Source organism: Mirounga leonina, unplaced genomic scaffold (assembly GCF_011800145.1).
Source record: "Mirounga leonina isolate KUSES-001 unplaced genomic scaffold, KU_Mleo_1.0 Mir_53, whole genome shotgun sequence".
Classification (NCBI taxonomy): Eukaryota; Metazoa; Chordata; class Mammalia; order Carnivora; family Phocidae; genus Mirounga; species Mirounga leonina.
Window position 1 is genome coordinate 84,393,247 of NW_023270807.1, and position 144,179 is coordinate 84,537,425.

At 39.0% G+C, this 144,179-nt stretch overlaps 2 protein-coding genes and 2 long non-coding RNA genes across 6 annotated transcripts in view; 3 read left to right on the forward strand and 1 right to left on the reverse strand.

Annotated features, from left to right (window-relative positions):
- Positions 1–1,265: 1,265 nt before the first annotated feature.
- On the forward strand, positions 1,266–8,115 carry LOC118000775. Of its 2 annotated transcripts, none has more exons than XR_004676554.1 (3): positions 1,266–1,344; positions 6,638–6,794; positions 7,814–8,115. It is a non-coding gene; the product is annotated as an uncharacterized LOC118000775 (long non-coding RNA). The 2 variants fall into 2 exon arrangements; XR_004676553.1 differs by lacking the exon at positions 1,266–1,344 and adding an exon at positions 4,461–4,574.
- Positions 8,116–19,675: 11,560 nt separating this feature from the next.
- Positions 19,676–92,001, forward strand: ENPP1 (ectonucleotide pyrophosphatase/phosphodiesterase 1). 2 transcript variants are annotated; one of them, XM_034990657.1, is made up of 25 exons: positions 19,676–19,925; positions 53,847–53,919; positions 55,363–55,479; positions 56,681–56,806; positions 57,892–57,952; positions 60,393–60,490; positions 62,267–62,346; positions 63,432–63,551; positions 64,620–64,729; positions 65,606–65,671; positions 65,967–66,039; positions 68,416–68,524; positions 69,341–69,472; positions 71,464–71,495; positions 72,438–72,565; positions 73,728–73,797; positions 74,518–74,605; positions 75,942–76,111; positions 77,172–77,223; positions 78,809–78,963; positions 80,524–80,653; positions 81,912–81,992; positions 82,898–83,030; positions 84,828–84,990; positions 87,902–92,001. In XM_034990657.1, the coding sequence occupies exons 1-25, from the start codon at positions 19,689–19,691 to the stop codon at positions 88,070–88,072; spliced, it is 2,775 nt and encodes a 924-aa protein (XP_034846548.1). In that variant the 5' UTR covers positions 19,676–19,688; the 3' UTR covers positions 88,073–92,001. The 2 variants fall into 2 exon arrangements, with proteins under 2 accessions (XP_034846548.1, XP_034846549.1); XM_034990658.1 differs by lacking the exon at positions 19,676–19,925 and adding an exon at positions 51,979–53,273.
- A 43,804-nt stretch (positions 92,002–135,805) lies between these two features.
- CCN2 (cellular communication network factor 2) lies at positions 135,806–138,907 on the reverse strand. Its single transcript, XM_034990659.1, has 5 exons — positions 138,626–138,907; positions 138,294–138,516; positions 137,885–138,136; positions 137,533–137,744; positions 135,806–137,146 (listed from the first exon to the last, which is right to left on the reverse strand). The coding sequence occupies exons 1-5, from the start codon at positions 138,695–138,697 to the stop codon at positions 136,850–136,852; spliced, it is 1,056 nt and encodes a 351-aa protein (XP_034846550.1). The 5' UTR covers positions 138,698–138,907; the 3' UTR covers positions 135,806–136,849.
- Positions 137,699–144,179, forward strand: part of LOC118000781 — a 141,242-nt gene continuing 134,761 nt past the window's right edge. The window contains exon 1 of the long non-coding RNA XR_004676556.1: positions 137,699–137,772. This is a non-coding gene — a long non-coding RNA (uncharacterized LOC118000781). The remainder of the gene's footprint in view (positions 137,773–144,179) is intronic.

The following is a 144,179-nucleotide window of genomic DNA, read 5'->3' on the forward strand; positions in this document are numbered from 1 at the left end:
TTAGGAACACTATTTGAGTAGACATATAATAACGCAATCATTGTTAAAAAATTCACTTTTTAAAACTCTTCTTTCACTTGCATTTATTTAACTCATGTGTTCTTAACAATCATAATTAGATTACTCATGAGAATTTCTTGAGACATTAAAGCAGTTAGCCAATGTCTGAAATTTGCTTTTTTTCTTGGTGACAAATTTTGTAACAGAGATAACATGAGCTTATTTGACTTTTAGTAAACCTAGTTATAATAAAAGCATTATGTTGAATGATGAGAACTCTAAAGACATGTCTGTAATAATTAAACCAACAGACTTAAGCTTGCTTTAATATCAAATATTTTCCCAGGGCATGTGATTTTGAAAGGCAATAGGGTTAGTTTCTTTTTTTTTTTTTTTTGAGAATTAGAAATACTTAATTTATAAGCACTTAATTTTAAGCCAGTTAAACAGAGCTCTTTTATGAGTTAACTTTGGCAATACCATCCAGACGTAGAAAAATACAATATTTGTAATGTGCGTATTATAGACAAACATAGAGATCCTATAGCTTTAATTTTAAAATTTTAGTAATGAATCAGGTATAACAATATAAACTCACTAGTTTATCAATAACAGTTGGAATAAGTGTATCCATTCAGACAGCTAAAGCTTTTTACTAATTGTGGAGAAGACTTAAAGATTGTCACTGGAAGCAATCTTAAGGAAGCTGTGGTCTAGAGTTTGGGCAAGGGAGCCTTTTTAGCATTTGTATTTTTTAAAAATCCTCTTTCTCTCCCCCACAAACCCCCTCTACCCACTCCCCCCAGCTCCCCTCCCCCTTAGTCTCAGGTGTTAGTGGGCTGTATTTACATGTTTTTTTAAATGTTATTTTATTATGTTATGTTAATCACCATACATTACATCATTAGTTTTTGATGTAGTAATCCATGATTCATTGTTTGGGTATAACACCCAGTGCTCCATTCAATACGTGCCCTCTTTAATACCCATCACCAGGCTAACCCATCCCCCACTCCCCTCCCCTCTAGAACCCTCAGTTTGTTTCTCAGAGTCCATAGTCTCTCATGGTTCATCTCCCCCTCCAATTTCCCCCTCTTCATTTTTCCCTTCCTACTATCTTTTTTTTTTTTTTTAAACGTATAATGTATTATTTATTTCAGAGGTACAGGTCTGTGATTCATCAGTCTTACACAATTCACAGCACTCACCATAGCACATACCCTCCCCAGTGTCCATCACCCAACTACCCCATCCCTCCCACCACCCCCACCACTCCAGCAACCCTCAGTTTGTTTCCTGTTAAAGCATGATGAGATTTATAACTTCGAGGAACAGAGAAACAATGTAAGTTTTTCCCTCGAGTTTTGGGATATATTTGTCTATTACCAGAAACCTGAAATAATTGCTATTTAAATTTTCCTTCTTTTTCTTAAGTACAGAACAGTTTTGTTTTCAATATCTTTGTTTCTTTATAATATCTGCAAATGTCTGAAGGCAAATAGGAAAGAGTCGGAGTGGATTTTGAGTTGCTTACAGAGTCATGCTTTTGTCCTTCTGAAGAGTCCATTTATAAATTAAGAATCATTGATTTTAACTTTTTAAAAAATCTGTATTTCCATAAACTATTTTCAAAGAATTGGGTAGGCTTTGCCATTGTAGTGTTTAGAAGTTGATTTACCCACTCTACCACTTTATTTTGAATTTGCCTTTTTCAATCAATTGGAAAATTTCTAACTAAAATGGAAATCAAAAGATTTCTATGTTCTGTTGTCCAGGGAATGTGAATTCTTTGGGAGGGCATTTTGGATATATCCACAAAAGACATTGCATAGGAAGACCTGAAGCTGGCAGAGTCTGATTATAAAACCCAGCAAAATGAACTTTATTGCTCATCCTGGGTATTTCTGAATTTATTTCCTGGCTTTTAGCATTTACATGAATAACTTGGGCCTAGAGATTAGGCTGGAGTACTCTCTAAAAATCTTTTCTGGAAAGGGAAGTTAAAACAAGCAGCTGAGTGTTTAAGGGATTTTCTTGGGAAGGTGGAGGAGTTGGAGGAGTTAAGAGAATTTGAGGAGATGGGGCCAGATTTTAAGAAGGGGAATTTATGTTGATTGTGGGTGTTAATTTTAATTTTAATTTCTGTTCTTTTATCTTGTTAATGGAGTCCCTAAGGTTAGCCGTCATATTTTTTGTATCCACTTTTTAATTTGGTCTTTCCATAGGTACCAATAAGACAATTGCTTAAACTCTCTAAAATATAGAAGGTTTTCCAATTCAAAGGATCCACTGTTTGATCATTGATGAATAGAATCTTATACTAATCCAAATAGTGACTCAAACCAACAAGCTTTTTTAATGGCTTCACCAAAGATGCAAGAGGCATCCTATAAGAGAATATAAGAGATACAGCCCTCACAGGTGCAGACAGCCTAAGAAAGCAAAAGCCTTCATTGCACAGGAAGTAAAGATGGTGCAGTGAAAATGTTGTTTCTGGTCTCTTGTTGGAACATGGGATGCCTCTCCAATCATAGACCCGCTAATCTGTGACATTGGGCAGGTGCTATAGGAATGAGACTTTTTAGCATTTTAGCAGACAACAAAGGTTGAGATGACAAAGGCTCCTTATGGACTGGAACCTGTTATAACAATTCCCCTGAAAGCTGGCATGGCTAGACAAAGGGGATGCTGCTTGTAACTTTGCGTCTTGGAATCCCAGTCCATTCAACTGACCACCAAAGTGTACCCTCCTAAGTGCATCTTCCGGATGCTGGAGACCGGATAGAATATTCTCATTGGTCATAAAGGCACACTCTCAAGACATAAAACAAGACAAAAGGAAAAGTCTCCTCCAGTTTTTACGCAGGCGACCCACAGCAAAGTTTGTCATAAATAGACATCGGTCCGGTGAGAACTGTGAACTCATCAGTCTGTGAGGCCAGCTCAAACAGCAGGCATATAGGGTCTATGCCCGTGTTTTGCCCTTTGATTTTTCCTCCTTATGATGAGTGATATAATAGACAAGAACGAAGAGAAATCATAGCCATCTCTGGGAGGAAAAGGATCAATACAAACTGACAGCACTCATACAAAATCTTTACCAGAGTCATTATAACCAAGGAACTAGTTCCACAAATATTTTCTCCTGATAATCTAAATTTAGAAAAAGGGCAAAAGGGTTTTCACCACTTTTGCTTCCATTGAACCCTGCAGACAGAGACTTGGGAGGCGGGTGTGTTAAGAATTCTTACTTTCTGCTGGTGCTAGTCAGAGGCCCTAGGATCTTTCAGGGGTGGCCCTGGAGCACGCCATGTCCAGCCAGTGAAGTATCCTGCCCACTGCGCCAGAACTGTCGGGGAGGGGACAGTTTCCCCCAACCCCTCTTCATTCTTTTGGCTGGTCTAATACTTAAATTAACATGGCACAGATTAATGGGCGAAAAACACATTGAATTTTGTATATTCTGAGCCCCATAAAAATATAAGACCCAAAGATGTGACAAACAAAGGCAGCTTTTATACCTTCTAGACAAAGAAACAATACATTTGTGAAGAACTGACAAGACAAGGAAACTTAGATTTGAGTACTAATTAGTGAGGAAACTAAGCGGAGTTTGTTTACAAAAAGCCTACTTGCCTTTGAATTCCCGATCTCTGGCAATAAGGATGTCTCTACACCTGGTGCAGGGAGGGTGTCTTTCTCCTGAGAGATTTATTTCCTGCTTTCAGAGAGACAGAAAAGAGAGTCAGAGCGTTCTTCTTGTACTGGCTGTTTCTCAAGTAACTTTAATTCAAAATTATATGCCCAAATAGCACATTCTGGGGCAGCCTGCCCTAAACCCCATCAGCCCCACAAGTGGTAACTAGTGTTGTTTTATTATTTATCATCATTTATTTTCTCCCTGTAATAGAGTCACATAGCAACAAGCTCTAAAAGGCGCCCATGGTTGTTTGTATCAGTGCCTGTGAGAGAGATCATTGGCTTTTAGCCTTTGCTCAGAAAAAGCAACTTCATGTCTCAGCTGCTTGCCAGATGGGTCTGTCACCAACAGCTGTTTTCCAGCCAATCTCAATCATGGCTTACTTCCAGGGAGCAGAAGAGCATGACTGAGTGAATCCTTAAAGTCCTTTTTGCCTCTCCTTGGGATTACTTCACTTGTGTTTACAATATAGCAACTGCTAGAGAGGAGGGTCTGCCCATCCTGCTCCCGCACCAGCCTCCTCTCTGAGCTGGGAAGCCAGTTGCTTCTTTATGCACAAAGGCCTAACGTTGTGACCCACAGAGTCTGCATCCTCCTATTTTGAAAGATACATAATCATTTACTAAAATAAAATTTTGATACATTTTACAATTTGTGGCTTCCAAAGTTCAAATATCTCTATTCTGAACAAAGTGTAAAAAAAGCCAAACTAAATCTTTTTTTTTTTTTTTTCAGTTTGCCAAGCATTCATTCCTATGAAATAGCTCTGAAAGTTTAACTTTATATGATTGAGGCAAAAAAAGCACAAGACATTGAATTTCCTGTTGCAACCTCCTATAGGTCCCTTGTTATTTGTAGTTCTTCACAACCCAAGGTAAATCAAAACAAAAAATATCTTTACAGATTTCCTTTCTCTACATCATTCTGGGACTTGCTTTCTTTTTGAATCTCCTTTTGGATGTACAACTTTTCTCACTTATGTGACTCCCTTATTTTCAAAATATATATTTGAATCTATTTTCCAAATGCATATTTCATCTAATTTACTATTTCTCTTCCTGTTTGCAAAATACATATACCCGAATCACATTTCAAATGTGTATTATTGTTATCATCCCTTTGAAGTCTTTTTTTTCACTTGTAAATTGAAGTGCCCTCCCCCAATCTGGATCCCAAAACTATTTCTGACAATGTTGGGAGGATCTTGAAATCTTGAATTGTTCTCATGTATAAAAGGGAGCCCATAAAATTGGCAGATAAAGAGCTGATACCTCATTTCTTCCTCTATACAGATGTTACACAACTAGTGTAAGCATTTTTCAAAATCATCTGGGTCTGTGGTCTCATTTTCACTTCCTCTAGTTAAGCCCTACTTATCTTTCAAATTTTGGTCCAAGCATCACTTCCTCAGGGAATCCTTTGACCACATCCTACCACTACCACAGATTGGTTCAGATACTCTACTATCTACATTCTAGCCTCTTGTGTTTTATCATCATAGTGTTTGTTACAACTTTTAAATATAATTCTCAGCACTTATTTGATTAATATCTATCTCCCTTCCCTAGACTCTTAAACTCCTTGATAAGATTGGTGTTCTTTTGCTCTGTAGCCCAAGCCTATAATAACACTTGCTTCATGGTAGGAATTCAATAAATATTAAATGAATAAAGGAATAAATGAGCGAAGGAATAAATGAATAAAAAATGGGTGAAAAAAATGCGTGAATGACTTAAGTCTCCAAAACCATGACCAACATGGTGACAATCAATAAAATAAGTTAATATTATTATTTTTAGTCTCCATGACAGATCAAATAAATTTGCTGAGTATTTCAGTTCATCAAAGACCTGATTATGGCTTCAGAAACTGAAAGTTATGTGCGCCTTCAAATATGTTGTTTCCTCCCTTTGAATTGTTTCCTATAATTGTGCAATGGATGGATGTATAGACATAAAAAGATATACATATGTGTACGTGTATATATGAATGCATAATAAAGAATAAATCAGTGAATTTTTAGATGCAAAAATATGTAAAATATTTTTTCTATTTAATAGTTATGTGTATTAAAATGTATATTCGCCTTGATTTTATTTAATTTTACTAAAACAGTTAAGTTTTGGGCGCCTGGGTGGCTCAGTTGGTTAAGCGACTGCCTTCGGCTCAGGTCATGATCCTGGAGTCCCAGGATCGAGTCCCGCATCGGGCTCCCTGCTCGGCAGGGAGTCTGCTTCTCCCTCTGACCCTCCTCCCTCTCATGCTCTCTGTATCTCATTCTCTCTGTCTCAAATAAATAAATAAAATCTTTAAAAAATAAATAAATAAATAAATAAATAAATAAATAAATAAATAAATAAAACAGTTAAGTTTTTAGTACAAGTTTTATTAGTCCTATGAGGATTTCTATGATCAAGAAATATATGGCCAGGTGTAAACAGAATTAATTATTCATACATTTTTTTTCTGAAAATTCAATTTTCTTCACTCTAATTTGCATGCTTTAATAAAATTTGCAAGTTTAAGGCCTTCATTTTTCTTTGTAAAGAAGTGTGATAATCTCAATAATATGGAGATTTCTGGATAATTAGTTTTTCTGTTATAATAATGTTAATCTTAATTTCAATTCTCAATTAATTGATGGCAAAGACTGAATTATTTTGTTTTAGATTCACAGGGAAAGTTTGAGACCTGTGAATAATTACCATTCCATTCATCTCACATTTAATTTCTTAAAATGAATTCCCTTAGAGCTCAAAGGGAAAACAAAGATATTTTGAAAGTTTTTTCCCCCTGGATTAATTTTCTAGTTAGGATATTTACACACAACAACACTTCTGTAAATTTTTCTCCCAGAACCAGAATACCACAACTCATTGTCTTTTAATTGCCTTGTCAAACTTTCTGATCGTCTTATTTATCTTCTCTGAGTTGCAGAAATGAAGACATGAATGGGCCAAGAGTTGTCACCTTATCCATTCAGCGCCTAGATGCCAACTGCACGTTTTTGGTCTCTTTCTCTCCAGCTGTCATGTGCTTCCATGGTACCCAACTGCTTGTGGTGCAGTTCCTGGAAGGAGCCACACTTTTTCAGGTCTGTGAGTCTTTGTGTGGCCTTCTGCTTCATCCTGGAATCCTATTCTCCTTATTCTTAGCCTGGCTAACCCATACTGTTTCTTTGAGATTTGCTGGGGCATCATTTTCTTCAGGAGGTCTCCCATGACCCCTGTTCTAGTCCTTCTGTACCTAAGGAAAGAAACCAACTAAAGGCAAAAAACAAAAACAAAAACAAAAACAACTAAAGGCAAAGAAGGAGGGGCATTCCTTTAAGAACTCAACAACAGGTAAAATCCAAAGATGGTAGGTAAAGTAGAGCTGAGCCATCCAGGTCCTAGGCTGGGGTGCTGAAAATCAAGAGGTCACGTCATGTCCCCTCCCGACTCTGCTGCTTCCGAATGCCTGCTCCGTGTTTTCCTTTCTCTATGTGCCAGATTCCCCTGCTGACTCACCTTACACACAGGTCAGCTGCTCTTTCTACATCATGACTTTTCAGCAATGTCTGATGCAAAATTCTCAACCCACAGAAAACCTTACAGCTCAAATCAGAGAAAACCTCAGTCATGGCAGAATCAGTGGAGGAACCAGATTTCTCTGAGGCATGTTTCTGATCAAATCAGTCATGACTAAAGGGGCAGCACTATGTCCTTTCTGGTGGCTCTCCATGGAATAGGTTTTCTAGAGTGGACTAGAGGGGGCATAAGCGATGATGATCATCAGGACGCTGGCCCTTTGATTTGGGATTGGTACCTTTCAATGGACCCCTAACATAATGTGCTATCCGTTCATAGCTTTCAAACTGCTGTATCACAATGAACTGTCAAGATTCTGTCTTTCCACTAGGCTAGGAGCTTCTTGTGAGGATAGACAATTGTTGGGGGGTTTTTTTGTTTGTTTTTATTGCCAGTGTTTCTAGTACAGGCCTTGGTCTTCAGTAGATAATCAATAAATGTGTTCCCGATAACGGTGACTAGTTAAATATATGAATATGGTAATTTCTTGCCTCTCAGTTCTGAAGTCCTCGAGTTCAAAGGCTGTGTTTTATTTTCTACACAGAATAAACATCCAGTTTTCTGCTGACACGGGAGAAGAGACAGACCAACCGCATGGAGTTGGGGTGAGACTCTGGCTCTCTCAATGCTTCTTAAATAGACTTTAACCAATTCTCCTGTTTTTAAGTCCAACCTTTATATCCTCTAACTGAGGTACCCGGTTGCAGTCCATTTTACATATAATTACATACAATAAAATCTAGTTGCATCTTGGCTTTCTTTACTTTTGGTTTAGGGTTATACTTTCTTTGGTCTCCTAAAGCAGTTACCAAGGGTCCACCTGTTTTTCCACCTGATGTGCTATTCTGGTCATCTCTTCTCCAGTTATCTTTGCCCTTGTGGATGTATGCCTGTAAAAAGTCATTCTGTTGTTTGAGTGTGGTTTGGGAGAAAGTAAAAGAAAATATATATGTTTGATCCATCGCCTTTGCCCAGAAGTCCCCATTCACATTACTTCATTTTTTAATTTTTAAAAATCAGCCTTATTGAGGCATATTTTGTATATAGGAACATTCTTTGATTTTAGGTGTGTTATTTAATGGGTTTTGACATATGTGTAGAATCAGGTAATCCCCACAATCATGATATAAAGCATTTCTATCACTCCAGAAAGCCTCCTTGTGCCCACTTACAGTCAATACTGACGTGCCTTCTGCCACTACAGATTTACCTTTCTAGACTTTCACATACAATTGTTCATAATATTCCCTCATCCTTTAATGTTTGGAGGATTCCTAGTGTTTGTGTCACCTCTTTCATTCACAATATTGGGAATCTGTGACTTTTTTCTTTTTTTCCTGGTAAGTCTAACTAGGGGGTTATCAATTTTTTTTAAGCTTTTAAAAGAAACATTTTTGGTGTCATTGATAGTCTTCACTTTTTTCTGTTTACAATTTCATTAATTTCTATTCTTCTCCTTACTATTTTCTTCCCTCAGCTTTTCTAAATTTAGTTTGTTCACTTCATTCTAAATCATTCATTTGGGACTTCTTGGTTTTTTTTCCTAGAGAAGGAGAGGCAGGGAGGGGCAGAGGGAGAGGAAGAGAATCTTAAGCAGGCTCCATGCTTAGCACCAAGCGCAATGTGGGGCTTGATCTCACAACCCTGAGATCATGACCTGGGCCAAAATCAAGAGTTGGACGCTATACCGACTGAGCTACCCAAGCCCCTGGGACTTTTTTTCTAACATAAGTTTAAATGTCATAACCTTTCTTGTAAGTATTGATTTAACTGCTTATTAAAAATTTTGATTCATTGTGTTTTCACTTCCATTAAGTTAAAAATATTTTCTATTTTCTCTTGTGATTTCTTCTTTGACCTAAGAGTTATTTGGAGTGTATGCTATTTAAATGCCAAATATTTGGGAATGTTTTTATTTTTAGGTTAAATCTGTCGTGTTCAGAGAACATACTTTGTAGATTTCTATCCTCTTAAATGTATTGAAGCTTATCTTATAATCTCTATTGGTTTATGTACCATAAGTACATGAAAAACTGTGTATTGGCTGTTGGGTGGAGTTTTGTATATACACGCCAGCTATGTCAGTCTGGTTGATATTGCTATTTAATTCTTCTGTATCTTTATTGATGTTCTATTTGTTCTATCAGTTACTGAGTGTTGAAATCTTGAAGTATTACTGCAGATTTCTTTTTTTCAAATTTATACAGTTTTGCTTCATATACTCTGATTAAGTGCATGCACATTTAGGGTTGTTATATTTTCTTGATAAACTGGCCCCTTTTCATAAGAAAATGTCCTTTATCCTTGGTAATTTTTTTTCTCAAGTTTCTGATTAATGGTATAGAGTTTTAGTTTTACAAGATGCAATGAGATGTGAAGATGGGTTACAGGCAGGTTGTACAAAGATATTAATGCATTTAATACAATTAGAATGTACTCCAGGAACTTAATGTCCTTCATGATGTAAAAATAAATTGTATTTAAGAACTGCAAATACGGAGGGGCGCCTGGGTGGCTCAGTCGTTAAGCGTCTGCCTTTGGCTCGGGTCATGGTCCCGGGGTCCTGGCATCGAGCCCCGCGTCGGGCTCCCTGCTTGGCGGGAGGCCTGCTTCTCCCTCTCCCACTCCCCCTGCTTGTGTTCCCTCTCTCTCTGTGTCTCTGTCAAATGAATAAAATCTTTAAAAAAAAAAAAAAAAAGAACTGCAAATATGGAGAAATGAACATGGGGCAATTTCATCTTGCCACTTACACTCTTCCATTTAGGTCCTATCTCAGGCATCTTATTTCAGCCATTTTCCTTGAGACAACTTTGATCAAACAACATGTTCTCATTCTGTGCGAACGTAAAAGCTTAAAATCCGAAATTGGCAAAACAGGAAAAGCTTTTTGAAAAGGTAATTTTCAGAGTTAATTGATTGAGACATTTTATTCCTTGATCAATTTTTTAAATATAACACAAATTTAAAATTCTATTTCATCTACTTTAATTTGAATTCACTGATTTTTAAACTCAGAATACCACTTTTTAAGCAAATGGCTTGGATCTTTTTTTATCTGTACCATAATCTACTGACTTTAGGTTCTGCTGTTTTCAGGTTTGTTTACGTCATTCTTTTTACCATGTCAACTTTCCTGATGCTCATTTTGAATATGAAAATATCTGTTGCCCCAGTTTTATTGATATAATTGACATAGAGCACTGTGTGTGTGTAAGGTACACAGCATAATGATGTTAGTTTCATATATCTTGAAATGATTACCAGAGTAAGTTTAGTTCACCGCCATCATCTCTTAGAGATACAAAGATAAAGTAAATCAAAAAGAAAGAAAAGGTTTTTCTTTGTGATGAGAACTCTCAGATTGGCTCTCTTAACACCTCTCAAATACACCATAGAGCAGTAGTAACTGTAGTCATCAGGTTGTACTGTAAATCCCTATGACTTACGTATCTTTTTTTTTATTATGCTATGTTAATCACCATACATTACATCATTAGTTTTAGATGTAGTGCTCCATGATTCATTGTTTGCATATAACACCCAGTGCTCTATGCAGTATGTGCCCTCTTTAATACCCATCACCAGGCTACCCCATCCTCCCACCCCCCTCCCCTCTAGAACCCTCCGTTTGTTTCTCAGAGTCCATAGTCTCTCATGGACTCCCCCTCTGGTGTCCCCCCCTTCATTTTTCCGTTCCTGCTATCTTCTTCTTCTTCTTTTTCTTTTTTTAACATATAATGTATTATTCGTTTCAGAGGCACAGATCTGTGATTCATCAGTCTTACACAATTCACAGCACTCACCATAGCACATACCCTCCCCAATATCCTTGATAATTTTTTAAAAACTACTTTGTGTAATAGTATTATAACATGCAAGCATTCTTTTGATCAGTGTTGCATGGTATATTTTTTCTATCTTTTTCTTTCATCCTACCTGTATTTCCTGTCAAAGTGGGTATCTTGAGCGTAAAGTTGGGTCTTGCATTTTTATTCAATATGGAAATTGAATTTAATTAAAGTAGATTTTAACCCATTTGTTTTTAAGGTTATTGTCAATGTAAGTAGATTTAAATCTACCATATTGTTTATTTTCTATTTTCTCATCTTCTGTTTGTTTCTTTTTTCCTCTTTTCCTCTTTTTTGGGGTTAATTTGAATAAATTATGATTTCATTTTATCTCCAATATTGGCATATTAGCTCTTTGTTTTATTTTATAAGTAGTTGACCTAAAGTTTACACTATACAGCTTTGAACTGTCATAACTTACCTCCATTAATTCCATATCACTTCACCATATAGGGTATGAAATTTACAACAGTAAATTTCCATTTCAGCCTCCCATCTTGCATGCTATTATCATGTCTTTTACTTCTATACTTGCTGCCAACCCCATGATAAGTTGCCATTAAGTTTGCTCAAATGAATTCTATTTTAAAAAGATTAAATGAGAGGAGCACCTGGGTCGTGCCATAGGTTAAAAAGCCAGCTCTTGATTTCAGCTCAGGTCATAATCTCAGAGTCGTGAGATCAAGCCGGGAGTCGGGCTCCTGCTCATCAGGGAGTCTACTTGAGGATTCTTTTTTCCCCCTCCCCCACCAACCTTGCACACATGCACACTCGTGTGTGCACTCTCTCTCAAATAAATAAATCTTCTTAGAAAAAGATTAAATGAGAAAAAAATCCTTATATTTATCCAAATATTTACAATTTCCTATATTTCTTATGCCTTTGTATAGCTCTAAATTTTGGTCTGGTGTCATTTTCCTTCTGCTGAAGAACTACCTTTGATGTTTTTTGTAGTGCAATTCTTCTGGGGATATATTTTGTCTGCTTAGTTTGTCTGAATATGTTTTTATTTTGCCTTTATTTTTCAAAGGTATTTTTCACTGGGTAAAGAACTCTAGTTTGTCAAGTGTTTTTTTTCTCTCTGTACTTTGAAGATGTCTCTCCATATCTTCTGGCCTACAATAGGTTCTAACAGCAATCTGCTGTAATTCTTATCTTTTCTCTAACCCCCTCAGAATATAATGCATCTTTTTTCCATGACTGCTTTTAAAATTTTTCTTTAATACTAGTTTTCAGCAATTTGATCACAATATGCCTTGATATAGTTTTTTTTGGTGTGTGTCTATTCTGCTTGGCATTAGTTTACATTCTGAAATTTGTGAGTTGAGAGATTCCCTTAGAAGTGGAAAATTTTGGGATGCCTGGGTGGCTTAGTTGGTTAAGCATCTCCCTTGGGCTCAGGTCATGATCCCAGAGTCCTGCCTTTCCCCCTGCCATTCCCCTTGCTTGTGCTTGCTCTCTCTCTCATTCTGACAAATAAATAAATTTTTAAAATCTTTAAAAAAATGGAAAATTTTGATCCATTTATTCAATTATTTATTTATTTATTTATTTATTTATTTATTTATTTAAAAGATTTTATTTATTTGTCAGAGAGAGAGAGAGAGCACAAGCAGGGGGAGCAGCAGGCAGAGAGAGAATCAGGCTCCCCACTAAGCAGGGAGCCCAATGTGGGGCTTGATCTAAGGACCCTGGGATCATGACCTGAGCTGAAGGCAGATGCTTAACCATCTGAGCCACCCAGGCATCCCCCATCTTTTTCTGAAATTCAAATTATGTTTATGCTAATTACATGTCCTTCAGGCTTTACCTTTTGTGAGCTGAAATCTTGAATGGGGGTAAGCATTAGGTAGGCCATATAGAAAGCCTGAAGTACAGATGCATTTATTCTACTTCCTGATGGAACCTCCGGGAAGAACTGTTGACAGATTGTTCCCCTCACTAATATAGTTAGGCGGAATCTGAGGAGTACTCTGAAGCTTTCATTGGCTTTCTGTACAAAGGGAACAATTCACAAGTTCCTGCATACTTTATGGGGATGTGGAAAGTACTGAGCTGAGAGCCAATGGAGTTATGTAATAAACCTTACAGCTAAAGATAAGGTGACACTAAGTCAGAGAGTCAAATATAAAGAACTCAGACCATGGTTGGATGGAGGATGTGGCTGAACTGGGAAGTATCTGTAACCCTACCATGGGTTGAGGTTGAGTTTGATCAAATATAAAGAAGTTCTGAGCTTTGTTGGAGCCAAGAAAACAAGTCAGACATTTACCAATAGCATTTCAGAAGAGATAAGTGTACGTGCCCAGAGACCAGATCAGACCTGACATTGCCCACATAGATCAGCAAAAGTCCAAAGAAAAACGCCTAAAGAAGCAAGCCATTGCAAGTCTCTCCCACATGCTTAATGAGAGCTCTGTTTAACCCCTGCCAACAAACATCCTGGGGAGTAAAGATATGGGAGCAAACAGAAAGAATGGGCACAATTACACCCAAACCCTGAGTTACCCCCAAAGATACTGAAAAGGACTGAGATAATATGATCTAGTTTGCCCCATGATCACCTCAATCCCTAGCTACCCAATGAGGAGACAAGATCATTTATTTACATATGTATTGTGCATCTGAATGCTAATGTATACATTTGTGTCTTTTCTACACATATTTACTAAAATAAAGAGACTTCCAAAGAGCAGGCATGATGCCCACAATCATTAAGTAGCAATTTGTTATCTTGGATGAAACTGCCCAGGGAGACCTCACAATGCTTAGAGAATTCCAATAGTAATTAAGGCACGAAAGAGGTTGTAGTGGACATTTGTCATTTTTGCTGTCTAGCATCCAATTTCCTTTCTTCTGGAACAATACACTGATATATATTGGGGAACCTATCCTTTCTTCACACCTTAACTCTGCTCAATACACTGTTGACTCTACATGTCACCCCAGTCACTGAGTTATCTCAAAGAAATACAAAGGGATTGAGATACTGTGATTTAGCCTCTATGGAGTGGACATGGGCACAGGCAGGGAATTTCTAGCCTGGTGCTAAAATGAAAACTGAGGGAGAATTTCAGTGCTTTGCAGGCACACTTGGCATACACTTAGGATAGAGTCTGCAAATTGAGAGCCCATGGTTCACTGAATCTTTCAGGTATATTTTGTTGGCCCCCATGTGTCTTTAAAAATATTGACTTAGTTGCCAATATTTATTCATGTTTTAAGATTTATTTATTTGAGAGAGAGAGAGAGAGAGAAGGGGCAGAGGAAGAGGGAGAGAGAGAATCCCAAGCAGACTCGGCACAGGGCATTGAGCCTGACATGGGGCTCAATCTCCCAACCCTGAGATCATGACCCGAGCCGAAATCAAGAGTCAGATGCGGATGCCTAATTGACTGAGCCACCCAGTGCCTCACAGTTGCCAATATTGAAAAATTTAAATAAATATCCAAATTTCCAGCATTAACTTAAAAATCTGAAATGGATTTCCAGCTATGTCAGCTAAAAAGATTTGCAAATTCTCTCCACCAAATGCAAGTATAAAAATAGAACTCTCAATAACAATAATTTCAGGGTTCTGTAAATTGACTAATGGCAGACAAGTTGAGAAGCATTTATTCTTGAAAAGCTACTAGGGCTTTGGATAAGAATAGTGAGAGTTTCTAGGCTTTAGCCACCAGAGGGGTAGACTTGATTTGGTGGGGTTGGTAGTGAGGTGTGAAAATGGCAAAGGTAGAAAACAGCAGGACAAATCTGTAGCTCTAGGTCCAGGGGAGTATTAAAAAATGTCAGAAAAATAATCAGAATCCAGAGTTGCTATAACACAGTACCTGGAAGTCCAGCATTCAACCCAACCTTATAATACATGCAAAGAGAGAAGGAAAAGTGACTCATATTCAAGGGGAAAAAAAATCTGTGTGTGTATGTATGTGTGTACATGTACTCTGTTCTCTTAATTTCTCTAAAAAACATGGTTGCTTAAAACAATGATGATAACACTGCATCATTGGCTTAATAATGCATATAGATTAATATATATAAGACTAATAGCAAAAAAAGGATGAGGAAATGGGGACGCCTGGGTGGCTCAGTCGATTAAACGTCTGCCTTTGGCTCAGGTCATGATCTCAAGGTCCTGGGATCAAGTCCAGCATCAGCACTGGGCTCCCTGCTCAGCAGGGAGTCTGCTTCTCCCTCTCCCTCTGCCCCCCCCTTCTGTGCTTGCTCTCTCTTTCTCTCTCTCTAATAAATAAATGAAATCTTAAAAATATAATGGAAAGGTATTGCAGAAAAAAAACACTGTATTTTACCAGAATTAAGTCAGTATCAATCCTAAGTAGATGGTAAGTTTAAGATGCCTGTTAGAACTTTTACAGCAACGACTAAGAAAAACACTTTTAAAAAAGCTAAAATTCAACAGAGGAATTAGCCTGGTATAATAAAAAAAATTATCACAAATTTAAAGAGGTAAAGGAGGAACAGAGGGAAAGAAAAGACATGAGGCACATAGAAAGCAAATAGCAAAGCGGCAGACATACACATTCAGATTCTTGGCAACCCGAGGTTTTGTTGGACAACAGGAGTGGCAGAGACTGCAGACAACCAGAAAGTGAAGGCCTGGACAGCAGCTCCCTCTAGATGGGATATGTGCTTTCCATGTTTCCCCAGTTTCTATTACTCTCAATTGCACTTTACACTTCAGGGTTCACTTCACTCATTCTGCTATCTGCCTGATAACAAGCCATCTCTCCTCCATCCCAGAGGGGCAAGCATCCCTTCCTGACTCCACGGGCTCTCCCTTTGTAGATGCATTTTCACTGGCAGTTCTCAAACCTTTCCAGAAATTAAGTATAAATCATGCATTGTGTATGCGAAAATGACATTGTTTTATTCTGTTAGGGGTGTGAGTTGAGTGATTTAAATATGGAAAGGAGACATTTAAATTTTTGTGTAAGTTGGGGAAATGTTACACGTTTTGTTGGCATTTGAAGAAAGCCGTGTAGTTTTATGCTATTATTTGTAACACCATTTTATAAATGAGGAAGCCAAGACTCAGAGAGTTCTCATAATCGGTACAAGGTCACATAGTTATCCAAGCTTCTCCCAAAGAGCGTATGTTTGTGCTTACAAAAAGGAAAGAGAAAAGATGCTTTATAAAATCTTAAAAATAAATTAACGCATGGAAAATAATTTTTTCTATGTCTCACAAAGATTAAAAAGCCATGCGGTTATTTTTCTTCTTTGACTGGGCTAAATGTCTTTTGTGTATTACTGGGAATTGGAGAAAGCTGGACTAGCTCTGGAACAGCTGGTAAAATAATTACTAAAATAATCTCCGTTTTTCAAAGCCAAGAAGAACTGTTCCTCACATTGAGAAGTCATCCTTCAAACACAGATAAGTTGGTTTTATTTGGTGTTTTGGCCTTATCTGTGTCTCAAGTTTCAGGCACTGAGGGAGAAGAGTTTAAATATTTCTGTAGAATAAAACTTAAGGAATCTTACAAACTCTTAGCCTCTCATTTTTACTGCTGTACTAGATTACAGTCTTCCATCATTTAAGCAGAGTCGTTTAGGACTGAGGATGAAACAGTCATTATTAACCTTGCGCTAACCAGGAAAGTTCTGTTGTCCTTTGGAGAGTGAAGCTATTCCTCAGACTATTTGGAATAGAAACAAGACCCAGGGGCGCCTGGGTGGCTCAGTTGGTTAAGTGACTGCCTTCGGCTCAGGTCATGATCCTGGAGTCCTGGGATCGAGTCCCACATTGGGCTCCCCGTTCAGCAGGGGGTCTGCTTCTCCCTCTGACCCTCTTCCCTCTCATGCTCTCTCTCAATCTCTCTCTCAAATAAATAAATAAATAAAATCTTAAAAAAAAAAAAAAAAAAGAAAGAAACAAGACCCTGGCAAGACATCACTACAGGCATTGCGATGTCTGTAGCTAAGCAAGATGACTGGCACACTCAATCGATCCATTCTTATTCCTCTGATTTTTAAAAATTCAACGAGACTTTTATAGTTACCCACAGAAATCACGACTGGCTCCGGCGAGGCCTGAGCATAAGGCAGAGGCCACATCCTGGTGCCTCTTTGCCAGGCCCACCCTGCAGATGTGTTACATTTTGTTTGGCTTTTCAAGTGTTTAAAGAAATAGTTTTTCTGAATTTTGTAGACAAAATTTTGCAATCTTGGAGAAGTCATACAAACATCTAAATTTCTGGTTTCTCTTGAGAAATCTATCTGGCCACAATGGGCACAGGATGCTGCTGAGTAAATCCTCACCCCTGTAACAAGAGCCCACAGGTAACCTGCAGGGGACTGCCTCACTCACTGATGGAGGTTGAGTTTGTGCCTCTGTAGACTCACTCTGTGTGCTCACTTTTCCCATGGGTGAAGCCTGGAGAGTGATTCTTTGCCTTGGGATGGTTATGATCAATATACTGATTCCATTTGTTTTGTTAGGTTCAAAGCCACACTGTTGAGTTTCCTTTAGGAGTTTTGACACTCATTTGACCAGTCTTTGTGGCACAAATCTTTGTCCTTGAATCTGATTTTTGGAAACAGTTAAAGGAAAATTTGGAGCCAAGTTTGGGGTAAAAAATATGTGTGACTATGAAATAGTGAAAACCTGTTTCTCTTCCGTGGTTTGTAAGCTGACTCAAAGGTAATTAAACAAAAGAAAAGAAAAGAAAAGAAAAAGCTCAGTCATGTGTGAGGGATGGCTTTTAGTTCTTCCAGATGTCAGTTACCTTTCCACTAAACTTTCAAAATATCTTATTTGTGACTCTATTATGCATATAGGACTTGGGTTTTACTTTTTTTGTTTGTTTATTTATTGTCTTTACCCCCTTCAACTACTTGAGAAATATATACTTTTATTTATCTTTGGTATGGTATACATAGTTGGAGGCCAAAAGATTGAATTGAAAGATTCATTATTGAATGAATGAATGAATGAATGAATAAGTCAGTATAAATGGAAAGCATCTTAAATTGACTATTTTAAAGGGAATAACACACACTTTATATCTGTTAAATATCCATCCTCAGTTTTTTTAAAAAAATATTTGTATACATCCGCATAGTCAAAATGGATGGACAATCGTCTTTGGAATGTGTAACTTTCTTTGGTCCCCAGAGTCAGTCCCTGGTATTGCAAAGCAATTCAAAGTCACTTGCTTCCCCTTCACAGACAAGAATCACTTCAGTACACACTTGTGGTTTTTCTGATGAGGAAGGAAAAGTAAAAGTTGTAGAGTCGAAGGTGAATAAAAACCCATCAATAATTACAGCTTACCGTTCATGTCCTAGTTCAAAAATAAAGTATCAAAGTATTTCGGACTGTGTTAAAATGTTCAATACTGCTAACCAAGTATCAGCGTCAACCTCAGGATGAGGCAACATCGGCACTTTGAAGCCTTCAACACAGAAAGTCTAAAGGAACGAATAAGTAAATATATTAAGACAAGATCAGCGAGAAAAACCCAGAAACCACATAAAACCGTGGAAAACGAAGTATCCCTTATATATGAGTGCTTTAGTTACACCAGGTATTTTAAGGTTGGTTATTCTTTCCCAGAGTAGAGTGGCAGTGGGTAGCAGGGCTTTGAGGGAATTCTCACTTGCTTCTACCCAGGAGAAAAAGAAGGTCTCCTTGTCCCACCCTCGACCCCCTCCAGCCTATTTGCAAGTCGCCGTAGACACTGGAGAGGGTATGTGCTCTGGTAAGCGCTGTGAATTGTGCAAGACTGTTGAATCTCAGGTCTGTACCTCTGAAACAAATAATGCAATATATGTGAAGAAAAAAAAAAAAAAAGAAGAAGATAGCAGGAGGGGAAGAATGAAGGGGGGGAAATCAGAGGGGTAGATGAACCATGAGAGTCGTTGGACTCTGAAAAACAAACTGAGGGTTCTAGAGGGGAGGGGGGTGGGAGGATGGGTTAGCCTGGTGATGGGTATTGAGGAGGGCACATTCTGCATGGAGCACTGGGTGTTATGCACAAACAATGAATCATGGAACACTACATCTAAAACTAATGATGTAATGTATGGGGATTAACATAACAATGAAAAAATTAAAAAAAAAAAAGAAAGAAACACAGGTAGGCCCGACTCCCGCCGTGAAGAAGCTGCACTGGCCTCGGCTGCATCCTTCTCCTCCTCCCGCTCTATTTTGGGGCCCCATGATCTCATGCCCTCTGCAGACCGCACTCTGCAATTTCAGTCCAGCCCGCGCCGCGAGGCCAAGCAGGGCGATTCCTGCAAGTGTTCGGAAGGTGCCCGGGGCGCGGGGAGGGGAAGGCTTTGGGGGAAGTTGAAGACGCGCCCACGTACAGGACCCAAAATAACCGACACGCAGAGTGCCCGAAATCAGACAGGAAGCCAAATAATCCGGGGCGTTGAGTTGCTTTCCCCTCACTTCTAGCGCTGGGCGGGGGGCGCGGAGCCAAGGGCCTGGCGGCGAGGGGCGGGCGCGGCGGCGGGCGGGGCGGGGCGGGGCGGGGCGGGGCGGGGCGGGCGCGGAGCCTATTAAAGGCGCGGCAGGGCGGCGGGGCCGAAGCGCCGGGGGCCACGATGGAGCGCGACGGCTGCGCAGGGGGTGGGAGCAGCGGCGGCGAGGGCGGCCGCGTTCCCCGGGAGGGCCCGGCGGGGAACGGCGACCCGAGCGTCGGTCGCGCCGCCGCGGCGCCCGGGGACGGACAGGCGGCTGAGTCCTTGCTGGCCCCCATGGAGGTGGGGGAGGAGCCGCCGGAGAAGGCGGTGCGCGCCCGCACGGCCAAAGACCCCAACACCTATAAGGTGCTCTCGCTGGTAGGTCCGCGGCCCGGCCCGGCGCCCGGGAGGGCGGGGAGGGTGGCGCCCGGCTCCTGCGCGCCGAGCGCGGTCAGCACCGGGGGCCCGGAGAGAGGCAGCGTTGCGGCCGCTTCTCCTCGCCTGCACGCGCTCGCCTGCGGGCGCGCAGACCTGCTCCGCGCTCTGTTCCTGCTCTTTACCCCGGGGGAGTAGTGCGCGCTCCCCTGCGCCACGGATGCTTCTAAGGGCCGCGTTTAGGAAACCAGGCTGTTAAAATTGCCACCTTTTAGAAATACCACTCGTCCCCAGCAGAGTAGGAAGATTTTAGAAGGGAAAAATGACCCGCCCGAAAGTTGTTGGTCTTAGAAAAGGCCAACTTTTCTTTTCTTTTTTTTTTCTTTTTAATCTTTTTTGGGTGACTCTGGGGGTAGTATTGATGACTTTCTTTGCATTAACTGATTTCACTTGAAAAGATTGAACAGAGTTCTTTAAGTTTTATCAGGAACTTTAGGAAATGCCTTTTCTTTTGGCTCTGCTTAGGAATTTCCTTGCAGCTGTTACAGAAATTCCATCAATATTCATGTTATGCGAATGTGAAGAAACGTTGACGATTATTTGTCCACTCTTTTAACCGTAGGTTACATGGTTTTTGTTGCTAACAAAAGTAGCCATTATTCCTCTGCTATTTTGACAGTTGCAAGATCCACAATCAATTTGATGAAATGTGGGGGTTTTCATTCCTATGGTAGGAAGTGCTGGGCTGAGAGTCAGAGCCTGGGTTCTTGGTTTAGTTAGTAATTGCTGAGGCCTTGTATAAGTCTCCCAAACCTCAATTTCTTAATTTGTTAAAATGAGGTCAAAAACTAATGATGTATGGTGACTGACATAATAAAATTAAAAAAAAAAAATGAGGACATCACCTCCATTGCCCATTACATAGGATTATTATGAGAATCCCATGGGAACAATGTGGGGAAGTAAATTGAAAATTACAAGTAGACAGTCATTTTTATGCATTATATAGAAGTAACATCACTTACTATGATTGAACAATGCTGTGTAGAGAATATCTTTTCTGATATTTGAAACCTACTTTCATAAGCATTTCCATTTTCACTATTTTTTAGGTATCATGGTGATGTTACAATACTTTGAGGAACCAACATTCCTAGACTAAAGAGATGATGTCATATGCTTAGTAATTAAAACTTAAGCCTAAGGTTCCAAGAGTCACAAACCACATAATGTTTATATCTCAATATATATTTTTGCATCAGGATGAGAACTTACTTTTGGACTTTTGAGTCACCTTTTTTTGTTCCTGTTAATGGGAGACTTTTGCTTCTATAACATGATCACTAAAATTATTTAGTATCCTTTTTTCAGGTGTTTAGCACACTACCAGGTAGTCAATAATTGTACATTGAATCTGTGTGCAACTCTAATGTGAAATCATTTCTAAATGCCTATAGCCTTGGAGGATTGCTAAATTGCCAATTGCTATATTCAGTTTTTAAATCTTTCCTATTCATTTACTTATAGATCCGCAATAGGTATCAGCAAAGACCTACCTTTGCAACATGCATTTCAGTCTTTGACACGTGCAATCAGCTGGTCAAACAGCATTCCATTGTGTTCTGATGGTGTAACTCTGGGTACTGGACATGGAAGTGTCTTAGGTCTTCCTTTCACAAGTAGTATAATCATGAATATTTCTTATTCTATTAGGTGGGGTCTTTTGCTGTAACACGAATCAGCAAAGAATTCTTACCTCCTATCTTCGATGAAATACTGTGGGACATTAAATATACACCTAAACTCATTGCTATGTTTTAATTAGTAATCTTAATTAGTAACACAAGTGAATGTGAAAGCTTTTACCCATTCTTCTTTTTCTTCCCTACGTCAATACCCTACTTCCCCCCTCCCCACCAAATGATGCACTTCTAAAGGGAAAAGTCTCCAGAAGGAATTTGACAACTGACATCAAAGAGTTCTGGGACAAATCTTCTAGAAAGGAGCTGCAATTATGGGATTCCTTTTTTCAGGTTAAACATCAACACACTTTTCATAAAGCTGAAGAAGTGAGTTGACTGACTGAATCCAGGGTTGGGATTATTAGAGGCCAACTACTGATCTGGTTCTCAGCCACACAGTTTTTATCTAGCAGGATAATTATTATAAGACTTGCCTTCCAGAGAGATAATCAGTGGCAACTCTTGCATTTTTCTGAAGATATTTCAGATAAGCTTAAATGATGTAGTAATGAGAGAGTGGATGAAGAAGGGAAGAGGTGTTGAGTCCAGGGAAAGAATTGTAGGCTCTGGTGGCTTTTGGCCCTAGGCCCTGGAAATGCTCATGCCCAGGCACTAAGCCAGACTGCAGAAAACTCAGAGGGCAAGTAGAAGTACTTCTCTGTATATGCTCCAGTAGATGTGTTAAATACTGGATGCCTTTCCTTAGTTCCGAATTAAATTTTGAACTGAAATTTTGACTTTCACTGAGGTTAGACTTGAAGATTTATTTGAAATAATCCTTCTTATTCCCTGGTATCATTTTAAAGGGCAGAGAATTTTCAACCACAGTGCAGTACATTTTTCCACTGACCAGTGAGTCCTTCTACAGCATTATTTTGTGTTTGTGACCTTCTGCAGTGCTTATGAATACGTATACCTGTGTATGTGAAAAGGGCTTTATGTGTGGGTGGTGGTGGTTAAAGAGTACTTTCACCTTTCAGTGAAAGAGTTTTTTGCAAGTGGCAGAGGTTGCCCTTGTTTATCGGAGGTTTGGGTATGAAAGTTACTAATTCGGTAAGCTCTTCTCCCCTTTTTACAGCACATTGTCTTATCTCTAAAATACAGTTTGGAGAACATTCAAGGTAATTCTCTACTCTTTTTTTTAGAAATTTATTTATTTATTTGTTTGTTTATTTATTTATTTATTTATTTAGAGAGCCTGAGCGGGGGGAGGGGCAGAGAGAGAGGGAGAGAAAGACTCTCAAGCAGACTCCATGCTGAGCACAGAGTCCGATGTGGGGCTCCATCTAACAACTCTGAGATCAGGACCTGAACTGAAATGGAGTTGGATGCTTAACTGACAGCCACTAGGTGCCCCTAATTCTCTGCTCTTAATCAGACCTGGAATTGACATTTCTCTTTGGCTCGTAAAATTTAATATCCTCCAGCCATAGTTTAGCATCTTTCAGAATGACCAGAGCATCTTAGAGGCCAGAGAAGTTTCCTGTTTGCCCCTTTTGGTATTTGTCTCACATGTTGTGATAAAATGAATCAAACATTCCTAGGAGGCAAGCAAGATGGTTGTGTTTACCACTGGGCCTCAGACAGTGCCTGACACTCAATGTCGGCTTTTGGTTGAATGAATGACTGCACTGCATTTTTACTTAGACCAAGCGACACTTTGCCTTGGAAAAGAGCAAGATGGGAAAACTTTCTGACCACAGACCCATATGACCAGTTGAAAGTCAGGAATCTAAATATAGATGCGCTAATAGATATGATGCTTGGGTAGAAATTCAGGGATAAGATCAAAACTGCGATATCATTTCATTAGGGCCTTGGGAGACGGAAGAGGCCGTGAAGGAGCTATAAACCAAAGTTTCCAGCCAAGGCCAGCATGCTTTAGGACAGGCCAAGCAAGGCCTCTGTGGTCGCTTGGATTCAGAAGTAGGATCTAACTGCCTGCCATCCTCTTAGGTACAAACAAGCCAGGTGTGGCCGTCAGGCATGCACAGGTTAGGTCATCCTGCAGGTACAGATGGGAGTCGGCTTCACGTGTATTGTGGCCTCTTCTGTGTTAGTGAATTTGCTCTCATACCCCACATTCAGTCTTCATGTCTTTTGTGGGGTACTGTTTTCTTCAGCATTGCTTTCAGTTCCTTTCTGCTCTGAGTCCCATTCTGGTCTCTCTCTCTCTCTCACCATTGATACCTCAGCAGGTTTCTGCTCCATGGATACACAGCCATCCTTTCAACGTTTTCTTTATTCCCTTGCGTTCCGCTTGTTCAGTTCACTCTGGACACTCGGTTTTGCTGTCCCCTGCCTCCTTTATTCATCACTCTGAAGAGAATCCCTAATGGCCCTGTTGAGAGACCTTATGCATTCTGTATAATAAAGAACTGAGGACCATTGACCCATTTAGAATAGTTACAGAAATTTTTATCTTTCGCCTTCTCATTGTCCCCCAGCTTACTTTTTTCTCAGATATCAGCATTAAAGGTAAATGAAAACCGTTTTATATTCAGATTGAGTTTGATAAATTTCACTGCAAAATATCCTTGTAACTTCTAACTCATTTGGCAAATGTATTTCATATGTATTATGGGCGTTTTGGACAAGTTAGAGAACTTAATTGTGATCTATAATTTTTTTTTTTGGTAGAAGAGGCATTTCATATTTCAAATGATTTAGGGACATATAAGCTTTTGGAATACAACTTGTAATTAGAAATCTACCTTTGGTTAAAATAAACATGCCTTTATCAACTATGAAATATCCCCAAACAACAGAAAGTAAACAAGAAACCTTTTAGCAAATGAGTTCAAGGCAGAACGTAGATTACTCTTTTAAGCTTGAGTCCTATGCAGCAAGAACTGATATTCAGAAAGCTGACTCAAATGAAAGCCCTTTGGCATCAAATAAAATCTAAGTTACATATTTACTACTAAAGTATAATAACATATTTAAAAGGGCTTTTCAAAAGAGTGACCAGAATGTTCAGCTACATATTAACTAGAACACTCTGTTTCCTGAGAATTTTAGTTATTTGAGGATTAATTACAAGAATTAAGATAACATCTGTAATAATCTTTATTTTATCCTCCTTAATTTTTAGTTTTTCTTAAGATTATTTATTTATTTTAGAGGGAGGGGAGGGACAGAGGGAGAGGGAGAGAATCTCAAGTGAGGTGTCCCTCACTTTTAGTTTTTAGTTTTTAAAATTTTTATTCTTTTTTTTTTTTTTTTTTTTTTTTTTAGAGAGAGAGAGGGAGGGAGGGAGAGAATCTTAAGCAAGCTCCACACTCAGTGTGGAGCCCAACACGGGGCCCGATCTCACAACCCTGAGATCATGACCTGAGCCGAAATCAAGAGTGGGACATTTAACTGACTGAACCACCCAGGCGCTCCTACTTTCAGTTTTTAGGAAAAGATTTGGTGGAAATGTAGGTGGTAACAGTTTAGATGATGATTATTCACAAAGCACTTTGCAATTTTAGAAAGCATTTTCCCATATATTCTTAATTGATCCTCAACACATCAGCAACTCTGAAACACGAAGGTATAGTGATAATCAGCCCTAGTTTACAGATTAGGAAACAGGCTCACAGGGGTGCAATCAGGTTTCTCAAACTGCAGTGTGCTTAGGAAAACAGCCGGAAACTGTTAGGGACAACAGATTGCTGGGCTCCATTCCCAGAGGTTGTGGTGTGGAAGGCTTGAAATTGTTATGGACTAAATGTTTGTGTCCTTCTCACATTCATATGGTGAAGTCATAATTCCCCCAATGTGATGATATTTGGACCCAGGGCCTATGGGAGGTAATTAGACTTAGCTGAGGTCATGAGGGAGGGCTGTTATGAAGGGCTTAGTGGGCTTAGTAGCCTTAGAAGAAAGGGGAGGAGAGGAGATGTGAGCTGTCTCCTTCCCTTCCCTCATGCCCCTTTCCAACACACCCTAAGAAAGGGTCCTGTGGAGACATCATGAAAGACAGAAGAGTCTTCACCAGGATGCAGTTTGGCCAGCACCTTCATCTTCAACTTGCCAGCCTCTAGGAAGTGAGAATTTCTGTGGTTTAAGCCACCCAGTCTGTGACATTTTGCCACAGCAGTTTGAGCAGACTAAGATAGGAATGGACCCAAAGAATCTGCAGAATATATTAAGTACCTCAAGTTATTCAGATGTAGTTGGTTCATTTACTCTACTTCTAGAAACAGTGGGTTAAATTTACAGGTGAAATTTGGAAGTAGAAAACTTTGATAACCAAAAGGGCTTTTAACTACAGATTTTTATTCTGGATTAATGGCTAATGGCATCCCATTCGTTTGCCTTTTAATCAGTGTGATGTCAATAATCACATGTTACTCTGAGCTTCCAATGTATACAAATTTGGGGGAAAGTGGTTTTCATCTTCTTGATTTGAGTTTCCTTCTTAATACATTTTTAAATGTAGATTAGGAAAATAGAGAGGCCTGATAGAAAGTCATTTTGGAGGGAGTGAATTTTCAGAAGCATATCTCATTTGTGGATGGATCATCTTAGGATGGTATCTTATGTATCTTAGGATTTTACATAGATTTAGGTGGCAAACATTCTATCACAGGTGTGGTTTGAGATCCTTCAAGAGCATGGTTTTCAGGAAATATTTCAGAGACAGAAGCTTGTTCCTAAAGCTGATTTCTCCCTTGAGAAGCTCTGTGGCATTAGCAAGCATCTGGGGCCTACGGTCTGTCGTGGAGAGAGAGACGTGGCAAGGAACTCAGGTAGTTTTTATGGTGCTGTTGTGCAGCAAAAGAAATAGGACTGTCATTATGACATTTTTCCACATAGAGTCTCCCATTGCTCCAGATTACCTTTATTTTGAATACATATGTTTATAAGCAAAAGACAGCACAGGTAGAACAAAGTTGCAAAAGCCAAAATAGCTCAGGCAGCACTCTCAAAGTGTGGTGGGTGGGTCCCTGGGGTGTCCCGAAGTTAAGTCTTTCAGGGGGGCCATGAATTCCAAACGATTTTAACAACAACAGCATGATGTCATTTGCTCTTTTCACGGTGCTGACATTTATACTGATGGTATTAAAGCAAGGGCAGGGGCCACTGCTGTCACCTTAGCAGGCGTCCGGGCGATGGGCGGCCCCACTTACACGCGTGGTCACGCACTTGCGATTATGCCAAAAAGAAATCAGTTTCACTTAAAAGAGTGTAGAGCCAAGATGTTCATCGACAGATGAATGGATAAAGCAGATGTGGTGTATATATACAATGGAATATTATGCAGCCATAAAAAGGAATGAAATCTTGCCATTTGCAAGGACGTGGATGGAACTGGAGGGTATTATGTTGAACGAAATAAGTCAATCAGAGAAAGACATGTATCATATGACCTCACTGATAGGAGGAATTCTTAATCTCAGGAAACAATCTGAGGGTTGCTGGAGTGGGGGGTGGGGTGGGAGGGATGGGGTGACTGGGTGATAGACACTGGGGAGGGTATGTGCTCTGGTAAGCGCTGTGAATTGTGCAAGACTGTTGAATCTCAGATCTGTACCTCTGAAACAAGTGGTACAATATATGTTAAGAAAAAAAAAAGAAGAAGAAGAGGGTAGCGGGAGGGGAAGAATGAAGGGGGGGAAATCGGAGGGGGAGACGAACCATGAGAGATGATGGACTCTGAAAAACAAACTGAGGGTTCTAGAGGGGAGGGGAGTGAGAGGATGGGTTAGCCTGGTGATGGGTATTGAGGAGGGCACGTTCTGCATGGAGCACTGGGTGTTATGCACAAACAATGGATCATGGAACACTACATCAAAAACTAATGATGTAATGTATGGGGATTAACATAACATAATAAAAAAAAAGTGTACTAGATGAAGCAGTAACAATGTCTCCTGGATGAGGCAGATTTTCTTAAATCTCAACCCTGAATGACCTATCTCTGTAGTGTGTGAAGTGGGAAATACACATCCACACGTCTGCCGCACACTGCAGAGCTGTTGTTTTCTGGAGGGAAACTCTGATTGAGTTGTGAGCTGAACTAGCTGCTCCCCCCCCTGCCCCCACCACAGGCCACCATTTTTATTTGAAAGAACAACTGACACACTGTTATTCAGACTTTCGTATTTGGTACACATTTTCTCAAAATGCATAATGTTAGCTTGTCACTTCAAGCAAAACAAATTAAGGTACCTGTTGCCCCTGATAAAATCCAATCTTTTCAGCAAAAATTAGAATTTTGGAGAATCTTGTATCTGCTACTGTATGATCGATAGCTTCCCAATTTTTAAAGACTTCTGAAGAGGGGCACCTGGGAGGCTCAGTCAGTTAAGCGTCTGCCTTCAGCTCAGGTCATGATCCTGGAGTCCTGGGATGGAGTCCCGCATCAGACTCTTTGCTTAGCAGGGAGTCTGCTTCTCCCTCTCCCTCTGCTGCTCCCCCTGCTTGTGCTCTCTCACTCTCTCTCTTGAATAAATAAATACAATCTTTAAAAAAAGGCTTTCTGAAGAAATTGATGGAAATAGTAAGGAATGTGGTTTTTTTCCCCATAAGGTATAAGACATTGTGTCAACATTTGGAAGAACTACATAACTCAGTAAACTCATGTTTTCCAAGAGACCAATGGAGGATTTACAAAACTATGAATGGGTGTAAGTTTCATTCAAAGTGCAAGATAGACTAAGAGATTTTAATGTAACAGCATGAAAAATGTATTAATATTGTCTCAAGTTTCATGTTGGATTTTGCCTTTACAGAATTACCACTTGTAGAATTTTGGTGTGGTTTTAAAGAATGTCCATGATTGTCTGAAAAGGCTTCTTAGGGTCCTCTGTAAGAGTATAAAGGAATTCTGAGACCAAAAGTTTTAAGAATACCGACTTTAAGGAAAGGTTTACGTTCAATGCTATTTTAAGAAATGAGGGGCGCCTGGGTGGCTCAGTCAGTTAAGCATTTGCCTTTAGCTCAGGTCATGATCCCGGGGGTCTGGGATTGAGCCCTGCATCAGGCTCCCTGCTCCGGGGGGAGTTTGCTTCTCCCTCTGCCTGCCACTCCCCCTGCTTGTGCTCTCTCTCTCTGTCAAATAAATAAATAAAATCTTAAAAAAAAGAAATGAGATTTAGGCATATAAAAAGAATCAGCTAGTTACGACTTACTGTATCTTTATATAAGGTCCTTTCTACATTTCAAAATACTTACACATCTAATACCTCTTTTTGGTCTAAACCACAGCTCTGCCATTATCTCCATGTTAGAGATGAAAAACATGGCTCAGAGAAACTTGGGGGACTTTCTAAGAATTTCTAATAATTCTCTTAATCTTATCCCTGTAGCTTATTGATAGTTTTGAAGTCAGACAGATTTGGGTTTAAATCCTGGAACTGTTATTAGCTGTTTGAATGTAGGCAGATAACTTAAGTTTCCTGAATATCAGCTTCTACAACAATAAAATAGAGACGATCAAATCTTACTGGATGTTGTAAGGAGAATTAAATTAAACAACATATACAAAGTGGGACACAAAATCTGCCCTAAGTGGTTGTTTTTCTTGTGATTACTGATAAGCTTCGGTGTGACTGAATTTTTTATTTTTCTTACTCAGACAGCATGCACACCCTGGCTACCCAAAGTATAGTCCGCAGACTGGAATATCAACGTCACCTCCTTGGCATTTGTACGAAGTGCGGAATCTTGGGTCCCTCTCCAGACCAACCAAACCAGAATCCGCATTTGTGCAGATCCCCAGGGATTTGTCAACACATTAAAGTTTGAGGAGCGCGCTCCTAAGGATGACAAAGTGGTACAGAAGGCACACCAACCCGAATTTCTCTAGCTGGGGGTGCTCGTTCACCTTTGTGCTTCCACAGACTTCATACATGACGCTATGCTTAAGAAAAAATTACTAAATGTTCCTTAACTGTTCAACTGTGTTGGCTTTGGGTTGAAATGGTGCTAGTGCTGGGTTGCCTTTGGCCCCTTTCTTTCCTCGGACCTCAGGGTGCCTTGATTAAAGTAGCCCATAGCCCTTGTTGTGTGTACAGGACATGACGTACACGGTCTCTCACCCCCTTTCACGTGTACAGTTTCCATGTCTCAGGAGCTGACTTGTGCTCTCCTTTGTTTCTTGCACTTTTAATCCCTCTTCCTTACTCTGCCCTGGCTTATCCTTTAATTGCCCTTTATTGCTCTCAGAGGTGCCAATCTTCCGGCTTTGCTGCGATCTGATAACATGGGGATGTTCCTTCCAATTCAAGCATCCATCTATCAGAAATCAAGCAGATTGCACTCCAACATTGCACCATCAAGTAGAATTCTTCAAGTCAGAGTTTCCACGGCCAGTACCTTCTCAACAATCAACAGTACACCTGACACAAAACCAAAACAAAGAAATCTTGGGCCAGGGCTTTTTCAGGTGGCACTGAATCACATTAAATGTCCTTGGCACAGAGTTTATTCCATAATACTTCATTGTCCAAACACATTGGTTTCCTATAGAGTGGACCCTGCCTCGCTGAGATTAGAATCTTCTGGAGACTAGGAAACAGGTGAATGAAGTGTATTCAGGTGGGAAGGGTGTGGTTAACATTATGAATACTATGCAGGTCTTGTCTCTTTGAATTAATAAGGGAACTACAGAACAATTCTACTTGTACACTAAAATGCCTTTCCGATCAGTTCAAAAGAAGTAAACGTGAGGAATGTTGATATATAAAAGTATTTACACATTTGTCATCTCTTGGAAACTTTCAAAGGAAAAGAGAACATTGATTTTCCTGGGATGATTCAAGCAAGTCTTAGGAGACAGGGGCACTTAAAGAGTCTGAAACTTGGACTCACAAGAATTAGTTGCTGTGTGACTTTTGAACATTTGCTTTGCTTCTCTGACTTTTCAGTTTCTTTAACCACAATACAGGGGTTTTGGACTAGGTGGCTTTCTTCTAGGTCTAAAATCTTTGTATAGTATCGAGAGCTTATAGTATTTCCCCCTTGTTATAAAAATACTACATATTACAGAAAGTTCAGAAAATGTGGGAAAGTATAAGGAAGAAAATAAAGATTGCATTCTTCTTATTATCTGCTATTAATAGTTTCTTTGATTGTGTTTGTTTTCTACCTCAGGACTTTTCTGTGTGTGTATCACGTTTTAGCAAAAATGGGATCATGCTACAGATGCTGCTCCATTTCCTTTTTTTCATTTATATTCCATTATTAGATTTTGTTATTGCTAGACAGCTTTTTAACCTTTCAGGAATAGGATTTTGAGACTTTTATGAGTTCATGGAGTAATCTTTGAAAGCATCTCTGCTCATACCTCAGACTTACTTAGTCCCCAAGAATTAAAAAAATGTTTAGAACACTTTTTTTTTTGTTTTTGTTTGTTTGTTTTACCCATTCCTCAGCCTCCCCTCCACTGCTCAGGTCTCTTTCTTATGGTTGAATGATTAGTTTTCCTAAACATAACGTACAAGGGGAGATGCACACCCCTAAGCTCAGTCTTCTTTCTGCCTCTTTCTCACTGATTCAGTAACAGTGTTACCAGATGGGAGCTGGGCATGAATAGCTTCATCCATTCCCAGCAGTCCTGGAGGTCTGTGACATATATGTGTGGGCACGGATCAGTCAGTATTTGTCAAGCACTTGGAGTAGACCCTTGTGCATGGTAAGAGCTTTGGAAGTATTTGGTGATTTTATACATGACTTTATGGAGTTGACTCTTTGTCAGACTTGATGGGAAGCACTTTTCCTCCTTGGATTGGCACAATTGTGTGATGTAAGAGGGAGCACAGGTGATGGCTGATAAGTCCGGGCTGGGACCCACACATCAGTAGGACTCTGTGTCCCTCTGTAGTATATGGGACATGCATATGTTGTGTGCCTAACTTGGACTTAGATATTCGAAGGACTCCAATAATTTCCACCTTCGGCTCTTACGGTACTGTGCCAATTGAGAGTCAGCCAAGATCTCAAGGTGCCTGTGTTCCACAATGTCCCGGCTCTGCTGAAACGTACCTCCCATTATGGTCAGCTCAGACTTGTTCTGTTTTCCAGATACACTTTGTATTGATTATTTCTGTTTTCTACCCCAAGAGTGATTTTTTTTTTTAACCTCCCTTTTTCTTACCTGATACCAGGCACTCCCTGGGATCCGACTCCGTTTCTCCTCTCACAGGGAAACATTCCTTAGCTGCTCTTTGGCTCCATCTCCCCTGTCCGCGACGTGCTCAGTTGCTACTTAATCATATAGAAGCCATAGAGTTTAGCGGTTAAGGGCCAGACTGCTGGAGTTGAAACTCACCTTTGTCAGTAACTGCTGTGTGCCGTTGGACAAGTCCCTTAGCTTCTCTGTGCCTTGGTTTCCTCACCGGTAAAATGGGGATAAAAACAGTAGCTAGCTACCTCATTGGTTTAAGGATTAAGTGAATTAATATATGTAAACTAATTAGAAAAGTGCCTGAGAGAGTGTAGATGCTAGATTAGGGTTGCTTGTTATTGTTAGGGTGGGTAATTTATTTAACAGCTATTTGGGGTTCCTACTGTGTGAGCAGTCTCCTGCAAGAAGCTGGGGGCTAAATAGCGGCTAGGGCAAGGGAAAGACGTCCTCCTTGCTCTAGTTATCCATCCCCACAGGACCAGACAGTTATCAAAGAACCTCTAAGATTGTCTCAGGTTGCAGCAGTGATAAGAGCTGCCTCCAGAGCCTTACCCAGGGCCATGAGGGAGAGTCCTGGGGCGGGGGTGGGGGGGTGGGTGGCTTAGTTATAGAGGTTGAAGGTGTCCTGGGGGAAGTGACTGGTGAGCAGAAGAGGCTTCTGAAGGGGGGCGGCTCCACGCATGAAGGCCCTGGACTAGCAGGGAGCATGGTCCATTCCAGAATTGGGAGGAGACTCGGGCGGCTGGTAAGCAGAGGTGTGTGATGGGTGACGAGGCTGGAAAGGGGGTCTGGGGCCAGGTCCAGGCAGGGCCTTGCAGATTGCCATATGGATTTTGCTTTTTGTTGCAAGAGCAATTGGAAATCAGTGAAATATTTTTCTGTTTGTTTTTATTTCTATTTTCATTCTTAGTGACAAAATCTGATTTACAGTTTGTAAAGATCATTTTAGCTTTAGTGGTAGTGATGAGGAAGCAGAAGGCCAGCTGAGGACAAAGCACAAGCTGACCCCCTCCCCCGCCCAAGGTGGGATCTCTGTGACATTCCTCAGACAGCCCTGGCTGCCCTAAGACTAAGCAAAGGAAAAAAACAAATGGTTAACTAATAGAGATCACAGTCCAAAAATACAGGAGCCTCTCTCAGTTTACAAAATGTCTTAGTGATTTACAAGAAAAATGCAATCTTATATATAACCTAACTTCCAGAAGGAAACTCCCAACTGTCTTCATGTTAATGCTTTACTAGAGGGAAAAACAACCTGAACATGATGATGGCAAGGCCTCCAGTATCTTGTAGGTCCTCTTCAGCATACAAAAGAAAATCTCCCTTTTCTTTACCTCTCCTAACTCCCAAGTATATAATCCATCACCCCTCATAACCCAGGAGCTCTTTCTGCCCACGGGGCCTGTGATTTAATAAAGCTACCACGTTGCACCAAAGACATCTCAAGAATTCAGTCATGGGCTCTGGACCTCACCCCACCAACACCAACTCACCTACATTCCAAAACTACATCAGTAGGAACAAATTAAAGAGCATGGTGGATGAAGAAAGAATACGCTTTTACTTTCACTTGGCTGTTTCATAACTACTTCCTCTTTTCTGCTAGGATGTAAATTCCACAAGTATCTATTTAAATTAAAATTTACATTAAGTTTAAATAAAAAGGAATTCAGTTCCTCAGTCACACTAGCCATTTTTCAAGTTTTCCACACAGAAGAGTTAGTCATGACTAGACTGGGCAATAGAGGCAAAGAGAACATTAGCATCTTACAAACTTCTGTTGCTAGAAGGTTGTGATACATAGGGGTTTTTTTTTTTTTTTTTACTTTTATAGTTCTTCCAGCAAGTGATAACATTTACATAGAACAAATGTTCTTTGTTCGAGAAACATTTGTTGGAACAAAAGAAATTGCTCAAAAGGTTTCCTTCGTGAATGTTCTTACAAATGTAATTTCAGGATTTTTTTTTTATCCGAATAATTAAGTGTCATTAAGTTGACTAAGCCTAAATATACGCATTAAAAGGTGACACATTAAATTATGTTCCGTCCTAAATTATAAACCCGTGTATCCCTTACCAGTTTTTAAGTTCCACTGTAATTGTGATTGAGTAACCATGGTGTTATCTCCTTGTTTTTCCCATTTTCTGTCCTTGGGAAGAATTGCCAGGAATCCTCTGGATAGTTGTCTTTTTTTGTTGTCTATTACCGCCCCCCCCGCCTCCGATGCCCATCTTTCAAGAATAAATACAAGTTGCTGTGGTCATTATGGTGCAAAAATTATTTGGGGTGGGAGGGGAAACAGAAACAAATCACATAAACTTACCTGAGCACAATGTCCTTTCTCCACCTTTTGTATTTTATCTCTGACCCACCATCTGTGAAGGCAAGATACCTGCCTAGGCAAGAAAAACTGTCTTTTGGATAAAATCCATGGCTCCTTACCTTTTAGCCCATCTGTTTTGTCCTCGGCCTCAGGGTAGAAAGGGCTGTCCTGTCCCATAAATGAACCACTTTTCCTCTTTTCTGTCTCATGAGCTTAACTTAAAACATTTTGTTTTCTAAAATCATTTCATAGTACTTTTAATTTAATGACTCATATCTTTCTTGGTCGTAACTTCAAAAGAAATAAACCTTTTTCAGGATTATTTTGGCAATGATATTTTTTTTCTTCTTGAAATCCAACTGAAGCAAGACTTAATTAAAATATGTATTTTTTTTTTTTGTATCTAGTAGATAGAGAATTAAAAACAAATGAATCCTCAAAATGGAAAGTTCTTTCCTTATATTCACTTTAGTTTAGATTATGCCTTGGGATGTGTGTGTGTGTGTGAGAGAGAGAGAGAGAGAGAGCGGGGGAGATCCCTTCCTGTATGGGCCAGCATCCAATCAGAAAAACAAAGGCCATACTTGGTAATTTCATCAAGAGAATTTAATATAAGAAACAGGTTGCAAAGCTGTTGGAAAGACTGAAAGCCAAATGGGATGGTGTGGCAATGAGGCAGCCCCATAAAGGGTAACAGAAAGAACCTGCTACCACCTTGAGAGCAGGAGGGGCAAAGGGAAAAGTTTGGTGAAACCAGAGTTGGGATGATTAGCATCTCACATTACTGTGGTGCATTTGTCACAACCAATGAAACCATATTGATACAGCCTCATTAACTAAAGTCCATGCTCTATTCATATTTCCTTAGTTTTCCCCTGATGACCTTTTCTGTTTGGTGTTCCCATATCCCATCCAGGAATACCACATTATGTTTGGTTGTTACATCTCTGTAGGTTCCTCTTGGCTGTGTTTTTCAGACTTTTCTTGTTTTGATGATCTTGACAATTTTGAGGAATACTAACCATGTATTTTGGGGAATGTCCTGCAATTGGGATTTGTCTGACATTTTTCTCATGATTATAGTGGGAATGTTCACTTTTGGGAGGCAGACCACTGAGGTAGTGTTTTTCAATGTTCTTCACTGCTAGAGATACTCTTTTTTGTACTTTTCCATCCTGTACCCTGGAATCCCAGCCAACACTTTTATTAGAGTAGAGTATGTTCTACCTTGAGGGTGGAGTATCTACCTAAATTATTTGGAATTTTTCTGTATGGGAGATTTGTCTGTTCTTCCCCACTTATTACTTATTTATTCAGTCATTTATTTATTTTAGTTTGTACTTACTGATATTTATTTTATACTTTGGGCTATAATCCAAAAATATGTTATTTGTATTTTTGCTCAAATTGTTCTGGCTTTGGCCATTGGGAGTTGGCCCCTGTGTCCCTTTGACCTACCCCATCACTTTGTGTGTGTGTGTGTGTGTGTGTGTGTGTGTGTGTGTAACACTTTCTTACTTTCTGGTCCTACAAAATGTTTCAGACTTTCAGGCTCATCTTGACCTATTTTTTTCTCTTAAATGTTTACTAATATTGTTTTCTTTATAGATGCACAGGTTTTTAAAATTATAGCTGGCTTTTTTTAAAATTGAAGTACAGTTGACAACAAAAATTGCTTTAATTTCAAAATATTGAGAGTTACAATGTCATGAAATGGAGATGTTCACACACTGGATAATTGAATTGTAATTTTTTTATTGAGTTATAATTGGCATATAACTTTATATTAGTTTCGGTTGTATAACATAATGGTTCAATATATGTGTATATTGCAGAGTGATTACCACAGTAAGTCTAGTTAAAATCCATCATCACACATAGTTAAAATTTTTTTGTCTTGTGGTGAGAACTTTTAAGATGTACTCTTAACAACTTTCAAACATATAACAGTATTTTTAGTTATAGTTACCATGCTGTACATTAATGACATTTCCAGGACTTATTTATTTTATAACTGAAAGTTTCTACCTTTTGACATCCCTCTCATCATTGTGTGTATGTGTGTGTGTGTGTGTGTTTAGCACTTCATTTACTTTCTGGCACTACAAGATGTTTCAGACTTTTGGCCTCATCTTGTTATATTTTTTCCCTAAATGTTTACTAATATTCTTGATACTCATAACCAAAAGTCTACTTTCCACTTGAAAATTGGGAGTGAACTAACAGAAATGTTTGTGCCTAAATTCTCTGTGCCTGTACCAAAGGAAGCAAAGTACACATCCCATCACTCACATCCCCAAGTCGCTATGTGGAGTGTATTTCAGGCATTTCCCTTTCTTCAGTGAAGTGATGAAGAACCAGCTCATTACCTCTGAATGAAGCTGGCCATTTGTGTGCTGTAAGCAGAGTCAACTCTTACATTCCTCCATTGATCATTTGACCTTGGGAATGATGTAGGCATAAAATCTTGGGAGAAAGAAAACTAAGCATGTTCTCTCCCGTGTTCAGGGAGTCATACTAGTTGGTCCTACCAGCTCAATAAATTCCTCCCTGCTCCGTATCTGGTCGTCAGTTTTATAGATTCAAAACCCTCTCGTGGTATTTGATGGGTCAGGAATTTGGGGAAAGCTTGGCAGGGCAGATGTGGCTCAGGGTCTGTCATGGGGTTGTAGTCAGATGGAGAGTTGCAGCAGCAGGGGATGGAGCATCTAGAGCATCTAGAAGCTGGCTGGGCATCTCGCTCCCACTTCATGTAGTTTCAGGACCTTCCCATGTGATCTAGATCTATGTATAGGATAATTTGGGCTTACAGCATGATAGCCTCAGAATAGACTGCTTACATGGGGTCTGAAGGCTTTAAGAGTAAGCATTTCAGTGATGGATTTACATAATTTCAAAATAATTGATCAGTATTTTATATCATTTGGGTTTACCATAATGCGTTACATTTATTCAATTGTTTATTATCAGAAATTTAGGTTCTTTGCACATTTTTGCTACTACAAATAATGCTATGTAAATAAATATATCTGTATGCATAGCCTTATGCACTTATGTGAAAATTTCTATCAGATAAATGATTAAATTTCGAATTGCAGGAGTGGAGATTATGCACATTTTGATTTTAGGTAGATTAATCTAAATGGCCTTTTAGAAAGGAGCATATACTTCTATGAAGGCAGTGTGAAAGTGCGTGTTTCTCCTTACATCCTTGCCAACACTTGTAACTATTAATCTCTTTAATAATTGTTCATTTCATTGGCTAAAAAAGGACTCTGATTTATAGTTATTTGATTTGTAATGAAGGTGAATATCATGTTTTTATTAGCCATTTTACTTTGCATAGACTAGTTTATTACTTTTGGTATTTTAAAACTGCAGATTATCTTTCTCTACTTGTTTATGTGCTCATTATGTATCATGGATGTTAACCTTCCGTCATATGTTGAAAAAAAATTTTTTTTAATTTTATTTATTTATTTGAGAGGGGGCAAGGAAGGGGCAGAGGGAGAAGGAGAGGGAGAGAATCTTCAGCAGACTCCGTGCTGAGCATAAAGCCTGACATGGGGCTTGATCCCACAACCCTGAAATTACGACCTGAGCTGAAACCAAGAGTCAGACACTTAACTGCCTGAGCCACCCAGGCACCCCTGTTGAAAATGTTTTATCCTAGTTTCCCCCACCCCACTTCTCTTATGTCTGATGTTCTTTTTCTTTGGCATTATAGACATTCCTTATTTTTATGGATTAAATATATTAACTTCTCCTTTCTAATTTCTGAATTTTGTACCATCCTTAAAATAATGTTCACCACCCTAAAATTATAAAAATATTTGCTCATATTTTTCTTCTAGTGATATCATGTTAAATCTTTAAATATTTACTCCATCTATCATTTATTTTGAAACTTTATTTTTATTTCTTTTTTAGAGAGAGAGAGAGCATGAGCGGGGGTGGGGGAGGAACAGAGGGAGAGAGGGAATTTTAAGCAGGCTCTACGCCCAGCGTGGAGCTGACCTCACGACCCCGAGATCATGACCTGAGCTGAAATCAAGAGTTTGAGAACGCTTAACCAACTGAGCCACCATTTTATTTTGTTATAAGTCAAGAGATAGAAATCCAGTTTACTAAACACTTTCCTCAAGATCTTATCTCAATAGACTCCATTTCTTAAGAAACTGAAGTAAGTGAGAAGATACATAGAAGTCACAAAAATGTCTTTGGTGAACTGAAAACAAACGATGGTTAAATAAACCATCAAACCAAGAACAAAATATTGATATTTAATAATTCTGTGATCCCTCGTGGGCACTTTCCATTTGTGGATATAAATGCAAGCTTTAGTGGTAGGAGGCTGTATCTGAGGACTTACCCTCTAGCCTTTTTAAGAATGATCCTGCTTTGTGTTGAGGTATTTTCTGTTACTGATCTTGTTGATGAGGTGCTTACATCCCAAGATTCAGCGAGGGTGTACAGGTCATGGAGTGAAGTTGCCATCACAGCTAAATCCCTTTCCTGAAACCGTAACTTTATACCACCAAATGGCTGTTGCTTTACCCTTTGACCTTTAACTTCAGAGAGAAATGGTCTGTGAAAGCAATTGGTGAGATCTGAGAGAAGTGATTTGCTCACTCAGCCAGAAGTTACAAGTACTGGATATTCTTCTCTTTGAAGGGCTTGGTACTTTTTGAAACAAAAATAAATGAACAAATTTTTCTTTTTATTATATCTATATGAGATGATAGATGTTAGCCGAACCTACTGTGGTAATCATTTCACAGTATACATCAATCAGACCATCGTGTTCTATGCCTTAAACTTATGGTGATGTATGTCAATTATTTCTCATTAAAACTGGAAAGAAATTAAATGAAGTAATAGGAAAAAGAGTTGCTGCCCTGGATAACTCAGTTCTCTGGAGGCTCTGCAGCATTCCAGGAAAAATTTTGACAATGAAGGGTATGGCTCAAGTGAGTTCCTGATTCCCACTTCTGATTCGCCTGAGGAAGTACGTCTCCGGGGCTGGTGTTTCCAGTTCTTTTCATGACAGACCTAATAGTTATTCCACTGGCCTGTGTTCAGTCAAGAATCTTTTTTTTTTTTTTTCTTTTTTGGGTTTTTATTTAAGTTCCAATTAGTTGACCTACAGTGTATAATATTAGTTTCAGGAGTAGAATTTAGTGATTTATCACTTACGACATCTAGTGTTCATCCCAAGTGCCCTTCTTAATACCCATTACCCATTTAGCCCACACTTCCCTCCCACCTCCCCTCCAGCAACCCTTAGTTTGTTCTCTGTAGTTAAGAGTCTTTCTTGGTTTGCCTCTCTTTTTTCCCCCATCTTCATCTATTTTGTTTCTTAAATTCCACACATGAGTGAAATCATATGGTGTTTGTCTTTCACTGACTTATTTCACTTAACATAATACTCTAACTCCATCCACTTCATAGCAAATGGCAAGATTTCATTCTTTTTTATGGCTGAGTAATAGTCCAGTAGTGTGTGTGAGTGTGTGTGTGTGTACCACAACTTCTTTGTCCATTCATTAGTCGATGGACATTTGGACTCTTTCCATAATTTGGCTATTGTTTATAATGCTGCTATAAACATCGGGGTGCATGTACCCCTTCAAATCACTATTTTTGTATCCTTTGGGTAAATGCCTAGTAGTGCAATTGCTGGATCTTAGGGTAGTTCTATTTTGAACTTTTTGAGGAAACGCCATACTGTTTTCCAGAGTCAGCCAAGAATCTTAATACATATACATATTTGGGGTAAAATTCCTTAAGAAGAGGCGAGTATAGGAGATGGGGTCGGGAGTGATCCAAATAAAGGTAGGATCAATTGTCAGAGAGAAGTAGATTCATAGATATTTTAGATTTATCAGGGACCATAGAAAATATTCAGTCCAGCCCAATGTGGGGACTATAGATGATGTGGCTTCCTTGGTATTACAAGGCTCCAAATGTAATACATATCCTTATTTGTAATATAAAGGCATGAGACTTATTGGTCTTTTTGTGATTAGGGCCACAGTTTTGCTATACTTATATTTTTATTTGAAAATGGTTAGGATTTTAATAATTTCCTTGCAGCTTATGGTAAAGTAGTAACATTATTTCTGTTTTCTTAAGCCAGCTTTTAATCTAATATTTTATTTTAACCTGTCCTAAAAAGATTATTTTTTAATTATCATTACCAGCCCCTATTGGCTGTTGATATGAGCTTTCTTTGATACTTTTCTTCAAATGTTTGCTTAGCTAGAATAAGTCTTTGAAAATCAGGGCATTGATGAAATGACTTTTTGCTTAAATATCAAAGGTGCCAAAAAAAAAAAAAAAAACCTTTTCTGGACCATTAATTCTAGTTTAGGGAAGAATCTCCTAGTTTTATCAGCCCAAGAGACTAGTTCAACCAAATATGAAATGTGTTCGTTCAAAATAATGGTTTTAAACTGTGTGTTCTTTTATCAGCATCTCCTAACAGATTTATGTTATATTGGGGGCATTGTCTTCTCTGTCTTTCATGAACATAGTATCATACCTGAAAGTTACAAAATATCTATTTGCTGTTTTCTTTCTTTCTCACTTAGGAAAGGGTTAAATGCCTAGACCTCCACAGTGACACATGGTAGCATTTAAGAGAGCCAGTATTTAAAATAATAATAATTAAAGGTTTCTATTTTGTGTCTTACTAAATAAACTGCTGTACCTCTTAACTTTATTTCTCTTCTGTTTATTTTTTTAAAGATATGAAAAAAAGAACATAAATATTCCAAAGAAGCGTGTATTGGTTTTCATTGGGGACATAGTTCTCCTTACTCACAACTAGAATCTAGGTTTATAAAGTCTGTTAAACTAAGCCTGCTGCAGATTTCCCCCTTTACTAAATATGAGAAGTATTTGCCATTTAAAAAAAAATGCAACAGATTTAGCACTATTTCTGACAAATTAGAAGCAAGTACTATTTGAAATGATGGCATACATTCAGCAATTCTGTTAACTGGTGTTATTAAAAAATGTGTTGATAATGGAGTTTTTGAAGGTCCAAAATTTCTGTGATGTCTTTGGAGATTGTTTTTGTGGACTCCTATCTTAGTATCTCTCATTTTAAAGCCAATATTTTCCCTTTTATGTTTTGGAAAGTGCTATACTAGTATCTATGGAGATTTTTTTCTCTGCAGTTCTAGGAATCTCTCTGAGGGACAGTGCTATAGCTTGTGATGTGAGCTTACTTGTAATCGAGAGGTCCTAGAAGTACTTTAGCTGCTGGGTTTGAGCAGGTAGTAACAAGTTGCACCTCATATGCATGGATCTTTGCAGATCCAAAGGAACTGCCGTAGTATTTCCCCTCTGTTATGTTGTCTTTAGTCTTCTGATTGGTCCTTCTAGTTGCTCTTAGAAGCAGCGGTTTGGTAACAGATGGTAACAGATGGCCTTGTCCACAGTGACCCCTCGTATTTTTGGGGTTTTGTTGTCATTGTGTGTGTGTGCTTTAATAAATTGCTAGTTATTGCTTAAAACATCACAAAATGACTGTTATATTTCTCTTTTGTTTTAGCATCTGTTCCTCCTCCTGTCTACAAATTCTTGTCTTTAACCTATACTAGTCGTAAGATGATAAATAGTACTAAAATGACTTTTCTGTGATTCTTAATTGGGACCTGTTAATGAGATAATAAAAAATATCACTATTTCCATAATTGCCAAAACTAACATAATTGTGAGGATAAAGGGCATTATACTTAAGACAGTTATCATACTGGATATGGTACAGGCAGGCATTAATATTTCTTAAACTGAATTTGATGAGCTTGACCATAGATAAGAGAGACAGAAATATAAAACATACATTTCTGGAAGCTATCATAATTCAGAAATAAAGTTTTGAAGTCATAATTTCATCCTGTAAAGAAATTGTGCATGCTTATATATCTTATATGCTATGAAATGTTATAAATGTATTATATATGTATTATGTTGTATGAAGTTAGAGCAGCCTGTGAAGGATCTAGCTGTTGTGTAATTTATGGTGTATGTCCCATAAATAAAGATATATGCAAGTTGATCACACTTTATCTACCATAAGTTATAAAGGTGGTCTCAAACTTGAAGTTTCTCTGTCTAATGTTTTTGGCAGAAGCAAATATAAATCCGTTTTGGATGAAAACATTTTCATCCCAGGCTTCTAAAGAATCCTGAAAATTTTTAACATCAATGAACAGAACACAGTTAAAAAACAACCTGGCACACAGAGGAAAATGGCACCATGAGCAAAAACCAGCAGAAATATCACACAGCAGAAGCAGACAAGTAATGACATGAGATGGTATTGTTACCAGACACAGATTATAAAACTCTTGACTATTTTTGAAGAAAATATAGAAGAAATAGCGCCTGGGTGGCTCAGTCAGTTAAGCGTTCAACTCTTGATTTCAGCTCAGGTCATGATCTCAGGGTCGTGAGATGGAGCCCTGTGGCAGGTTCCGTGCTGGGTATGGAGCCTGCTTAAGATTTTCTCTCTCCATCTGCCTCCCCCCCAACAAAAAAAGAAATTTAAAAAATAAAAAAATAAAAAATCTTAGTAGTTGGGGAGGGTGTGTGTTGTAATGAGCACTGGGTATTATATAAGACTGATGAATCACAGACCTGTACTCCTGAAACAAATAATGCATTATATGTTAATTAATTGAATTTAAATTAAAAAAATAAAAATTCACTTATTTAAAAAAAAAGAAAAAAGAAAATATAGAAGAAATAATAGTGAATTGGAAGAAGGGTAATTTCTTATGATCTTTCTTTTTGTGGTACATGATAGATGATGTTTTCTGAACTATCTTTCACCTTACTAATTCTGTTTTTCACTGTGTCTCTTCTGATGTGAAGCCTTGTCATTGAATTTTGTTCATTTTTTATTCCTAGAAATTTTATTTGGTTCTTTAAAGACTTTCTAGGTCACTTTTTGTAGTTTAATGTTTTCCTGTTAAAATCCATTTCTACTTTTATTTTGGATACTATCTGAAGAGATGACAATTTTCTAGAACTGATGAAAGATACCAACCCTCAGATTTAAGTAGCTCATTGAATCTTAAGCAGAATAAATAAAAGAAATATATATCAACAAATGACACAATAACATTGCAGAATACAAAAGTAAAAATAAAAAGTCATTAAGTGTCTGCCTTCGGCTCAGGTCATGATCCCAGGGTCCTGGGATCGAGCCCCGCATTGGGCTCCCGGCGGGAGACCTGCTTCTCCCTCTCCCACTCCCCCTGCTTGTGTTCCCTCTCTCGCTGTGTCTCTGCCTGTCAAATAAATAAATAAAATCTTAAAAAAAAAGATTTTAAAGGTATTGAAAAAGACACATTTCCTTCAAAAGTGCAACAGACAGCTGAATTCTCAATAGTAATGATTAAAAGCATAACATAGTGCAACGATACCTTCACTGTGCTGAAAGAAGATCATTGCCAAACTGTAATTATGTACCAGAAGAAATATCTTTCAAGAATGAGAACAAAATAAAGACATGTATAAACTAACAAATACTGAGAGAATCTGCCATCAGGAAAATTCTAAAAGAAATACTTTAGGCAGAAGGAAATACATTCCAGATGATTCCAGATAAAAGGTGCAAAAGAAAATGTGTAAAGTCATAAATATTTGGGTAAATCTAAACGAACTTATAAAACAACAATGACTTAAGGAGTTTAAAAATTAGAATAAAAGTAATATTAAAGGAGAAGAAAGTCTTAAAGCTATAACCTAAGTAGCCATATCAGTAACTTGGGAAAAAACCCAAAACAAAATGGAAAATTAAACATAGGCTACTGAAGGAAAGAAAAAATAAAGATAAGACCAGAAATCGGTAAAATAAAAAATAAACATGTAAAAGAGAAGACTGGCAAAGAAAAAGTGATTCTTTAAAAAGGAGTATTACTTCTGGTGAGCCTAATTAAGACAAAAAGGAAAGAGGGAATGAAAGAAGGACCACAAACACAGATCTACAGACACTGAAGAAATAAGAAAGGGCTATCACTTTCTACCAATGTATTTGAAAATGTAGATGAAGTGAAAAAGTCCAAGAAGAAAAACAACTTATCAAAACTGACTCAAGAAAAATTAGAAAATGTAAATAATTCTATAACCCATGAAGAGATTGAACCAGAATTAATAAACTTATACAGATCTTTCTAGGCCCAGAGAGCTTCACCAATGAGTTCTACTAAACCTCCAAGGAAAAAATTAACTCTGATCTTATACATCTTTACTGCTCTTTTTAAATTTTATTTTTATGAAGTTGGCATGGCTTAAAGATCTTTTTGTCAGTCGTGTTCTGGAATTTTATAATGATGTGAATAAGTATGAGCCTTCTTTGATTTATTATTCTGGATACTTGATATTAGGACCTCTGATTTGAAGATTTGCATATGTCTTCTTGACTCCCACTGAGAATACTAATTAGGTGTTTTTATTTATTTATTTATTTATTTATTTATTTATTTATTTTTTAAAGATTTTATTTATTTATTTGACAGAGAGAGAGAGACAGAGAGGGAACACAAGCAGGGAGAGTGCGAGAGGGAGAAGCAGACTCCCCCCTGAGCAGGGAGCCCGATGTGGGGCTCGATCCCAGGACCCTGGGATTGTGACCTGAGCCAAAGGCAGACGCTTAATGACTGAGCCACCCAGGTGCCCCAGGTGTTTGTTTTTAATATATTTTTCTCTTCCTTTCCCTTTTTTTCCTTCGTGTTCATCTTACACTTTTTGTTTATCTCATATTATAGGCTGACTTCAAATGAGTGGTGAACCATGACTGTTCGCTGATATTTAAGAATGAGGGATTGGGGGTGGCGCTTGGGTGGTTCAGTTGGTTAAGCGTCCAACTTGATTTCAGCTCACATCGTCAGCTCACAATGGAGTCTGCTTGAGATTCTTTCCCTTTGACCCTTCCCCTGCTCATGCACATGCACTCTCTTTCTCTCTCAAATAAATAAATAAACCTTAAAGAAAATAAAAAAGAATGGGAGGAGCTTCTGGTTGGGCTGAAGTTCCCTAAAATGCCAGAATGGGAAAACTTTTGCTCTGGGTCACTAATACCCACATCCTAGCATCCTTAGTTCTCTGGCATTTGGGTTTATCATGGAAACTTTGGAAAATAAAGGTAAGTACCAAGAAGATAAGGAAAATCACTTGTGAGCCCATCAGGCAGAGAGAAGACTATTTATAAAAGATATATCATATATAACAGGAAATTAGAATCATACTGCCCATTTTGTTTTATTATTTGCAATTTGTAATGTGTAGGTGTCTTTCCTCATGCTGTAAAATTTCTACATCATCATTGTTAATGACTATATAATATTCAACTACATAAATATATTTTCTTTAGCCATTTTCTATTGGAGATTGTGTATGTGTCTATTTTTTTTCTTATAAGTGTAAGTGGTGCTACATGTAAACATTTGTAATAAATATTTGTACATAATTTTTTATCTTAGGATAAGCTGCAAGAAGTGTAATTTTGTGAGCAAAAGAATATGAATGGTTTAAGGTGTGTGTTCTTACATTCACAGTGCTTGGATCAGTCTAAGGCTATACTTTGTTAAGTGTGCAGACACGGATCTGTAGTACTCTCCAATATGCAAATTGTTGTTTACATAGATCCCTTTGTCATCAGCATGGGTTGGAGAGCTGCTGTATAGATATAACTAAAATTACCAGTACCACCATCCCATGAAAAACAACATTTTGCCTTCTTTCTCTCTCTAGTGCATCTTTTGGGTAGATTTTTTTAAACCACTACATGGTCTTCAACAGCTGTTGAAAACAAATTTCTGCAGAAAAAAAGGAGGGGGAGGCGAAATGTTAATATACTAGTTCATGGCATTTCTTTTACCAACATATTAAAAAGAATACCCTGTAGTTTGCTTCAACATTGGTTATATTGTCCCTGTGGAAGACTCTTTAGTGGGCTCAAGTCCTCTTGGTGAGTTGGATAGTCCTAGTAGGAACTGTCTTTTATTGACCCCTCGTTGCCATTTATTGAGCACAGTCACCAATCTGGGCACTTTCTGTACATTATGCCCAAAGTTTGTGCCAACTTTGTGAGGTAGGTATTATCACCCCTTTAGGGGTTTTTTAAAAAAAGAAGGTTTAATGAATATATTAAATGTTCCCAAGTCCCACAGTTTCTGGTTGTCTAGAAGTCACTGGAACACAAGCTCCATGAGAACACTGAAATCATTTTGTTCACTGGTATAGTCCCAGCATTAGATCAATCTTGACATGCAGCAGTCTCTCAAGAAATATTTGTGGAATGTTGACAAAATGAATTAAGAGAGGTGGAATTTGAACCCTAGCCATTTTGAACCTGAAACTTTCTACCAGGCAGAAGTCAACTTCTTCAGAGTTTTAATGTTTCACTGAGAGATTAAATGTGAGGTTTGCCCCAGGGTGATGTGCTATTTCAGTGCTTGGTGTCTCCTTCCTCATTTTCATTTGCTCATTTGTATAAATTGCTTTATATAAAATGTCACTGCCACTTAGGAGAATCTACAGTTATGTCAAATATAACTAAAATGATACTGAGTATGTAAGAGGCCAAGCAAAAATTAGAACTATTTCTTTAAAAATTCCTAAATCCACTCAAGCAGTTGTTCTAACATATACTTTGAACTTTGTAATACTTAAAAGTTCTTCAAGAATATGACATTTTCTCTGGTGTCCCTTCAAATGCCCTGTGGAAGTTTCTGAGGATCTAATCCTCATCTTCTAGGGGAAAAAAAAAAAATTTTTTTGCCTGAAGACTCAGCCCTGTGTGGAACTGAGTTCTCACAAAGTTCTCTTGAGAGAGCATGCAGCTGTGCTCAGAGATCAGAGGACTGATTCATCTTCACCTCAGATGAGCATTTACATTCCATCTGTCACATGTGAATACCAAATACAGCAATCTACCATTTCCTGAAAAAGATGTTTTTCATGTACATTTATTGTAGGCATCATTTATATAAAGCAGATACCAAGGCACTTAGACTGACTCTGTCAAGTCAGATGAAGAAAAAAGATTATGGTTTCCCCTCAAATTACGTTTAACGAAGTCACAGTTTGCCAATTTTCAGTTCAACAATTATTTGTCGAATGTCTGCTGTGTGCTGGGCACCATACTAGACATGGAGAATACAGAGATGAGTAAATTACCCCTCCCTGGAACTCACAGTCTGGTCAGAGACCGATGGATCTCATGGAGCATGGTGAGGGCGGTGGTGCTTGGGAGTGAGGGAGACAGAAGAGGACAGAGCATCTCCTGAGAAAGGAGAGGTGGGTGAGTCCAAGCTCTCATTTCACACTTGGACTCATACCAGAACCTTCCACAATGTTGCCAAAGGCTTTTTCTAGAATTTGTCAATCCAGTCATGTCCCTTCCATATTTAAATACCCCAACAGCTCCCCACTGAATGCCCCTAAGACCATGGCCCCCTTTCAGCCACTCCTGTGTCCCCCGACTGCCCCACTGCTTTACAGCCTGAGTGCCCAAGTTCAAATCTTGCCCCCCGCGGTTTGTCAGCTCTCTGAGCTCAGTTTCCTTAAACTGGATTAATGTCAGTAATCTGTCTCATAATGTTATTGTGAAGATTGAATGATTTGATCTAAAACTCTGAGAAAAGTGCCCTGTGCATAGGACTGGAGAAGTGATGCTTATCACACCATTCCTCTCTGTGTCCCAGACTGGTGGTAGTTTCTGTACCTCCCTGGCTTTGCAGGAGGTGCCAATTGCACGCTTTGTTGCTACCATGTGATTTAATTCTTCGGCTGCTTCTCACCATTTCCTGTCTTTAACATCGACAAATTCTGGAGTTGTCAGCCTGATTAGATGGTAAACTCTGAAGATTCGGCATTTCGCCACAGGTGGTTTTTTGTTTTATTTTTGTACTTCCCCACAGAACCTAAACACAGGGCTTATTGCAGACACTCAAACATCTCTTTGTTGATGGAGGGGGAAATCCCTTTTTCTCCAAGTCTCTGTGAAAAAAAAAATTTTTTTTTTATCACCATTCTCTCCTTTTCTTCTCTCCACTGTGCTATTAGCATGTTAATGTTTTTTGCATATTTCTGCTGTAGCTCTCCTCCCATTCCATTGTAATTATTCATTTCCATCCCCCCCCCCCCCCCCGCCCCAGCTTCATTTCTGTTGCTTTCATTTGTCTCTCTGGCCTTTAGCAAAGGCACTGCGTACAAATAGACACTCCTATATGAGTCAATGCTCAATAAAGAATAATACATGTTATATTAATGCCACTGTATTTGAGGGAATCTGTGAGAAAAAAAATTGAGTGCTTTCTTTGTATCTATTTCTTTTGGTTCACTAAATGTCCAAGAAAGACCTAATGATTTAAGTACTCCAACTAAACAAGCAGAAAACTCTCAAATATTCTTCTAATGTAGAGGCAAAACATTCCAACAATTTACTTGTATGTCTGGTAGATGCATGTGTTCTAAGATAAAATGTTTTGTCTCTAGTTTCTAAGAGAATATCAAAATATGAAACCTACCTAAATTGTTAGAGAGGTAAAAATGAATAGTGAATTTTGACATTGCTTTTTTTTTTTAAATTTTATTTATTTGAGAGAGAGAGAGCACACACATGCAAGCGCGGGGAGGTGTAGAGGGAGAAGAAGACTCCCCGCTGAGCAGGGATTCCCACGCTGGGGCTCAATCCCAGGACCTTGAGATCATGACCTGAGCTGAAGGCAGATGCTTAAACGACTGAAGTTGCAGTTGGGTGATTTTCAGCGCAACAATTATTTGTCCACCTGAGCCACCCAGGTGCCCCTGACATTGCTTTTTTAAACTACTTTGAGAAGAAATTAAACTTGAATTAGATTTCACAGTTCTGACATTTTCTACTAAAAATTATTCTGATTAGGTATTGTATAACACAGTAGTAGATGATACAAGTTTCATCTTTTATGGATGTGATTATAGATGAGAATTGATTGTTCCTTATTTTTTGTTTCATTTCCATGCTTTGCATTATCTTATAAAAGATAAATCTAGGGGCGCCTGGGTGGCTCAGTCAGTTAAGCATCTGCCTTTGGCTCAGGTCATGATCCCAGGGTCCTGGGATCAAGCCCCAAGTTGGGCTCCCTGCTCAGTGGGGAGCCTGCTTCTCCCTCTCCTCCCCGCTTGTGCCCTCTCTCACTGTCTCTGTCGCTATTTCTGTCTCTCAAGTAAATAAATACAATCTTAAAAAAAAATAAATCTAAGCAATATCTTTTAGCAGTGGAGAGGTAATGAAAAAAAAATCATGTCCGTTCTGCAGCTTCATAAGAGGGTGGAGACTGCATATATCATGTGTGTTTTAAACTCATGCTTACAATTTACTTACTTAGTTTTACTTATGTTTTTAAAGTAGGCTCCATGCCCAGCATGGAGCCAAATGCAGGTCTTGAACTCCCGACCCTGAGATCAAGAGTCAGATACTTAACTGACTGAGCCACCCAGGCACCCCAATCAAGAATACTGTGTATTTCAAATTTCTCTTTTTATTAACTTTTTATTGCTTTTCAGTAAAGTTTTGTAGTTTTCATTATCTAGGATTTTTAAATTATTGGATTTATTTTTAGACATTTTTGGCTGCTAGGAGCAGTATTTTTCACAAGGTATTTCCATTGGTTGTTAACTGTGTGCAGGACAGGTAGTGACTGTTGAACATTGATTTTTCCGTCACAGACTAACTCACAATCAGACTAGATCACCCACCTACTTCTTCTTCTTCTTTCTTTTTTTTTTTAAGTGGGCTCCTTGCCCATCATGGGGCTTGAACTAACTGCCCCAAGATCAGGAGGTGCACACTCTATGGACTGAGCCAGCTAGGCGCCCCTAATGCTTGTGATTTAAATGCTTGCCTACCACCAAATCTTCCCATAGTTTTTCTCAAGATGAGACTTAATTGTAACAGAACCATTCGCAAGTTCTGTTTTATGTTTAGTAAGAACACTGCAGTTGTTGGTAATACATCTCCATGACTAAATTTCTTACAGCAGTGAGGGAATGTGTATTTTAAGCCAGTACATTTCAGAATATAAATAAAGTTCTCCTACTGTGATTTTTTATTTGTTGGTATAAACTTAACTCTGATTATTAGTGTAAGTACTAGAACTTTTGGGTCTTCTTACTTCCAACAAGTATTTTATGCCAATTTCAGGTTTCTCCTTTTAGTTTCATCTCCGTTCCAAACTGTCCCACTTCTGAGAACTCAATCATAACCTCCATTCTTCCTCCTTCCTTGCTCCCTCCTTTATTCCCACTCCCACAGTTGCCTGATCCCCAGTCTTCTCCCAGTTCTCAAACCTTTGTATCCACATGGTCCCAACCCTGTTCAGCCACTACAGCCACATTTTGACTCTGATTATCAGCTTTTCTGCTCAGTTTCCCCTGCCCTCCCATCTCCCCACGCCATGTTATCTTTTTGTCCCAAACCTCCACTCCCAGCTTTGGGATTCCAGGCCACTTTGTGTCCATTACAGTCCATAATTTCACGTTCAGCCGGGCTCCCAAAGCTTGAAGGTCTTTTCACTCTTCTCTTGTTGACTCAGTCTCCTTTGTCTCCATGGATTTGCAACCATTCTTCACTTGGGATGTCCTACGCCCCCTCATTACAGAGCCCCGCTAGGGATGTCCTACGCCCCCTCATTACAGAGCCCCGGCTAGTCTTCTTCACTCCCAGGAGATATTCTTACTTGCCCAAGAAGATTGAGGGCATCCACCATCAGCTGCTTCCAACTTCCTCTGGCTGTATCTCAGTTTTGTATCTTCCTCTCAGCCTTCTTCTGACGTGTCTATCTTTGAGGCTAACCTCCTGAGATTGTATAGATTAAACTGACTTTTTAAGCCAGTTTCTTAAAGTGAACTTATTTCTTGGTTTGTGTGTGTGTGTGTGTGTGTGTGTTTGTTGTGAAGACAAACAGTTTTGAAATAAGCAGTCTTGGACAACTCTATTGCCCACTTGTGAGAGTATGGACGGCCCTGGTTTTGCATGAGTCTGTGGCATGCTCAATTTCAGTTACCACAGTTTAATTAAATAACACCAGTCCCCCAACAACATGGTTTAAGTTTCAGTTACCAAGATTTATTAACTGTGAGGAGTTGCATAGAATACAGTCTTTGCTGCTAGCGTTTTCTGTCCACAAATCACTGTGTAAATAACAGATGCATATGGTGGCCAGTGACCAACATGGTTTCTTTTCACGTCTGTCAGTGATTGGTTATGATGCATCTATTGGTCGTTCACAGACAGCAAAGAAAGTGGTTGCGTTGCTTCTTTGTCTGCTGGTGGTAAATGTACATGGCATTTTATACAGATAGATGATCGAAAGAGAGAATTGGCTGATAAAGATGAAAATTCAGTAAAGGAAAGAAAAGTGATAATGCCAGAAGTGAGATTCAGTTCACATGTAAATGGGGTTCTGGAAGAAAAAGGCAACCGTGGGAATGTTAACACTGCCTCTGTTCAGCAGCCTCTAGCTATGCAGCCAGAAGAACTGAGTGATGGTGAGTTTATGGACATAGTGAGGAGCGTGGCTGTGATGGAAAGGATGAAGATGTCCCAGAGGAAGGGACCCCGGCACAAGAATTCATATTAAAGGAACTTGTGGAGATATTTCATATTATTAAAAGTGCAAAGGTTAAAACATGAAAAACTGATCTAAGCTTGGAAAGGAATGTGGCCAGTTGCCAAGGCATGGAAAATATACTCATTCTGTATTATAAGCTCTATGATGAGAAGGAGAAGAAGATAAAGCACTGTTCAAATTGTTCTTGATAAGTTTATTACAATGAAAACTTTAATTATCCATGTTTTAAATGACAGAAAACTAAATACAGATTAGCTTTACAATTTTTTCATTTCCCTATATGTTTATGTTCAACAGTAAGAGTTTTTAGTGTTTTTGATAGAGACTTAAAAATTACCTTTCATATGTTTGTGTCCACTTACGCCACCATCAAAGATTTAGGGGAATCTGTTAGTGCTCTCTGCTGGTACCTTGTTCTGTTTGCCATTGTTTACTTGTTTGTTCAAGCTCTTCCTCTGGTGGCTCCCTACTTCAATGCACATACATGTACTTAGGTTTTTGATTTCCTAAGAAAAAGGCTTCACCTTGACCCTGTTGTGTTTGAGACCCACTATACTCTTGCTCTCCCTTCCTTTACCCTCATTTTTTTCTGAAATAAGTTAGACCTGCTGATTCAGTTTACTTAACCATTTTCTTTCTCTTTAGTTCTTGTAGTCACTTGATATTAGGCACCTCGAGGACAAAGGTCATGTCTGTTTTATTACTGAGTATACAGTACCTAACCTGGCGACTGGCATATATGGTCAAGACTTGATATGTCTCATTTGAGGAGTGAGTTCATAAAAGCCTGCACCCACCATCCACCCTGTCCCATTCACCCATTCCTCATCTCTATTATCTCTTTAGCTTGGCTTTTGGGAAACACCACTCCACCTGTCCCCACTACATCCATTCCCCTTTGCATATTCTTTGTTCTAGCCAAAGTAAGCTGCTCGTTGTTTATTTGCTGCCTTCCATTTCTTCCTTCAGACCTGTCCTTATGCTGGCCTTCCTCCTAGAAGTGTGCTCTATTATATCATTGATCATATCATATCATCATCTCCCCCTTTCAGAGCCCTGCCCAAAGTCTTTCTCTATGAAGCCTTCTCTGATTTCCTTCTCTTCAACCACTGCAACCTTTCTCCTTCTTTAAACAACTATGGGACTGGAGCTGCCTCCTAGGACTTGCCAAATATGAGCCATTTATGCTGTTATATTTACCTTTTCCCACACAAATAGAAGCTCCCTGAGGCATCTGTTATTCTTCCCTATGTATAACACAGTCTTTACCCATAGTTGGTACTGAATGCATGGTTTGTCGGATTTTCCTGCAAAGTGAGATTCCAGAGAGCTCTCAGGGAAACTCCATGCCACTAAAAATATTGAGGGTTCTCTGGATTTTTTTTTCTAATTCTCAAAGAAAAATTCTGTGTGGTGTGTCTACTTATCTTAAAATGTCAAAGGCCACAAGAGTGGAGACTGAGAAAGTGGCAAAATGTTAGAGCTGGAAAGAATTTTAGCGATCCATGAAGTCCAGCCCTTTAATTGTAAAGGTGAGTAATCTGATGTCTAGAGCATGTAAGTGATCTCCCCCAAGTCACACAACCAGTTTGTGGTAACATTTGGGCCCACAGCGCAGTTCCCAGCCCTGTCTAGTGCCTGTCCCCACAAACTGCCGTGGGGCATGGGGCATGTGAGGATATTGTTTAGGGTTTATGTAGTTAAACTATGGAAAAGAGGCATCTAATAGTCTCATATTACCTTTTATGGATTAACAAATAAGAAATTGAATCTCTAATTAGATTTTTTTTTCCCCTCTCTCCTTCCCTTAATTATTTCCAAATTCTCTGACTGGATTTATTTGCATTAACTGGGAAATTTCTGGAAGCATTAATCTTTGATGGCATAGATTCATTTGCTAACACTTAAGTAAACTTTTTCTTGAAATAAAACATACATACAGAAAAATGCACAAAGCATAGGTATGCAGTTTGAATTTTCACAAAGCACACACATCCATGTGACCTGCACCCACATCAGGAAAGAAAGCAGCACCAGCAACTTTAGAAACATTTGATGAAATAAAAGCGTTTAAAGCTATATAACTTTCTTTTTTCTCCCCACAGGTATTGTCAGTCTGTGTGTTAACAACAATCCTTGGTTGTATATTTGGGTTGAAACCCAGCTGTGCCAAAGAAGGTAATTACTACAGTAATTCGTGTGCACACGTGTGTGTGTGTGTGTGTGTTGCTATTTAGACTTCTTCAGAATATGATTGAGAAAGTGTTATGTCCTAATCTGTGGGTCCTCAGTAGTTACTGCAGATTTGATGCTGGTTTGAGCCTTCTTGAAGCTCTTTTGTTGAATTAGCCATATAATACTCTATTTGCAAAACTTCATCCTAAAACAACAAAGAGGGGCTAGGACCAAAAAATCAACCAAGCAAAGCGAAAACCCCCAAAGCAACAAAAAATAAATTAAGAACAGTGAAACAAACAAGCAAATATGGCCTAAAGATTCTGGTGCTGGGCCCCTGGAACCCTCTCCCTGACTTTGTCCAGGGACTCCGAAGACACTCTTTTTCCCCAGGGAGTTAGTTGCTGAAGCAGCTCTGGACGGGTTACTAGGTAACCAGGTAGCATCTCTGGGCAATCAGAAACTTATTGTTACATGCCCTCGGCTTTTAAAATTGCGGGCCTTGGTGGTCAGGAGCTAGGATTATTCCTTTTTTCTGTTGGATTTGCATTATTTTACAAGTGGATTTTAGTAATCTAATGAAAACCTAGCTTTTTCCAGGTATCTAGTAAACAGTTACAACATAAAATTATTGTTTTTGATAAGAAGTCTTCCTTCCATATTCACCATGTATCCATTTAACAAAAACTTGCTAGTACCAACTAGCATCTTGTGGGGTGCCAGGATGCAGTATGCTGGGCAAAATCCACGTGTGGTCTTTGTCCTTAAGCTGGGAGTCTAGTGTGAGACTGGGATAGTAACCAAATACTCTAGTTCGGATGGAAATAAGTGACGGAGGGGAAGGACAAGGTTTTATAAAAGCTTAAAAAAAGTAAATCAGACCTTGACTGGGAAATTTGGGCACCACCTGGATCTGAAGGCCAAATCTGTATTTTAGGTGATGGGGGGAGGGGTACTCCTGCAGAATGTTCATACATGGACATCACTTCTTTCATACACCAAGCCTGGGGGTGAGGTAAGTCAGGCATTCTTTCTCTTTCTCTGAAATATTCAGAAAATTAATTTTAAAACTTTATCTCACATTTCGAAATTTTAGAGAACTTTATGGCTGTGTAAGCCAACCTTTTCTGAGCATAAAACATTCAGCACAAGTCCTTCTTCTGACTTTCTTTACCATGCCATAAGGATTTAAGTCTTAGCAGCCCCAGTTGGGTTTGTCATAAATTTTAAAAGTTCTTTTTTTCTATGGCAAGAGAGAAAATCAAAACTCTGTGCCTTCTTTTTGTGCCACTTTCTACGTGTATTTGTGAAAAGATTTTTGGGTACCTTTATTACGCCATCTGTGTTTTCTAAGGTAGGATTTGAATCTATCTTAGGTATATTAGTTGATGTTTGCTTTGTGCTTCTATGATCTGAAAGCTCTAACTCATTATTCTATATTTTCAGTGAAAAGTTGCAAAGGTCGCTGTTTTGAGAGAACATTTGGCAACTGCCGCTGTGATGTTGCTTGCGTTGACCTTGGAAACTGCTGTCTGGATTACCAGGAGACATGTATAGAACCAGGTAAATAAAACTATGCAGGGAGGGCACCTGGGTGGCTCAGTTGGTTAAGCAACTGCCTTCAGCTCAGGTCATGATCCTGGAGTCCTGGGATCGAGTTCCGAGTCAGGCTCCCGCTCAGAGGGGAGCCTGCTTCTCCCTCTGACCCTCTCCCCTCTCATGCTCTCTCTCTCTCTCAAATAAATAAATAAAATCTTAAGAAAAATATGCAGGGAAAAAGATGGGGATCAGGGACAAGTTCTTTATCTTTTAGGTATGTGATTTATCTAACTCATTTGAGATTTTTAAAAATTTGGCCTTTGTATTTCCTTAGAGAAAAAAATGTCACGAGTTTTGCCTTTGTTCAACACTTTATGGAGAGCCAAACCATGCCTGTTTTTAATGTATGCAGAAAGCCAATATAATCTAATTTGCACTTTAACTTCAAAAAGGCTGCTTGAAATATATGAATATTTTCAGTGTGGGCTCATTAAAACAAGAGTTCTTAGACATCCACTTCTTTTTATTGAAGTATAGAGTTGACACAGAATGTTACATTAGTTTCACATGTACTTACATGTCTACTTACACTTCAAAATAAAACCATCAGAATATGTATGTTTTCTCAGTTTGATTTGGATTTCTCTACGTAGGTCATGGATATTTAATATTTAAATGAGAATAAACCAGATTCAGGTGAAATTTTGAGAACCCTGAAAACGGCTGGTGGGAAAAAGCCAAGAAAGATCTATATAAGAATTGTACGAGGGGCGCCTGGGTGGCTCAGTTGGTTAAGCGACTGCCTTCGGCTCAGGTCATGATCCTGGAGTCCCTGGATCCAGTCCCGCATCGGGCTTCCTGCTCGGCAGGGAGTCTGCTTCTCCCTCTGACCCTCCCCTCTCTCATATGCTCTCTCTCATTCTCTCTCTCTCAAATAAATAAATAAAATCTTAAAAAAAAAAAAAAAGAATTGTACGATAATAATGTTTGTCCATGTTTTAAAATGACGAAATTCTGTTCTTTTTAGCAACATAATAACACTTATTGCATGCATGTTTTCTGTTAGTTCACATCAACCACTGTGGTGGCCGACCCTGCGAGGAACTCTGAGGAATGAAAGAGTTCCTTGTGTCTCGTGGATCTTGCCCCGGAGGAGAGCAAGTCTGCGTCCACTTCCAGTGTGTTGAATTTGGACCATAACGTGTATTTTGTTGTTTGTTTCTAGAACGTATATGGACTTGCAGCAAATTCAGGTGTGGGGAGAAAAGGTTGTCCAGAAGCTTGTGCTCCTGTTCAGATGACTGCAGGGACAAGGGCGACTGTTGTGTGAACTTCAGCGCCGTGTGCCAAGGTCAGCTCTCCACGCGCCCATCTGGTTCCACAGCAGCCTGCCATCCTCCTTGGTGGTGGCGGGGTTTTGCAGAGCTGTCATTTTTTACATTAGGGATCCTATTTATTGACCAACTATGTTGGCCGAAAAGATATTGAAAAAGCATTTTATTAAAGAAAAATTCAAACATGAGAGTCAGGAAAGTATGCAGTGAATCTTGTAGCCATCCATCAGTTGAGGAATTCCTATGACCTACACACAGCAAATCTTGTTCTGTGTAGAGTTACTCCCTCTCCCGCTACACCCCTTCATGTTATTTTGACATTAGCTACACATTTAATGCTGCCTTGTGGAAAGATGGCTTTTGCAGTCCTGGCTGATTTCTATGTCCCAAGTGCCCTCGTTGTGAATGAGGACAGTGTCTGCCACATGTTGAAAGAAGAGATGTGAAATTACTGCCCAGGGTTATGGGTATTATGTGAGCTGATGCTATTGTGATGTCTTGTCCAAGGGTTCTTTGAAATTGATATGAGGGGAACTAAGATATCCAGGATTTAGTACTAGAAGATGTTGTTGGGTGGATAAAAGGAGGCTTGTAAATTTTGGCTGAAAATATCAACCACTCAAGAATGAAAAAGGTGCCTTTGGGCGCCTGGGTGGCTCAGTTGGTTAAGCGACTGCCTTCGGCTCAGGTCGTGATCCTGGAGTCCCGGGATCGAGTCCCGCATCGGGCTCCCTGCTCGGCGGGGAGTCTGCTTCTCCCTCTGACCCTCCCCCCCTCATGTGCTCTCTCTCATTCTCTCTCTCTCTCAAATAAATAAATAAAATCTTTAAAAAAAAAAAGGTGCCTTTAAGTTCCCACAAATACAGTAATATGTTTTAGTCTTGCAATTATACATTTTTTTTCTTCCTGATATCAACTAACTCTTACTATGAGACATAGTAACTTTCTGTATTTGTTGTATTTCCCTAGAATCATGCCCCATATTATCTACATATCTGTTAACATTTTGTTTTTGGAATCTGTCATAATATGTCTCACAGCATCACAGTTATTGTTACTGTTCAGTGTGTTCAACTTGTTTTATTTCTTGAAAATATTTTAGGACAGAAAAGTTGGGTAGAAGAAACTTGTGAGAGCATTAATGAGCCACAGTGTCCATCAGGGTAAGATGATATTCTGAAATACTATTTTTTTAGAGTACTATTTTTTTTCTCTTTCCACAGAATAAAAATAATAATCAATCATTGGTTCATTAAATGTTGTTTTTAGTCAGGCCTTGTGTTGGTCACTGGTGGTGTAGTTAATTATGGAATGACCCTTCACTCTGGAAGCTAACAGAAAAAAAGGAAGGTCATGACTATTTAGTCTTTACTGGCCATGAGCAGTGGGTGGAAATCTTTTGTCTTTCTCATTAGGAAGGAAGGCCTTTTACTTTCTTTCTTTTTTTTTTTTTTTAATTTTATTTTATTATGTTATGTTAATCACCACACATTACATCATTAGTTTTTGATGTCGTGTTCCATGATTCATTGTTTGCGTATAACACCCAGTGCTCCATGCAGAACAAGCCCTCTTTAATACCCATCACCAGGCTAACCCATCCCCCCACCCCCTCCCCTCTAGAACCCTCAGTTTGTTTCTCAGAGTCCATAGTCTCTCATGGTTCGTCTCCCCCTCCGATTCCCCCCTTCCTACTATCTTCTTCTTTTTTTTTTTTTTTCATTTGTAGCTTTGAGAGTTAAACCTGTAGCAAATTACTTTATAGCTTTCTTTTTATTTTTTGTATTTTGGTTCACTTATAAATTTTGGGGGATAAGCAATGTATCTGTGAGAGAATGTTGCATAATTTTTATTATTCATATTGGTTCTTTTTGTCCATAAAGTATTTTGCACAGTACCTTATGTATACTAGGCCATCAAAAAAATTTGTGTGCAATTCAAAGAGGGGAAATTTTATGAAGATGTTAGATATATTTATCTTTGCTCCACTTGAGATCTACTGCCTTGTATAATTTGAATTATTCATCTTCAGAAATACATTTTTACCTTTTTAAAGTCATGATCTTTTTCCAAACTATTAAAATTTTTAAAGCTGTACTTTAGCTTATTTTGTTTGTGTATATAATTTATTTTTGCCTTATAGGATGTGTATTTTTTTTCCTTTGGATGAGAGAGCACTTTTTCGTTTAAAACAACAGTAGTAGCAACAAAAACTAAACCCAAACCAAAAAATTACAATAGAAGAGACTTTTTTCAAAGGGACCTCTCCTGTACCTTGAGCTGTCCTTTAATTCCAAGGTATATTGGAAAATTTAGATTTAGTGAATTTTGAGTCTTTCTTTTCCTTCTACACATTGGTCATTATTTTTCAGTGGTAATATTGATCCTTTGAGTGGAAATGTAACTCTTCCTTTCTTTACAATGAGATCATAATTGGGAACATGTGCTATTATACTGCAAGTCATGCTAGTATATTTACCTGGTGGCACAATAAACTGTTTATGTTTTATGTTGAGTGAATACAAATAATTTCATACAGTTATGGACCATTGAGACCCTATGCAGCTGGTTCTAGAATCTTCTAACTGAGCTATGGTACAAACACTAGTTAGTGGAAGTTACATACCAATTTTTTTTTTCTTTTGTGTTTATGTGTGAGAGTAAGCTGAGGAGGAGGTAGAATTGAAAAAAGGCAAGGCAAAATTAAGCATTTACTCTCAAATTTTAAATTACTGAGTAAACTGCTTTTTACAGTTATCCTGTTATGTACAGATCTCCCGTCATCCCCCAGATATCATTAAAAGTTCAAAATTTCTGAACCATGCCTGCTCTGGTTTGGCCATGTAACAGTTGCCCATAAGTTATTCGCTTTGACTGCACACATCATTGTGTTTTTTGCCTCCTTCTTTGGATTTCCACACCACATACATTGTGTGTGTGTGTGTGTGTGTGTCTGTGTGTCTGCATGTACGTACACGTGCACCCTCATTGTTCATTCCTAGCTTTGGATCATTTCTTTGTTTATTTAAAAGTAGTGAATACATCTCAAACTTCTCTACTAAATAGTAATATCTTTCAAATATAGTAAATTTAAAAACTAAATTTTATATATAATTTATGTGATATGAGGTACCATCTAGTAGATTCACGTAGAGACAATATCAGAAGATAGTTGTTCAGGAAAAAACTTGATGGAAACAAAAACATATTTAGAAAATGCAGTTTATTAACATTTATTCTCCTGCAAATTGGGAAAATATTACTACATTTTAGTAGCATTTGGTTCAGCTTTTGGAATAGCGGGGACTATGAATATTCTCCATATAGTGGCTCAAAATGGTATGAGTGCTTAAGAAATACTATTTGTTGATATATGTATATATCATATATATTTAATGAAATGTAAAAGCATGTATATAAATGTCAATGTAAAATCTCCTTTATAAGGATGCTTGTTGAGCTTGTTAGTTTACTTTAGATTACATAACCAACCTCAGTGAGAAATCTTCACTGGACCTGTGCCAAGGAAGGAAAAGAACCTTCATGGATGTTTGTCTTCCTTTTCCTTCTTTAAACATTGTTTTTTTCTTTTTCATTATCCAGGTTTGAAACGCCTCCTACCCTCTTATTTTCCTTGGATGGCTTCAGGGCAGAATATTTACACACCTGGAGCGGCCTTCTTCCTGTTATTAGCAAACTAAGTGAGTAACTTCAGAGTTCTCTGTTGGGGGTGTCACCATTTTGGTGAGATAGACTAGGGATGCTGGCTTTTTTTGGAAAAATACCGGCAGAATGTGTTTTACCAAACATCACTACTGCGAAATAGTTGAACCTGATGATAAGGAATTAGTCTCCAATATTATAATTACTTATACTTCTAAGATAATACAGTTTATATATTTTTTTTCTTAGAATTTTGGATTCCTTTTGTGGAAAAACCATTTATTTAATATTTATCACATCTTTAGAATTTTCAAAATGAAAGTATTTCTGATATGATTCTAGTAGTGTGGACATTGAATATTTCCAGGTATCCTATAGTATCGTATAGTATCCTTCCAATTTCTTTGCCTCATACAAAGACCTTAATGGAATGATTATTCTATAAGTTATCGATGTAATAGTAGAATGGTCTTAATATTAATGCTGAGGTTTTAAATCACATTAACCCCCAGTTATGGGTATCACTTGTATCATCATTTTTATTGAGAAAGGAAAAAAATTGTATATGGGTATAAAAATTGTAGAACTTTGCACATTATCAGTGATCAATAGTTAAGTAGTTACAGTGTAATACAAGGCTGAAATAGAAGTAAATACAATGATTTTAGTGTTCTGGAATTCTAAAATATTATTTACTAGACTTGAGTATATGAGATTAGTTTAAACATTAAAATCATTCTCAGTAAATACATGTGTGCATTTATTTTACTTCTTTTATGAGAAACCTGAAGTATTTTGGGAAAACGTTTTAAAATTTCTGTGTTTAATTTCTACCTAGAAGAAAATAATTTTTATACATAATCATTGACATGGAAAAAAAGTCTTCAGCAAAAAGCAGGCATCGTCAAGGAAGGCTCTGTTCTTACCAGTTCGGCCCATGGGCTTTGAAGCTTGAATCTGGTCCTTTGTGACCATTAGGAGGGAAGTTTGTTTCCATAGCACCAAATATGCATCCTGAGTTCAGAATTAAGGAGTTGTGGATACTATGTGTGAAGTTTAAAAGAAATCAGCACACAATTAGCCTAAGCCCCAGCTGTGGATAATTGGGGGACATACTTTGTAGCTCTGCACTGTTTGGAAGGCATTGAGATAGATAGACGCTTGCCAATTGGAGGAACGTTTTCAGCAGCGATGTACTGAAATGCTTGATTCATTAGTTTATGTAGTCTTTTCCTCAATAGTAGAGACAGGAGAAAAGGAGCATGATATCAAGGCTAAATCCGGAGCAGTCTGACTTCTGTGCTTTCTCTGGCATGAAGCCAGACGATGCCTTTTATCTTTAGAGACGTGTTGAGTTTGTCCAGAGTTAGCTGGTTCTGGATTTTCACACTGGGACACTGTCCCCCACCCCAGCTACTGCTTCACCCTTGTTTTAATTTTGCAGATTTTGCTACCAATGCAGTTTGGTTTTGTTTGTTTTTTAACTACCTCTTAAAACTTAGGTATGTGACCACTAAGTAATATCAGACAAAGATCTAATAGGCATCATTATTACACATGGTCCATCTGGAACTTCATGTTATTGATAAGCATGGGATAATTCTTTCATTGGCTTAATTATCTTGTTTAATATTTCTCTGAGAAAAATTAACTTATCTTAACATTGAATTGAATCTATAGTGTTGCTTTATAATTAACCCTAAAGTTTTATATGGTTTTAATACTATTCAGACTTATTTACTAGCAAAGCTAGATGAAGTAAACAGATTGTCAATTGCATTTAATAGCAATCTTTAATTTTTTTTCCCTTGTAGAAAACTGTGGAACGCACACCAAAAACATGAGACCAGTGTATCCAACAAAAACTTTTCCCAATCACTACAGCATTGTCACTGTAAGCTCCAAGTTTCAACTTTTATATGTTGTTCACAGAAGTGAGATGTAAATGTTACATTTTTTGAGGGAATAATTAGACATCAGATCAGAAAAGAATAACTTCTTTTCCAGTATATAATTAAGCAAGGAAACCTAGCCAAATCTGCACTTCGGGGAAGGTCACTTTACCTTCTGGTCTCAATTTTTCCATCTTGAAAAGAGACTATAAAGACTCCAACAAATGATTTCTTGGTTTCCTTTCGGTTTTAAGATTTCTCCAATTTTTGTGTCTTGTTTCTTCTTATAGTTTTGTAGCTTGCTGTATTTGTAAAATTTGTCCTACACTCAACTTGTCTTTCCAATCATCTTGATGTATGAGTTTAAGCAATCCGTTTTGCCTGACTCTAGAGAGGATTACAGGCCTGTTTTTGTTTCAAAGTTTCCCAGTTTAATTGGAGTCCAGAAAAAAAGTCAAATTCATTAGGCATTAGGTTGAAGCCAGAAAATTAATTCTTTAGCTTGTAGTAATACGAGCTATTCTCAGACTCAACTAAAACAAAATTTGTTCTACAGAAATGCTTTACTCAGCAATGCAAAAGGAAAATACAACACTTTTTTAAAAATTGGGGAGGCTGTAGGGGTGCCAGGGTGGCTCAGTTGGTTAAGCATTCGACTCTTAATTTCGGCCCAGGTCATGATCTCAGGGTTGTGAGATCTGGCCCTTGTCAGACTCTGTGCTTAGCATGGAGTCTGCCTGTCCCTCTCCCTCTGCTCTTAGCCCCGCTTGCACTCTGTCTCTCTCAAATAAATAAGTACATAAAAATAAAATCTTTAAAAAAATTGGAGGGGCTGTCATTTATATAGACCCTCATCCATACGATTCCTCACTTATTTTCTCCTGTTACATAATTTACAACACAAATACTATATAAGATCTTGAGTGGTTGGTTGTGTTTTGACAATCCCATTGTTTTGTTCTTCTCTCCTTAAACTATGTTAAGTTTCTTGTAGCTTCAGTTACCTGTTTCTCTTCGATGATTTTGTTCTTTGACTTTTACATTGAAAACTCACAACTTGCATAAAACCTGTTTTTGTCTTTTTTAGGGACTTTATCCAGAATCCCATGGCATAATTGACAATAAAATGTATGATCCCAAAATGAACGCTTTCTTTGCACTTAAAAGTAAGGAGAAATTTAATCCTGAGTGGTACGGAGGAGAACCAGTGAGTTGTTTGTTTGTTTGTTTGTTTTAGCTACTAAAATAGTTTTTTTTTTTTTTTAAATTCTCATCTATTTCAATTAGAGTAAAATAACAGATTCCCTGGAGCTTTTAATAACCTATGTCATTGATCTTGTCCGTGGCCATCCTTTTGTAGATGGGGATGAATGCTGATAATCCTAAATACAGCTTGTATCATTGTGTAATGGGAGTAGTTTTATTTCATAGCTGCGTTGGGGAAATTCTGAATCATTTTTCTTTTCTGCTTGATTCTACCTTCTTGTACTAGTAGTTTATAGCAGTGGTCTGGGGGCCATATTTTGATCCACACAAAACTAACTGTTTCTAAAGGAGGTCAACTTTGACTTCATTTGTATATGCTAACTTAGAAGGTTCTTTCTGGCCATGATTTAGATGTGTTCTTTGTATTTTTTAAAAAATTGCCACAAAAATTCTGTGGGGTCTTTTTGGATAGTCTCGATATTCTTCTAAGAAGGAAAAAGAGCATGATGTTTAATTTGCAGGGTATAAATTCAAATTTCTTGCTGATATTTAAAATGATGTGACTTTGGGCAAATTATTCTTTCTGTGGCTCAGTTTTCTCAGATTTATACTGTAGATGATATCATTAACTACCTCGGGGTGTGATTCTGAGGATTAGCCAAATTAATAATTGGGATGCTTATGGAGATACTATTTAGAATTGTAATTGGCAGTAAGTACTTGTAAATGTTAGTTACATAACAAAAATGTCAACAAATTACATACATGTATGCTTGGGAATATTTTCTTCTTTCAAGGGGAGCCCATTAAGTAAGGCTGGGGCTCTGAAAGTTGCAGAGGTTGCCAACTGATGGTGTCTATATTTTTTAGGTTACTTTAATCTCTGATTATTTCATTTCATTTTGCTGCTGAGTCCTACTAAGTGATTATTTTATAGTCTCACTGCTGAAGCTCCTTAACCTCAAAAACACTGTAACACTGGAGAGGAGTGCATTGATGTCGCATGAACATGTACTTTCCTAACATGCACGGTTGTACATTTCTGACTTGCCTTCATTCTCTTCCCCAGATTTGGCTCACTGCTAAACATCAAGGCCTGAAAAGTGGTACATTTTTTTGGCCAGGATCAGATGTGGAAATTAATGGAATTCTCCCAGACATCTATAAAATGTATAATAGGTATGTATAGGTGTACTTTTTTCAGAACAGCTAATCTGTTTTAAATCTCAGCTTCTCCTTTTTATCAAGTCCCAAGTTCCAGCATTTCTGTGATGTGTTGGCTGAAAAATGAGAACAGTCAGAAAAAGAACTCTACCTTTTAGATGGAGGGTAAATAAGTTTTGGGTAGTTGGATGGACAGTAAAAGTAGACAAAGTTTTTTTCTCGAAGTTTTGTAGAAAGCGCTGGTAACATGTTGGAATTTGCATTCAGAATCTTTGGGCAGGAATATAAAATGAAGTTGTGGGGACTGACTCCAACTTTTATTTAAGAGTCACGAGTGAGTGAGCTGTCCATGAGGTACCCTTTGTAGAATGTATTGACACATGGGTTATTCACCTGGTAACAATCACTGTTCTCAGATACAGGAATAATATCCTCAAGTAGATATAAGAAGCAAATTTTTATTTTTATTTATTTATTTGAGAGAGAGAATGTGTGAGTGGGGCGAGGTGCAAAGGGAGAGGGAGAGAGAGAATCTCAAGCAGACTCCTCACCGAGTGGGGAGCCCAACACAGGGCTTGATCTCACGATCCTGAGATCACGACCTGAGCCAAAATCAAGAGTCATATGATTAACAGGCTGCCCCACCTAGGCGCCCCAAGAAGCAAATTTTTAAACCCAGTTACAGGTTTCATATGTGTAAAGCTTAACCTTTGTTCTTTTATTGGGGAAACAAATTTGAGTTTTCAAATTAAACTTTTGCATTGTTTTAAACACAATTAATGCATGGGATTGTTTTAGTCTTTCAGTGCTATTTTGGGTAAGAAAAACACTGATATTTTAAACTCGGATAATTGTCACAAATTGTTTCATTTTGCTTATTCTTAATTTTAGTTCAATACCATTTGAAGAAAGGATTTTAGCTGTTCTTAAGTGGTTGCAGCTTCCTAAAGATGAAAGGTATGTAAAGGCCTAATTTCTATGGTAAATACTCCTTCGTTTTATAGAAATTACACAATATTTTAAAATGAGCTGCAAGAAACTTGGCAATTGGCTCTGGCCCTTTATATCCAAATGAACTCTTTTTATGGAACATTTTGAAGAATTCCAAACCTGTAAATTATTTCTCAGCAAGTTTAGAAATGTTACCCCAGTGTTGTAGACTTTTTAATCACTATCGATTATTAAATTATTCTTTCCATTCTGTTTTACAATGTGTTTATAAAATATTACATTTTGATGCTGTTTGATTTAGACCACACTTTTACACTCTGTATTTAGAAGAACCAGATTCTTCAGGTCATTTGTATGGACCAGTCAGCAGTGAAGTAAGTACCTTTTTATCAGTGATTACTTCTAACTAAACCTTGCTTTGAAGCATGTTTCTAGACCACTCTCTAAGATTCCAGGATTTGGAATGAGTAGTAAGCACAGTTTTACTAAACCAAAGGATGCGCTTTCGTAAAAATAACAGTAGGGAGAATTTGTCTTGTCTGTACTTTCCACGGTGCTAAATCGAACTGATGGTAAATTCTATATTCTCAATTCCAAAGCCTTTATCCACTCCATTTCTCCCTACATTGACCTAAAAACTAAGGGCTCTTTGGAAATGTTGTAAATGGGTAAGACTCCAGTTTTCTATGTAAATATAGGAGAATTAGCACAAGAAGCCTCCCATGACCTTTCCACCCTAGGAGATACATCTCTGATCTCTGAGCTCAGGCTCACAACAGAGCTCGGGCATCAAAAAATAGGAAATTTTGTCAGAATTGTAGAGAATTTGAAATAACTCTGGTTTTATTGAGCGGTTACTAGTAAGCTAGAGATGGGGAAACAGCTCACGGACTAAGGCTGTCAGTGTAAGGTCTTACTTGACCTGACACTCTTTCAGGAACTTAGCTCACTCCTGGCTATGTTTGTAATCGGTATAGTGCTTTAAAAGATCAAATACTGCTTTCAGTTTTTGTGTGGCCATATAATTTTTGTATCTTGGAGCAGAGGAAGCATTAGAACAGAAAACAATTTGAGCTTCTTTCTTTGTACCTCTAAGCTGACTTCCCTTATGATGTCTGTTTAATCTGTGACCCTAGATCTGAAAAGAAACAAGAAGTAAGGATCTGTGAATATTGTTGGTCATGACGAAAGGAGAATCAGTATAGCCAGCATCCCTAATCTCAGAATCTTTGTTATCTTTTTCCCCATGTGACTCCAAGAGATAAAAGACTAGGAATAGCTAGAATTTCACCTTCAAGCTGGATAGTTTGTGAGCCTCAAAGACTCTTTAGCACCGAGCCTAGACCAGAGCCTATCCTAAGGTGTCTGTTGTGAGCTCCAGTTTGAGACTGCTTCTTGCTCTAAATGCTTGCTTCAGCAACAGCAGAACGAGGGGAGAACATAGGCTCATTTTTCTCACTTGAATTTAAAACACCTGCCTAAACCATCTTCTCCTGGTTTCCCTTACCCTGGGTTTACTCCAGATTTGCCCCTCTTAGAGCATAGGTTCCTCTTAGGCGCCATCTTGTCAGCTAAAAGCGAGCAGAGAGAGGGGGAAGTTAACCCTCAGTCTAGGTCTGTATTTACTCTCTGGATTTTTTTCAATCAAAATCCATCTGCAGCAGCTCTAATGTAGTTAGTGATTCCATGTGCCCTTGCTTGGCTTCTGTCCTTCAGCTAAGCACAAGTGCTCCTTAGAGGGGCAGGAAGGAGGACACCTGGTGGACAACGCAACCATGCCATCATTGGTGAAAGAGAAAAGCTTCTTGTCAGTGTTGTGTTGGTTTGACAGTTGGCCAGATGCTAGGGTAATTTTTATTCGTTCACTAAATTCCCCGACACTTAAGGCTCCTGTCCAGGTCAGTTTGGCTACAAGGAAGTCTAAGGCTCATTTGGTAATTATTAGATTATCAGATCATATGAATTGTAAAGTCAGTGCTTTTCTAATTTCACTGAAGATTTGCCAAAGTACTACTTTGCTGATTCATCTGCATTCAAGATTGAGCCCATTGCTTTTCATATTATATTCACCAACTTGTAACCTCTGTTAAATTCTAATATTACTGCCACATCGAAACCCACTTTAATACTTAAAAATTCCAATTCGAATTACTTGGGTAGTTTTGAGTGAATGAAAGACCATATTGAGGGAGTTTGTTTCATATTACAGTGAAATTCATTGACCATAGAAATAAGACTGATTTGATACATAACAGAAAGCGCATGTAGAATTGCAAAGAATTTTCCTCCGGTGGTTTTGCAAGGAGAGCTGAAAAGAGAAATGTCAAAAGCAAGTTGCTAAAACCATTTGCTCTTTTGTGTCCTTGTGATATGTCATATCACATGCAGTTTGTAAGGAAATACATGCAGTTTGTAAGGAAATAATGGGTTGTATTCCTAGTTCTAATCTTAAAAATCAAATACAAGAACTCTAAAAAGCATTTCATGCATAATTTTAACATTTTTAACAGTTTAGACAATCAGGTCAGCTGGTGTCATTCCCAGTACTTATAATTGAGCACATATGTATGGGATTTGGACCCTTCTTTTATTAATGGGCATTGTTTTACCTGCCCTGTCTTAGCCTAATGTCAATCAGTTCATCATAGTAGTTGTATCCACTGAACTTTCCTTGTATTCACAGAGATAGCTTTGTATAGAAATAGCCATTAGTATGGAATCCATCACATGAAATCGCTTCCCTTTCATAGGTCATCAGAGCATTGCAGAGGGTTGACAACATGGTTGGCATGCTGATGGATGGTCTAAAGGAGCTGAACTTGCATCGATGCCTGAATCTTATCCTTATTTCAGATCATGGTAATCTGACTTTGCATCATTTACCCTTCAGGTTAAATGGTGCTCCCCAAAAAGTTTCCTTGCTTGGTTATTGTTTCATTATTTCTTCTGATTGTTATAGTTAATTTTTTTAATGTGGTTTCTTGTGGAAAGTTTTTAGGAAAAAATTATATTAAACATAAAGTACAAATAAAATACAGAATTCACAGAAACCTAAGAGCCTATCAGTGACAATGTACCCATCTCCTGATTTGGGGAAGGTTTATACCAGGAATTTTAAATAGTTACTTACTTTGACCTTTAGAACATGTTTGTGTAACAGCCTTGGGAGTACAGAAGCAATGAGTGCATAAGAAAATAGAAAACAAGTTCTTTTTGTTTGTTTTTCTTGTTGTTATTGTTTGCTTCAGAAATAATTACTAAAAGCTATTTCTAGAAAAGGTTGTAAGAAGTTCTGTTCCAAAGAAGCTACAGTTCTGGAATGAGACTGAGAATTTTATGCTACCATTCGTATTCTAGGTGATCTGGGGAAAATGAGTAGGCTTTTATATTCAGTCTGAAACTGTGATATTCCTCCTCACATAAAGATACTGTAATACATAGATAAGAAGAAATATTAAACTAATTGTGGATGAAGGAAGGGAAAAAGTTGGTTTTCTTTGGAAGTGAAGGGGTATAAATAGTTGAAATTTTGTGTCTTACCTATTAGATGCTTAACTAACGTGCGTACTGAGCACATAGTAATTGAATTAAATTCTGGAGGTGAAAGAAATTCTCTTCTATACGTTAAATTCCTTATTAAAGTTGCAACCATGTTTGGGGATTTTTTTCTCCCAGGCATGGAACAAGGCAGTTGCAAGAAATATGTATATCTGAATAAATATTTGGGAGATGTTAAAGATATTAAAATTATATATGGACCTGCAGCTCGATTGAGACCCTCTGATGTCCCAGATAAGTACTTTTCATGTAAGTATATATGATGCTAATTTTGAATATGATTACATCCAGAATACATTCCTCTAACTTATTCTATCTCTACACTAAAGTGCATCAATTAGAGTTAATTTCCTTTTCATGCTTAATTTTCCAATGCAGATCTTCTGCACCCAAAGGGATTTTATAAAGGCACTGGGTGTGAGGACACAGGTCTAACCACTTATCTCTGTTATTGATTGCTAAGCATATTATTTGATGAGCTTAGTACAATTTTATGTTGTAGTGTGTGTTTTACTTGTGTTAGATTCGAGATTACTTGTACTAAAAAAAAACCCCGAAAAGTTCAGCTATATGTATTCAAGTTTAATTAATGACATTCCACTAAAATAGCTTAGAGCTGTTATAGAATAATATTCTATTATGAGGAGGAATGTTGGCAATTCTGTAGTTCTTAAAATTCTATAAACAACTGGTTTCTGTCCTCAGAAATGACTTTCCTTGACCATTCCAAAACACAGTAAGAGTGTGTTTTGTAAACAGAGAAGAAAAAATTTCACATTCTGTCTTGACTACATGTGGAACCCCAACTGCCAAGAAATTTTTAAAAATATTCTTTTGGGGCGCCTGGGTGGCTCAGTCATTAAGCGTCTGCCTTCGGCTCAAGTCATGATCCCCGGAGGGTCCTGGGATCCAGCCCTGCATCAGGCTCCCTGCTCAGTGGGAAGCCTGCTTCTCCCTCTCCCACTCCCCCGCTTGTGTTCCTGTTCTCGCTAACTCTCTCTCTCTGTCAAATAAATAAATAAAATCTTTAAAAATAAATAAATAAAATATTAATTCTTTTGCAAATGAAGTCCATTTCCTAATTGTTTGCACCTCCGTTATGGCCTCCTTTTTGATTGGCGTCTTTGGTAACTGTCAGATACCTACAGCAAGTCTTGTTTATCTTTTTGTTATAGTTAACTTTGAAATAGAGAAAAAAGCTTGTCCGACTTTTATCGGAATTGGTTAGGTTTGGGCACTGCTGTGCTGTACGTTTCCATAGATACTTTTGAATATTCATGAGGAGACACAGATTTCACTGCAGGAAAATGTTTATGCAAATATTAAACAGTGTGTTAACATAGTGACACTCAGCAAAGACTCTGTATATGCTTGGCAAGTTTTAATTAGTATTTTTTTTTTTTAATTTATGAAAGTAGTATACAATTGTTACAAAGCCTGTTATAAAAACTGTACAGGTCGGGGCAGTGAGATAAGCTTTGACCACACCCTTATCTCATTAGGTCTCTGTTTTCCAAATTAATTTATCAATATACATACATAAGATATATATATAATACATGTTCTTTTATCTGAATAATTTCCTCAAACTTATGTAAAGTATAGCTAGAAGAATCTTTGGAAAGCTAGACATTTATTGATTTGTAGCGTAGAATACACTACATCTGTGGTCTTGCTATACAAATTCAGTTTCAAAACTAGTCTACTTGCACTCTCTTCTAAGATGCCCCATGTCCTTCTTACTTGGAAGTTCTGGAATTATCAAATATAAAATATGTAAAGTAAAAAGTAACAGTTTCCCTAAACCTCCCTAATTCACAACTCATTTCCTCTCTCTAGAGATAAGCATTGCTAGGCTTGGACAATGTGTTCCCAGATATCTGGTATGCGTATATAAGACATGTTTGTTTTTTGATTTTATGCCATGAAATCGTACTAGATCTAGATGCATGGACAGATAGGATGGTCAGATGGATGGACGCATATGGATGCACAGATGGATGGATAGATATTCTGTAATTTGCCTTTTCATTTAACAATATGACACAATTTCACAGGCATGGGGTGGTTCCTAACGATCTCATTCCTGCCAATGACTAATACATAATGATTTAAATAGGCTGTTTGAAACCTCTTTTGATATTTAAATATAGAGTTTGATTCTGACATTCAGCATTTTTGTTTTATTTTTAATTGTAGCATACCATCAACAATTAATTCTTATCTTTGTCCCCCCTCAGTTGATTATGAAGACCTTGCCAGAAATCTTTCTGTGAGTCTCTTTATGTTTTCATTATCTAGTTATTGTTAGTTTTGTTTAATATATATTTAGAAAAGAGATTCAGTATCTGTTCTTGGGATTTTAGCATTAGAATTTTTGAGTATGTGGGCCAGCATTTAAATGCCCTATTGTTTTTAAAGATCTTTAAGGACATGTCCCAGTAAACTAGCATTGAAAGTTTTTAAGGGGGTACCTGGATGGTTCAGTGGGTTAAACGTCTGCCTTCAGCTCAGGTCATTTGAGCCTTTGTCAGTCTTCCTGCTCACCTGGGAGTCTGCTCCTTCCTTTCCCCCTGCCCCACTCATCCCTCTCTCTCAAATAAATAAATAAATAAATAAATAAATAAATAAATAAATAAATAAATCTTTTAGAAAAAGTTTTTAAGCATTCATTTATTGTCATTGTTTAATTTTTATGACAGTAAAGAAATAATTGGAAAAAAAACAGAAGGAAAAAAATTTATAGCTATATCACCATAGGTACTGTTAGCATTATTATATATTTCCTACCAGTCTTTTTTATGCCCTTTTAAAAAATAAGTTTTTGTCTTGGTGGTGAGTTATCTATAGTACATTTTTTTACTTGATATGTTTTAAGTATTAAAGAAAATTCTTGATATTGTAGTTATAAGTGTTTGAAAAGAATATCAGTAGTAACTCATAAAATCGAGTTACATGGTCTAAGAATTTTGGGGTTTTTATGCAGCAATTCTGATTTCCTGTTAAAAACATGAGTATTGAATTGTGGGAAATGGTCAACTGGGCATTGTATAAGTAGTAAGAACTTAGTTATTTTTGCATCTGTGACTTATTGAGCAGGCTGGTAAAACTTTTTATCAGAAAAAATTCATACAGAATTAAGCAATTTCAAGAGAAGTTTACACCTAAGAAAATAATGGAAATAAGAGTATTTCTTTACCTTCTATAATTTCAGTGCCGGGAACCAAACCAGCACTTCAAACCTTACCTGAAACATTTCTTACCCAAGCGTTTGCACTTTGCCAAAAGTGACAGGATTGAGCCCTTGACATTCTATTTGGACCCTCAGTGGCAACTTGCATTGTAAGTTCTAATGGTTTCCAGGTAAACTTAGCCTGATATGTTAGTGATTCAAGGTAACCACTGGGTCCTTTCCAACAATGTTGTTATATGAAAACTGTACAAATATGATTCTCTTCACTCTATCCCGGGGTTTCTCAACCTTGGCTTGTTGACCTTTTGGGTCAGATAATTCTTTGTTGTGGGGAGCTGTCCTGTGCATTGCAGGATGTTTGAAAGCATCCCCAGCTTCTACCCATTAGATGAAAAAGCATACTTTCCACAGTTGTGCCAACCAAAAATGTCTCCAGATATTGCCAGAAATGCCCTGGGGAGGACCATCCACCCCCAGCTAGGAACCGCTGCTCTGCTCACATCCCTATTGATTATTTCTTATGTTTTACATTAGTCTTATCACTTAGCCATTGTATCTCTTCTGCACATTACAGCTATACTAATAATACCTTTAAATCCAGCAAGTAACTGGTAAAAGCTCTTTATAATAACAAGCAATTACTTTCTTCATAGAGTAGTTTTTTTCACCTCAGTTTTTTGGAGTGTTAGAAAATTATTCGGATGGTTAATATTGTTAATATCTCAAAATATGATAATTAACTCTTTTGATGGTTGCCAGGAAGCCAAGGATGATAAAGCAAAACCTAAGCAGTGAACAAGGATTGAGTGAACATTTCACTGTCTCTCCTTTCACTAGAGAGCTGTGCTTTTAGTGTTTGGAAGAAAAACATGAAGGAAGGGATGGTCCTTACCCTCATATGAATAATATACTAATATTTCACGAACATCTACTGTATTCCAAAGATTTCTTTAGACTAAGCCATTTAATTTGTACAAACAACCCAACATGAGGAAATTGAAACCAGGAGAAGATAACTAACTTGCCAAAGTCACAGCTAGTAAATAGCATAGTCAGGGTTCAAAACTAGTTATGTGTCAATGCTGGTGGCTTTTCCCCTCCAGCCACACTGCGTATAGAGTTGATTTATCTACAGAATAAAAGATAAAGGTGGCCCTTAATGCTTTCCAAGCCTGGTGGTTTTGTTTACCTTTTTTTGGTTTGTTTAACAAAATAGTTACTTATTCTTTATGGACAGAAATAATGTCACGATTATAAATTTGGCGGTATGAATAGACTTTACATCATTAATTCATATTATGTCAAAATTAGGAATCCTTCAGAAAGGAAGCATTGTGGAAGTGGATTCCATGGTTCTGACAATTTGTTTTCAAATATGCAAGTAAGTAAACTTGTTATACTTAGAAAAATAGTTTATATCTGAAGAAAACTGTATAGAGTTATAGACTTCGAAACGTGGAGGGTGATTGTATGTCTTGAATGAGAATTAATGAAGCTTATAATTTTGTATAGCTGTATTACTTTGGGCATTACATTAATAGAATTTTGTTAAAATTTTATATGCATGTTTCATGAACATGTGACTTAGCTCATACTAAATTTCTAATAGTTACTTTGCATATATTTGTGCTCCATTAAGAATATTGCCCCATGGTAAATGAAAACTAGTGATTTAATAGGGGAAATGATATCATACTTTTGTTTTAAGTGAAGATGATGCCTTACATTCACTTAGCAATTTAAAATTTCAGAATATACTCACAACAGTGATTTAATTTGATGCCTACAGCACTGTGTGAGGTGGGCAGGGTGACATTTATATCCCATTTCACAGACGAGCAATGATTTCATCACCCATTCTGTTCTGTCAAGTCAGGAATTGCAGTAAAGCTGAGAGAAATATCCCACATGTCTTTAGATTAAAGATTAAAATTTAACACAGGTTAACACAGTAGCCCACCAAGTCCATGGACACAGTATTTTTCCCATCATCTTAACCAGTTTATATATGTACAGCATGGATAATGTAAAATAATTTTGTCACCAGCTACGTACATAGCTGAAATGAATTGACACGCTCTTATTTTTCTGGCCCATCTAGGCCCTCTTTATTGGCTACGGACCTGGATTCAAGCACAGCCTTGAGGTTGACTCCTTTGAAAATATCGAAGTCTATAATTTAATGTGTGGTAAGTGGAACAGGCTTCTTTCATTTCTTCTGAAAACAGAGCTGGAATGGGATTATCGAAAGTAGGTCACATGGTGGGCACCTTTGTAGAGATAATGGTGAGGGGAGACAGACCTTCTTCTTCCTGACCCAGAGTCACTGAAAAAAAAATGGGGATCATGCCATTTGATGACTTAGTTTCTTCCACTCGGCTGCACACAGGTAAAGTGGAGCACGCAGACGAGGGAGATCTGTACTTCGCCAGTGCATAGCAGTTTGCCAGGCCTTGGGCTTAATTATATGACAATTGAAACAGGTCTGGGGTGGAAGCCTAAGAAAGAGTTTGGAGTCTGTGAAGGGTGCACAAGACAGGCAGAACCTCTGGTAGCAATGAGTTGAATGGATGACAATGTCAAGGTGTAGAAATTGAGGAGGACCCATTAGATGTATTCTTCATTTACTCTGTACTGTCTTAATTAGTACTTTTATGGTTGGATACTGTGTTTTAAATATTACTTCCTTTTTCTGACAATGATCCTGGGTGTTTGCAAACCTTAAATATGTCGTCAGTGTAATTCTTTTAGTGGGAGCCTATATACTTAAATGAATTCATATGTCCTAAAGCACTGAAAACAGTGCCTGGCATATCCGAAGTGCTTTACTATAGAAGCGTTTGCTGTTGTTATTACCAAGAGCATGAGTCAGACTCAGACAAAGCTGGTTTTGAATCCTAGGTCTTACTCCGTTACTAGCTTTGAGGCCTTGAGCAAAGCACTATGAGTAATCATCTACCAAATATTGGCAATAACTTATTAAATTGTTTTAAGGATTAAGTAAGAAAAATACATTAGCACAGTGATTGGCATATAATGAGCATGATGTGGAGGTTACTATAGCCATACACATTAAAATTCAGAAGTTTCCATAGAGGGCGCCTGGGTGGCTCAGTTGGTTAAGCGACTGCCTTCGGCTCAGGTCATGATCCTGGAGTCCCGGGATCGAGTCCCGCATCAGGCTCCCTGCTCGGCAGGGAGTCTGCTTCTCCCTCTGACCCTCCCCCCTCTCATGTGCTCTCTCTCTCTCATTCTCTCTCTCAAATAAATAAATAAAATCTTTAAAACAAAAAAAAAAGAAGTTTCCATAGAGAAGTGTAGCATACATATCAGTAATTCCATTAAGGATATCATAGTTATAAATGCTCTAAAATTCAAGAGCATTTCATAGTTTCACTTTAGGTAGAGAGTAAAGAACTCTTATATAGATAAGGTTTAAAAAAAATAAAAGTCATAGGATAAGTCTGCTGTTTATCTGCTTTTGAAACCTCTAAGTAACCATTTACCATTCTCGGAATTACGCAGATTTACTGAATTTGACACCTGCTCCTAATAACGGAACTCATGGAAGTCTTAACCACCTTCTAAAGAACCCTGTTTACACCCCAAAGAATCCCAAAGAAGTCCACCCCGTGGTACCGTGCCCCTTCACAAGAACCCCCAGACGTAACCTTGACTGCTCGTGCCATCCCTCAGTAAGTACTGACCAAAGTGTAGCCCAGTTGGATCTTACAGCACGCTCTGCGTAGCTCATGCTATAGAAACACTTAATGATCAAATTAAAATCTGTGAGTGGGCATAAATATCTATTTATGTTTAATTCTGATGGAACACATGCCACCCTTTTATTGTTTATTTCTCCTCTTCCTAGTTTTTGCATTTTCACCTCTGTCTTTATCCCTTGGTGCTGTGACTTGACTTGGGTGCAGGTTGGGAGAAGTCCAGCTGAGTCCTGGAGGATCCTGAATCATGGAATCTGTGCTGTTATCCTAGCAGTGAGGTCTTGATTATCAACCAAACACAGTATTCTTTCTCTAAAATATCTCTCAATTAATTTTAAATTTAGAGGGAAAATCACATTTTTGGGGGGTATAAAATGGAATATGGCACTGTTTCTTTTTTACTCCCATCTTAACATATAGTTGTAAGAAGATGAAACTATGTGACAAGTGAACAAAACTGATAGTGTCCTTAAAGATCTGGGGAGCAGTTGATTTTATGCTTTCCATTTTGTTTTAGGCTGATAGAAAGACTATAAGAGTAGTGATAAAAATTATAATGCAGCGATTCTTTTCATTCATAGTGTTGTGCTTGGGTAATAGTTTTGTCTTTTTGCAGATGTCATCCGAACTTTTATCCTCTTTGTCAAAAAAATAAGTTTGACTTGTACAAGATGGCTTTATCTTTGTTCCATGATGGAATAATTAGGCTGTAGAAGTTGTTTGTTACGAGATTAAAACATGTCTCAAGGGGCGCCTGGGTGGCTCAGTTGGTTAAGCGACTGCCTTCGGCTCAGGTCATGATCCTGGAGTCCCTGGATCGAGTCCCGCATCGAGCTCCCTGCTCGGCAGCGAGCTTGCTTCTTCCTCTGACCCTCCCCCATCTCATGTGCTCTCTCTCTCTCTCTCTCTCATTCGGTCTCAAATAAATAAATAAAATCTTTAAAAAAAAAAAAAAACATGTCTCAAGACAAAAATAAAACAAAACCAAACCTCATGTCTCTCATTGCTTAAAATCGTATTATTATCTTTTTAGGTCTTGCCAGTTGTGGATTTTGAGATACAGTTGAATTTGACTGTGGCAGAAGGTAAGGCATGTTTACCCTTGAGCTTGGAATGTGGAAGCAGGCTTTTTCTCAACTGTGTGAACCACAGAACATTGGTTTGGGGCATTAGTTGAGAACAACCAATAACCTAAAAGTAGTGGTGGAGGACCGTCAACCTGAGGAAACATGGAGATGTCTTTGCTTGACGGTCTAGACTATTCGACATAAGGAAAGAAGGGATATTTACAGCACATTGTATATTTAGTGGAAGCTGAATTACTTTTTACGAACATAGTGGAGGTGGTTTGAGATTTTGAAGATTTTTAAAGGTTTATAAGAGATCTTCAGATGTCCATTATAAACACCTGTTAAATTTGTCTCACCTGCTTCTTAGTTCATTATAAGAGAATATAAATTAGCTTATTTATCTAAAGTTATTTCTTCGTAACTTTTTGAGTGAAGATTAAGTAGGCTTAATATTCAGACAACTGCTAACATTTGTCAGTTGTGACTGGGATGTTTAGCATCCCTTTGATATGGTCTCTCATACACTTCGATATATTCTCTGAAACACTTTGATATAGTCTTTGGTCCTTAAGTTACTTGGCTCAGTTTTTTCCTTCTGGAATAAAAAGGTGAATTCTGCATAATTCCCAAGTTGAATTTGTCTATATAAAATCTCTGTAAATGTGGGGCACCTGGGGTGGCTCAGTCAGTTAAGCCTCCAACTCTTTGATTTCAGCTCAGGTCATGATCTCAGGGTCCTGAGATCGAGCCCCACATCGAGCTCCACACTGGGTGTGGATCTGCTTGGGATTCTCTCTCTCCTTCTCCCTCTGCTCCTCCCACTGTTCACATGCACTCTCACTCTCTCCCTCTCTCTCAAAAATAAAATCAAATCAAAATAAAATCTCTAAATGTTTAGAGAAATCTTTGATGACCCTGTGATGACAGAGTGTTGTGGTGAAGGATGACACTTCTGGAACTGATCTGTGTTTGAATATGAGTGTAGGAACTATATGTCCATGGAAAAAGTATTCACTCTCCGTAAACTACTGTTTTCTCTTTTGTACAATGGGCGTATGACCTTAATTCATAGGGCTATGTAAGAATTAAATTAGATGATGTATACAAAGGACTCTACAAAGCACTTGACACTTGGAAGAAGTACAATTAATGGTCTATACTATTACTTTTTCGTTCAGCTCAGTCTCATAAGTTTAGTTGTGAATTTTTGCTTTCCAAGCATCCATATCATCCAGAAACTTCTCTGTCTGGAGTTTTCCCTGAAGAAAAATCATTAAAATAATGTTTAAAGAATTTTAGCAATATTCTTTAAGTCCTAATGCTGAAATTTCTAGCAATCTCACATAGTGTGTCCTCTTGTGATATCTTGCTATTACATTGATCTTTCAGAATCTTCATAGGCAAAAACTATAGTGAACCTCTTTTGTTAATTGCTTATGGTTCTGCTCTTTGTAATTAGCTTTTTTTTTTACAGTTAAAAATAACTTTTCAATAGGGTTAAGTAGAGGAAAGAATTGGATGAATATATCATTATATATTGTCATAGAATTCACAGTAAGTATGTTTGAATGGTGGTTTCATTTTTCCCCTACAACCCAAGAGAAGGTTATTAAGCGCAGCACTTTACCTTATGGAAGACCCAGAGTTCTCCAGACAAACACCTCGGTCTGTCTTCTCTACCAGCACCAGTTTATGAGTGGTTATAGCCATGACTTCCTGATGCCCCTTTGGACCTCTTACACCGTCCACAGAAATGCAAGTATTGGTTGCCTCTTTAGCTATGTGTAATTATTTCAAATTATCATTAAGCAAAACATCGAAAGCAGAGTTAGTTTGGGTCAATTAATCTTGGCTCTAGCATCAGTTCCTGAATTAGAAGATCACTGAACTCTGAGTCAGAAGATTAGGTTCTGGTTCTGGCTCTGCCACGAACTAGCCATGTGACTTTGAGACTCAGAGCGGATTTCTTCTTGTGTGAAATGAGGGATGTGCAGGCACTCAAAGTTTCTCTCTTGCTTTTTGTTTGTATTAATATTTTAAGATTCTGATTTTATAATTTTATGGAATCAATTTTGCAGTCAGGCGCAGTGATTCTTCTCTAAATACATAGATGTGTGAGCACAAGGATTTTCCTCTGCGGCGTTCACCTGAGGGGGTCCTCACTGATGGGGAAGGCCATGAAAGCTCAGTAACCTCCCTGCATATACCACTTACAGGAAGACCCCCAAACCAGACCAGAGAGAATCCGGGGATCTGTCCACCTCCCAAAACACAGGAAGGCCTTGAGAAGAGTTGGAGCGGGGTGGGGGAGCAGGCAGAATAAGACCACCATTCCCCCTCACCTCTGCCCCCGGCTGCCCTGGTAGAAAGAGTAACAGAAGCCAGGCCTTGAAAGAGAGAATGGGGAAGGGGAGGAGATTTAGATTTTAATCAAATTGAAGTTTTTAAACTAGACCAACCAGATTTTCAGGAACTGAATGCCTGGCAAGCTACAGGATGCCCTTAAGGGGTGAAAAGGGGATTTGAGAGAGCTTAATTGAGTGTAGCAGCTGGATTTAAAAAATAAAACTATTGTTAATACTCACTGAGAAAGCGAAATAAGAAGATAGGGATATGTGCGGGTATATATGTTATTTCTCTGTTACAAATATATATATTATGTACCACACATAGTCACATAATTCCATAAAGTTTCTACCATAAATTTGATTGTTCTAATTTTGAAGACTATCTTCCAACAGTGTAAACACATTTTTTACTTGACTTTGTGATATATAGGAGTCTGCACAGTGTTTTATAGATCCCCATCAGATTTACTGTTGTTTCATGCCTTAATTACAGTGTTCTTTAATTCTGTTCAAATGTTCGGTTTTCTTCTGTAATCAGTGCTGCATAAATTCAGTCATCAGTGCTCCTGAGGTTTCCATGCTGCACTGCTATTCAGTGGCTCCCCACCCTCAGCCTTAGTCTGCGCAGTTGTGTATGGAAGATAGACTTGGGTCCCCCCAAATCAGCATTTGGCTACATAAAAGTTTGCAGTTGACTAAGCAAAAACATGATACACAAACTTAGCCCAGCATAATAGGAAAATATTTGCACATACATGATAAATGACAAGTATCCTTAATAGCGTAAAGAGTTTTTGCATTTCAGTTAGAAAAAAGATCAATATACTGCTAGAAAAATGGGAAAATGGTGAAGGACAGCTAGAGCTCTATGATCGTATGGTGTGATTCATCTTCAGCTACTCATAAAGCAATCTTCTTTCCTTTTGTATGCCTGACACCTGATGGCTCTTTTCATTTTGTTTTCCAGGACAGTTTCTCTGCAGAAGACATTTCCAACTGTCTTTACCAGGATCTTCGAATTTCTCTTAGTCCTGTACATAAGTGTTCATTTTATAAAAATAACGCTGAGCTGAGTTATGGGTTCCTCTACCCACCACGTAAGTTTCTACCTCCCTGTCCTTCCCTTTCTCTTGGCCTCTTTCTCTCTTCCTTTTCTTTTCCTTATGAGGCCTGGTACATCATCTTGTTTTTTTAATTGGTGAAAATGGTGAATGGGAAGTAAAACTCTTAGGGAAACTTTTTAAAGTGTCTAAAGTTTGCATTTTAGAAAACTTTTGCTTTTGTTTGGAGGGTAGTCTTTTTAGTGCAGACGCTGTAGATAGGACATTCTTTACTTTTCTACATTTCTTTTACACAGAATTTGAGAAAGCTTGGGTCAGAAGGATATATCAGGGTTCTTAGAAGGAGATATTTTGTTTATTAAAAGGAAAAATGTAGGGGCACCTGGGTGGCTTAGGCCATTAAGCATCTGCCTTTGGTTCAGGTCATGATCCCAGGGTCCCAGGGACCAGGGGGCCTGCTTCTCCCTCTCCCTCTGCCCTTCCCACCCACCTACCCCTGCTCGTCACTCATGCTCTCTCTCTCTCAAATAAATAAATAAAAATTTTTAAAAAAGGAAAGATGTAATTTGTCAAAGAACTAGGGGTAGGCAGAGCCTAAATGTGCTTGCTCTTTCACAGAAATGGAGCCGCTAGGGAATAGCTTTCTTTTCTTTTTGAGGTTAAGTTTTCAATTTCTAATGTGGCAAATTTGTGTGTTAATGAGAAGACATTCTGAGGCTGGCCTTAGAAGGCAAAAACCAGAAGGCTCCAGGTGCTCAAATATTCTCAATATCCAGTCCAGTCCCCGGAGTAAGTGTCTGAAGTCAGAGCTTGGCTATTGCTTTATAAAAATAGACCAGGCCCAAGCCGAAAATCCATACAAAGGAGCCTTGTACAGCATTTTGAGGCAGACATCCTGCGATGTTTTTTCTGGGTAGTAGGTGTTCTGAAGCCAGATATTCTTTTTTCTTCTCACTGTGGAAGAGTTTAAGGAAAGAGGGTTGTCAACACAAAACAGTTTTGGTTGAAATGGGCAAATAAGGTAAAATTTGAGTATGTTTAATTTGGGGCTGTTATTAAGCTTTTGTTTCTTTGATAAATTCATCTTGAAGAAGACGAGATCTAAATATTTTGCTTTTTTTAAGGGACTTGACCAAACACATTGCACTTTCCCTTGACCCCATACCTAGGAATGTTTTATGGGTTTAAGGTGATACTCAGCTAATTTTTTAAAATGCCCTCCCATGAGAAAGTGTAATTTCTAATGTTATTCATGAAGAATGAGATAGTTGTCTTTTTTAAATTTTCTTTGTAGAACTAAATAAAGGTTCAAATCAACTATATTCTGAAGCATTGCTGAATACTAATATAGTGCCAATGTACCAGAGTTTTCAAGGTAAAAAATTTTAACCCTTTATCTCACACTTTCAATGAATTTTCTGTATATTATAGGTATAATTTACATTAATAAGGCTGATCCTCTAAATTAAATGACTATCAAACATGTTTTTATAGGTGTATGTTCTCAGAGGTACACATTTTTATACATTCTTAACTTTGACAATACCAGTACATAGAAATTCTACAACTATTAGAATTATGACATATTCCAATACCTATTATTCTACTTTGTATTTACATGTTTATAAACATTTTTTGATGGAAAAAGTATGTAATATTCTTCCTAAGTTATCTGGCTAATGTAGTCTACTAACACATTAACTTCCAATTTGTTTCCCATTTAAGTTTTGGAAGTTATTGATAATTGTTTTTGATCTTGAATAGATTTTTGTATCCTTATTAATTATCACAGTATTTGGTACTCTTACAAAAATAAATTTAAATTATTCTTCGAGTGACATATAGAATTTCAAAATATAGAGTATACTAGGAGATTTTTACTCTAATCTATGTGTAGAATCATTGTGAATATTTCAAAGGGAATATTCAGATATTAACGGTAAATCTGAATAACCTGCCTTTTTTGTTTATGTTCATGGTTTTTTATGCCTAATGATGATCTGTTATCCAAATTCATGCTGATGCACATGGTCAGAGATGCCCCAAATAGTGTTGAATTCAATGTTTGTCTCTTTGCCCCAAATAGTGTTGAATTCAATGTTTGTCTCTTCTGCCAAAGCTGAACAATGGATTTTTGGCCTCACACTAAGACCGAAGCCAAATTTGACTTTGTCTGTAATTATTACAAATGCTAATTTTGAATAAGGTTGTTGAGTTATTTCACATGACAGCATGGTACCTCCTTGTTTTGAAACTGCACTGACGTCCTTCTTGTTTTAGTTATATGGCGCTACCTTCACGGCACCCTTCTGCAGAGGTATGCGGAAGAAAGAAATGGCGTCAATGTTGTCAGCGGTCCCGTGTTTGACTCTGATTACGATGGATGTTATGATTCCTCGGACACCCTGAAGGGGTAAGAACATACTTCATTTACTCTTAAAAACAGCTGTCACTTGGGATTACCATCCAGTTGAGTCTGCGGAGCCTTTTCTGTCTGATACTATTCATATTGATGGACATGACATCTCTTTTTTTTTTTTTAAGATTTTATTTATTTCTCAACAGAGAGAGAGAGACAGCGAGAAAGGGAACACAAGCAGGGGGAGTGGGAGAGGGAGGAGCAGGCTTCCCACCGAGCAGGGAGCCCGATGTGGGACTCGATCCCAGGACCCTGGGATCATGACCTGAGCTGAAGGCAGATGCTTAACGACTGAGCCATCCAGGCGCCCAACAGACATGACATTTCTGATTACACTGGAAGCCCCTTGAAATATCTGATTAATTTTGATGTTTTGCTCAGTGTTCAGTGGAATGTTTTTTTAGAGGAAAGGAGTGTTTCTCCTCGACTCATCTTAGATGAGTAATTCTTGAGCTCAGATTAAACACTGAACTCTACTGTATGTTAAGAAGATAACATCCGTGTTTAAAATCTCTGTGTGTAGCTAATTGTTAAGATACTGTCTTCATTAACTACTGCTGGTTGGAAGATAAAGAACCATGTGGTGTGGCTAGAGGCATCCTGAGTGGAAGAAGCAGCAGGGTTATAAAGCTGTAGTGTCCAAGCGTAGGCCTTGGGCGAATGTCACAGCTTTTACCCAGCCTTGCCTAGAGGGAGATTGAATGACATCTTGAAAGAAACCATGAGTGGGTACTAGTTTTATAAAGTAGAGTGACAGAACATTTTAGAAGCCATTTGATCTTTCTTAATAACAGCATGATTTTTTGAAGCAATATTGCTATTAAGGCTACAGGAAAAAGAGAATGAATTGTCTGCTGATGTTCAGCTCTTTCCCAAGAACTGCTTTCTCAGGCGGCTCAGGGATTACTGTTCACACACGTATATCTGTGAGACATTAGCTTGTACTGTGTAATTTACAAACAGTAGTTTGTCAAATGACAGGGTTGTGGGGTTTTTGTTGTTGTTTTTACTATATCCCTTGAGGCATAAGGGTCCCAACCTACTGCCTCAGAGGTCACAGCGGTAGAATGGGTAAAGAAGAGAACTTCATACCTTTCACATCCCACCAGAGCTCTCTGTTTTAATCAGTTTTACATATTATGGTTCCACATAAGATTATAACTGGGGACAGTGCTCCCACTGCCTTAAATTTGGAAAGATGCTGAAAAACAAATAAATAAACTAGCTTTGAGATCAAAGGAAATAGAATTAAGATGAGGTAAAATATTACTTGGGACATGTCGGAGAATATGCTGCAATTTAAAAGAAGTTACTGGGATGAGAAAGGAAATCCTTTTAAAACAAAGGCGAGTTCACAGAAACAGGACTTCTCCGGAGGGGCTTGAATAGAAAAAATCCCACACCAGTTTCCTCTCTGTTTACCATCTGTGCACAGCAGCCTAGAGTTGAGAAGATGGTCAATAATGCTTTAGAATCTTGGTTGTAGGTATTTGAGAATGATATGTTTTTTTCTTTAGTGTCTCAATTCCTTCCAGTGTCTTAAGGTAGAACTAAAAAAAAAAAAAAAATCTGAAGTTCAATAAATTTTTATAGAAAATAAAAATTATTTGGCTTGTGTTTATCTGTCTTCTAATTCGTTCTCTCAATTTGGCAGAACGTTGAGGTATTATGATTACTAATCATAAAATTTCATTTTTAGATGCATTGTATTAAAAATATACTTTACTGAAATCTTCATTAAAAAGAAGAGAGTTATTTCTTTCTTAAAGTGAAGATTGCCGTATTTTCCAGAAACAGCAGACTCATCCGTAATCAAGAAATTCTGATCCCAACTCACTTCTTCATTGTGCTGACAAGTTGTAAAAACACATTCCAGACTCCCGCCCAGTGTGATGATCTAGACAGCTTAGCTTTCATTTTGCCTCACAGGACTGACAACAGTGAGAGCTGTGTGGTAAGTAGCCTCTGTTCATTTATTACCTTAAACGTTGAAAATAAGAATATATTTGTGTGTCCATGTCTGACGTTACTGTGGGGGAAAACAGAATGTGAAGATGCACTTTGAAAGGATATACTTTGAAAAGATGTGCTTTGCATGTACTTTGCAGGATGGTTTTAAATTTGATACTCTGAGATGGATGTATCTTTGGAGAAGACCACCCTTGTCTGTTAAAACACAAAAAAAACAAATCAAAATGTAAAAACTTAGTGCCTGCTTATGGCTTAGCCACTAAATTCTAGGTTTATTTGAACTATGAATTTACTCTTGTTTCAAAACTGGATTTATAATTCCCCAAGTGTTAGCACTGTTATAAATTAGTCTTAAAGTTATGGTTAGGTAGTATTTCAGATTAATTTTCTATATATCACTTTATTATAAAAATCATGTTTGTCCCTAATTATCTTTTCTTATTCTATTGTCATTCAGTGTTTGGAAATAATTGTTTTATGTTCTCTTATTTGCTCAGAATTAAAAAAACAAAACGAAAACTAAATTAGTCTTTGAACATCAAGACTGTATTAAAATTTTAGGAATTTTAAAGTTTTTCCTTATGGTGAGCCAATTTTTTTTTTTCTTTCAGAGTACTTCCCAGATTTTCTAGTTGTTTAGCTTTTTTTTTTTCACTTTTCTTTTTTTGTCTGTTGAAGTTACAGAATGTAAGTGTAGACCTAAGTTTGCGAAGTGATGTAGCTTTCTCACCAGCCTCATTGAAGGGGTGGTGGATAGCTGGAGTCCTGTAGTCAAAAGGATGTTGAGGCCCCCATCTGAGCTCAGCAGGAGGGAGTGCTGTGATCACTCATTCATTCCTCCCTGCATTTATTCCTTTATCCCTTCTTGGATCCAGGCATTCATTCCTTTAATAAATATATGTTGCCAGGTACTCTTAGTACAGAGCACACAGCAGTGAACAAAACAGACAGTAGCTTCTGCTGTGGGCCCAGGAGTAGAATACAGAGATCCACTGTCATCCCTGATCTAGGAGTCTATGTGTCATTCATTAAAATTCATGAAGATATTTCACTCTTTGTTTCTCTGATAAACTGAGAATTAATCGCCCAGTCCTCGTAGAATATATTTCTCATTAAGTTATTTTTCCTTATGCTTCAGAAGTAGGTACGGAATAGCAGGACTTTACCTATTTGGATGCCTATTGGGCATGTGTGTCTACCAGCTGGTCACTGTTGTGGACACTGTTGGATACATACCAAGTGTTCCCTTCTTCATTGCTTTCTCTTCCTCAAGAGATTGAATAGTCACCAAAGTTATCAGTTAGTGTTGTGTTCAGCAAATAATGAAGAACCCATTTACAATGACTTGAGCAATTAATGGGTACCTGGTGTGATGGGATGCCCAGAAGTAGACAGTCTTGGGTCAATAGCACTATTAGGGACCCAGACCTTTCCTGTCTTCCTTTGCCACTATTCTTAGCATGTGGCACATGTGGGCATGTGATGGTTTCTGCTTTTCTAGATATCATGTCTGAATTCTGGGCCCTCCTCCCAAAGAGACTTATGCATACGTCTCCCTGACCAGAATGATGTCAGGTATTGTGAGTGAGGCGCTGAGTTCCTTTTCCATTTCCACCATTCCAAAAGCTATTGTGCCGATATCTTAAATGCAAACATTTTATCAAATTCTATAATAGCAGTTTACCTAGAAGACACTAAATATTGGACGTGAACCAGAGAGAGGATTTGAAGACATATCACACATACTGACTGATTCCTTCTGTTTCATCTCTGAAGTAGCAACTAAAGATTAGCAGGATGTTAGCCTGAGACATCAGATGTCTTGCCTGTACTTTTTATCTATTCCTGTGTGTGTTGGGACAGATGGAAAATATCTACTGGCCAAGCAGTCCACTGAGGCAGGGTTATTCCTCCGAGAGCCAGAGTGAAGATTGTTGCAGAGAAAGAGACTGAGTGGGGGGGCAGCAAGTAGCCTTGGGTATAGTGATGATTAGAGGCTAATGGGAAAATGGAAATTATTGGTCCATTTCCCTTTTATGTGGAAAGTCTATATTTATCATTTCCAACTAATATTGTCCCAAGGGTACAGAAATCTTTATTGGAGGATGTCTTTAAAGTACAATCGTAGCCCACCAACCAGTGGATACCTTCTTCATCTGACCTTCTCCAGGAGCCATATTCAGAAAAATGTATACTTACACATGAGTGTATGTTGATTTCCATCTCTGTTACCTGCCTCAGCTACCAGCTCTGCTTCCATGTGCTGGAGCATGTGCCTTTACTCCTTGTCTGATCTCCTAGTAGCTGAGACTTCACTACCTCCCTAGAAATGAAATTGTGTTTTACCACATCCCCCAACCCTCTCTTCATTGCAACCATGTAAATAACTGATTCTGATAAGAACGGGTGTTTTCATAGTGCATTTGCACACAGCATTACATCTGATCCTCAAAACAACCCTGTAAGGAGGGTGCAGGTAAGAGAATCAGGATTCAGATGTTAAATAATTTGCCTCAGTTTACACGATGTGGTAATGATAGGACCCAGACTTAAATCTGACTTTCTTTCTGCTCATCCCATGTTCTTTCCACCATGCCACATTGCTTGTGTTTTCCAACATTTTTTTAAACTCACTCTGTTGAAGTTTCTTGCACCAATGTATTCCACTTATACTTCCCCTTTCCCAAATTTGAGACATCTAATTAAACAAAGACGCATCATATATATCAGATGGTGAGCTACTCCAGAGCAGGGATCATGCCTAACAAAGCTTGTAGCATCTGCCATTTGGGAGCCAGAGGGTCGTAAGTCATTGAAATGGGAAGTTGGAGTGCTTGTAGGGAAAGTGAATTGACTATTCTCCAGTGACTTTTCTTTTTCCCCCATCTTTATAGCATGGGAAGCATGAGTCTTCATGGGTGGAAGAGTTATTGAGGTTACACAGAGCTCGGATCACAGATGTTGAACACATCACTGGACTCAGCTTCTATCAAGAAAGGAAAGAGCCAATTTCAGACATTCTAAAGTTGAAAACACAGTTGCCAACCTTTAACCAAGAAGACTGATTTTTTTTTTATTCCAAAAACACACCATAAATGTTTCTGAAAGAACCTTTTATTTTATACAGTCCTCTATTCACGCTGTCGCCTTGTTTGGAAACTGCCGACCAGAGTTAGAGCTGAGAATCCTCTGTGATAAACTGTTTCAGGGAACCTCACGGCTTCCGCCCGGCAGTAGAAAAATACTGTTATTGAGCCTCGCACATGTTTGAATGTGTAAGAGTTGTTCCAATTTGGGGAATAAAGACAGACCATTCCTAAAACTGCTCTTCTACTTCTCTTAAGGGCAGAAGTAGCTGTGAAACTTGTCTGGACACCAGATATTTGAATTTTATTTTCACTAATAAACTTTTCTGGAACTGGCCACCAGGACACTAATGGATAGGATTGGAATAGTTTGTGTTACCTTAGTATTTTCACAAGGACTTAAAGGTGATTCTGGATTCTTTCTGACTTGGAGTTCCATTCATTTTAGTTTTAACTGAAAAAATTAGTAGAAGCAAAAAATATTTCTAAGGCCCTCTTTCTGTCTTTGCCGACACCCATTCAAAAGACAAAATATGCGATCCTGTGGGTTTTGTTTTGTTTTTGTTTTTGTTTTGTGATTGGGCTTCTTCAGATTTAATGTCTTTAACAAGTTAAACTTTGAGGGAAGATCTGTGAATTGAGTAATTGAGTCTCTCTACCTGCTATAAAATTTTATTCTGTATTTGCACAAAAAGAAATATATTCCCATCCTGTTCACTGGTAATTAACATAGGTTGAAAATAGCTCTAAAAGTAGCTATTTTAGACTATTAAAATTGTCTTGGTGGAACTTCAGAGAACTTGTCAACACACGCATGGTGGCATTTTTCATCAAGATGGTAGGAATGTTTTCCTCTATGCACAAAAATGACCCCACCAGCAGCAGAACTATGCTGAGCTGTTCGTTTTGAAGTTCCATAGATTTGGAAAGAATGCATAACCATTGCTTTACATCTTCTTGGTGGTCATGATAAATGAACCTGACCTCTCCACCGCATAGACTATACCTCTTAGTCCCAACCTGTGAACCTTCAAAGGCTTCCTTCGCTTTTAGGCTACGTGGGTTTGATTAAGGTGTTATATTAGTCCACCAAAAATTTTTATTTGTCCTTCATAGGATGATCATTCTTCAACAGACTACAGGCCACAAAATCCTTTAGATAATATGATTTGTATCTAAAAATTATTTAATAATTTAGAAAGTTTTGTTTTTTTTTTAGTCCCATAGGGCCCTGAGGGTTTGTACATTGCTTTTTTCCAGTCTGTCTTCTCTCTGTTGTTCAATTTGGGTCATTTCTATTGTTCTGTCTTTAAGTTCACTGATTATTTTCTTTCTCTAATCCATTTTGTTGTTGAGCCCACCCATTGATTTTTCTATTTCAGTTACTGGTTTGGTTTTTTTCCTAAAATTTCCATTTGGTTCTTCTTTATATATTTCTTTGCTGAGAATTTTTATTTTTTTGCTGAGATTTTCTATTTTTTCATTTATTCTATGCAATTTATAAATACTCACTGAAGCATTTTTACGATGGCTGTTGCAAAATTCTTTTCAAATAATGCCAGCATGTGTGTCATCTCAGGGTTGGCATCTGTTGTCTTTTTTTCATTCAAAAAGATTTTTCTGGTTCTTGGCATGATGAATGATATTCAGTGGAAACCTGAATATTTTAGGTGTTATGTGACTATGGATCTTATTTAAACCTTCTGTTTTAGCTGACTTTCTCTGACATCAGCCTAGTGGGGGACTTAGGGGCACTATCTAGTTCTTCCAAGGTGTGGTTATGAGTCCAGGTTTCCCACTCAGCCTCCAGTGACACTTGGGACGAGATGGGACCTTTGTCGCTGCTGTGCAGGGTGGGAATTCCGCTCCCCCTTGGGCCTCCATTGATGCCTTCCTGGCTGCGGTGTGCAGGGGGGCCTTGTCACTGCTCCCCTGTGGCGTCCACTGACACTGGGCAGGAATGCTGGGAAGGCTTTATTATGACCAAGTGGGGATGAAATGACCAGTTGCCTGCTCAACCTTCTCAGATACCACCCTGTCAGGGGAGTTAAGGTACTTCATGACAGACTGTCAAGGCTGGAAGTCCAGGCTCCCCACTTGGCCTTTGCTGGCCTGGTTGCAATTACTGTTTTCTCTCTTGCTAGGCTACTCCTCTTCCAGTCCTTTGGCTAGAGAGCAGGTCTTTCTTAGGACTTCTTTTCACCTGCTCTGTTGGCATTTCACAGGTTGTGATGTCTTCAGCTTCAAGTCTGGGACATATGAGCTAAAAAGCAAAAACTCGGGGGAACTCATCACAGTTTTGTCCCTTGGGTCCCAAGGTCCCTAGCCTGCCTGCCTTCTTCTCTCTACCTTTCGGAATCTTCCGAATATATATAATATCTAAGCTTTTTATCTGCACTTAGCAGAAGGATATCTTTTATATATATATATATATATATATAATATCTAAGCTTTTTATCTGCACTTAGCAGAAGGATATCTACTTCTTTATAGAAGTGTCTCATTGATTTTTATATATTCTTCAAAACACATGCAGACACATGATTGCCTCTATGTAAAGCATCTTAGCAGATCTTAATTAAATGGGTAGATGTCTCTCCCCTTTGCCAGTCACCAGGTAATACAAAGAAGGACAAGTAATAATCCTTAGAGTTTAGGGAGGGAGAGGATGGAGCAGAAGTGTAGATGATCCCTAAAGGGTGGTAATTGTTTAAATGGAGTCATAGGCAAGGTGCCAGGGAGGACAGAGGAGACACTGGGTGGTGTTGGACAGTTTCGGCAGTGACTTCTCAGAGGTGGTAACATTTGGGCTAGAACTTCATGCGAATTGGAGCTCTTCAGGTGAACAGGAAAGGAAAGGACATTCTAACATCCTTTGGATGGATACTCTTTGGCATTTTCCCATTTACTCCTACTTCTGATATTTTCTACAAGTGTTGCTATGACCAACTTATGATATACAACTACTTTATTTTTCCTGCTTTGTTATAATCATCTCCTGCTCTTAAAAGTCAGACTATTAATGCTATGCTGACTCTAAAGTGAAGAGCATCCACATCTGTTCCTACTTAGCTTGTTTTTTTCACTTGCTCTTACACAGTATTTCCTTTTTTTTTGTCTTGAAAGAGACCTCTCCTTTGACTGTTTCATCATTTTAAAACATGTGACTGGCCTCCAGTCCCCCAATTTGAATGGTAAATTCACATGGCTATATATGAAAATGTCTTCATCCTACTATCTACAATGAAGGCTGTTCTTTGTTTTTCATATGCAAAGCAAAACCTTTATTTTCCCCTAACTTTATTGCCATGCCTCTGATCAGTACTTCTTAAATGAGGTAAGTAACTTCCATATAAAATTTCATAGCTAAGTCAGCTCATTCATGGCAGAGCAAAGAATCAGGTGGAACTTAAAAATATTTAGTAGAAGTTTCAGAGAAAAGAGGGCAAACTTTCAGAAGAAGAAGGCAAATGTTCCAGCAGCGTAGGCCAATCTGTAGAGGACTGTTAGGCCAGTTGGCCCAGTCCTGTTTCAGGAAAGAAGGTGGGTGAGATTGAAGTTAACACCACCCAGTCCTCCAGGAAAGGCTGTTACCACCCCCCATTCTGTCATTAGCTAGAGTAACTATCCTGCCTTGCCCTGTGGGTACCTGCTTATCTATAACAGGAATGAGCATTTGAACTTTGAAACTAAATGTGGTGATTACACTTCATGCCAAAGCCTATCCCAGGAATCTGGTGTGTTGGTGCTTTCATAAGCATTAGGTAAAATTGTAACATGGCTACAGTCCAATGACATTTTCCTTGTTTTTTGGCAGTCTAAATATTATAAGGGAAAGGAAAAAGTCTACAAAATATGTCTCTAAGCTAAGAAATGTGGATTTACCAATAAAAATTGTATTACAGAAACTTGGCTGCTTTCGTGTGTGTGTGTGTGTGTTTGGAGGGTGGGGACAGTGAACGGGGTGGTGGCGTTTTCCCAGGGATGATACTGCATGCAAGGGTTGTAGACAATTAACCATGGCTGTATTGTTGGAAGGATAAAAAAGAGCCAAAGTTCATTTCAGGTTCACAGAGTAAACATCAATTTCTGATCTGTGACCTATATTCTTGTTTTTGGTATTTTAATTATTTGCAATCATACTTCTAGGTAAAAACAAAAGACAGGCATGTATAAATATACTTCCAGTATGTAGAATGGTCTGAAACCAGAGGGAAAGTATCCAATTTGTAACTTCCATAGATTTTTTTCAATGTGAAATATTTATACTTATCCTTTCCATTATACATAAACAGCAATTAAAGGAAAAATAAAGATATTTACTAGAAATTATAGGCATGGCAGAAACTGTAGATGCATAAAATATGTTTTAGTCTGCTAGAAATGAAAGAATCTCTGCAATCAGTATTATCCCTGTTAGATGTCAAAAGGAAGCAACAGAAAAAAGTGCACCTTTCATTCCACCCCAGTGTCATAGTTTTAAATTTAACTTCACACTTGCCCATAAAACCTTAACTCAGGGGGCAGGATTTTAATAAAAATAACACATTCATTTAAAATCCATATAGAGGGCGCCTGGGTGGCTCGGATGGTTAAGTGTCTGCCTTTGGCTCAGGTCATGATCCCAGGGTCCTGGGATCGAGTCCCACATCGGGCTCCCTGCTCAGTGGGGAGCCTGCTTCTCCCTCTCCTACTCCCCCTGCTTGTGTTCCCTCTGTGTCTCTCTCTGTCAAATAAATAAATAAAATCTTAAAAAAATAAAAATAAAAAAAATAAAACCCATATAGAATTTCATTATATATCAAATTCAGAAGTCAGTATAGGCTTCAGCTTTCACAGGATAAAGATTCAAAACAAATAAATTTCCAGGAAATGAGATTTTTATATCTCTTAATAATTTTGCCCCAAGACATCCAGGTATTTTTCACTATCAAATTTTTTTATGCCTACACTTAGATGACATTGTGCTAAGGGTAATAGAAAGTGAAACTTTCAGAACTGAAGGTTTATAAGTTAATAGAGACTGGAGATTATTTTAAATACATGAGACCAAAATTTTCTCAGTTCAATGAATGGATCTCATTGTTCACATTTTTACAATTTAAAAAATCTCAGATCAAAACCTACAATTTTGCATTCTCTATTATATAAACTATTCTAGATCTTGACACAATGTCACTGTTTTGAAGATTTACTCACTTTTATGAAGGTCCAAACAGAAATAGTGGTTAACCTGTGAGGCCTTGTTTGTGTACTTACGTGTTTTTAAGATGTCACCACTGTTTACTTCAATAGAACACTTTACCACATTCAACTAGATTAGATTCAGTTCGATCAAGACTGACAACAGATTTCAAAGCTGTGTTTACTCTGTGTCAAGGAAATGGGCATTAGGGATAAATTGGGGAACAGAACAGACGGGATGCCTGCCCCCTTGGTGCTTACCAACATTTCACCTGGATTTCAAGATCTAGCCCCAGGCCCATATCCTTTTGACACCAGTACTCTTCTCTTGACCCCTAAAGCATGGTCATGTGATCAGACCCTCCCAGACATTGGAGATGACAGAGCACAGCCCCTCAGGCTAGTCATTGTTCTGTAATTGCAACCAACTGTGTGTGTGTGATGCACTTTTTTTTTTTAAGATTTTTATTTATTTGTCAGAGAGAGAGAGCAAGCGAGCACAAGCAGGGGGAGGAGCAGAGGGAGAAGGAGTAGCAGGCTTCCCGCTGAGCAGGGAGCCCGATGTGGGACTCGATCCCAGGACCCTGGGATCATGACCTGAGCCGAAGGCAGACGCTTAACAACTGAGCCACCCAGGCGTCCCTGTGTGATGCATTTTATTGTCCTATAATATGTATGCAATGTTATTAGATGGCACTGTGACCTACTAAGATATTGTACTCAGCCCCTGATACTCGATCCAAATGCATGACTTGCTAAAGGTAGTCTGCAGCCATAAAAGAAAATAACTTTTGGGTGATGTAGTTATGGGTATAAGAGAATTGTTAGCTTCCACCTAGGGCTTCCAGGGGACCTGGCAGGATCTTATCCTAAAGAGAACACATTCCACAAATCTCATAAGGAAAGTGAGAAGTCCCAAGAAGCTGCACTATCTAGGCATTTCCAGCCGGCGGTCTTTTGTTAAATTTGCCAAGACTATGCTCTTTGAGTTTCTTCCCTAAAACTGTAACTTTGATGAGATTTATGTCAGGAGTATGCTGTTTCATAAGAGATACAACTCAGTCCTGTAAGATTTTCCCCCCAGTGGTTGTAACTCTCATTTAACACTTAAGCATATATTTTTTTTAAATCGATAGATTCCTTTTCAGGTATTTCTTTGTCTTGTCTCCAAAGTTGTCTGTCATTGAGAACAGAAATAATCTTTATAGCCACTGTTTCTAGTACAGCACCTGGCACATAGTGGTTGGTTAATAAAGACAACGTCCAGATGAATAAAACCCAATAAGCTGATCCTACCAAAATATCCATTTAAGACAGCTCAGGAATCATAGATTATAGAAATGCAGCTAGAGGACAATCACACTGACAATTATTCTTTGCATCCCTAGTTTTTAAGTGCCAGATGGTATTTTCAATGGGGTATTTCTCAAAAGGAGTGCATCTCTAGATATCTTCCTAGTACAGGAGGCAGAATTTTAAAAATAAATCTAATACAAATGTAGAAATAAAAATACAATATATATAAGATCAAGAATGCCTTTCAGGGGCCATTCAGTTTCATCGACTCACAGTTTCATTGACTTTCCCGTGCAAAGTGTGATGTGTGGTGAACTGAGGAGGAAAAGAATGAACTCCTCAGAGTTTTGACATCTCACGTGAAAACCTCTCTACAAAGCATGCAGTCTTCCTCCAGCCGCAAAGAGCTGTTGTAAACATTTACTGGCAAAAGTGGACATGCACAGGAGCATCTCTCAGTCCTCACATCCATCAACTTCTGGGAACACCTTTTGCTGTGAGGAAAAACACATCAGCCTGGAAGAAATAAGTCGGGGGTAGCAACCCTGCTTGGGCGCCTACAACAAACATTTTGAGGCAATTTTGCTTTACTCAAGAGGAGAGAGATTTTCCTACCCCTTCTCACTATCTTTGAAATTCAGGGCAGTGGAATCTCGCATTGCCTAACATAGTGACAGATGAAGAAGTATTAGTGATGTGAAATCCTCCCTTTCCATCATGGAAGGTTGACCGTAAACAAATTTGATTATTCATTTACCCAATGAATCGGTCACATTATTATGATAACAAAGACATCTCTGAAACTGGATCAAATATGATGATAATTACAGTAATAGCTAACTTAACTGGGTGTTTCTTTGGTTCCAGACATTGTGCTAAATGATTTACATATATTTTCTCAACAATTCTGTAATGGGGAAATACTAATCCTAACCCTGGCTAGTGGGTTATCACTGGCAGGGATTTGAGCCCAGGTCTTGGTAAATCTCATCTACTTAAACAGCATGTCCCACTGCCTCCTGGAAGAATACATTGAAAATGTTCAAATTCATCAAGTTTTACTCCATCAGCAGCTGAATTCCAAGCCAGAATTAAATTCATTAATAGTGTGAAGCATGAAATACCACCATTTAAAAAGAGCACTTAAAAGCAAAATCAAAAAATGTTAACTCTCAATTGAAAAACGGGCAGAAGTCTGGATTAACACCTTCATAAGGAAAAGAGCTGTAAAAAACAAAAACATAGGAATATTTTAGCACTTAAAGATATGCAAATGACATTATTTTTGTGCTTACCACGTGGGAAAAGCTTTTTAAAAGGTGCAGATCTCCAGTGTTGCGAAGTTCATTGGCAGCAGTCACACCTTGCTGGTGGCGGTACACACTGTTACGGCCCAAATGAAGGTAATTTGATAATTGCGTTCCAAAAGTCTCAAAACTGTTCATAAACTATGGCTCACATTTCAGCTCCTCAAATTATTCTGAAGAAGCCATTGTACGAAGACCTAAAATGATGCTCAATCGAAATGGTTGACTCTTATTAGAGAAATAGTCATAGCATTGTATATTCATACAATAGAATACTCTCTAAGATGTGATCTTTATCTAAATCTACTAAAGTGGAAAAACTTCATGATACAGGAATCAACAATGACAGCTTCTAAAACAGCATATGATAATGTATCCATTTTGGTGAAAGGAAAAGTAAAATCCCTTTTCCTCCACTTCCTTCCCTTCCTCTTGTGTATCTTTCCTGTTCAGTTTCTCCCATCTTGTTCTTCTCTCTGGAAGTTAATGCAGTAAAGTATTTACAGTGCTTATATCTGCATGCTGGGGCTTGGGGTGACCCTCACTTTCTTGTTCCTCTATAATCCATTACTTGTGTAATCTGGAAAAAAAAAACACCAGTAAAATTCATTTAGATAAAAAAATACTCTTGAATCTTATAAAGTATTTGAAGTATCTTCACCCATATCTATATATGTGGTGATAAGCATCCAAACAGCAGAAAATGTCCAGCACCTCGGATATCAATTAGGTGCGTATTAATAGTGCGTGAATGATATTCCCTCATTACATTGCTATTCGCCATGGTGAGGTTAACACAGTTCAAAAAAGCCCATTTGGACTTGAATTTCACCATATTACACAAAACGTTTGTCTTTTGTCATCTTCCTTTCCCTTCCAAGCTTCTGTGTTCACACCTATCCACCTTCCTTCTAGTCTCTCATGGAGAAAGTGTGATTTCTTTTTGTTTTTTCAGACCTGAGTTCTCACTTCCTCCAGGACTTTGTTTTCCTTGTTATTAACCCTTCTTCCTCAGCCACACATCTGTGATTCCCACCTCTGTGCTACTGCCATCTTTCTGCTTTGAGTATATAGGGTCCTTCCATTTCCCTACAGCGTCTGCCATGTCGCGTCTGTCCCTGAAGCTCCCACAGTGAGACAAGACCAGTAAGTGCCTGGCTCACATCTCCTGACCTCATTTCCTAACTCCTCCCCTTGTTTGAAACTCCAATAATTTGGTTTCTGACCACCTCCCCATCCCTCCCCATTGTCCATTAACCTCTCTTTTTAAAAAAGAACAATGATTTCCTCATGGACAGATTTCATTTTTATTTTGAAAATGTAAAAATATACTGTAAAGCATAAGGAGTGAAGTAATCATCATCCCACACAGCTTCCCACTGTGAACATCCTGGCTTCTTTATTAGCTTTTCAATTACTGCGTTATTCTTTCTTAAATACATTTCCAATCACTGTGATTATCTCAAGCGTCCCTGTCTGCCCCTGATTCCATTTTTCAGCATGTTTATGCTCTTCTTTGCTATTTGTAATTTTTTATTTGTGTATTATTATTTCTTTGGGCCTATTTGCTCTTTTAAAATCTCCTTTTATTGTTTTATCATATCTTCTTTGAGTTTATTTTATTTTAATTTTATTCTTATGTTAATCCCCATACATTACATCATTAGTTTTAGATGAAGTGTTCCATGATTCATTGTTTGTGCACAACACCCAGTGCTCCATGCAGAATGTGCCCTCCTCAATACCCACCACCAGGCTAACCCATCCTCCCACCCCCTCCCCTCTAGAACCCTCAGTTTGTTTTTCAGAGTCTATCATCTCTCATGGTTCGTCTACCCCTCCGATTTCCCCTGCTTCATTCTTCCCCTCCCGCTACCTTCTTCTTCTTCTTTTTTTTTTTTTTCCTTAACATATATTGCATTTTTTGTTTCAGAGGTACAGATCTGAGATTCAACAGTCTTGCACAATTCACAGCGCTTACCAGAGCACACACCCTCCCCAGTGTCCAAAACCCAGTCACCCCATCCCTCCCACCCCACCCCCCACTCCAACAACACTCAGTTTGTTTCCTGCGATTAAGAATTCCTCATATCAGTGAAATCATATGATACATGTCTTTCTCTGTTTGACTTATTTCACTCAACATGATACCCTCCAGTTCCATCCACGTCGTTGCAAATGGCAAGATCTCATTCCTTTTGATGGCTGCATAATATTCCATTGTATATATATACCACCTCTTCTTTATCCATTCATCTGTCGATGGACATCTTGGCTCTTTCCACAGTTTGGCTATTGTGGACATTGCTGCTATAAACATCGGGGTGCACGTAGCCCTTCGGATCCCTACTTTTGTATCTTTGTGGTAAATACCCAGTAGTGCAATTGCTGGATCATATGGTAGCTCTATTTTCAACTTTTTGAGGAACCTCCATACAGTTTTCCAGAGTGGCTGCACCAGCTTGCATTCCCACCAACAGTGTAGGAGGGTTCCCCTTTCTCCGCATCCCCGCCAACATCTGTCATTTCCTGACTTGTTAATTTTACCCATTCTGACTGGTGTGAGGTGGTATCTCACTGAGGTTTTGATTTGGATTTCCCTGATGCCGAGCGATATTGAGCACTTTTTCATGTGTCTGTTGGCCATTTGGATGTCTTCTTTGGAAAAATGTCTGTTCATGTCTTCTGCCCATTTCTTGATTGGATTCTTTGTTCTTTGGGTGTTGAGTTTGATGAGTTCTTTATAGATTTTGGATACTAGCCCTTTATCTGATATGTCATTTGCAAATATCTTCTCCCATTCTGTCGGTTGTCTTTTGGTTTTGTTGACTGTTTCCTTTGCTTTGCAAAAGCTTTTTATCTTGATGAAGTCCCAATAGTTCATTTTTGCCCTTGCTTCCCTTGCCTTTGGCGATGTTTCTAGGAAGAAGCTGCTTTGGCTGAGGTCAAAGAGGTTGCTGCCTGTGTTCTCCTTTAGGATTTTGATGGACTCCTGTCTCACATTGAGGTCTTTCAACCATTTGGAGTCTATTTTTGTGTATGGTGTAAGGAAATGGTCCAGTTTCATTCTTCTGCATGTGGCTATCCAATTTTCCCAACACCATTTGTTGAAGAGACTGTCTTTGTTCCATTGGACATTCTTTCCTGCTTTGTCGAAGATTAGTTGACCATAGAGTTGAGGGTCCATTTCTGGGCTCTCTATTCTGTTCCATTGATCTATGTGTCTGTTTTTGTGCCAGTACCATGCTGTCTTGATGATGACAGCTTTGTAATAGAGCTTGAAGTCCGGAATTGTGATGTCGCCGGCTTTGCTTTTCTTTTTCAATATTCCTGTGGCTATGCGGGGTCTTTTCTGGTTCCATACAAATTTTAGGATTATTTGTTCCATTTCTTTGAAAAAAGTGGATGGTATTTTGATGGGGATTGCATTGAATGTGTAGATTGCTCTAGGTAGCATTGACATCTTCACAATATTTGTTCTTCCAATCCATGAGCATGGAACGTTTTTCCATTTCTTTGTGTCTTCCTCAATTTCTTTCATGAGTATTTTATAGTTTTCTGAGTACAGATCCTTTGTCTCTTTGGTTAGATTTATTCCTAGGTATCTTATGGTTTTGGGTGCAATTGTAAATGGGATCGACTCCTTAATTTCTCTTTCTTCTGTCTTGTTGTTGGTGTATAGGAATGCCACTGACTTCTGTGCATTGATTTTATATCCTGCCACTTTACTGAATTCTTGTATGAGTTCTAGCAGTTTTGGGGTGGAGTCTTTTGGGTTTTCCACATAAATTATCATATCATCTGCAAAGAGTGAGAGTTTGACTTCTTCTTTGCCAATTTGGATGCCTTTGATTTCTTTTTGTTGTCTGATTGCTGTGGCTAGGACTTCCAATACTATGTTGAATAGCAGTGGTGATAGTGGACATCCCTGCTGCGTTCCTGACCTTAGGGGGAAAGCTCTCAGTTTTTCCCCATTGAGAATAATATTTGCTGTAGGTTTTTCATAGATGGCTTTTATGATATTGAGGTATGTGCCCTCTATCCCTATACTCTGAAGAGTTTTGATCAAGAAAGGATGCTGTACTTTGTCAAAATTTTTCTGCATCTATTGAGAGGATCATATAATTCTTGTTCTTTCTTTTGTTAATGTATTGTATCACATTGATTGATTTGCGGATGTTGAACCAACCTTGCAGCCCAGAGATAAATCCCACTTGGTCATGGTGAATAATCCTTTTAATGTACTGTTGGATCCTATTGGCTAGTATTTTGGTGAGAATTTTTGCATCCATGTTCATCAGGGATATTGGTCTGTAATTCTCCTTTTTGATAGGGTCTTTGTCTGGTTTTGGGATCAAGGTAATGCTGGCCTCATAAAATGAGTTTGGAAGTTTTCCTTCCGTTTCTATTTTTTGGAACAGTTTCAGAAGAATAGGTATTAATTCTTCTTGAAATGTTTGGTAGAATTCCCCTGGGAAGCCATCTGGCCCTGGGCTTTTGTTTTTTGGGAGATTTTTGATGACTGCTTCAATTTCCTTAGTGGTTATAGGTCTGTTCAGGTTTTCTATTTCATCCTGGTTCAGTTTTGGTAGTTGATACATCTCTAGGAATGCATCCATCTCTTCCAGGTTATCTAATTTGCTGCCATAGAGTTGCTCATAATATGTTCTTATAATTGTATTTCTTTGGTGTTGGTTGTGATCTCTCCTCTTTCATTCATGATTTTGTTGATTTGGGTCATTTCTCTTCTCTTTTTGATAAGTCTGGCCAGGGGTTTATCAATCTTGTTAATTCTTTCAAAGAACCAGCTCCTAGTTTCGTTGATCTGTTCTACTGTTCTTTTAGTTTCTATTTCATTGATTTCTGCTCTGATCTTTATTATTTCTCTTTTCCTGCTGGGTTTAGGCTTTATTTGCTGTTCTTTCTCCAGCTCCTTTAGGTGTAGGGTTAGGTTGTGTACTTGAGACCTTTCTTGTTTCTTGAAAAAGGCTTGTATTGCTATATACTTTCCTCTTAGGACTGCCTTTGCTGCATCCCAAAGATTTTGAATAGTTGTGTTTTCATTTTCATTGGTTTCCATGTATTTTTTTAATTCTTCTTTAATTTCCTGGTTGACCCATTCATTCTTCAGTAGGATGCTCTTTAGCCTCCATGTATTTGAGTTCTTTCTGACTTTCCTCTTGTGATTGAGTTCTAGTTTCAAAGCATTGTGGTCTGAAAATAGGCAGGGAATGATCCCAATCTTTTGGTACCAGTTGAGACCTGATTTATGACCTAGGATGTGATCTATTCTGGAGAATGTTCCATGGGTACTAGAGAAGAATGTGTATTCCGTTGCTTTGGAGTGGAATGTTCTGAATATGTCTGTGAAGTCCATTTGGTCCAGTGTGTCATTTAAAGTCTTTATTTCCTTGTGATCTTTTGCTTAGACGATCTGTCCATTTCAGTGAGGGGGATGTTAAAGTCCCCCACTATTATTGTATTGTTGTCGATGTGTTTCTTTGCTTTTGTTATTAATTGCCTTATATAATTGGCTGCTCCCATGTTAGGGGCATAGATATTTACAATTGTTAAATCTTCTTGTTGGATAGATCCTTTAAGTATGATATAGTGTCCTTCCTCATCTCTTATTACAGTCTTGGTTTAAAATCTAATTTGTCTGATATAAGGATTGCCACCCCAGCTTTCTTCTGGTGTCCATTAGCATGGTAAATGGTTTTCCACCCCCTCACTTTCAGTCTGGGGGTGTCTTTGGTTCTAAAATGAGTCTCTTGCAGACAGCATATCGATGGGTCTTGTTTTTTAATCCAGTCTGTTAGCCTGTGTCTTTTGATTGGGGCATTGAGCCCATTTACATTCAGGGTAACTATTGAAAGATAGGAATTTAGTGCCATTGTATTGCCTGTAAGGTGACTGTTACCGTATATTGTCTGTGTTCCTTTCTGGTCTATGTTGCTTTTAGGCTCTCTCTTTGCTTAGAGGACCCCTTTCAAGATTTCCTGTAGGGCTGGTTTTGTGTTTGCAAATTCCTTTAGTTTTTGTTTGTCCTGGAAGCTTTTTATCTCTCCTTCAATTTTCAATGACAGCCTAGCTGGATAGAGTATTCTTGGCTGCATATTTTTCTCATTTAGTGCTCTGAATATATCCTGCCAGTCCTTTCTGGCCTGCCAGGTCTCTGTGGATAGGTCTGTTGCCAATCTAATGTTTCTACCCTTGTAGGTTACATATCTCTTCTCCCGAGCTGCTTTCAGGATTTTCTCTTTGTCTATGAGACTTGTAAGTTTTACTATTAGATGTCGGGGAGTTGACCTATTTTTATTGATTTTGAGAGGGGTTCTCTGTGCTTCCTGGATTTTCATGCCTGTTTCTTTCCCCAAATTAGGGAAGTTCTCTGCTATAATTTGCTCCATTATACCTTCTGGCCCTCTCTCTCTTTCTTCTTCTTCTGGGATCCCAATTATTCTAATGTTGTTTCGTCTTATGGTATCGCTTATCTCTCGAATTCTGCCCTCGTGATCCAGTAGTTGTTTATCTCTCTTTTTCTCAGCTTCTTTATTTTCCATCATTTCATCTTCTATATTACTGATTCTCTCTTCTGCCTCATTTATTCTAGCACTTAGCGCCCCCATTTTTTATTGCACCTCATTAATAGCCTTTTTGATTTCTACTTGGTTGGATTTTAGCTCTTTTACTTCTCCAGAAAGGGTTTCTCTAATAACTTCCATATTTTTTTCAAGCCCAGCCAGTATCTTTAAAGTGATGATTCTGAACTCTAGATCTGACATCGTACTAATGTCTGTATTGAGTAGGTCCCTGGCAGTCAGTACTACCTCTTGTTCTTTTTGTCGAGGTGATTTTTTCCATCTCGTCATTTTGTGCAGAGGAGAATAGATTAATGAGAGAACAAAATGCTAGCAGAGTAACCACGTCCCCAGAAAATATACTTTAAACAAATCAGAAAAGACCTGAAGCAGTGGGATAAGAAAGGGAAAGAGAGAAAAAAGAAAAAGAAAAAAAGAAAAAGATAAAGATAAAGATAAAAACAAAAACAAACAAAACAAAACAACAACAACAAAAGAAAAACCAGAATGTGATCAAATATGATCTATATGGTATATAGATCAGTGCCACACACTAGATTTGGGGTGTATTTTGGTCTTTTAGAAGAAAGTGCCTCCCAAAATTTTAAAGAAAGAAAAACTTATATATGTACAAAAATAAGGGTTGATATGATGAAGGGATGGAATATGACTGTAAAAATGGAAATTATAAAAAATTTTATAAAAGGAATTGATAAGAAGTTGTTTGAAAAAAGAAAGAAGAGGATATAAAAAAAGAAAAAAGAAAAAGAAAAAAAAAAGGGAGAGGATGTGATTAGGCAGGGGAATAGAAAACACCATATACTAGAGATTTAGGGTATATTTTAATGTGTTAGAAGAAACTATCTCAAAATTTTAAAGAGAGAACAACTTATATATATAAGCCAAAAATATGGGTAACTACTATGAAGGGATAGAATATGACTCTAAAAATGAAAAATAAAAATGTTTTTTTTAAAAAAAAGGGATTGATAAGATGTTGGTTGAAAAAGGGAAAAAGAAAAATTCAAAAAGAAATAAAAAGACAAAAAAGACAGTTAAAAAAAATTAACTTTGAAAGACTAAAGAATCATGGTAAAAAAGCCGTGAATTCTATGTGCAGTAGTTCCCTAGCGCTGGAGTTCTGCCGTTCTCATTGATCGGTAAACTTGGCCTTGGCTGGCTGTTCTCGCTGATCTTCTGGGGAGGGGCCTGTTGCCGTGGTTTCCAAATGTCTCTGCCGGAGGCAGAAGTGCCCCGCCCTTGCCCCCTCCCGGCTAAATAATCTGCTCGGGTTTGCTCTCCGGGGCTTTTGTTCCCTGCGAGCTTTCCATACAGCTTTGGAGGCAGAGAGTGAAAATGGCGGCCTCCCAATCTCCGCCCCGGAGGAGCCGAGAACTCGGGGCCCCGCTCCTCAGTGAGCCCCCAGAGAAAAGCCGTCAGTCACTCCCGGCTCTCCGGTCTCTGGCCGCACCCCATGCTCGCCTGGCCTGTGACCGCGCGCCTCTGTCTCTGGCACCCGACCCCAGGTGGAGTCTCCAAACCCAGCAGATCCCTGCGGTGCACTCCCGCGCGGCTCCTCCCGGGGGAGGAAGGTGAGTCTCCCCGGATCTGCCGCTTGTTGGGTCCCTGCTGGAGGAGCAGGGGCCCGACTGGGCCGCGGATCACGGTCAATGGCGACCCCGAGCTGAGAGCCTGCGCCTGGGCTCCGCCTCTGCAGCCGGCTTCCCTGCTCCGATACCTGGGAGCTCTGCCGCACTCAGGCACCCCCGGTCTTTCTGTGACCCCGAGGGTCCTGAGACCCCACTGTCCCGGAGGGTTCCACCCCCCGCTTAGCCACCAGAGTGACGTCCCTCGGCGGAGCAGACTTTTAAAAGTTCCGATTTTGTGCTCCGCGGCTCTATCACTTGCCAGAAGCGGCCGACGGAGGCCCCTCCCCCGCCGTGTATCCTCCCGAATATCGCCGCGGATTCACTTCTCCGCACGTCCTGCCTTCCAGAAAGTGGTCGCTTTTCTGATGAGGGAGTTGTTGCTCTTCTTTTCTTCGATCTCCTGTTGGGTTTGTAGGTGTTCAGAACGGTTTGATCCCTATCCAGCTGAATTCCTGAGAGGGGACGAAATCCAGGTCTCCTACTCCTCCGCCATCTTGCTCCGCCCCCGAGTTTATTTTTATTTATTGGATTCACATGTCCATTTTTTTCTTATCGGTTGACCTACGTTTTCTTCTAGGTGGAATAGATGAAATAAACTTTCCTTCCTCCCCTCCCACTCCGCCTCCCTCCCTCCCTCCTGTTTTAGTCCAGGGTATATTTGCTGAGTTTAATGCCATTTCTTTTTATCTTACCCCCGTTTGACATTCTATTTTACTCAGAGATGGAGTGGGTGACCATCTTCCAATTGTATCTGAGAATCGTTGGTTTATTCCTTTAAACTATAGTTTCAGAGAGAAATATTTTGCTTCCTCTCCACTTTTTTGAAGCCCAAGGCTAGAGTAGTGGTGGGAGAAAAGAGGGCTTGAGGTTATCCTAGACTTTCTATGATATTTGGGCTCCTTCCCTCTTCTGAGATTGTATCTCATACAAATGTTCATCATGTCAGGGGTGTAAACAGTTCCTGTGTTGGAAACTCTTGGACTGTGGTTCATTTCCTCAGTTTAGTGCATGCCCTGGAGATTGCACATCTCTGTCAACCCCTTGTTCTCTTTCCCTGTGTCACTGGGTTTTCTCCCAGAATGGGTCTCATTACATTTCCCATTTCCCCATTGGAATAGATTGTTTGCTCTTTCTGTTCCGCATGCTTCTTTGCAGTTAACTTTGTTGCTCCAACCTTCAAATGTGGGCTAGCTTGGGGACTTGCTTTGACCCAGAGAATGTGGCCGAAGTGACATTTTTTTCACTTACGAGATTGCCCTTAAGGGTCCTTGCACCTTATGCTTTGGGCTCTGAAAATGCTCCTACCACCAGGTAAGGAAGCCAGGGCTACTCACCAGATGATAGGAGACTGTGTAGAAGAGAGGCTCAGCTCATTACTGGCACCAAAGCCCCAGATGAGAGGGTAAGGCCATCCTATGTCCTTCAGCCCTAATGGAGCTGCCCAAAGGCTGCAGTGGTGTGAATGACCCCAGTGAGACCACCAGAAGAACCACCCTGCTGAGCACAGCCATAGAATCATGAGAATTATTAAATCATTCTTATATGCTACTGTGTCTTGGAGTGTTTTTATGCAACGATATATATTTGATACCTGAGAGCGGGTGGTACTAAGTGCAACTTGAAACATGTGGCATTGGCTTTGGGACCAGGCAGTGGGCAGAGGCTGGAAAATGGTACAGAGACTATTGAAGGCAGAGGAAAGGACGACCTATGTTATTACGCGCTACATAACTTTGGAATTCTTCAAAAATCTATCTTCAGTTTGTGAAAGCAACAAGGCTGAGTTAAAAATTGAGATCCAAGTCTTTTGTGTGTGTGTGTATTGATCTTATATTTAAAGGCCATGTTGAGCACACCATGTTTATTGCAGAACTATTCACAATAGCCAAGAGGTGGAAGCAACTTACACGTACATTGACAGATGAATGGATAAACAAAATGTGGTCTATACATACAATAAAAGATTATTCAGCCTTAAAAAGGAAGGAAAATCCGTCACATGCTACAACGTAGATGAACCTTGAGGATATTAGGCTAAGTGAAATATGCCAGACACAAAAAGCCAATATTGTACAGTTCCATTTACATGAGCCATCGAAAGGAGTCAAACTCATAGAAGCCCAAGGTAGAATCGTAGTTCCCGGGGGGGATGGGGAAGGGAAGGATATGTGAGTTAATGGGTACAGAGCTTCAATTTTGCAAGATGGAAAATTTCTGCAGATTCGTTGTACGATATTAATATACTTACCACTACAAAACTGTACACTTAAAATGGTTAAGATGGCAAGTTTTATGTTGTATGTTTTTATTTATCTGTTTTACCATAATTTTAAAAAAAAGTTGAGGAGGGGGAAGGGCATGGTGACAGAATAGATGGTAAGCCCTGATAGTAGATGAGGGATCTGCAAGTTTATGAATGTGCTTTACGGAAATAATAAGGAGAACAGCAGTAAAAATACCAAAAAACACCTTTCACCTTAGCTCCGTAAATGCCTGGCATTGGATAAGATTGAACCTAGGTAACTACCAGAGCCACAAATACAGGTTTCCCCCACTCCCCGAAAGTGGAGCATTCCTATGAAGCTTTTCCTAAGTAGAAATGGCATACAGAGAAGAAGCAGTGACCATTAACTTAGGTGGAAATTGTTTTGAGCGTTGCCCGACCCAAAAAATATTTTCTCTTAGGCTTTTCTGATACCTTAGGACACATTTTGCTGACAGAGGCACAAAATAAATCTAGATAAAGCACAGATGCTCACAGATGCTCACAGACAGGTCAAAGCTGTGGGGGTTTGATGCTGAGATGCTGAGGATAGTTCCGGGAGAAGGAACTTGGCAGAACCCCTCTCGCTGCTGGGGGTTCTGCCTCCGTGAAGCCTCACAGCAGAACAAGTGCTGAATGCTACTTTTGCTTTCTGACTTTTTTTTTTGTAAAAGCAAAAAATCCTCTTCATATTTCTTTTGATTAGCGAAAACAGGTACTCACATAGGGTTTTGTTGTTGTTGTTTGTAAAAGCAAAGTGGTGAAACTCGAACTTTGGAAAAGCAGGAGAAGCCTGTAAGTGGTTTGGATTCCAACTCTAAAGTAAGGCGTAGTTCTCCCCCTGCTGGCCGTCGTGGAATTGTTCAGTTTTAGGAAAAACCAGGGCGGCTAGAGTGAGAACATTTCCCTGTAAGATATTCCTGTCATGAAAATGCCGACCTTTTCATTCACCAAAATATTTTCTGTAAACTCTTGTAGCCATTATCTGCAATTATTCACGCATTCGTTCTTCCATTTCTTAAAATTAACATACAGTTTATTTGGCTCTAGCTCATTCATTCACTGCCCTTTATTTAACCCTAATATGGGCCAGGCACTGCACTAAACTCTGAGGTTTCAAAGATGACATTAGTGTGGACCTGGGTTTGACATCTAATAGAATGATACACACATGTAAATCATTAAATGCAGTAAGGATTTATGAGTTGACAGAAGTTGCTCATGTACTAGAGTATGAGAACTGGGGCATAAACAAGGCAGTAAAGCAGTTCAGCAGAGGTATAATTAGTACGTTGGATTCTTGCCCTTAGAACTCATTAATAAGAGGTTATCTGATCACATAGCAGTACACATATATATTAATTGTCAACGAGCATTTTTTTTCTAGTTGGATTTTTTTAAGCAGCTTTTTATTTTTATTTTTATTTTTAAAGATTTTATTTATTTATTTGACAGAGAGAGACACAGTGAGAGAGGGAACATAAGCAGGGGGAGTGGGGGAGGGAGAAGCAGGCTTCCCGCCGAGCAGGGAGCCCGATGTGGGACTCGATCCCAGGATCCTGGGATCATGACCCGAGCCGAAGGCAGACGCTTAACGACTGAGCCACCCAGGCGCCCGCAGCTTTTTATTTTTAAATAATTACAGCTGACCCTTGAACAATGTGGGGGTTAGTGGTGCCAACCCCAGTGTAGTCAAAAATCAATAACTTGACTCCCCCAAGACTTACCTACTAAGAGCTCACTGTTGACCAGAAGCCTTACTGATAGCATAAATAGTTAACACATATTTTGTATGTTGTGTATCACACACTGTATTCTCACAATAAAGTAAGCTAGAGAAATGAAAATGTTATTAATAAAATCATAAGGAAGAGAAAATACATTTACAGTATAGTGTGTACTTACCCATACTGCAAGGTTATGTCATCTGTTTACAAGATAAATCTCTGCCCACCTATGTAACTATTGTCTTATTTGTATGGTATGTGTAGATGTTACACATATTACTATGCTAACACTAGACATAAAAAATGAAAAGACAATGTGAAAAAGAAATTTCATATTTATTTACAGGGGTAATGATTCATACAGTGAAAATGAAGAAGTAGCGGTATGATTGCCTTATGGTAGCCTAGTACAATCAACGTGATTGCTTCACAGTAGCTTAGCTTCTACACTGATGGGTCATCATAAAATTTCATAGCATACAATGTTACAGTCCTATTTACAGCCATCGGAAACATTGTTACAGTCTTAAAAAAAAAACACTTTCGGTGCGCCTGGGTGGCTCAGTCGTTAAGCGTCTGCCTTCAGCTCAGGTCATGATCCCAGGGTCCTGGGATCGAGCCCTGCATCGGGCTCCCTGCTCCGCGGGAAGCCTGCCTCTCCCTCTCCCACTCCCCCTGCTTGTGTTCCCTCTCTCACTGTGTCTCTCTCTGTCAAATAAATAAAAATAAAATCTTTAAAACAAAACAAAACAAAACACTTTGTGTGATAGTAGGCTGACCTACCATTCCTCCAATTATGAGAGAGGCATACTGTATGACAATATAATTCTCTAAAAGCAAAGTTATAAAACAGGAAGAAAACTAACACATTAGTTGTTTTATATCAAATATTACTCACATTTTGCCTACATAAGGGTAGTCTGTCCACTTCCATACAAGTCTTACACACAACGTTTTATACAATGAATACCTAGTTGATAATGAGGAAGACACAAAAACGTCTCGTACAGTTCTTGCCATTGTTACTAGATTTTCACATAAAGACACTCACACGTACACAACAGAAGGGCTGATTAACTATATGGCACGATGATTATTTACTATTCATTCCGTGGATTATCATAAAGGTGGAGGAAGGGGAGGTGGGGTCCTGCTGTCCCTGGGGTGTCAGGGGCTGAAGAGAAGAAGGAGGTGGGAGGGAGGCATGAGGGGCAGGCACACTTGGTGGAACTTTACAGAAATATATCATAATTTCTGTCTGACTTTTTGGGCACATTCCTTGGGATTTTTTATGTAGGCCATCATAACACCTGCAAATGAAGACAGTTTTATTTCTTCCTATCCAATCTATCTTTCTTTTATTTCCTTTTTTGTTGTTGTTCTGTTTCACTGGCTAGAACTTAACAGTATCATGTGGAATAGCAGTGGTGAGTGGAATTTTTACCTTGTTCCCAATCCTAGCAGGGAAATATTGTCTTTCACCCTTAACAATGATGGTAGTTGTAGTCTTTTTGGCAAATGTTGGTAATTTCTCTTGATAGAAACATACGTAATCATTTAATTTATCCACCATTCTAAGGTGCATGAAATGCCATTTTATTTAATTTTGTCAAATTAAGTCTAAACATTAGTTGCTATGTTTATGATGAGTATTCATTTTTTTTTGTATAAAAATGATAAGTTTTTCAAATAAAAAAATAAGAAAAATAAATAATACCAAAAACTGACATTCCTAGTAAAATTTTATAGTAACCACATGGGTATATTCATAAATAATTTTAAATTTCACCTTGTGGTAATTATATGAAAAGCAGTGATTACATTTATAGTTACCTAACCAGTTAATTTGAAATATCTTTTGCATCTTCTCTTTTTTTTTTCTTTTCATAATGAAGTTCTCATCCTTATGAATTAAAGAAAATAAAATAAGTCAGCAACTGTTTAGTTGGCCCTTGTAATTCTGTATAAGTAGAATTGATGTGGGTTTTTTGTTTCTTTGTTTTTTGGCATGATGATTTTGCCAAAAAAAGACTCTCATCTTATTGATGGGATAAAGTGGATAATACGAGCTTTTAAAAATATCATTAGATCTCAGTGATATATCACCATAGGATACCTTCAGTTTAGGAAATACTAGAGGCATATGAACTCAGTGTACAGATGCCATAGGAATTCCTTGGGAACCATGGTCTGTCTGTCTGAGTATCCATCGAGAGCCCAAACACTACAAGGAACTATTTACAGGAGCATCATATGCGAGAAGTGCCTTCCCTTGTATCTCAAAGGTCACTGAAGTCTGGGCAAATCAGCAAAGATCTTCACCAGGCGCATCCAAGCTCTGAGAATAGCCAGCAATGGCGATGCCACTGGGTACATTTCTCTGAACTGCGTGGACTATCTTTTTTCAACTGGTTTTTGCTTTAACAATAACAATGACACTAGAGTACAAAGAGCCCAGAAGTTGTAGCGACGTAGAGTTCAACCGGTTCTTGAAGTAATTTGACCTTGAGTGCTGCACCTCTTCACCCAGCAGGGGGCAGTAAGTGATTATGGAAAAATCTGTAACAGGCCTCTGGGTAAACAACCTAGGAGCCGGGCTATTTGGAAAGGTAATTCTGAGAGCATATTGGACATCACGCTGATCTGCAGTTAGCTTTTAATGTGAATATAACCTGAAATACTCTTTTATTTGGTGCCTCTAAATTGGTGAAGTAGTACCTACTGTTTAAGCATAAAACAGATTTATAACAGATCTATTTTCCTTGATAGGGGCATGAAGCCTCAGTGACACTTTCCCTAAATACAGCAGACCCTTGAGACTTTGAAGACCCTGCTTTGGCTCAACTTCTCAGAGGAACAAAAGACTTGTAATTCTTATTAGACACCTTCATCTAGATGTCTGACAATCCTCTCCAATTCAACATGTTCAAACTAGGCAGGGGTGTGCTGGGGCCAACCTCTGGGGGCTCAACGGATAATTTGCCAGAGATTTTGCAAGCTGATGGACTTCACACTGGTAGTTTGAAATTGGCTATCATGGAAGCATTTACAGTAGAAATTTTCTATTGCTATAAACCAGGACCTTCCATCTCCCCCAGCTAGTTCCTCAAAAAATTACAAATAGTACTATCATATGAGCCAGCAATCCCACTTCTGGGTTAAATATTTACCAATATTCCACTGATTCAAACACAGTTGCTTTGTCCCCTTAACCATACCTCTTCTCCTGCTCATGTGTCCTATTAATTCCCAAACCTCTGATTATCTCACTCTCCAAAGCCCAGTTCAAATTCATCTCTTCCCGTGGTCAACTAATATTATCCAAGAATATGCGATGGAGAAAAGACAGTCTCTTTAATAAATAGCGCTAGGAATATAGGATGTTCACATATAAAAGAATGACACTGGACCCCTATTTTACACCCCTCACTTAATTAAACTCAAAATCAATTAAAAACTTAAATGTAAGACCTAACACCATTAAACACCTAGAAGAAAACATAGGGGAAAATCTTCTTGACATGAGTCTTGGCAATGATATTTTGGATATGACACCTACAGTACAAGCAACAAAAGCAAAAATAAGTGAGTGGGACTATATCAACTAGAAATCTTCTGCACAGCAAAAGAAATGATCGTTAAAATAAAAAGGCAACCTACAGAATAGAAAAAAATGTTTGCATACCATGTATCTGATAAGGAATCAGTATCCAAAATAAATAAGGAACTCACATATTTGCAAACCATATGTCTGAAAGGGGTGCATATGCAAAATATATAAGGAACTCATAAAACTTAATAGCAATAATAATAATAATCGAATTTTAAAATGGGCAAAGGAACTGAGTGGACATTTGTCCAAAGAAGACATTCAACAGGTACATGAAAAGGTGCTCGACATCACTAATCATCAGGGAAGTGCAAATCAGAACCGCAAACAACACAAAAACCTTACATCTGTTAGAAGGCTATCATCAAAAAGACAAGATATAAGTATTGACTAAGATGTGGAGAAAAGGGAAACTTTGTGCTCTGTTGGTGGACATGTAAGTTGGCACAGCCCTTATGGAGAACAGTACGGAAGTTCCTCAAAAAATTACAAATAGTACTATCATATGAGCCGGCAATCCCACTTCTGGGTATATATCCAAAGGAAATAAAATCACTATCTTGGAGAGAGATCTTCAGCCCCACATTTAGTGCAGCATTATTTACAACAGCTAAGATATAGAAACAACCTAAGTGTCCATTGATGGATAGATAGATAAAGAAAACATGGTATATATTTATATATATGCCATGAAATATAATTCAGCCATAAAAAAGAAAGAAAACTTGCCATTTGCAACAACGTGAATGGACACTGAGGGCATTATGCTAAGAGAAGTAAGTCAGGCAGAGAAAGACAAATACTATATGATCTCACTTATATGTGAAATCTAAAAAAACCTGAACTCATAGAAACAGAGAACAGATTGGTGGGGGTAGGGAAAATGAGTGAAGGTGGTCAAAATGTAAAAGCCAAAACAAAATTCACCTCCTCCTGCACGGACACTGAACTTGCTCCCCAGTCCTCCACCTCCACTTTCCCCCCTACCTCTGGCATCCTGAGGCACTTTGTTCATTACAGGTTAAAATAGCCTTATTTTATAGTGTGTGTTTCTCAAGAGTCTCCTGACTAGGTAGTAGACTGTGGGTTCCTGGAGGGGACTTTGAGGACTGTGTCTGAGACATCTTGTAACCTCAGTGGCTATGGTAGAACTTGGCATATGGTGAAATGGTTGTGGTTTGGAGGATTGCCACAAAATAACTTTGTACTTCTTCTACATTCACCTCTGACCCCAACCAACTTATTAACGTAATTTTTTATTCCTCATCTTCATTCAGCCTGTTATAATTGTGACATTTTACTCAAACCGAGGCCCTTGGTATGCCCATGGCTACCTCCCACCTTCTCCATCTTTGTGTCTGTTTCTCCCTGTCCCCATGGAGTGTCTTCCCCACTTCCTTCAAGCTCTTGCTCAAATGCCAATTTTTTCCCCCATGGAGCTTTTCTCTCCCTATCCTTTCGATTCTGCCACTCTAAGTAATCTGATCTCTCAACACAGGAGTCTTGAAATTGGTCCACTAACTCCTGAAATTCTGTTAAAATGGGAAACTGAACTAATCCACTGTGGTTGGCTAGACCGCAAAGAGGAATGCCAGAGGTCATGAGGAATATTCTGAGAGCCTTGCCAAAGTCACTCCCTTGTCCAGACCAAACAGGAGTGTGAATGATGGATAGAGATTTCGGATGTGGGGCATGATGAACGGGAGGAGGGCAAGGCCGGCAGGGCTGGAGTTCTGTCTATTTAAAGTGGCGGCCTGTTTGGCAGGCCTCCCTGGAGGCGAGAGGGCTGTTTGTGCTCTCATCCATATCAAAGATGCCCACAGCCCGGGTCTGTTAGCCTTCCTCATAAAACCATGTTTGGAGAGATATCTCTGGGGAGGGAATTTTGGTTTGAAACTGGAAGAAAGCAAGCCTGAAACCTAACTGGGAAATAAGAGATAGATCAAGGAACAAAAGTCAACAATCCTGAAGTGGAAAATATCTTGAGGAGTAAAAATAGTGGCTTTTTACATGGCATATGAGGCAGTTTTGCCGTTCACCCTTTCATTAGCTGACTTCCTGTGCCCCACTGGGATGGTTCTCCCAGGGCTGATTGCTGCTTTTGATGCCTCTAACCAGCTGGTGTCACCACTCAGGCCATGGATTCTAGGATTCCAGGATTCCAGAAAGACAGGTAGTTTCGCAAAGAGTTAAAGAAGCTTTGTTTTGGGAAATCACTTACCCAAAATGTGTTGAGCACCTGTTATATGCCAAGAATAGTGACAGGTGCTGGGGGAGGGAAAGGATACAAAAATAAATATGTGATACTATTTTTTTTTTTTTTTGGGTGCTCTGGGTAGAGTGAATAGTTCTCATTTGGGAAGACAATGTAAAGAATGAAGTGATCATTTATGTTAGAAATGATTCTACCTTCTGGCTTTTAATTCTGCTCACTCACTCCTCTTCTTCAGTTCAATTTTGCACACCTTTATTAAAACCATGCTAGGTGCTAAGTACTTTGATCAGCCCGAGGGAGACACACGAATGAAATATTGTTCCTTTTTCTGCAGGGAGCTCACTGTGTCGTGCTGGAGACAGATTCATAAGCTTCTAAACTTAGTCCCTGAAAAGTGATCATAAACAGGTGTACAAAGTGCAGGGGGAACATTTAGGAGGGAGTGAGTTGGGGAAGGACCTAACATTTCGCTGCTACTTCTTTTTTTTTAGTCACAAACTTTTTCATCACTGTTTGACAGATCCTGGCATCCCTGATGAGAGAGATAAAATAAACAAGCAAGCTTTTCCGATAGGAAGAGAACACCATACATGACAATGAGGCTTTTCCACTGAGCCTGGACATGGCCTCCGAATCCTCTCAACACAGAGCTCAAGGAAGCTGCTAGTTGTCATTACCATGTAGAGACCTATTTCTCACCCCCACCCTGCTGCAAAATTGTGTTCTGTTCCTCTTTTCTGTTCATTCTTAGGGGTCTAAAATTCCTACTTTTCTGCCCTAACATTCCCTCATGAGAGATTATTTTAATACATGTTTTGTAATTTTGAATTGTGAATTCATCTTTATCTATGGAACTGCTCCACAGCCTGGCTTGGGAATATGTCTCCGCAGAAAGGTTTCCACTTTGCATTAGTCAGGCACACTGAGGACATTTGCATTGTAAAACTAATTTTATATTAACCCCCTAATTTGGAGGCTCCCAGACTACATAAATAGGGTTATTTGAAACCTCAACCTGCTCATGGGATGCCCACGGCTACACATGCCAGAAGGGAGTTGTTCCTATTCAGGCAGACAAAACTTTTTCTCTGGTGCTAATGGGTTTTTTTGGTTTTTGTTGGTGGTGGTGGTGGTGGTGGTGGTTTTTGGTTTTTTCCTAGGCCAAGTGGTCTGGCTTTTTTTTGAGGGAAAAGTATAAGGTGGTGGTCTTATTTTCATCACCACCTCCTGGTGTTAGGGCTTCATATTCTGTGCTTATGTGGGTGCTAAGATCCCAGACTTTGGGTTACTGGGACTGGAAACCCACTTCCCTTCCAAGGTAGCCTCTGTGTAATTTTGCACTCATAGCTTTAGTTTTTTAATTTCTTATAATTGGAAAGCTCTAGAAAATTCCCTTTTTTTCTTGAGAGCCTTAACAATGCATTTTAAAGAATGTTGGTTATATTTTACCCAGAATTTCTAGCTTTGTAGTGGGAGAATTTTCAAGTTCTCTGCCACCCCGAACCAGAAATCTATCCTGCAAATCCTTAATACCTAGTGTCATCCAAGCAGTCCTTAGCATGCCTAGACACGTATGACTGCAGGGTGGTACTACCTGCAAGAGCAGTTCCTTATCTGATTATTTGGATCTTTCCAGGTCTGGGATACAGAAGACTGAGTCCTGCTGATTCTCCCCATGGCAGGAACAAACAATATAATATGCCCATGGCATGAACCAAATCACTAGGTTTTAGTGTACATATACAACCACTTTTCTTTCTTTTTCTGTGTAGTCCCTTTAAATCCAAACACCTTTATTAAAAGAGCCCAATGTCTCTCTTTTGAGGCCCCACAATCTCCAACAAATTATTGAGTACAAAGAGAGGCAGTCCTCCTCCAAGCCCCAGACCGAGCGAACGGTTCTGTCCCTCAGCACAGCTATTGGCAGTCATTGTCACATGGTGTTCCTGTTGACATGGGTCCTGCTGGGTCGAACAATTATTGACTGCTACAGTTTCTTCCTTGCTGGTACCCTTGTTTGGACAGCAAGGTTACAGCTCTTTAAGTTCCCTCCCAGATTTTCAACAGCTGTGTTTTTAAGCTGTGACAGAAGAGGGCCTTTTAGCCTCAGCCAACCACTGTGTCAAACCAGCTCCTTCTCATCCAGATTTGTCCTGCCCTTCTGCTTTGCAAGAGTGTTCAGACTGCATATATTCTTCAAGGATAGTAAGCTCTCCATTCTTTTCATTTTCAATCCTAAGAAAAATTAATCACGTTCACGGATGTAATGCCTTACCATTTCAGAATTCACTGACACTCAACACCCACTCTCTGCAGACAGCTCGGAAGCCCAGAGAGGGGATGAATTTCCCAAGAGAATTCTACAAATTGATAGGAAAACCGGAACTCCACTGGTCTTGCACGAACACCATGTCTTTCAGACACTAAGTCTTGCCACACAGTAAGCAATTTGAGGTGAAAACCGAATATCCTCTGTGACTCTACACACATACTTACTTATGTAAGTGTAGTTCCCCGCACTAGGGGTCTGTTCTAGAACGTCTGGATTCTAGTAGATTCTGGAAGTGTGATCCCTAGACCAGGAGTAGCAGCATCACCAGGGGACATGATAGAAATGCAAATCTCAGATTTTGCCCCAGACCTACAGAGTCAAAAATGCAGAGGCTGGGGGACAGCAGTTTTTATTTTAATAAGTCTTGCAGGGATTCTGATGATCACTGAGGTATGAGAAGCCTGTAACGTGAGAACACGTTACAGGCTCTTATCTGTTAGGTATTCTAGATACAACACTTGCCCAGGAACAAAAGGTTTCGCAGGCCGACAAAATGTTTTGTAATTTGGAAAACAAGTTTGATCTCCATGTCAAAAGAAGAAAATACCAAACTGTAAATCAGATTTAATAAGTAGTTCATTAACTATCTAACAAAAACAACATACCAATTAGTCAGCTAATTTCAATTCTCATAATTATCTATACAGGATGTTTAATTAAGAATATGGGTGCATTTTAATCTGTTCGATATGATGTGTAATAAAGCCTCCAGAATAAGTGTATACTTCCATCTTGTTTTGTTATTTAATTCTTGAATGTAGAGACTCAATTCCTCATCTGGCATCTCTGCAGATTAAGGTTTAATATATGAGAACGATAATCATCAATTTCCAGACGTGTTTAGATGACAACAAATATCAGTATAATTAAAGGAAAGAGCAAATGACTATATTTCAGTGGACTTCTACTAAAATACCTTTTAAAACTAAATTATTATAGGGCTCCTGGGTGGCTCAGTTGGTTAAGCAACTGCCTTTGGCTCAGGTCATGATCCCAGGGTCCTGGGATCGAGTCCGACATCAGGCTCCCCCTGCTTCTCCCTCTGCCTCTGCCTGCCACTCCCCCTGCTTGAGCTCTCTCTCTCTCTCTGTCTGTCAAATAAATAAATAAAATCTTAAAAAAACCCTAAATTATTATAAATAAATAAAATGAGAAAAAAAAAACCCAAACTACATATTGTCCTATTAGCCTACACTGGTAGGGTGTTTTGCTTTATTTCAATTTTCTCCTCATCTCTGCTCTTTTACCTGTGTAGTCTCTATCCAAAAAAGATTTAAAAAGTGCTTAAGAGAACCTACTGAATGCAATACTAAATTTTATATTCATATTGAAATACAAGGCATTTATTATTGCTTCTTTTTACAGATGGGAAAACTGAGGTTTAGGAAGCTTTAATTACATTCTAAGGTCACACAACCAGTAAATGTGTATCCAGGATTTAAATGCCAGCCATTGAGACACTAGAAACTCATGATTTTCCCACACTACCATGCTACCTCTCTGAGAAGTAGAATTGATAGTGAATATTGTTTCTGAACAATTTTTACCATGCAAAGAATATTGGTGCCATTAACCATTGCTGTGGGACTTGGAAATGTGTGAAGTAATTAAGCCTTTCTATGTCAGTCTATGTAGGGCATATGTACAAAATAATTATTCCTTATGGATGAGAAGTCCAGGTTGGCTATATTTGAGTTGAACTTCTGAAGTTGACATTTAAGGGGAAAGTTTTTTTTATAAGAAAATCTATTTTGAGACTTTATTACTCCCTGTTCTCTTATAATTCTTTAAATGCAAGCGAGTCTCATTAACCTGTTTTGTATTAGTTGCTTAGAGGCAGTCTGTGACTGGATTTGTCAACTATACAGAGTCACCTCCTAAAAATAGTATTATTGCTTGATCATAAGCCCGTGCAAGAGAATAGCCCGTAACTACTACTGACAGACAACAGTCTGTTATTGTTACTGCAGCCAGGGCAGATGTCAAGGTTTAGCTCATAAATATTCCTGTCATCCATGGCTCTACTCTGAGTCCTGGAGACACATCTCATTGAGTGGTCCAGGGCTGTGCTACCTGTTAGCTCTCCACCCTCAATATTTTAGGAAAAAGTCCGATTAAGTAATGGAGATTCAATTCATATAGTCTTCTCAGCAAGAAGCTCATGCCAATAAACAAGGATCTCTCATTTATTTTATTTTTATTTTTTTAAGATTTTATTTATTTATTTGAGAGAGAGAGAATGAGAGACAGAGAGCACGAGAGGGAAGAGGGCAGAGGGGGAAGCAGACCCCCCGCTGAGCAGGGAGCCCGATGCGGGACTCAATCCAGGGACTCCAGGATCATGACCTGAGCCGAAGGCAGTCGCTTAACCAACTGAGCCACCCAGGCGCCCCTCTCATTTATTTTAGTTCAGATGAGGTTGCAGATGATATCTATTCATAGGACAAGATGTTCTTGGCATGTTGGGAAGTGGAGAAGAGGTTGTTCAATAGTTCATATAGGATTTTACCATTAAAAATTAAAATTTTAAACAATTTAGAGGACATATATGAATAGGTGATAAAGGAGCACTGTTCAATACATGTGGTTCAATATGAGCCACATGTAAGTTTTAATTTTCTAGAAGTCACACTTAAAAAGTAAAAAGAAACAAGAAAAATTAATTATAATGGTATATTAATTTATTCTAAAATACATTAATTTTGCATACATAATTATATATTTTATATAAAAAATATAAGTGACATTTATATTTAAGTATATGTTAAGTTATTGTATTAATACATTTTAACAATACATTAATCTTTAACTTTTAATTACTTTTTAATTTTTAGTAATTAATGATATAGTTTATTTAACCCAATATAACATTATTATTTTAACATGATATTAATATAAAATGATTGATATATTTTACATTTCTTTCATACTTAGTCTGTGAAATCTAGTGTGTATTTTGCATTTATAGCCCATCATTTAGACACTAAATTTTGGGGACAAATATGTGATATGTTTAGATTGTGTAAATTTAAAGCTGAAAAATGGATTCATATACCCAAGTTATTCCAGTCACATGAAATTTTCCAACAACTGCATTGAATATCAATTTTAACTTAATTAAAATTAAATAAATTTAAAAATTAGTTCCTCAGTTACACTCGGCACATTTCAAGTGTTCAGCAACTACCATCCTAGACATTGCAGCGGTAAAGTTATTCCCATCAAGTTTGGACTGCAGGGTCACCTCCAAACCTCACAGGTTGGCTTTTCCTGTTCTGAAGCCCAGGACAGCGGAGGCTCTGCCCTCTGCTGGCTTGTCCTGCTTCCAACACCATTTCTCTGTTGCTAGGCTGAGTTCCCTTTGTCAGGTCCTCGTGTACAATTACACAGATGGTGCACTGTGTAATTCCAAGGGACACCACTCACACTGTGGTCCACAGTTAGTGGCCTTCAGTGATACTGCCAGGTCAGATGCCTCCTCACCTGAAGCCTGGTGGGATGGGTTGGGGCATCCGGGGCATCCTCAGCTCCAGATTCTCCCTCCACCAGCCTCCTTTATGACGCGCTCTGCTCCATCTCCTCAACCTTCCTCCACATCTGTTCGGGGCAGGCAGCCAAGTTGTCTCTGATGATACTTCTCTTCAGAAAAGCTTTCACCATGGACAGACAGCTACGTAATAGCTCCCTGATCAGAGACAGCTTGAGAAAATATCTTATCTTCATCCTCCATGGTGAAAAAGGGATGAGATGAGGCCTGAGAATCAGACTCATAATCTTGGTCCTCATCAATCAGGGTATCATTACTAAAGGTGATAAAGATTTTTTTTTGTTAAAAAAAAAATATGTTCTAGAAGTTCTTTTGCAGGCATTAGGTAAAGAGATACTTGATTTTACCATTAGAGAGAAGCTATGGAAACAGTTTTGCCGATGATATATCAATCGTCTCTGCTTCGAAATCAAATGAAAACATAGCGGTCTTCTTCAGACTGGAAACATGAATCCAGTGGGAAATGGGAAAGGTTAGAGGGCTGAGCTGTTCCAGCACAGTCAGAGAAACCCTTTAATCATTGAGGCCACGTGGCTCTATGAGTAAGTCAGTGTAAGTATAAGGGAGTGAGAGTGGATGTGGACATCACTTTGAATCTTGGGAGCAGAAATCAACTTCACCCACAGAAGGAATCTGCCTCAACAACAGAACAGATGATTTCCATGAAACAAGTCCAATCAAGAAAGATTGGAAAAGAAAATCAGAAAAGATACAGTCTTTTCCAGGATCGGAGTCAACAGCCCTTCATTCAAAGTTCAGGACAGCCAAAGGTCCAAGGGAGGGACCTCAAGAAAGGGAGTCCCTCCTGCAAGGAAGGAGCCCAGAAGGGGAGCTACAGCTCTCAGAAAACTTAGGAGGGTAAGAACTGTGTCAGTGCAGGAGTTCTGAAGTCCAGGGGAATAGTCATTTGGGGTGAGAATGTGAAGGCACATTTTTTGCCCCAGGTCAACCACAAAAATATGCTATTCTTAAATGCCAGCTTTTTAGTAGGGCCCATCTCCACAGAGGCCACAGAGGCTCCACTGATCTCACTGTGTAGGTACCCTCTTCCCTCTTCCTCCCTTTCACTCCTGTTCCTCAGGTTTAATCTCAGATTTCTCACTTTTGTCCTGATGTCTCACACATAGATTTTATTCTTTGATCTTTGGACAATATTTGACTTTTTATTTTAGTTTCCTCTCAAAGCTCTGTCTTGGGCTCCATGTTTTGAGAATGCATTTTTCCTCACTCAGAATAGTTCTGGGATAAATTATCTTCAGAGCTATTTAATCCATTGGGCAAAACAGGCACAAATCCTGGAGCCTATGAGCTTTTCAGAGGCTGAGAAAAATGTTTGAGTCCTGGAAAAAAAATATGTATGGGCTTCAAATGAGGTAAGAAACAAAAACAAAAACAAAAAAAACTAGGGGCGCTTGGGTGGCTCAGTTGTTAAGTGTCTGCCTTTGGCTCAGGTCATGATCTCAGGGTCCTGGGATCGCGAGCCCTGGGTCGGGCTCCCTACTCAGCAGGACGCCTGCTTCTCCCTCTCCCACTCTCCCTGCTTGTGTTCCCTCTCTCGCTGTGTCTCTCTCTGTCAAATAAATAAATAAAGTCTTAAAAAAAAAACCTAGAAAATTGAAAGTAATAAATGTTTAATTAAAATCTACAAATATAACAGTATGTCAACTGTCTTGTCAATTTTAGTATTTATATAAATTTCATTGCATTTGAATAGAATTTTGGAAGTTGGGATTTCTTACTTTGAAATACTTCCTAAGTATACATAGTAATAGCTAACAAATCATAGCCAACCATAAGTCAAATGCTACCTGTAGCCAAATAATTTTAAAAGTAAAATTATAAACATCCTTTCAAAAAAATTTATAGCCGAAAATTATAGTTAGTGTGGGTTTGTTTTGATGTGTTTTGAGGGTTTGTTTTGATATGTTTTATATGATGCAGAGAGGAGCCTCCACAGTAAAAGAATTCAGAGCCTACCAAGGCCTTAAAATGACCCTGGAAACTGCTCTCCACCCAGCCAATTCTCAGCCTTTCCCTTTCCTGGACAAGGCAACTTCACAGAGTAGCAGTATGATGTGTTGGAAAGTCAGTGGAATTCACATCGTGGACATATCAATTTCTAGCAGTGAGAAATTTGGCAACTTCACTAGCCTCTCAGACTTCCATTTATTTGAATTCACAGAGGATTACATAAGACGACAAGTGGGTCTGGTACCTAGTAGGTTGGTAGTATAGTCTACAAAAGAGAGATGGGTTAAATCCTTGTTCCGCATGGGAGAACAGAATTGAACAGAGGAAGAGAATGGAGCTCAAGATCAAGGATTTAATTACGGAGTTAAAACCTGTAGGAGGCTTTAGAAGCTCCAACTTTATGAAATTCAGCGTAGTCAATCCGGGGAAGGTAACTTAGGGTGACCATGCTACTGCTTCTCCGGGTAGGTTGCGTTATTGTCTCCGCCGAGTTGCTCCCCTCCCCGTAGGGTGTGTATCCATCCCGCCCATTGCCAGGTAACTGGCTGAGTCCGCCAATGGGCAGAAGGCACTTCCTGCCCGTGTCAGCTTGGCCACGTGACTTGCTCCGGCCAATGGAAGTACGAATGCCACGTCCAAGCAACAGCTTGAAGGGCCGTTGTGGGAGCAGGCTGTCCCCTGTCCTCACCCTCAGCCTGATAATGATGTTGTGGCGCTGCTCCTGGCATGAGAAGGCACCTGAGACCGAAGCTACGCCTGCTGAGGTACAGCTGCTAACACGGAATTGTGCAAGAAATAAACTTTTGTTGTTACAAGCCGTGAGGTTTGGGGTTGGTTTGTCACTCCAGGAGAGCTGATTAATGCGGCTGTTCAGGAAGAAAGCTCCCCCGAGAGAGAGAGAGAGAGAGAGAAGGCTATTCTCATGGTCCTTTCATTGGTCTAATTTGAAAAAAAAAAGAAAAAAGATTTTTGCATTAATCAGCAATAAAGAAAACCAGCATGTCCCACTGTCTCCATAATTATGCTGTGCATACTTTACAGTAATTAGCACCGAATTAGAAAGCTAACATTAAAGTTAATCCCTGTGCCACCCATGTCACGCAGCCACAACAGGCCGTGTCGGGCCACCGGGAGTGACGTCATGGAGCTGGTTCAATGGCCAGTAAAGGTACTTATTTGTCCCTAATGACATCTTTTGGGATTTACTGACGTAAGCATTTTATGTTTTTCAGTTACAAGTGTGAAACATTTTTTGTTGCCAATTTTGCTAGTGTTAGGAATTCTTTGCAAAATTCTTTCTGCACTTCTGAGAAAATCAGCATTAATTAAATCAGCTCATTTCCCAATGGCTTACTTTAGCACGGTCCTTATTTCTCTATAGTGGGAAGCTGTTCTTCTTTGAACTCTAGATAAATGAAATACTTTGACTCGGAGAACACAGCCTTTCATGGATCACAGCAAAGTAGCAACTACAAAGATTTGTTGCTGTTGTTTCTGGTTTATTTTTAGGGATCCAGTGAATGCTACTTTTAAGTTTTCTTAATGTAGCCATCTGACCAGGCACCAGTGAAACTAAACAGAGAGATTGTCTGTCTTTTGGAACCTTGGAGCTATTGCACTAATCGGCACATTTTTACATCATCCCATTGTCTATATATCTGCCCTCATTTGTCTTACCATATTCTCTTTATTCATTCATTCAGAAAACATTTATTGACTATCTCAAGTACTGTTCTCTACCCTACAGATATGGTGGAGAATAAGAGAACACCCTGTTCTGGTGGATTTAGAAATTCTTGGGAAAAGGTCTGCCTACGTGGAGGGAATGGAAAGTTCAAAAGCCGTGAAACAGGGCTGAGCTCAGAGCATTTAATGGATGGCCAGAAGGCAACATTGCTGGAATGGAAGAAGACAATGTTACTGGGAAGATTGAGAAAGTCTAGATCATGAAAGCCTTGTGAACTATGCTAAGGAATTAGGATTTTATTCTAATGGGAAGCCATGGGAAGATTTATGCTTGAGAAAGATCACTCTCACTGCTGAATAGAGAAAGGATAGTAGAAGAGCAAGCAGAAGGGAGACCAATGGGGAGGTTCTTGGAGGAACCTAGGAGAGGGTCTGTGGTGACATGGAGAGGAGTTGTGGCAGTGAAGGTATGAAGAAGGGGTCAGATTCAGTGTAATTTGGATATAGAACTTGCAGACTGGCTCGCTCTGCAGTGTGAGCAGAAAAAAGTCAAGGGTGACACTTCAGCTTTTGACCTGTATGATTAGGTAAAAGGCAGTACCATTACCTGTCATGGGAAAGATTGGGAAAGAAGCAGATTATCTGGAGGAAGCCGAGGGGGGGATATTACATGTCTTAGCATATCAAATTGTTGTAGTCTAGAGGCAAATCATTTTTTGCTGGAGCTGCTACTGCCCACGGGCTTGTTAACGTGATGGCTGTCACTTTTTCTCCTGAGTTCCAAGAGTTGCAAGAGCCACTGGATACTCAGTAGACCATTTTAATTTGGATGCAGGCAAACTTGGGAAAAAAGCAGGCTCCCGAAAGTTATCTGTTAAGATTCTCATTATAAAGGAAAAGATGGTTCAAAGACCCAGAAAAACAGGCATATCTATACGACGCTACGCATGCAGTGGACATTTGTTGTTTGTATTTGTTTCGGTTGCCTGACTACCATCCTGAGTACATAATTGTCCTCAGTTTCTCTTGAGTGCAGGATTTGGCAAACTACGGCCTGTAGGCAAAATCTGGCCCATCTCCTTATTTTGTAAAGAAATATTTATTGGTACATAGCTATCCCTATTTGTTGATGTAATGTCCATGACTGCTTTTAAGTTATAATGGCAGAGTTGAATAGACAGAAACTGTATGGCCCACAAAGGCTGAAGTATTTATTATTGGGCCTTTTACAGAAAAAGACAGCTGATCCCTGCATTGGTGGAACCATCATCCCCCAGCTTTTAGCCTAGGTTCTTTGGGTAAAGCTGGCTGTGCTCACAGATGATGAAAGTGTTCTCCATCTGTATCATCCAATATGGAAGCCACTAGCCCCATGTTGTTCCTGAGCATTTGATATATTGCTAGTGTCACAAAGAACCTGAATTTCACATCTTATTTAATTTTAATTTACTCAAATTTAATAGCCACATGTGTCTATGGCTACCGTCTGGACAGCAAAGAACTAGACGATGGATAAAATTGACATAAGTGACATAACACAGTTATAAGCAGAGCATTTGGTAGAACGTTTAAAAGAAAAAGGGGCATTGAAGGTGAGAGGATTCATGGAAGTGACTTCTGGGAAGAGCTTAAAAGGTGGTTAGGGTTGATTTATATATAAATATATGCAGGGAGGATGGGTTAAATGGGTGATGGGTTTTAAGGACAGGACTTGTTTTGATGAGCCCTGGGTGTTGTATATAAGTGATGAATCATTAAATCCCATACCTGACACTAATATTACACTGTATGTTAACTGGAGTTTAAATAAAACCTTGGGATAAAAAAATGTGTACGTAAGTGTATGCACACACGTTATGGAAGGAGCAGTGAAAGAATTTTGCAGTTAGAGGGACTAGATTGAGTCAGAATGAAACTATTTGGGAAATACAAGTAAGTCCAGTTTGGGTTTTGGCATAAGCAGTGTACAAGAGTAACAGGAGATTATTCTGACTAGGTCCTTTGATATCAATTTGTAGAAGATCATGAATGCCATGTTGAAAGGATGGTGTTTACCTTGACAATGAGTTTTGCTTCCTGTTTTGGAGCATCAAACTTATGGGACCAGAGATGCTAAGCTGGTGGCCGTAATGAAGGAGAATTGTGGAGGAACGGGAAAACTAATTAGCAGTCCCAAACAAGTATCGCTGGCAAAAATAGTGAGATCTGGGATAAGAATGATGGTCATGGAAAGTTGGGAGATGGTTTAGAATTTTTTCAGTTGGGAAGCATGTGAATAGAGATTGGTACCTACTTTTTGTCTAGAGATTTGTGAAGACAGGATACCTTGCTGAAGTAGCTTTCACCATCAAGGTGAAATACGATGGAGAAAAGACCATCCCAGTATCAGTTTATGAAGCCGTCAGAGAGAGAAAAGAAAGACCTCAGCAGTTTCCACTGCTCACTGAAGCATCTGAGAGGTTAGAGAAGGGGCAGAAGTGACAGAACTACCCAGTGACTACTTGGGCTCTTCAGGAAGCTCTACTTAGTCATTTAGTGCAAAATATTTTAAAATTTCTCTTGAGATTTCTTTTCTTTGACCCATGTGTTATTGAGAAGTGTATTGTTGAATCTACAGGTACTAGGGGATGTTCTAGCTAGCTTTCTATTACTGATTTCTAGTTTAATTCCATTGTAGTCTGAGAGCAGACATTGGTATTTTTTTTTTAAGATTTTATTTATTTATTTGAGAGAGAGAGAGAGCACAGAGGGAGAGGGAGAGGGAGAAGCAGACTCCCCGCTGAGCAGAGAGCCCGATGCAGGGCTCCATCCCAGGACGCTGAGATCTTGACCTGAGCCAAAGGCAGATGCCTAACTGACTGAGCCACCCAGGTGCCCTATGATTTATAATTTTTTGTTGAAAGGTACACATGATGTATTGAATAAAAGGAACTACAGTAAATAAGCCTTTAGTAAGATAGTCATAGGGTGTAGGGGGAGGGGAAGCATTCTATAGTTAGGTCTATAGACCTATGATTAGGTCTCAGTCCTTTGGTGAGCTTGTGCCCCTGTGAACTTCACCAATACTTCTCAGTTTTTGTTTTTCAGTCCTTAGGTGTGGCCACATAGCTAGAGGATTCTGGAGTTAGGTATTTATCTTTCTCTAGGTAGGTTAGGTTCTGACAAATCCCCAGTAGGCTAGGCTCTGGTAAAATAATTTCTCCAGAAGGCTGGCCTTGTTAAGAGGAAGAGAGTGCTTTGGTGTATTTAAAAATGGTTTATTTTCCCTTTCCTCTGAATGAAACAAGAGGGGATTTTCCTTCAATATTCAGAGACCTCCTGGAGGTGAAACTCAGAAAAGCATGGAGCCCGCTGTGTTTGGGTCTGAGACTACTTTGCCTTCAAATGGATTTATAAACAGAAGTTAAAAAATTTTAGCGTGGGTAGAAGGGAAATGGAGGATGCCATGATAACGGAGTGTTTACACTTGGGAAGCAAGTAGATTAATAGTGCTATTAATAGAAATACAGAATCACATGGAGGAGCTGGTCTTGAGGGAAATTATGATGCTTTTAGTTTAGAGCACAATAAGACCGATAGTACTCCTTTTTTCCCTTAACATCAAGATGATTCAGCTAAGCATGTGTAAACAAAACAAACCACCTCCTCTCCCCAAACTCAGGTAGATGATCCCAGACATAGCTCTCTATTAGGGACACCCAGTGGTGCTTCCAGTCAACATCTCCCAGTAGAGCCTCTTGGCTGTTGTTCTTGGCAATGATAGTTTCCTCTAGCCACTACTTCCAACAGTGGTTAGCATGAGTTTCCATAGCAGCACCTTCCAGTGGCCACCCATATTGTCACAGGTCCTAACCAGTGGCAGTACGGCTCAGCAGAGCTTGCTGCTGGTGAACACTGCTCCAAGTGATCGCCGGTGGCTCCTGACTGCTATTTCCTTGGAATCCCATTAAAACCTAAAGAGTTAAATTTCAAAGGACTTGAATCCTAAAGAACTTCTCAAAAAAGCTCCTGGTTTCCCTCAGTGGCTAATGGGAACATTAGACTGCCAGCATCATTCCTCAAGGCCAGGTCTTAATAGGCTGCCTATTAAGGCTTTAGGGGCAGTTATAATGCCACGCTGTTCTTTCAGAGTTCTTTGCATCCTCACTGGCTACTCTACATACCTCTGGTAGAAGAATCCCACGCGTGGAGATGCTGGGCTTCTGGCTTGAAAGACTGATGTGTCTTTTCTCATCGTGGGGTCCACTGTGTACTCCAGTTAGCTGAACAGTCTCTGTGTGTAGGAGGTCACGAGACAACCATACCATGTTTGGAATAGTGTGACACAAAGACTTCCACAACAGATTGTGGAAAATTGACAAAAACTCATACCAAAAAACAATGAAAGCCACCAATATTGTATGAATGAACCAAGAGTGTGTATAATAGCACTCAGGATGCTGTTTCTGCTGCCTTTCCCACTTTCTTTTGCTAATTACCGAGGCAGAACACATGAACTGACTTTTCCCAGAGCTCCAGGAGGACCCATCTTCTCTAGAAGTTTATCTCCTAAAAGTCACACTATAAAGCCCACAGCTCCCTCCCAAACCCCATGAAACCATAGAGTCTGGTTCATGCCCCACATGCTTCCCTTCTCCCACCATGTCTCTATGTTGAGGTATCTATGCAAACACAGTCCTGGAAATTGCCCCAGAAGTTTTAGCGTTTCTCAACATAAATATACAAACTTGCCTATTAACCCCGAGTTAAAAATTATGAATGACATGAAAGAATCTTCACACTGGGATTCATCAGCTGAAATTATGGATGAAGTTTTAAAAATCAACAAATAAATAAAATGCAACAAAAAAAGCAGTCATGTAGAAAAATTTTCCTAAACCCTTGGATTTAATGCCATTTTCGGTACTTTATAATACCTCACTAGTAAGAGTGTAAGAAATACTGATCACGAATCAGAAAAAAATTTAGCTAGAGAGGAATTCGGAGTGGGGAGAAAAAAAAACTGAGTTGGGTTTATTCTCGTTAAAAAAAAATCCTCTGGAATGATATAAAAGAACATCTGAAAAAAGACGATAGTTTATCTTTTATTTTTAATGCTAAGGGTTTTCATTTTAAAGAACTTCAATCCTGAACAGAATAAATCAGTATCAGTTGGATTGAAAAACATTGCTAACAGTGAATGAAGATGTATAAATTCAAACTTTTTTCATATGGGCAATTGAATTCAAAATTTTGATCCCAATTTATCAATTCAAATTACTCTACTGAATTTTGGATTATATATGGTTTTGTGTTAAATTTGTCTGTGTTTCCTAAATTCTAACTTTTTTTTGTATAGCACCCATCATATCAGCATGTAGATTTGGATACTTCCTGTGTTTTGTATATTATTTTCATGATGATGATGATGATTGACTAGAAGTCACTTGAAAATGCAAGATAATGACTACAGGTGTTTCTCAACCAATTAGATTCAGGGACCCTATTATTATTCCCTTTTTCTTTATTAATTAGACTAAATATGTAATTACTATAGTATTTATTTTATAGTCCAGTCATTTCAGGGAAAGGACCCCGATACCCTAAGTGATATTCGTAAAGCCTACTTTCTTGTATGAAACTGAGTCTATGCAGAGTAATGATTTTTAAAAAATAGACAGCTGCACTTGGTTTGAAATTTTGGTTTATTCACATATGAATAAAACTTATTAAAAGTATTACCTCCTTTTCCCTTCTTTTGGCTTTTGCTCTGCCCCAGGATGCTTCATGAACTGGTGTCTCTAGTTTTTTGGTTTTGCTTGTTTTAATTAGGTAAAGGTGGTATGGATAAGACCAGTTTTTGTTTTTCATAAAAGTAGTATTTTATATCCATTTGCCTGCTGTATCCTGTTGAAATGCACATGCACATAATGTAATGTGTTGATAACTCCTATTGTTAAAGTAGAACTTACATAGTGAGATGTTACTTTTCACATGGAGCTCCAGATTCCTTGAAATCTTGTGCTCTAAAATTAAATGATGTTGGGACGCCTGGGTGGCTCAGTCAGTTAAGCGGCTGCCTTCGTCCCGGATCATGATCCCAGGGTCCTGGGATCGAGGCCCACATCGGGCCCCTTGCTCAGCAGGGAGCCTACTTCTCCCTCTCTCTCTCTGCTTGTGTTCTCTCTGTCAAATAAATAAAATCTTTTAAAAAATAAATAAATAAAATTAAATAATGTTTATTGAGTCCCATTAAATAAACATCAATTTCATACTTCCACAGTTTCTATTCACTAGTTTCATTTTGGATTTACATTTTTTTCTGTTTATAAAGTATAATTATTCTTTGTAAACAATTTTGAAAATCTAGAATACTATAAAGGTGGAAAAAATAACCCCTAGGTAATCCTTTTTTAATGTTTTGACAATCTTCCTTTAAAAAGGTGTTTGAATTTATTTACTTAATTTTTAGATCTTTTAATTGAGATCTATATTCATAAATGTGTAACAAATTTTCTCATGCTCCCTTCCAAAGTAACCATTATTCTGAATTCTATCTCCATTAATTAGTGTTCCCTATTCTTCAGTGTCATATAGATGAAATCATACAGTATACAGACTTTTGTATTTGGCTTCTTTCATTCGGCATAATGTCAGTGGTTCTTCTTTTACTGATGTATATTATTCCACTGTATGAATATTCTACATTGTATCCATCTTCCTGTTGATATACATTTGGGTTGTTTTCAGCTTTGGGATGGATAGAACTGCTTTGAGAATTTTGTTTATGCATTTTGTTCATTTCTCTTGGATTTATATCTAAGAGTGAAAGTTTACTGTGTCATAGGTAGTTATATATTTGGCTCTAGTAGATACTGACATACAGTTTTCCAGTTATTATATTGGTCTGAATTACATACGTTCACTGTGCTGACAAAAACTGTTAGCATTTGTTGAACTAATGCAAGTCATGATATGCTTTGTGTTCTTGACATGTAAATTCTAATTAATCAATAATATTTCTTACTAACTTGACATTTCTTCCTCTTTTTTCACTATCTTTAAACATCTGATATCAAAGATGGGTCTTCATGTCTATTTCTTTGGATCCTGTATTTGGATTTGGAATCTGATTTAGTATTTTAAGGATATATTTTACACTGTTTATTCTTAGTCTTAGCAACAGTCTATATATAATCACTATGATTCGTGAGGTAAAGAATAGTTATTAAAAACTTAATGAAGAAAAATCTTCCATGATTTTATTTGTGGCATGGGAGAATGAGGTATGAAAATACATTGATATGTATGAATATATGTGGATTCTCTAGAGGTTACATGCGTGTTGCACATGCTCCTAGGAACACAGCTAATTAAGGAATAGTGGCTTGAATAGCTAAGCCATTTATTTATTTATATATCGTGAACAGTTCATTAAATCCCAAATCATGAAAACTTCAAACACATGTTGTTACATTCTCTGCTATGATTTAGTAAGGAGATGAAAGATTTATTTTATTTTTTTGAAAGATTTTAAAAATCTTTTTCTAATTATAAAATCATGTGTGTTCATGTCTGAGAATTTGGAAAAATACAGAAGATTATTTTAAAAGAATATAAAATTACTTTAAACTAACCATCATGAGATGATCACCATAAATTAAGAGATTTATTTCTTTTAAAAGTCATCTTGGAATTACGTCTGGGGTTGGTACAGATTGGACTGAGTGCTTCTGAGCACTGTGAAATGTGTAGAGTACCAAAAGTCTGATACTTAAATCATCAGAGAGCTTGTGTATAATAAATAGATTCTCTGTCATTCTCAGTTCACCAATTAGGTGTTTTTCTTTAACTATCAGAATGAACTAAAAATTTAAGGACAGTTGATGATCTTAATGTACTGCAATTCTTATCCTTACAGCCACTCAAATTGCCCCATCTTTATTTTATTTTTTTTAAAGATTTTATTTATTTATTTGAGAGAGAGAGAAAGAGAGAGAGATCACAAGCAGGGCGGAGGGGTAGAGGGAGAAGAAGCTTCCCCGCTGAGCAGGGAGCCCAATGCGGGACTCGATCCCAGGATCCCGGGATCATGACCTGAGCCAAAGGCAGACGCTTAACCAACTGAGCCACCCAGGCGCCCCAAATTGCCCCATCTTTTTTTTTTTAAATGTTTTATTTATTTATTCATGAGAGTCACAGAGAGAGAGAGAGAGAGGCAGAGGGAGAAGCAGGCTCCCCGCTGAGCAGGGAGCCCGATGCAGGGCTCGATCCCAGGACACTGGGATCATGACCTGAGCCGAAGGCAGACGCTTAACCATCTGAGCCACCCAGGCGCCCTAAATTGCCCCATCTTTAATAGGAGTCTTTTAAATTTGCCTCCTGTACCTTTTTGAAATGGTCTTAACTGTCCTTTTTAGCTTCATTTTTATCCAATATGAAAAGATAATCCCTGATGAAATGTATTTATCTTACACATTCCTTGTGCTAGACCTGGAATAAGCCATTCTCCAAGAAGCCTTAATTTCTTTTAGTGGAAAATAGTATTTCAAGAGCACGATAGTGGCCTAGGAATGCTTATTCCTCTTGAGTTGTTGTTATATCTCAGTCTTTTCAGGGAGTGGATGTAGGAAAAAAATGTGTGTGTGTGTGTGTTTGTGTGTGTGTGTGTGTTAGGAGATAAAATACATCATAAGTTTATGCTGATATTTCTAGTTCAAATTAAGAAATACGGAATTTAACCTAACCACTTTTATATTATATCTGTATTTTGTGACTTCCTCACTAGGAATCCCAGTACTCACCAACACTAGTGATAGAATTAGAATATCCATAATGGCTCGCTTGCTTTGTCCCATATTATACACCCAACAGTCTCTGAATAACAATACCACCACCACCAGTAAAAGCAGTTAAATATTTGGGGGGAGGTGTCCGCTATGTCCATTCTCCCCCACCCTATGTGGCTGCATTCTATGCTGTCAAAACATGCTGTATAGCCCTGTACACAATGTGTTCTCCTCTTTAACCTTCATTGAATCTTAGCCCTCAAAATAAGCTATATTTGATGTTTTTATATTAGTTTTTATATTAGTATCTCTGAGATATTTTTGTTGTCTGAGCTTTTTCTCTAATAGGGTTTTTCAGAAAGGGCCCACAGGAACAAAATGTTGCAAATTCTTACATGTTTTATTTGTATTTTATTTTACTTATTTATTTTTTTAGAAAGAGAGAGAATGGTCAGGGAAGGGGCAGAGGGAGAGGGAGAGAAAGACTCCCAAGCAGGTTCCATGCCCAGATGCGTGGCTCGATCTCACAACCCTGAGATCATGAACTGAGCTGAAACCAAGAGTTGGCTGTTTAACCAAATGAGCCACCCAGGCACCCCAATTCTTGCATGTTTTTGTCAATTTGTCTGTCTTGAATGTCAGTTCTGGAGGATAAAATTTCTTTAATTCACATTTTCTTTCTTTGAGTATCCTAAATGTTAATCCAATTTTTTGGTATAAAGCATTGCTTAAACAAACAAACAAACAAACAAATAAATAAATAAAGTGTTGCTGTCAAAAAGTCTGATTATGAGTTAATTTCCTTTTACTTTAAAAGATTCATGTTCTCTTTGCCTAGATGTTCTGGTGATTTTCCCTTTTTCTTTATATTTCAGAAATTTTACTAGAATATATCTTGGTGTTGGTGGGTTTTATTAGGTACATGGCACGCTCTTTCAATATGTGCTTTCAAATCACTTTTTATTTCAGTAAAGTCTTCTTGACCTATAGCTTTTGTTGTCTTCTCCAGGAACTCCTACTATCCATATGTTAGATCTTCTTTGTTTATCTACAATATATATCAATTTTTCTTGAAACACTTTCATTCTTTTTTTTTTATTTAAAAAATTTCCCTCCTCCTCCTAACCATCTATTCCTCTTAATTATCTGTGGTATTTATTCACTCCTGTGTTCCTTCTTGTTTGATATTTTTTTTAATTTCCAATTCCTTCCTGAGTTTTATCAACATATTTCTAAGTTTTACTAACTCTGACATGATGTTGCTGTTTTATGTCATTAGTTGTTTCCTTTTTATCATTTATGTCTACTCTCATTCTTTTAATGTTCTTTTGAAATAATACAGTTTTGATGTGTTTTCTGGGCATGTATTTCTGACATGCTCTTATTATCTGTAAGGATTTATTCTGCCCTTTATTATTTTCCTATAATAATGTATGGGATTTGGCTTTGATAGTTTCATTTTCCTATTTTTTACGTGAAATTAGTTTTCTTGAACTTTGTTCTGTAAGGACGCTTGGTTTAGACAGCTTTTCGAACTTCACAGACATCCCTCTTTTGTTGTTTTCCTGTGATTTTATAAATATGGCGGCTTTACTTCCTCAGACTTTGAACCTTTGTTTCTCTCCTCATTTTTACTTAGACCTTCTCTTTCAATGTCTTTGTTGTCTCTCATCTGCTCAATTTTGATTCCATTCCCACGAGCATGGAATGCTCCCGTGGGAGAGAACTCTGGTTTGTAAGATTTATTTGACTGGGCAGAACCCCTACCCTCAAATTGGTCTCCCACACTTCACTGTTGGTTGCTTTGGAGCTCTCTTCTCAGAAGTATCAGATATCCTGTTGCATCTCTTTGTTCCCACACATATGCTGACACAGTGTACATCTTGTGGCGGTTGATGATTTTCTCCCCCTAACGTTTCAGGATTAAAGGGATGCCTTGCCACCTAATTCTGTTGTAAATATTGTCCATGGGATTTTGATGTTGCAATATAGTTACTCTGTTTTTATGTGGAAAATTGAAAAATCTAAAATCTATGCTTCTGTTACTACTTCTATCTTCCCAGAATTCTCAAATTCTTTTAAAACACTCAGGCTCGGTGTGGCTGGGTGGCTTAGTCGGTTGAGCATCTGCCTTTGGCTTGGGCCATGATCTCAGGGTCCTGGGATTGAGCCCCATAGTGTCGGGCTCCCAGCTCAGCTGGGAGTCTGCTTCTCCCTCTCCCTCCACCCATCCCTCTGCTTGTGTTCTCTCTCTCTCAAATAAATAAATAAAATCTTAAAAAAATATATAGAACACTCAGGCTCATTTACCATGGCCCTTCATCTTTGCATCTAGAAGTATATTGACAGAAAGAACATGTGGACTAGCCAGTGTGTTTGTGTGTGTGTGTACATGTGGGTTTATTTGGGGAAGTGGCGTTCAGCTGCCGACAGTGTTGCTATATACGAATGTGGGTGTATCCTACAAGTCCAGTGTTTTGGCCGAAATACTTTGCACATTTTGAACACGGGAAGTTTTCCCTTTGGTTTGTGGCATGGACACTGTTTGTAGAACTAGTCTTTATTTTCGTCTCTTGGAATGACATGGGCACTACAACATTGCTAATCACCCTGTGATGGGTTAGTTTGTCTGCAACCCCCCCCCCCCCCCAATCCACAGCTATACTGATCTGGAGAAAACTGTGCTTTCAGTTGTCTTTGGAATATTTTTGTTTGCCACTTACTTCAGTTGACTTTTTGGAAGAGGCCTGGCTAGGTCCAGTATCATTTCCAGGCCTCCTGAACAATTTCATTTTGTCACGTACCAACTACTTGGTAAGCTATTGATCTTGAAAGCTGATAGTCCAAAGCTTAGGGCAATGGAGATGTTGCTTTTAAGACAAATTTCTACTAATGTTAATAGAAATTATGCCCCTTTTCTACTTAGGCCATCATCTATTTGTGATTGGTTATCATGGCAACTGAAAACAGAATTATACAAAAATGCAACTTATCAAATGGTTCCATTTAAATACAGATTTTATACTTCGCAGATTTAGCAGTGAAATTATTAAAGTTCAGAAATAGATCTATAGTAGAGCATACAAACTCAAAAAATAGTTAAAACCTTTCCTATGTATAAGGCACATAGACTAGTTTGTGATGTGAAAGGTTGTAAATTAAATGCCTGCAATGGCCAGGGGTATTAAATGTAAACAAGACCAAGTGTAACCAATAGGGGTTTGACTAGTTATCCAAAGTAAATTGAATTTAAATGTCTATAAAGTACTGTGAAGGTAACAAAAAATGCCCATGTACTCTGTATACACACACACACACACACACACACATACTATGTATATATATACATATATATATACACACACACACACTATGTATGCCTGCAAGTCTGTGACACTTGATTCAGTGTGAAATAGGTTTATGTAAAATTCTATTGAACTGATTAACCAATTTATCAGTATATATAAGAGATTTAAAAAATTATAGATGAATTGTTTTAAGACAAATAAAAGCTTCCCCTATATACTCAAGAAAACTCAAATATTTAGAAGAGTAAGTGAATAGCCACACATTTTATAGAAAAAATATATACTTTATTTTCAACTAGAAAGGTGCAAACATGTAACTTTTGGTCACATTCTCAACAAGTAAACTGTCCAAAAAACAGTCATAGTCAAAGTAGAAACAAATGCTTCCAGGTGGAAAAACTGATCAGCTATACAAAGCCACTCGCGTTTTCATAAAGGCCATTTGTTCATTAATAGTGAGGCTACCACATTTCAAACTGACAGATCAGACTTCCAAGGACATCACTGCCTCATATTCAGTAAACAGTCTGTTTTGATGAGCAGAATTTCCATTTGAATATCCATTTCATGCTTTGAATTATCAGACAAGCTTTACGTCCTACCTATGGTGTTCAGAATTGAGGCTAACATTTGAAATATCAAAGCATTAAAAACATAAACGAAAAGGCACAAACAACTTTAAATTAACTTAGATAACTGTACAAATATATATATATATACACACACAATATTTACAGTATCAATAAAAAAAAAATTCTGGCTTGTTACAGGCAAATTCGCTTGCCACAAGCTGTCCAGTCTAATAGACAGGATTCTGATTCCTGAACAGTATCATTCAAATCAGAATGTCAGAGCGGAATCTGCTGTTCTGACTTAAAGAAGAACTTGACCCAGCCTCAGGAAGCCTGGAGAACGCGCATCCTAGCTGTCGCTGAAGGTCAGTGAGCATGCCAAAGTTTTCCTTTTCAATTACACTCCAAAGAGCAGGCACATGCTACTTTAAGATGACAATCGTTTCTGCAGGTGCCCTCCCACTGCTCCCAAAGCCACACCTCAGTATACATTCTGGTGCTATGTGCTAATGTAGTCCGCTGTCAAGTCTTAACTTTCTTCAAACCAGTGTCTGGGTTGATAGACTATTTGAAGGTCACATGGCACAATAGTTTGAATTTGGTGGGACTTTTTCTTCCCCCCAGTTAGAAAAACAGATTTAAATAACTTGCACTACTGAAATCATGTTTACACAAAAATGAGATGTGAATCAGTTCAAGTTATAGCCTAATGAGTTAATGTCTCTCACACTCCCTGGCTTTTACGCCATGTCTCCATACATCTTCCTGTAGTACAGGGACTCAAAGATGTCATTGTCTCCGGGACAGTTGTAATGGCAGGCACAGGTCTTGATGAACATCATATTCTTCTTCATGACCTCCCCGTCGGGGCACTTGAACTCCACAGGAAGAGTGGTGGTTCTGTGCGGGGTGCAGCACCGACCATCCGTGCACACGCCACAGAACTTAGCACGGTAGGTCTTCATGCTGGTACAGCCAGAAAGTTCAAACTTGACCGGCTTGGTGATTTTGGGGGTACGGATGCACTTTTTGCCCTTCTAAGGAAGACAAAGCCGAAGGGAAAAAAAAAAAATCAATGACTCTATTAAGGGGAGTGGCTTTCTTCAAGCTCTTGTGTGTTTTAGTCTTAAGTTGTCTGACTTTTGTTTATATTTTGAGGAGAGGAAGTTTGAGTCTCATTTGCCAGTTTCCCAAAAATAGACATAGCCTCTCTTGGAATGTCTTGAATTAACTAACAGGGTGGAGAATTTCATAGTGGAAAGCTGGGGGTTCCTATTACACAACATCTCATTCCAGCAAAACAGCTCGATGGTTAGATATTTTTGGAGATAAAAGGTCTATAATAACCAGGGCGGTGAGACCCAACTTTGATCCTATCCATTATGATTCCAGGAAAATTAGTTAATAGGAGCAGAAAATGTACCTTGATGTTCTCTTCCAGGTCAGCTTCGCAAGGCCTGACCATGCAGAGGCGGCTCTGCTTCTCCAGCCTGCAGAAGGCGTTGTCATTGGTAACCCGGGTGGAGATGCCCATCCCACAGGTCTTGGAACAGGCACTCCACTCTGTGGTCTGGACCAGGCAGTTGGCCCGGATCATGGTTGGGTCTGGGCCAAACGTGTCTTCCAGTCGGTAAGCTGTGAGAGCAGGGCACACAAACACAAGGTAAGACGCCAGGATAAGACATTTCCCTCTTCCCTTGGCAAAGTTAGGAGTCAGCCCCCGGGGGGGGGGGGGGCAGGATCACAACACTGACTTTGAGGCCGATTCAACTCACCGGCAAGGGCAGGGCCAACCACAGTGTGGTCCTTGGGCTTGTCGCACACCCACTCCTCGCAGCATTTCCCGGGCAGCTTGACCCTCCGCGGGAAGGGGCAGTCAGGGCTGGGCAGGCGGACGTCCATGCTGCACAGGGGCACGCAGCCCACCGCCCCGTCCAGGCAAGTGCACTGGTACTTGCAGCTGCTCTGGAAGGACTCTCCGCTCCGGTACACCGTTCCTCCGAAGACGCAGGGGGCACCATCTTTAGCTGAAGGAGAGGAAGGGAACAAGGGGGCGGGGGGATGCAAGGGTCAGGCATCGGTAGCAGCAGGCGAGTCGGGGATGCGCGGGGAGCAGGGCCCCGGCGGGGAGGGGGGGCGGCGGCGGCCGGACACTAGGGCCCGGAGGCGGGCCGCAGCTCTTACCGGTGCACACGCCGATCTTGCGGTTGGCCGGAGAGCCGAAGTCGCAGAAGAGGCCCTTGTGCGGGTCGCAGGGGTCGCGCTCGGTGCACAGCTCGCCCAGTTGCTTGGCGCACACGCGGCAGCAGCCGCAGCCGTCCGGCACGAGGCTGACGCCGGCCGGGCACCTGGGCGCCGGCGCGGCCGCACACTGGCACGGGCCGCCGCAGTCCTGGCCGGCGGCGGGCTGCGGGGGGGAGGGGGCGGTCAGCGGGCGCACGCCGCTCGGCGCCCTGGGCCCCGCCCCGCCCGCACGCCCTCCCCCGGCGCCGGCCGCCGCGCGGCTCTGGGCTTACCCGGCCGCAGAGGGCGAACAGCAGCACGAAGGCGCAGCGAACGGGGCCCAGGCCCAGGCCGGCGGCGGACATGGTGGGCGCTGCGGGCGGGGCGGACGGCGGGCGGCGGCGGTCCGGGCGCTGGGTCGCGGGCTCGGGCCGGAGGCGGGTGCCTGGGCGCTCCGAGCTGAGGTCTGGGAGCTGTCGGCCGGGCGGCTGCCGTCGGGGTGGGGAGAGGCGGGCGGTCGCGGGGCTGGAGTTGCGCTGGCTGCCTCCTCTCCGCCGGAAGAGTTGTTGTGTGAGGCTGAGGCGGGCGGCCCGCGGCTTTTATACGCTCCGGGCGGCCCCGGCTCGCCAATGAGCTGAATGGAGTCCTACACAAACAGGGACATTCCTCGCATTCCTCCCCACCTTCCTGCCTCATCAACTCACACCGGATTGATCCTGACCCCTTGACACTCAGCATTCCTCCCGTCTGAAAAAGCTGGCACACTCCAGCTAACCAAAAAAAAAAAAAAAAAAAAAAAAGGCTCAGTATTTCCAGCACCAAATAGGATTTTTTTCGAAAACCCTTGCTTCTTCGCACCACTCCTGATTTATATCATTGAAGAACACATCAGCAATTACTATTATTTTTTTATACCACTCCCTTCTGTTTCTAATAGCTGTTCCCGCTCTACCCACTGACATAAATGCTTTTTAGGAGGTAGGTAGCCAAAGAGGCTAACAGCAGGGATCCCTAAAAAATTCGGAAGGGTCTCCTTTTTATTATTTTTATAATATTTTAATTTGAGAGGCTGTCTGCCTTTGACACTCTTCAGAGAGCTGAAAAGGAGTTAGTTGCTTTTGACCAGCTGAAATCCCCAAGAAGCCTACCTGCAAAGTCTACATTCCATATTGGAGATGTAGGAATTTGATCTTTTCTCACTTGAGATAACAGTTTGGATGCCTATTGAGGGGCAAGAAAGAGAACAAAGCCAGAGGTCAAGACTATGGATGCAGTTTTCTGGGGGAGATTTCCAGCACTCTTGCTTTGTGTTCTCTTAATATATGTAACAGTTTTATTGTTGGGGGTATAGGGAGGAAAAAAAGAGATGAATGCGCGTCAGTATTTCCAGAAAAGTGGGTCTGTTGTTATATCAGAGCAAATGATTATGTGTTGAGCAGGTAGAGGTTCTGGGTGTTGGGAAGAGAGGGGAACCAGACAGGAGAGCCAGCAAGAAGCTTGGGGTTTACTTGGGGTGTTCTAAATACAGTTTGGGTCTTTGAGAAATGAGTGATTTTTTTTTATACTAAAACCTATAATCTTCGAATGTGGATTGGACTTGGTTTGTCTTGCAGTAAAAAATCTGATAATATAACAAGAACAGTGTACCCTATTATTTCTGGTTATAAACTAAGAGTGTCCGTGAATAATATAGTTTAGTAACAACTCTCCACACTTCTATGAATAGTAATTGTGACTTCTTAATATCCAAGGAGCCTGCAGCCTAGTGGAGTAAGATCAGGTCAAGGAAACAACAGGTTTTATTTTCTCTGCTTGTGCACAGAAGTCAAATATGGCCAATAAAGTCTAAGCACATTTCCATATCTTACTATTGCTAGTTAGCTTCACTAAAGCCTTAATTTAGCATGCCTTCATCTAGAATCTATTGTTTAACTGCTTTTTGTTGTTGTTGTTGTTGTTGTTAATAATTCCAGTTACCATATGTAAAAAGAGTGATTTCAGGGCCCTGGCATTTTTTTTTTTTTCTGTTGTGTTGCCACATCATTTGACACTGGTGTTACCAGTAAGTAAATTCATTTCAGTTGTTGATATTTCACTAAATAGGTTTAAGATAAAGACACCTGTTTATGATGCAAAGATGAGCATTCAGAAGCAACACTACGGATTTATAATTTGAAAACAGCCTGTTTAAACTGGCGGCATTTTTATGTTTCAATTCGCTGTATTGAAAAAGAGCCAAGAAGAAAAGAACCACTCCAGCTTCAGCATCAACCACATCATCCGTACACAATGACCTCCCCAAGCCGTGCCCATGTGGTACAGTGTAGTTGCCTATCCACAGCATAAGTGGCCCGCAAGGAGGGGGGCTCTGAAGCTCAGGAAGAATTTTCAACATTGTTATTTAGTGTTCTTTCCAAGCATTCCTCAAAGAGAAGAGGCCTAAAAGTTCCTATTTAAAGACAGAACATTCCAAGTTATGTTAATAGCCACATGTGTATTAAAGGCAACTTGGCCCCCAACTTTTTCTTCCCTCGTGGATGATTTTAAAAGTCCAAAATATGTGGGAAGCCACAGTGAAATCTTTTAAGACCTAAACCCCGAATTATGTCTACCACTAATGGTTGGGAAGGTGTGGTAGATGGGGAAGGGTAGGGATGTGAAGCTGGAGCCTCACCTAAGGTGGGATGTGGGTTCGGTGGTGATCTCTTGTGGCTTGCAGGGGTGAGGTAGATGGGAGAATGGTTGAGAATTTTTGAATGCCCTGGAGAGTCTGAGAGCCACCACCAATGGCCTCACGTACAGCAGAGTGGAGACTTTCATTCATGGAAGGGATAAATTGCTGGACTGGCTTACAGTTAGGTGACCTGGTTTATATTCTTAGAACTGCCATTCACAAATCTTAGGGAAGGAAGAGCCATATTTCTAAGTTGACATTATTAGAATGATGATAATGAGAATGTTTTATTTCCCAGGATTTAATGATGATTAACTGGATTGAAATCTTAGGAGTTGATGTCTCCCCGCCCCCTGCCCCGCCATCTTTCTTGATTTTCTTTTTCTCCACAAATGTAGCATGGATACTACCATTCTGCTGGGTTGTTAAAAATAACAAAACATATTATAAAAAGAATTTGGTTTTACTATAAAATTCACATGGTCCCCTGAAGTCTCAAAAAAGTCCATAGTTAGGCTCCAAATGGATGATTTTAATATTGGCTAAGAGAAAATATACTGAAATATATAGAACATGGAATCTCAGAATAGAAAAATAATGTTGTGCATTAGAAGGTTAGGTTGAGGCTTTGTGATCAAAATTCCTTTGAAGAGTTTAAAATGAAAGATCATTATTAAGAAAGTGACAGAAAGAGAGAGACAGAGACACGGAGAGACACACACGCAAAGAAAGAGAATGAGAAGACACCCAAGATATTCACAGACTCAAAAGTATGTTTATATTGTGTTATGGGGACCATCAAGTGCCAGGAAATTCAAAGGGAAAGGCTGACGCTCCATCCTTAACTCATGCCATGGGATCTGAATTCTTGCACTATTATAAATGACTCAGCAAATGTTTGTGTGCACCTGGGCGGTAAAGTGGAAATAGTGGCTTCTTATAACTTTGTCCAACTCTGACTTACCCAACCCTTTTGACTGACGGCAGGTTAGAACTGGGAGAGAAAGGTCTTTGAATTTGTGTGCAAAATGGCTAAGATGCACTAATTTTGTCTTGTAAGCAAGTGTTTATCTAGCAAATGCTTTTTTAGAGGGCTTTTTTTTTTTTTTAAATGAGGAATTCATGAAGTTGGCCACTGAGTCCTGTTTACAGAGCTATATAAGGTATGTGTGTGTCTACTCAGGCATCACTTGTGCAGGTCGTTTGGTTAAGTCTTGTAAGATGTTCAGCTGTGGATGTACTACATTCCTTCTCTTATGTTTTTTGTTGTTTTTCCCCCCCTAAAAAAAGGTTATTTGATCAGGTATCAGACATAGAGAAAACCTGGCAGGACGACAGGAAAGTGGCCAGACTTTGGAGTGTTTGTGTACTTAAAGAAGGAATCTTGCACATTTTCAACTTTCAGTCATAGACATTTTCTTATAAGAGCAAGTAGGAGTCTGTGCCAGCCCTCAAAGCGGAAATCAGAGCTCCCAGGGAAACATACCGGAGGAATGTGACTCAGTGCCAAGACCCATACGCAATGCATACACTGAGCTGTCAGATTTATAGGAAGTCTGGCCGTATAAGGGCATCTGGACAGGGAGCAGTTTGTTGTTATGGTGGGTTGGGAGTGGGCTTCGGATATTTCTAGCACACCTCAAATTCAATCAGGTCAATGAATTCCACTCCAAAAAATGATATGCCAGACAGCTTTTGGAAAAATCGTTATAAATATTATCCTAAAAGCTTCAGAGACCCTGGCTTGGTTTGCATTGCCTTATATTTGCTTAAGATGAAGGTTAAAGGGAGGGCGTACTCCCTGGGAGTTCAGAAGTGGGAAAGAAGTGCGGATGTTTACTATCTAAATTACATTCATTTCCTCCCTGCTCTTTCCTCCTTGTAATTAGTTCTCGGGCTTTCTTGGGATATTTTCTGATGCAAAGGTGTTGGTCCAGAAGGTAGTCAAGGCTGTTCCATGCGGTCTGTGTTTATGTTTGCCTGTTCATTTACTTGCTTGTAGATGCAGTTGAAGGTTAGAGTGAGAAAGGAAAGGAATTTTTTTTTTAATGACATTTTCTTCAGTTTACTACTTGTCTCACTTACGTTATTAGTTTAATTAAAATCCTGTGCTGCCTCTAGTCTGCTCGCATTAATCTGAGATGGTGCTGGAGAACGTGGATGCTACTACGGGTAGAGATGGGTCTCCAATACTTTTCCTGACATATTAGCGACTCGAATTTACTAGTTTAGCAACCCCAAGTCTTTACAGCCCTTAGTTTTATCAGCCCAAATGGGCAGAGTCTCTTTGCTGATACTTGAGGTGGTAAGAGAGAATGAAAAAGAAGGGAGGTAACCTTTCTTTCAAATGTGTAATTTGGGGAAACCAAATCAATAGGTTTAGGAAGAACAGAGCATTCAGACCAGATAACTATTTCAAAGAATGGGAGAAAGGGAAAGGATAAATTTTTGAAAGGACAAGTGTAAAATTGACATGTGATGTAAATGTGTCTCTAGAGATTCTGCTGAGGTATAGGGAGGTGGGGCAAACTAAGACAGGCCCCATCAGCTCACCCTTTGAAATGTATTCCCACCTCCTACCAACAAGCCTGAGCCCCTTCTCACAACTTCAGGGCTTCCTGGATATGTGTTTTCTTTTTTTCTAATTATTTATTTATATAAGTAACCTCTACACCCAGCATGGTGCTCGAACTCACAACCCCGAGATCATGAGTCACATGCTCTTCCAACCGAGCCAGCCAGGCGTCTCTCCCTGGAGTACATTCAAAAACCATTGGGTAGGGCCAGAGGACTGGCTAGAAGGCTGGAGATATGAGCTCCATACCTGTCATCTTATACCTGCCATATAAGCTCAGGGAAGGTACCAGTCCTCTCAGAGCCCAAATTTCCCGCTTGCTCAAGGTTATTTTTCAGCCCCAGGACACCATATTTATGAAAGTACTTTTACATAATGTATTAAGATTTTAAATTTACCAATTTCTTCTGTTTTTCACTGGTTCTTCCTTGCCTTTAAGACTAAGCCCAACTCAGCCTTGATTTTAAAAGCCCATCACAGTCTGACTTTATAACACCATTCAGTTTTGCAAGGATTTTAAAGTGTTAGATCTTTGTTAAGAGCTTACACAAAATCAAATCCTACTTCTTTATTTTTCAGATTAGATGCTCAGAATTGA

Coding starts and splice junctions, on each gene's coding strand:
- CCN2 (XM_034990659.1), bottom strand. CDS start 138,697: ATGTCCGCCGCCGGCCTGGGCCTGGGCCCCGTTCGCTGCGCCTTCGTG. Junction 137,745..137,884: donor GGTTGGCCCTGCCCTTGCCG/GTGAGTTGAATC, acceptor CTGCTCTCACAG/CTTACCGACTGGAAGACACG. Junction 137,147..137,532: donor ACCTGGAAGAGAACATCAAG/GTACATTTTCTG, acceptor TGTCTTCCTTAG/AAGGGCAAAAAGTGCATCCG.
- ENPP1 (XM_034990657.1), top strand. CDS start 19,689: ATGGAGCGCGACGGCTGCGCAGGGGGTGGGAGCAGCGGCGGCGAGGGC. Junction 19,926..53,846: donor CCTATAAGGTGCTCTCGCTG/GTAGGTCCGCGG, acceptor TTCTCCCCACAG/GTATTGTCAGTCTGTGTGTT. Junction 55,480..56,680: donor GGAGACATGTATAGAACCAG/GTAAATAAAACT, acceptor GTTTGTTTCTAG/AACGTATATGGACTTGCAGC.